This window comes from Pseudophryne corroboree, chromosome 1 (assembly GCF_028390025.1).
Source record: "Pseudophryne corroboree isolate aPseCor3 chromosome 1, aPseCor3.hap2, whole genome shotgun sequence".
Classification (NCBI taxonomy): domain Eukaryota; kingdom Metazoa; phylum Chordata; class Amphibia; order Anura; family Myobatrachidae; genus Pseudophryne; species Pseudophryne corroboree.
The window spans coordinates 631452800-631596978 of NC_086444.1; the positions used below are offsets into that span (position 1 = coordinate 631452800).

Consider the following 144179-nt stretch of genomic DNA (forward strand, 5'->3'; position numbering starts at 1 on the left):
CTAACGACAGTAAAACATTGTCCCTATCTAGGGTATCAATATTTTCAATCAGGGATTCTGACCAAACTACTCCAGCACTGCACATCCAGGCAGTTGCTATAGCTGGTCGTAGTATAACACCTGCATGTGTGTATATATTCTTTTGAATAACTTCCATCTTTCTATCTGATGGATCCTTAAGTGCGGCCGTCTCAGGAGAGGGTAACGCCACTTGTTTGGATAAGCGTGTGAGCGCCTTGTCCACCTTAGGGGGTGTTTCCCAGCGCGCCCTAACCTCTGGCGGGAAAGGGTATAATGCCAATAACTTTTTTGAAATTATCAACTTTTTATCGGGAGCAACCCACGCTTCATCACACACGTCATTTAATTCTTCTGATTCAGGAAAAACTGTTTGTAGTTTTTTCACACCATACATAATACCCTGTTTTACGGTATCTGTAGTATCAGCTAAATGTAACGTCTCCTTCATTGCCAAAATCATATAACGTGTGGCCCTACTGGAAAATACGTTTGAATTTCTACCGTCGTCACTGGAATCAGTGCCCGTGTCTGGGTCTGTGTCGACCGACTGAGGCAAAGGGCGTTTTACAGCCCCTGACGGTGTTTGAGGCGCCTGGACAGGCATTAATTGATTGTCCGGCCGCCTCATGTCCTCAACTGACTGTTTAAGGGAAGATAAACCATCACGTAATTCCACAAATAAAGGCATCCATTCTGGTGTCGACCCCCTGGGGGGTGACATCTGCATATTTGGCAATTGCTCCGCCTCCACACCAATATCGTCCTCATACATGTCGACACCACGTACCGACACACACCGCAAACTCACAGGGAATGCTCTAATGAAGACAGGACCCACTAGCCCTTTTGGGGAGACAGAGGGAGAGTCTGCCAGCACACACCACAAAGCGCTATATATACAAGGGATATCCTTATATTAAGTGCTCCCTTATAGCTGCTTTAATATATATATATATAGCCATTAATGTGCCCCCCCTCTCTGTTTTACCCTGTTTCTGTAGTGCAGTGCAGGGGAGAGACCTGGGAGCCGTTCTGACCAGCGGAGCTGTGACAGAAAATGGCGCCGTGTGCTGAGGAGATAGGCCCCGCCCCTTTTTCGGCGGGTTCTTCTCCCGCTATTTTTCCAGTCAGGCAGGGGTTAAATATCTCCATATAGCCCCTATGGGCTATATGTGAGGTATTTTTAGCCTTGTATAAGGTTTATATTTGCCTCTCAGAGCGCCCCCCCCCAGCGCTCTGCACCCTCAGTGACTGCCCAGTGAAGTGTGCTGAGAGGAAAATGGCGCACAGCTGCAGTGCTGTGCGCTACCTTATGAAGACTGAGGAGTCTTCAGCCGCCGGTTTCCGGACCTCTTCACGCTTCAGCATCTGCAAGGGGGTCGGCGGCGCGGCTCCGGGACCGGACTCCACGGCTGGGCCTGTGTTCGATCCCTCTGGAGCTAATGGTGTCCAGTAGCCAAGCAGCAAATCCACTCTGCATGCAGGTGAGTTTACTACTTTCCCCCTAAGTCCCACGTTGCAGTGATCCTGTTGCCAGCAGGACTCACTGTAAAGAAAAAAAAAAAAAAAACCTAAACTAAACTTTCTCTAAGCAGCTCTTTAGGAGAGCCACCTAGATTGCACCCTTCTCGTTCGGGCACAAAATCTAACTGGAGTCTGGAGGAGGGTCATAGGGGGAGGAGCCAGTGCACACCACCTGACCTAGTAAAGCTTTACTTTTTTGTGCCCTGTCTCCTGCGGAGCCGCTATTCCCCATGGTCCTTTCAGGAACCCCAGCATCCACTTAGGACGATAGAGAAATATATATATATATATATATATATATATATATATATATATATATATATATATATATATATACATACATATATGCATACATACACATTATATATATACACATATCCTGATACACAGGTATTACACATTTTTACAAGTCTGAAACTAAATGTGACCTCACACAGGCTTAAAACCTGAGATGACTGCTGCTTGACCACAGCTTAGTTAATGGGCCCTTCTAGTGGCCGGCGCCGGGAGCGCACTCTGGAGAGCTATCCTGACTGTAAAACCTATGGTAGGTTTATATTGATAGTGTAAGCCCAAACTGAGCTATTTTTAACAGTTTAAACTAGCATGTATCACTGGTAGTACACTGGTGATACCTGTGATACATGTATGTAGGTGATCACTGGTGATACATGATACTAGCATGTATCACTGGTAGTTGGATCACCAGATTCCCCCAGATGGCAAAACAGTATGCAACCCTGCTTAGCTTCCAAGCTCAGATGAGTTTGTCCAGTGTGGTGTGGCTGTAGATTAAAAATACCTACAGCACCTTGTACTCTCAGGTGGCTAATCAGGCCCAACACTGCTTAGCTTCCAAAATCAGATGAGATTGGGCGTATCCAGTGTGGTGTGGCCAAGTGAATTAAGCCAAAGCTGCTGCAGGTGAGACCTGAACTCATACTGCTCCACAGATACTGTTTTATAAGCACCATGTGCTGACCAAATGTTATAACATATCTTACTTTACAACAATGAGCAAAGCCAGTATTTGGCTGCCACAACCATGATTCAGATTTGCAGTCTTTAGGATAATATCATTATAAACAGTTATGATATAAATAATTATGTATATCCATGTTTTAGACATGGCAGGGAAACTGCTTATTAGTAATTGCTGGTGTCTTACTCATGCAGACAGACAATACAAAAAACAAAACAAAAACAAAGACAGACAACTTGCACGACTCAGTAATTATAGCACTAAGTTGTCTCTATAAATATATATCTGGCCAAGTGCAGTGCACGCCAGCCATATGCCTGCTCCCAAATTCCCCTTAACACCCCTGCGCCTTCAATGGAGGAGAGATGTAACACAGGAAATTCTGGAAATACAACAGGAAACATGGTTAATCTTGTTTTAACAAAGACTTCATAGCCTATTGTAATACATATGCAGCGCTGCTGTATTCCCTTATCAATAAGAGTTGAATCATGAGATTTTATCCAGTGACCCTGACATTTCTGTGTGCAGGGAACATCACTGTGGCAGCAAAGTTACTCACTATAAGAAACCTGCCTTTTGACTCTCATTTGTGTGCCCCCCCATGCTCCGTATACCGTTCTCTATACACGGAGCCGGGCTATGGTGGAGAGGGAGCCCAAAGCGGCATCGAGGGCCTGGGCCACACACACACACATACACACAGTATCCCACACAGTGGGGCAGCAGCGTGAGCTGACCGCCCCGTTCAACATACCTGGACCCTGTGGTGAGGGCTATGACGGGCCTTCTCTGTAAGTTCCGTCCAGCCTTTACTGCAGGTTTTAGTCCTGCACATGGTAGTGAGGGAGCTCTTTTTAGAGAGGTCCGACAACCACAGCTGCTAAAGCAGCCTTCACTATCCCTGACCCACGCCTATTGGAAAGGGGGATGGGATGTGGTAAATCGTTGAAAAAAGAAAAACTTAGAAAAAAAATCCAATGAAATGTGGACCTCTGTGGCAGCAAAGCCACAAGCCTACTAACTGCGTCGAGCACAGAAAAAACACTGAGGTACTCAGGGATATGGAGGGGAGGTATAGTTCCAAAATTAATTTATTCAGTGCCTACTTCCTGTGGAAGCCGTCCATATCCCAAGAGTACTCCAGTGACCCCTAGTGGATGAAAAAGAAACTAATATTTTGTAACTGCAAATAAAAAAGTGTCTGACACACCTGTGTTTAGTTAAAGTAACAAGTATACAAACACAAAACATCAATAATGGGTTGTAATTATGTACTGGAAGCAGGTGGAATGAAGGGAATTGCAAGTGAGGAAAGCCATCACTGTTATGGAGAAGAGGAGGTGGCAGATATGCTACATTAGTGCTTGGTGGAAGCGTTACCCTATTAATAAGACCATTTCACTCTGGACAACTGGTACATGGTGTGGATAGACTGCAAACTGAAGCAGGAAGAAATAGGGGTCTATGCCTTGCTCTCTAGTTGGCAGTGTGTGGTGCATTACATACAATACATTTTCGGTAATCACTTTATATGCAGAATATTTACAATGTAAATACACTAGCAGCACATTGAGAATTTTTATACCTGTAGTTTGGAAAAGGAATGTACTGTACAATGCAATACTCGGTTAGGTTTAATTTAGTCTCCACAGAACACATGTATAATACTACAACGTAGACTTTATCCCTGCTAAATAGAATCTGCAATCCTTAACTTGAACTACAAGTATTTACACATGGCCGAGTCACATAATTAGCTAATAACCAGAGTAACCGCCATGTGAAGAATGGACAGCAGCTAGATGGGCTGAACTGTCATTTTAGTCACGTCTGGTAGCCCCCAGGTACATTTTGATGGTGAGCTGCTCCACTGTACAGTGTCAGTCGGTCCTCAAGCTCCTTCATAACCAACGTTAACCTCTCCCATCAATGACACGTGGTGCTCCGCAGTTTCACATCAGTTATTCGCAATGGTGCCATTTGTCCAGTCATGATACACCTGCCCCACACCAGCACGAAAACAGTTCCCAATCTGCGCCGTGTCAGAAATACTGCCACGCTTGGCCCAAAAGCCAACAATCATCCCTATTTGCAACTCTGATAAATATACCCATGACAGCAATGAGTGGTGTGTGCAGACGGCCTATCACACCTTATTTACCCACCAAGCCGTCGCACAACATATGACGTACTTCATGGGTTACACGCTGCCGATGTCAAATGTAGCAGGTGGTCATAATGATGTGATTCGACGGTGTATAACAATAATTACAGACATGTTTAAATGACTGTATTTATCATCCAATCAGAAACCTGCAACACATTTTTACCTACCCATGGATTTAAGTAAGAAAATGCAGTGAAGGGTAAGAATGATTGGTGCCAAATACTGCAATGCTACCACAGTGAGGTAACAAAAGATTCGAGAAATCTGCACGAGAAGATACAAAAAGATGAATTAGTGGAAATTACTTGTCATTAAAGCATAATTTATGGTCACTAAGATAAAATCCAACAAAACAAAAAATAAGATTTTACTCACCGGTAAATCTATTTCTCGTAGTCCGTAGTGGATGCTGGGAACTCCGGCTCCGCAGGAGACTGGGCACAACTAAAGAAAGCTTTAGGACTACCTGGTGTGCACTGGCTCCTCCCTCTATGACCCTCCTCCAGACCTCAGTTAGGATACTGTGCCCGGAAGAGCTGACACAATAAGGAAGGATTTTGAATCCCGGGTAAGACTCATACCAGCCACACCAATCACACCGTATAAATCGTGATACTATACCCAGTTAACAGTATGACTGAGCCTCTCAACGGATGGCTCAACAATAACCCTTTAGTTAACAATAACTATATACAAGTATTGCAGACAATCCGCACTTGGGATGGGCGCCCAGCATCCACTACGGACTACGAGAAATAGATTTACCGGTGAGTAAAATCTTATTTTCTCTGACGTCCTAGTGGATGCTGGGAACTCCGTAAGGACCATGGGGATTATACCAAAGCTCCCAAACGGGCGGGAGAGTGTGGATGACTCTGCAGCACCGAATGAGCAAACTCTAGGTCCTCCACAGCCAGGGTATCAAACTTGTAGACTTTTGCAAAAATGTTTGAACCCGACCAAGTAACAGCTCGGCAAAGTTGTAAAGCCGAGACCCCTCGGGCAGCCGCCCAAGAAGAGCCCACTTTCCTTGTGGAATGGGCTTTTACAGATTTAGGGTGCGGCAGTCCAGCCGCAGAATGTGCAAGTTGAATCGTGCTACCGATCCAGCGAGCAATAGTCTGCTTAGAAGCAGGAGCACCCAGCTTGTTGGGTGCATACAGGATAAATAGCGAGCCAGTTTTCCTGACTCCAGCCGTCCTGGAAACATATATTTTCAGGGCCCTGACTACGTCCAGTAACTTGGAGTCCTCCAAGTCCCACGTAGCCGCAGGCACCACAATAGGTTGGTTCACATGAAAAGCCATAGGAAGGAATTGAGAACGAGTCCTCAATTCCGCCCTATCCATATGAAAATCAGATAAGGGCTTTTGCATGACAAAACCGCCAATTCTGATACACGCCTGGCCGACGCCAAGGCCAACCGCATGACCACTTTCCACGTGAGGTATTTTAGCTCTACGGATTTAAGTGGCTCAACCCAATGCGACTTCAGGAAATCCAACACCACGTTGAGATCCCACGGTGCCACTAGAGGCACACACGGGGGCTGAATATGCAGCACTCCCTTAACAAAAGTCTGAACTTCAGGCAGTGAAGCCAGTTCTTTTTGGAAGAAAATGTACAGAGCCGAAATCTGGACCTTAACGTAACCCAATTTTAGGCCAGTAGTCACTCCTGACTGTAGGAAGTGCAGAAATCGACCCAGTTGAAATTCCTCCGTTGGGGCCTTCCTGGCCTCACACCAAGCAACATATTTTTGCCATATGCGGTGATAATATTTGCGATCACATCTTTCCTAGCCTTAATCAGCGTAGGAATGACTTCCTCCGGAATGCCTATTTCCTTTAGGATCCGGTGTTCAACCGCCATGCCGTCAAACACAGCCGTGGTAAGTCTTGGAACAGGCAGGGCCCCTGCTGCAGCAGGTCCTGTCTGAGCGACAGAGGCCATGGGTCCTCTGACATAATTTCTTGAAGTTCTGGGAACCAAGCTCTTCTTGGCCAATCCGGAACCACGAGTATAGTTCTTACTCCTCTCCTTCTTAGTATTCTCAATACCTTGGGTATGAGAGGCAAAGGAAGGAACCCATACACCGACTGGTACACCCACCGTGTTACCAGAGCATCCACAGCTATCGCCTGAGGGTCCCTTGACCTGGCGCAATATCTTTTTAGCGTTTTGTTGAGGCAGGACGCCATCATGTCCACCTGTGGCCTTTGCCAACGGTGTACAATCATTTTGAAGACTTCTGGATGAAGTCCCCACTCTCCCGGGTGGAGGTCGTGCCTGCTGAGAAAGTCTGCTTCCCAGTTGTCCACTCCGGGAATGAACACTGCTGACAGTGCTAACACATGATTTTCCGCCCATCGGAAAATCCTTGTGGCTTCTGCCATCACCATCCTGCTTCTTGTGCCGCCCTGCTGGTTTACATGGGCGACCGCCGTGATGTTGTCCGACTGGATCAGCACCGGCTGGTGTTGAAGCAGGGTCTAGCCTGACTTAGGTCATTGTGAATGGCCCTTAGTCCCAGAATATTTATGTGTAGGGAAGTCTCCTGACTTGACCATAATCCTTGGAAGTTTCTTCCGTGTGACTGACCCCCAGCCTCGAAGGCTGGCATCTATGGTCACCAGGACCCAGTCCTGTATGCCGAATCTGCGGCCCTCTAGAAGATGAGCACTCTGCAGCCACCACAACAGCGACACCCTGGCCCTTGGAGACAGGGTTATCAGCCGATGCATCTGAAGATGCGACCCGGACCACTTGTCCAACAGATCCCACTGGAAGATCCTTGCATGGAACCTACCGAATGGAATTTCTTCGTAAGAAGCTACCATCTTTCCCAGGACTCGCGTGCATTGATGCACCGACACCTGTATTTGTATTAGGAGGTCTCTGACTAGAGATGACAACTCCTCGACCTTCTCCTCCGGGAGAAAATAAGAATTTACTTACCGATAATTCTATTTCTCGGAGTCCGTAGTGGATGCTGGGGTTCCTGAAAGGACCATGGGGAATAGCGGCTCCGCAGGAGACAGGGCACAAAAGTAAAGCTTTTACAGGTCAGGTGGTGTGTACTGGCTCCTCCCCCCATGACCCTCCTCCAGACTCCAGTTAGGTACTGTGCCCGGACGAGCGTACACAATAAGGGAGGATTTTGAATCCCGGGTAAGACTCATACCAGCCACACCAATCACACCGTACAACTTGTGATCTAAACCCAGTTAACAGTATGATAACAGAGGAGCCTCTGAAAGATGGCTTCCTAAACAATAACCCGAATTAGTTAACAATAACTATGTACAAGTATTGCAGATAATCCGCACTTGGGATGGGCGCCCAGCATCCACTACGGACTCCGAGAAATAGAATTATCGGTAAGTAAATTCTTATTTTCTCTATCGTCCTAAGTGGATGCTGGGGTTCCTGAAAGGACCATGGGGATTATACCAAAGCTCCCAAACGGGCGGGAGAGTGCGGATGACTCTGCAGCACCGAATGAGAGAACTCCAGGTCCTCCTTTGCCAGGGTATCAAATTTGTAAAAATTTACAAACGTGTTCTCCCCTGACCACGTAGCTGCTCGGCAGAGTTGTAATGCCGAGACCCCTCGGGCAGGCGCCCAAGATGAGCCCACCTTCCTTGCGGAATGGGCCTTAACAGATTTAGGCTGTGGCAGGCCTGCCACAGAATGTACAAGTTGAATTTTGTTACAAATCCAACGAGCAATCGACTGCTTAGAAGCAGGTGCACCCAACTTGTTGGGTGCATACAGTATAAACAGCGAGTCAGATTTTCTGACTCCAGCCGTCCTTTAAATGTATATTTTTAAGGCTCTGACAACGTCCAACAACTTGGAGTCCTTCAAGTCGTCTGTAGCCGCAGGCACTACAATAGGCTGGTTCAGGTGAAACGCTGATACCACCTTAGGGAGAAAATGCGGACGCGTCCGCAGCTCTGCCCTATGTCGAATGGAAAATTAAATAAGGGCTTTTATAAAACAAAGCCGCCAGTTCAGATACTCTCCCGGCCGAAGCCAGGGCCAGTAACATAGTCACTTTCCATGTGAGATATTTCAAATCCACATTCTTTAGTGGTTCAAACCAATTGGATTTGAGGAAATCTAAAACTACATTTAGATTCCACGGTGCCACCTTAGGCACCACAGGAGGCTGTATATGCAGTACTCCTTTGATAAAAATCTGGACCTCAGGGACTGAGGCCAATTCTTTTTGGAAGAATATTGATAGGGCCGAAATTTGAACCTTAATAGATCCCAATTTGAGACCCATAGACAATCCTGATTGCAGGAAATGTAGGAAAACGACCCAGTTGAAATTCCTCCATCGGAGCACTCCGCTGCTCGCACCACGCAACATATTTTCGCCAAATACGGCGATAATGCTTCGCGGTGACTTCCTTCCTTGCCTTTATCAAGGTAGGAATGACTTCTTCCGGAATGCCTTTTCCTTTTAGGATCTGGCATTCAAACGCCATGCCGTCAAACGCAGCCGCGGTAAGTCTTGAAAAAGACAAGGACCCTGCTGAAGCAGGTCCCTTCTCAGAAGTAGAGGCCACGGATCGTCCGTGACCATCTCTTGAAGTTCCGGGTACCAAGTCCTTCTTGGCCAATCCGGAGCCACTAGTCTTACTCCTCTTTGCCGTATAATCCTCAATACCTTTGGTATGAGAGGCAGAGGAGGAAACACATATACCGACTGGTACACCCAAGGTGTTACCAGCGCGTCCACAGCTATTGCCTGCGGATCTCTTGACCTGGCGCAATACCTGTCCAGTGTTTTGTTGAGGCGAGACGCCATCATGTCCACCATTGGTTTTACCCAACGGTTTAATAGCATGTGGAAAACTTCTGGATGAAGTCCCCACTCTCCCGGGTGAAGGTCGTGTCTGCTGAGGAAGTCTGCTTCCCAGTTGTCCACGCCCGGGATGAATACTGCTGACAGTGCTATCACGTGATTCTCCGCCCAGCGAAGGATCCTGGCAGCTTCTGCCACTGCCCTCCTGCTTCTTGTGCCGCCCTGACTGTTTACATGGGCGACTGCCGTGATGTTGTCCGACTGGATCAACACCGGTCTTCCTTGAAGCAGAGGTTCCGCCTGGCTTAGAGCATTGTAGATTGCTCTTAGTTCCAGAATGCTTATGTGAAGAGACTTTTTCAGGCTCGACCACACTCCCTGGAAATTTCTTCCCTGTGTGACTGCTCCCCAGCCTCTCAGGCTGGCATCCGTGGTCACCAGGATCCAATCCTGCATGCCGAATCTGCGGCCCTCCAATAGATGAGCCTCCTGCAACCACCACAGAAGGGATACCCTTGTCCTCGGCGACAGGGTTATCCGCAGGTGCATCTGAAGATGCGACCCTGACCATTTGTCCAACAGATCCCTTTGCATGGAATCTGCCGAAAGGGATTGCTTCGTAAGAAGCTACCATTTTTTCCCAGGACTCTTGTGCATTGATGTACAGACACCTTTCCTGGTTTTAGGAGGTTCCTGACCAGGTCAGATAACTCCTTGGCTTTTTCTTCGGGAAGAAAAACCTTTTTCTGAACTGTGTCCAGAATCATCCCCAGGAACAGCAGACGAGTTGTCGGCATTAATTGGGATTTTGGAATATTCAGAATCCATCCGTGCTGCTTTAGCACCTCTTGAGATAGTGCTAAACCCATCTCTAGCTGTTCTCTGGACCTTGCCCTTATTAGGAGATCGTCCAAGTATGGGATAATTAATACGCCTTTTCTTCGAAGAAGAAATATTATCTCGGCCATTACCTTTGTAAAGACCCGAGGTGCCGTGGACAAACCAAACGGCAGCGTCTGAAACTGATAGTGACAGTTTTGTACAACGAACCTGAGGTACCCCTGGTGTGAGGGGTAATTGGAACGTGGAGATACGCATCCTTGATGCCCAAGGATACCATAAAGTCCCCTTCTTCCAGGTTCGCTATCACTGCTCTGAGCGACTCCATCTTGAACTTGAACTTCTTTATGTACAGGTTCAAGGACTTCAGATTTAGAATAGGCCTTACCGAGCCATCCGGCTTCGGTACCACAAAAAGAGTGGAATAATACCCCTTCCCTTGTTGTAGAAGAGGTACCTTGACTATCACCTGCTGAGAATACAGCTTGTGAATGGCTTCCAAAACCGTCTCCCTTTCTGAGGGGGACGTTGGTAAAGCAGACTTCAGGAAACGGCGAGGTGGCTCTGTCTCTAATTTCAACCTGTACCCCTGAGATATTATCTGCAGGATCCAGGGATTTACCTGCGAGTGAGCCCACTGCGCGCTGTAATTCTTGAGACGACCGCCTACCGCCCCCGAGTCCGCTTGCGAAGCCCCAGCGTCATGCTGAGGCTTTTGTAGAAGCCGGGGAGGGCTTCTGTTCCTGGGAAGGAGCTGCCTGTTGCTGTCTCTTCCCTCGTCCTCTGCCTCGTGGCAGATATGAATAGCCCTTTGCTCTCTTATTTTTAAAGGAACGAAAGGGCTGCGGTTGAAAAGTCGGTGCCTTTTTCTGTTGGGGAGTGACTTGAGGTAGAAAGGTGGATTTCCCGGCCGTAGCCGTGGCCACCAAATCCGATAGACCGACCCCAAATAACTCTTCTACGCATCGCCTGTCCACTGTCGTGTCCATAAAGCTCTTCTGGCCGAAATGGACATAGCACTTACCCGTGATGCCAGTGTGCAGATATCTCTCTGTGCATCACGCATATAAAGAAATGCATCCTTTATTTGTTCTAACAACAGTAAAATATTGTCCCTGTCCAGGGTATCAATATTTTCGATCAGGGACTCTGACCAAACTACCCCAGCACTGCACATCCAGGCAGTCGCAATAGCTGGTCGTAGTATAACACCTGCATGTGTGTATATACCTTTTTGGATATTTTCCATCCTCCTATCTGATGGATCTTTAAGTGCGGCCGTCTCAGGAGAGGGTAACGCCACTTGTTTTGATAAGCGTGTTAGCGCTTTGTCCACCCTAGGAGGTGTTTCCCAGCGCTCCCTAACCTCTGGCGGGAAAGGGTATAAAGCCAATAACTTCTTTGAAATTAGCAGTTTTTTATCGGGGCACCCCACGCTTCATCACACACGTCATTTAATTCTTCTGATTCGGTAAAAACTACTGGTAGTTTTTTCACACCCCACATAATACCCTGTTTAGTGGTACCTGTAGTATCAGCTAAATGTAACATCTCCTTTATTGCCAAAATCATATAACGTGTGGCCCTACTGGAAAATACGGTTGATTCGTCACCTTCACCACCGGAATCAGTGCCTGTGTCTGGGTCTGTGTCGACCGACTGAGGCAAAGGGCGTTTTACAGCCCCTGACGGTGTTTGAGGCGCCTGGACAGGCACTAATTGAGTGTCCGGCCGCCTCATGTCGGCAAACGACTGCTTAAGCGAGTTGACGCTATCCCGTAATTCCACAAATAAAGGCATCCATTCTGGTGTCGACCCCCTAGGAGGTGACATCCTCATATTTGGCAATTGCTCCGCCTCCACACCAATAACGTCCTCATACATGTCGACACACACGTACCGACACACAGCAGACACACAGGGAATGCTCTATACGAAGACAGGACCCACTAGCCCTTTGGGGAGACAGAGGGAGAGTCTGCCAGCACACACCAAAAAACGCTATATATGACAGGGATAGCCTTATGATTAAGTGCTCCCTTATAGCTGCTTTTATAGTAATATATTGCCATTTATTTTGCCCCCCCTCTCTGTTATACCCTGTTTCTGTAGTGCAGTGCAGGGGAGAGACCTGGGAGCCTTCCTGACCAGCGGAGCTGTGACAGAAAATGGCGCCGTGTGCTGAGGAGATAGGCCCCGCCCCTTTTTCGGCGGGCTCGTCTCCCGCTATTTAGTACATTTAGGCAGGGGTAAATATCTCCATATAGCCTCTGGGGCTATATGTGAGGTATTTTTAGCCTTTTTAAAGGTTTTCATTTGCCTCCCAGGGCGCCCCCCCCCCAGCGCCCTGCACCCTCAGTGACTGCCGTGTGAAGTGTGCTGAGAGGAAAATGGCGCACAGCTGCAGTGCTGTGCGCTACCTTAAGAAGACTGCAGGAGTCTTCAGCCGCCGATTCTGGACCTCTTCTTGCTTCAGCATCTGTGAGGGAGCCGGCGGCGTGGCTCCGGTGACCATCCAGGCTGTACCTGTGATCGTCCCTCTGGAGCTTCATGTCCAGTAGCCAAGAAGCCAATCCATCCTGCACGCAGGTGAGTTCACTTCTTCTCCCCTCTGTCCCTCGTTGCAGTGATCCTGTTGCCAGCAGGAATCACTGTAAAATAAAAAACCTAAGCTAAACTCTCTAAGCAGCTCTTTATGAGAGCCACCTAGAATTGCACCCTTCTCGGCCGGGCACAAAAATCTAACTGGAGTCTGGAGGAGGGTCATGGGGGGAGGAGCCAGTACACACCACCTGACCTGTAAAAGCTTTACTTTTGTGCCCTGTCTCCTGCGGAGCCGCTATTCCCCATGGTCCTTTCAGGAACCCCAGCATCCACTTAGGACGATAGAGAAACCCTTTTTCCTGTTCTGTGTCCAGAACCATACTCAGGAACAGTAGACGCGTCGTAGGAACCAGCTGCGACTTTGGACTATTCAGAATCCAGCCCTGCTGTTTGTAGCACTTCCCGAGATAGGGCTACTCCGACGAACAACTGTTCCCTGGACCTCGCCTCTATAAGGAGATCGTCCAAGTACGGGATAATTATAACTCCCTTTTTTCGAAGGAGTATCATCATTTCGGCCATTACCTTGGTAAATACCCTCGGTGCCGGGACAGACCAACGGCAACGTCTGGAATTGGTAATGACAGTCCTGTACCACAATTTTTAGGTACTCCTGGTGAGGAGGGTAAATGGGGACATGCAGGTAAGCATCCTTGATGTCCAGTGATACCATCTAATCCCCTTCGTCCAGGCTTGCAATAACCGCCCTGAGCGATTCCATTTTGAACTTGAACCTTCGTCTATAAGTGTTCAAGGATTTCAGTTTTAGAATGGGTCTCACCGAACCGTCTGGTTTCGGTACCACAAACATTGTGGAATAGTAACCCCGTCCTTGTTGAAGGAGGGGTACCTTGATTATCACCTGCTGGAAGTACAGCTTGTGAATTGCCGCCAGTACTACCTCTCCTCAAGGGCAGCAGGCAAGGCTGATTTGAGGTAACGGCGAAGGGGAGTCGCCTCGAACTCCAGCTTGTATCCCTGTGATACTATTTGCAGAACCCAGGGATCCACATGTGAGCGAGCCCACTGGTCGCTGAAGTTCCCGAGACGCGCCCCCCACCGCACCTGGCTCCACCTGTGGAGCCCCAGCGTCATGCAGCGGACTCAGAGGAAGCGGGGGAAGATTTTTGATCCTGGGAACTGGCTGTCTGGTGCAGCTTTTTCCCTCTTCCCTTGTCTCTGTGCAGAAAGGAAGCGCCTTTGACCCGCTTGCTTTTCTGAAGCCGAAAGGACTGTACCTTATAATACGGTGCTTTCTTAGGCTGTGAGGAAACTTGGGGTAAATATTTTCCTTCCCAGCTGTTGCTGTGGATACGAGGTCCCAGAGACCATTCCCAAACAATTCCTCACCCTTATAAAGGCAGAATCTTCATGTGCCTTCTAAAGTCAGCATCGCCTGTCCACTGCCGGGTCCCTAATACCCTCCTGGCAGAATGGACATTACATTAATTCTGGATGCCAGCCGGCAAATATCCCTCTGTGCATCCCTCATATATAAGACGACGTCTTTAATATGCTCTTTGGTTAGCAATATAGTGTCCCTGTCCTGACAGGGTAATAGACCACGCTGTAGCAGCACTATCCATGCTGAAGGCAATTGCAGGTCTCAGTATAGTACCTGAGTGTGTATATACAGACTTCAGGATAGCCTCCTGCTTTTTATCAGCAGGCTCCTTTAAAGTGGCCGTATCCTAAGACGGCAGTGCCACCTTTTTGACAAACGTGTGAGCGCCTTATCCACCCTAGGGGATATCTCCCAACGTGACCTATCCTCTGGCGGGAAAGGGTACGCCATCAGAAACTTTTTAGAAATTACCAGTTTCTTATCGGGGGAACCCACGCTTCTTCACACACTTCATTCACTCATCTGATGGCGGAACAAAACACTGTCTGCTTTTTCTCCCCAAAACATAAAACCCCTTTTTTGTGGTACCTGGGTTGTCAGAAATGTATAACACATTTTTAATTGCCGAGATCATGCAACGGATGTTCCTAGTGGATTGTGTATATGTCTCAACCTCGTCGACACTGGAGTCAGACTCCGTGTCGACATCTGTGTCTGCCATCTGAGGTAGCGGGCGTTTTTGAGCCCCTGATGGCCTTTGAGACGCCTGGGCAGGCGCGGGCTGAGAAGCCAGCTGTCCCACAGCTGTTACGTCATTCAGCCTTTTATGTAAGGAGTTGACACTGTCGGTTAATACCTTCCACCTATCCATCCACTCTGGTGTCGGCCCCACAGGCGGCGACATCACATTTATCGGCATCTGCTCCGCCTCCACATAAGCCTCCTCATCAACCACGTCGACACAGCCGTACCGACACACCGCACACACTCAGGGAATGCTCTGACTGAGGACAGGACCCCACAAAGTTCTTTGGGGAGACAGAGAGAGAGTATGCCAGCACACACCAGAGCGCTATATAATGCAGGGATTAACACTATAACTGAGTGATTTTTCCCCCAATAGCTGCTTGTATACACAATATTGCGCCTAAATTTAGTGCCCCCCCCTCTCTTTTTAACCCTTTGAGCCTGAAAACTACAGGGGAGAGCCTGGGGAGCTGTCTTCCAGCTGCACTGTGAAGAAAAAATGGCGCCAGTGTGCTGAGGGAGATAGCCCCGCCCCTTTTTCGGCTGACTTTTCTCCCGCTTTTTTTATGGATTCTGGCAGGGGTATTTATCACATATATAGCCTCTGGGACTATATATTGTGATTTTTTGCCAGCCAAGGTATTCATATTGCTGCTCAGGGCGCCCCCCCCCCCCCCCCCAGCGCCCTGCACCCATCAGTGACCGGAGTGTGAGGTGTGCATGAGGAGCAATGGCGCACAGCTGCAGTGCTGTGCGCTACCTTGTTGAAGACCGAAGTCTTCTGCCGCCGATTTCCAGGACCATCTTCATGCTTCTGGCTCTGTAAGGGGGACGGCGGCGCGGCTCCGTCACCGAACGATCGAGGTCGGGTCCTGTGTTCGATCCCTCTGGAGCTAATGGTGTCCAGTAGCCTAAGAAGCCCAAACTATCTCCAGTCAGGTAGGTTCGCTTCTTCTCCCCTTAGTCCCTCGTAGCAGTGAGTCTGTTGCCAGCAGATCTCACTGAAAATAAAAAACCTAAAATATACTTTCTTTTCTAGGAGCTCAGGAGAGCCCCTAGTGTGCATCCAGCTCAGCCGGGCACAAGATTCTAACTGAGGTCTGGAGGAGGGTCATAGAGGGAGGAGCCAGTGCACACCAGGTAGTCCTAAAGCTTTCTTTAGTTGTGCCCAGTCTCCTGCGGAGCCGCTATTCCCCATGGTCCTTACGGAGTTCCCAGCATCCACTAGGACGTCAGAGAAATAGGATTTTAGTACCTACCGGTAAATCCTTTTCTCCTAGTCCGTAGAGGATGCTGGGGACTCCAAAAGGACCATGTGGTATAGACAGATCCGCAGGAGCTTGGGCACACTATAAAGACTTAAACTGGGTGTGAACTGGCTCCTTCCTCTATGCCCCTCCCCCAGACCTCAGTTAGAAAACTGTGCCCAGGAGAGACGGACATTTCGAGGAAAGAATTTATAATTTAAACACTGTGAGTGTCATACCAGCTCACACCACGAACATACCGCAAGACATGGCCTTCAACAGAATACCAGCCCACGGTATGAAAACCATACAGCCATACGCTCAGAAAATATGTAAACACAACCTGTGTGTCAACCCAACCAATAATAATAAACCACATGCCATAGCATGAACAACGTCAGCTAAAGCCTGAACGAGAAGAAACACCACAAAGTGCAACCAAAATCAATAACTGCAGACACAGTACGCACTGGGACGGGCGCCCAGCATCCTCTACGGACTAGGAGAAAAGGATTTACCGGTAGGTACTAAAATCCTATTTTCTCTTACGTCCTAGAGGATGCTGGAGACTCCAAAAGGACCATGGGGTCTATACCAATGCTCCAGAACGGGCGGGGGAGTGCGGACGACTCTGCAGCACCGATTGAACAAACCTGGAGGTCCCCATCATCCAGGGTATCAAACTTGTAGAGCTTAGCACAGGTGTTTGAAACCCGACCAATTAGCAGCTCGGCAAAGTTAACCCGCCGAGACACCTCGTGCATCCGCCCAAGAAGAGTCCATCTTCCTAGTAGAATGGGTCTCCCCCAACTCCGGTAACGGCAATCCAGCAGTAGAACCAGCACACCGAATCGTATCACAGATCCAGCGTGTAACGGACTGCAGAGACGCAGGCGCCCCAAGCACGCTGAGAGCATACCGGACAAACAGCAAACAGAGCCTCTGTTACCCCAAACTGAGCCCATTTGGCGACATAAATCTTCAAAGCCCTGACTACATCGAGAGACATTGAATCAGCCAAGGCTGAAATTTCCACAGGCATCAAACTAGGCAGGGTTTTGATAAACCCTGCAAACCTTTTTCGGCAGAACTACTATCCGAGTTCTCAATTCTATCCACTTGGAAGATCAAACAGGGGCTCTTGTGAGACAAAGCCGCTACTTCCGACAACCGCCTTGCGGTCGCCCAAAAAGCAAAAGCATGACCACTCTCCAAGAGAGAAATTTTAACACAACCTGTAATAAAGGTCCCAATCAGTGAGACACAAGAAACGCAACACCACGTCAAGATCCCACTGTGCCAATGGAGCACAAATGGAGGTTGGATGTGCAGTACTCCTTTCACGAAAGTCTGAACTTCCGGAAAGGTGGCCAACTCTTTTTTTTTTTTTTTCTAAAGAAAATTTAGAAGGCCAAAACTGCCCTGAAACGGAGCCTAACTGTAGGCCCGCATCCACACTTGCTTCCACAGAATGTAGAAGAACGACTCAGCTGAAACTCCGCCGTAGGAAGCTTCTTAGATTTACACCAAGACACATATTCACGCCAAATACGATGTTAAGGCTTCGCCGTTACTTCATTTTTAGCCTGAAGAAGTGTGGAAATTACCTCACTTGGAATACCCGATCGGACTAGGATATGGCGTTCAACCGCCACGCCATCAAACGCAGCAGCGGTAAGTACTGAAACACGCCTGAATCTTTCTGTAACAGTTCCTCCCGTAGAGGAAGAGGCCAGGGATCTTCTATGAATAAATCTTGATGAACTGGATACCAAGCCCTCCTTGGCTCTACCGGAACAATGAGGATCGCCAGAACCTCTGTTCTTCTTACGTTTATCACCTTCAGCAGAGTTAAAACGAAGGGGACACATAGACCGACTGAAAACACCCAAGGTGTCACGAGGGCGTCCACTGCTATAGCTTGAGAGTCCCTTGACCTGGGAACCATATTCCTGAGGTCTCTCGTTGAGGCGAGACGCCAACATGCCCAATTGAGGCACTCCTCAAAGACTTGTCACTTCTGTAAAACTTCTTGATGAAGACAGTATTTCTCCCGGATGGAGAGCGCGTCTGCAGAGGCAATCTATTTCTCTGTCGTTTACGTCCGGAACTAAGACTGCTAATATAACGTTTACCAGTCTTTCCACCCAGCGGAAAACTATTTCAGCTTCTGCTATTGTCGCTTTGCTCCTTGTTTCGCCCTAGCGGCTTACTTACGCCACTGCTGTCAAGTCCTCCAACAGAATTAATACGGGCAGATCACGAAGAATATGTTCGTTGAAAATAGCTCTTACTTCAAGAAGCTCAGTGTAGACAAGCTTCGTAGCTTGACCTTTTCCTCTGGAAATACTTCCCATGCAAGGACTGCTCCCCATCCTTGGAGATCTGCATACATGGACACCAGGAACTAATCCTGGATCCCGAACCTTCGTCCCACTAGGAGGTGAGAACTGAGCAGACACCACAGGAGCGATATCCTGACCATTAGAATTATATTCCGGTGCATGTGCCGGTGAAACCCGGACCCCATTCCCAACAGGTCCCGTGAAAACCACTCTGGCAATCGACATGCTCACCGAAAAGGCCTCTTAGGCCGCACCCAACTTCTTCATCAACGGAACATATAGATGGATTGGCACTGCAAATCTGATCCGACTCAGGATCCTCAGACCTCTTTCCACAGGAAAACACAGAACCTCAACCGTTCAGTATCTATCCTGATACCACCTCCGACATCTGCGTCGTTGGGAACAACAGCCCTTCCCTGTGTTGAAGAACAGTCAGAGGAAAAAACAACGATTTGCACCACTTGTTTCTTGACCTCGACTCAATCAGGCGAACATCTCAGTACAGAATAACAATGGCTCTTACTACTGAAAGAAAACCATCATACTACCATCACCCCAGTGAAATGGCAAAGACCATCCTGGCTATCCCTCCAGGTAATCTGAATGCGTAGAACAACGCATGTAAACATTTTTTTTTTTTTATAACCGGAACAGGAGGACAAGGCCCTGAACCTGATGCACCTCTGGAGTGGCGTCGCGTATTACCTCTGCTTCCAGAGGGGAAACGGTAAGATCGATCAGAAAATCAGTGAGGGGAAACATCTGTAATTCAAGACAGTCCGCCTCTGGATTCTATAACTAACTCACGTGTCCTGGTCTATTCCCGGACTAACTGAAAGGTAGCAGACGAGTCCCCACCGGAGTGGGCTCCATCCAGATATACTCAGCACCATGTGGTGGATGTGTGAGAAACAAAACGACATCCGCTTCTACGAACCTAACAAGGCTGCAGAACACTTACCTTCTCACCTTCCATCAGCACAGAAAAGGAAAAAAGAACGGTATCGACTAGTTAAAGGGACTGCATCCCACAAAGGAATGCGTCACCAACCGTTGTGAGGGAATCTAACTCACTAAGTTAGATTTACCAGCAGTATCCGCCGAGATTGACTGAACTAGGGCATCCCCAAAAAGCGGCACACCACCCCAGGGAAACACTCCAGTATCTCTCTGAGTCAGCATCAGCATTTCCTCGGTCACCTCCTGCAGCCTGCCGCGATGTATAGAGAAGACCCAACATAAGGAAAATCCCCTATCTCTGCAGGATAATTTTATCAGATGTCCTTCCGAATATAAACACTCCCTCATGTGCATGTAATGCCAATAAGACCAAAGAATAGAAATTAAATATCACTTAGCTTCCTGTAGCCGATCCCTTGTGACAGGACCCTGTGTCGACTTTCACAGTATTCTATCCGCCGCGGGAAAAGAATAAACATTCGGACTCCTTGACAGGACGGGAGACCCACTCGTCACGGTCGACCTAGAACTTTATCAACAGAGCGACCAGCACATAAGAAAGAATACAATTACTGCAGCATTCATTATAAATCATAAGATGAATACACATGATGTAATACACATATACACACATATCCTACCTATATATACACATATAACATACATATAAGCGGATTGTCCGGAACCTTCGGGACCCAAATGACATTAATGTGTTCTGAATGTGTATGACCATGTACTGAATACCGCAGTTGTGGTTCTACCAGGAAGCATTAAAGTCGACAGAAAACCTAGTAGTCGTCGACAGCAGGGAGCAGTTACCAGGCAAAATAACATTCTTGCGACCCCAAGGGGTCCGAGGGAATTATACATATATAATTTTAAACAACATTCCCCCACAGATATAACCATGTCAGTGCTTGAGCTACAGGCTCATGGAAGCGAATCATATAAATACCCATAAATATATATATACACAGGTATAAGTTAGCTACAGCATGTCAATTTAGACCCGGTAATAACAGTTGGTGCCGACAGGGTCACCCACAGATTACTGTGTCTCCCATACCGTGTTTACTATGAACAAGTATAACACAACCGATCTGTTGACTCAGTATCTACAATAACAAGCACCAAACAGGCGTCGGCGATGCCGACAATGAACCCCAGAGGCGTTAGTGACAGAACATTCACACATGTCGACATAAGTGTATATCTGACAGGGAGCACACAGCGATTATACACAACCATGAGTACATGCCCATTTCCAAATCAAATAGTATTATACATTCCAACATAACACTAACAATATGTGCCCCCCCTTGTTTGTGCTGTACACTGTTTTGGCGTGGACACTGAGGAAAAATGGCGCTGTATCTAGCTGTGAGGGCTAAGCCCCGCCCCGTATCGGCGCACGGTAGGCCGTTATATTATAATATATAACCCCCCTGCGCCCTGCACCCGATACCAGCCGCTGGTGTGTGGGAGCAATGGCGCGCAGCAGGACCGCTGCGATATGCTGGCGAGGGTAGCGGACACGGTGCACCGAAGAACAACTTAAGCCAGCCTAAAAAAGAGCCTCAGTAACTTGCTGACCAGGGCGCTCCCCCCCCCCAGCGCCCTGCGAGTGCGTTGGTGTGTGGGAGCACGGAGCGCGACCGCTGCCTGTTACCTCCGTTACTGAAGTCTTCTGCCGTCACTGAAGTCTTCTTCTCTTCTAATACTCACCCGGCTTCTTTCTTCTGGCTTCTGTGAGGGAAGTGACGGCGCGGCTCCGGGAACAAGCAGCTAGGCGAACCACGTGATCGAACCCTCTGGAGCTAATGGTGTCCAGTAGCCGAGAAGCAGAGCCCTTAAACTAAGAAGTAGGTCTGACTTCTCTCCCCTCACTCCCACGATGCAGGGAGCCTGTAGCCAGCAGGTCTCCCTGATAATAACAAACTAATATAAAGTCTTTCTAGAGAAACTCAGTAGAGCTCCCCTAGTGTGTGTCCATTCACTCCTGGGCACAAAGTCTAACTGAGGTCTGGGGGAGGGGCATAGAGGGAGCAGCCAGTTCACACCCAGTTTAAGTCTTTATAGTGTGCCCAAGCTCCTGTGGATCAGTCTATACCCCATGGTCCTTTTGGAGTCCCCAGCATCCTCTAGGACGTAAGAGAAATGGTCTTGTTATGTAGTAAAAACGTAGGTTCTCCTGCAGCTCAACAACTACATATTATGAATAGATTTACATCTGGCCACTTACTTTACGCTGAATTTCCAACATAGATATGCGACCCGCCTCCCTTTTCATCTTTTCCACCCAACGATCAGCAAGTCCAAGATATGCTTGCAAATGGAAGCGGGTCAAAGAGAGACGGAGGAGGCACAGAATCACGATGATCCACAAGCGAAAGGTGTTGTAAGTAGAGTCAGACATGCTGGAGTGATTGATATGGAAAAATATACAGCTATTATTATGATTTATATAACTGCTATCCAGTATACAGCCTGTATAAGCATACATAGGGACCTGCGTGGGAAAGAGAGAACGTACAGTACGGATGGTGTAATGATTAGTATTACTGCCTCACAGCATTGAGGTCATGGGTTCAATTCCCTCCATGGCCCTAACTGTGCGGAGTTTGTATATTATCCCCGTACTTGCGTGAGTTTCCTCCGGGTACTCCAGTTTCCTCCCACAATCCAAAAATATATACTGGTAGGTTAATTGGCTCCCACCAAAAATAAAAAATAAATAACACTAGCGTGAATGTGTCTGTGTGTACATGTGATAGGGAATATAGATTGTAAGCTCCACTGGGGCAGGGACTGATGTGAATGGCCAAATATTCTATGTAAAGCGCTGCGGAATATGTGTGCGCTATATAAATAACTGGTAATAAACAAACAAACAAACAAACAAACAAACGTGTAAGCTGTGAAAGGGCAAATTGTTAAAAAGTGTGTTGGCTGGAAAAGTCTCTGGTGAATACAGGATGCCGAGAGAAGCCTGTCCCAAAGGTTAAGAAACTGGTAAATAGTCTCATTTAGTGAAATAGAAACTTCCAAATAAATGGTGCATATATTTGCTAGAAACGGTATCAGGTCTTCAACGAAGTGCTCCAAGTTGATGGGACAAAATTATAGATGTTTTTTAAGATAAGGGATATTCTGATTGGTGGAGAAAGATTGTGCAAATAGGAATGCAATGGTAGAGAATGACTGACTGGGCTTTCATGGAAGGTTGGTTAACAGAGTTAGGGGCACATTTATCAACAAGTGATAAAACTAGTTGCGAATGACAAATGGTGCTCCAGCCAATCAGCTCCTGTCATGACAGTTAGGAACTGAACACGTAACGTGAGCGGATTGGCTGGCCCACCATATATCATAAACACAAAGTTTTAGTGTTCACAATGAGTTTTATCACTCTTTAATAAATGAGCCCCATGGACACCTAAAACTTGTACGCAACTCTCTACATTTATTTGACCTTAAACCATGTTAAGCACCGTAGCATGGTAGTTTGAAGTAGAGGCTTGACACAGCACAGTAGTGTTTCAGCAGGAACAAGGCAGTGTTACAGCAACAGCTTTGCAGTATTGCAGTATAGTAGTATCATAGCACAGAAGCATTAAATAGCGGTATCATAGCATACTGGAGCACTCTTAGCATAGCAAGATTACAGCATACCACATAATGGCTTATAAATATCGGTACTTCCTCTATCACAGAACAAGCACCATTTCATTACCAGGCTTTGAATTAACCAGATGTGAGAGGGGGAGTCACCACCTGAATCCCAATAGGTTAACCCCTTCCACACATGGTGCAGTTTGTCACTCTGCCACAGCACAAACAGATGTACCAAGAAGGTCTGGTTCATTCTTACTACTCACAGCTGTACAGACTGTTTACCCATTGGTGCTTTCAAGAGGAAGTCTCTGGTAATTGGCCGGATCCACAATATCACCACAATGACAGGAGGCAGAAAGCTGGCATGGAGTAGAAGCCTGCACAAAATATATGATGAATTACAATGAGGTCACAATATGACATTATAAAAAAAAGAATAATAATTTTTAAAGAAGAAGTAAAACTAAGCTCTCCTTAATATTAAGAATACTCTCTCAGTCGGGTACTCCCTCTTTCAGATAATTATTTCCTGAGATATTCTGCTTGACACGAATAGGATAGATATATTTGATACTGCTGCTCACCCACATATCAGATTTGTGTTGTTGTGGACACTACATATTTTCCTTGGATTTTGCAATGTTGAGATTACAGTATCTCCTATTTACTGTTAATGTGATGTTGCTTATTGATTATGTTTATGCAGTCTTATAATAAACTATTTATATAATAATAAAAAAAAAGAAAAAAAGAAATAATACTCTCCCACTACATTCGTAGGTGCCTATTTCATATTCGGATTACATGAATTCATTGCATATATCCTTGTTCAGTGATCCTTTTATTTCTATTATTGTGTTTTATGTTTTGCTCATAGTTTGTGAATATACTTACTGGAGTATCGGTCTGTCTGCAGCCATCTTAAGGGCATCCAAGTGAGTCTGAGCCAGTCGCAAGCCAGGAAATGTCAGACAGGCACCAAGGAAAGAGCTGAAGGCAACCAGCGCAATTTTGAATGCAAGTTTAATAAAGGGGATACTGGAAAGGAAAAAACAAACATGACATTTAAGCAGCAGTATGCAAATTGCACAAAGAAAATATTCTCATTCAACAACTAAAGCCAAATGTTGTTTGAGATGAAAGAATGTTGCTTAATGACATAAAAAAAGTAATAAAAATCTAAGAGTAATGGGAACACAACAATATTATTATTAACAGTTTCTTATACAGCGCAGCAAATTCTGTTGCACTTTACAATTGGAAACAACAATAAAACAAAACTGGGTTATAACATAGAGGTAGGAGGGCCCTGTTCTTAAGTATACAAGCTATAGGCAAATAGGCATTGATACACAAGGGTAGGTGTTATTCATTGCATAAGTCCACCAGACTGCAAACGTTCTTAGTGGGCAAGGGTTGGCCAAGGGTCAGGAGGATGGGAAAGTGAAGAAAGGATACATGTAAGGATGCAAGTGGATAGGTAAGTTTATGAAGGTTATGTGGGTGGTTCCAGAATTTGATAAGAATGCCTGAAGAGGTGAGTTCTCAGGGAACCCTTGAAAGTTTGGAGACTAGAGGAAAGTCTTATTGTGCATGGGAGGGCATTCGACAGAGCGGGTGCAGCCCAAAGAAAGTTCTGCAATCGTGAATGGGAGTGAGTAATGAGTGTCGATAAAAGACACAGATCTTGTGCAAATTGAAGAGGTCGGGTCGGGAGATATTTTGAGATAAGTGAAGATATGTATGTTGGTGTAGTTTGGTTAATAGCCTTGTGTTTGTGCAGGCCCGGTGCTACCACTAGGCAGCTGCCTATGAGCGCCAGCCACTGGAGGGCAGTACCACACGATGTCGATGAGTGCTCCTATATTACCGTCTTAGCTTAGCTCCTCCTCTTCCTTAAGAGATGAGGAGCGGAGCAAGGATGCCATAGCCGCCCCTCTGTTATCAGCCGTCACACACAGCAGCACTGACAGTGTAAGTGTACATTACCCAGCAGCCGCCTCTTCTTAAGTACACTGTCAGCTCCTCTCTGCAGTCCTCGCACCCCTCCCGAAAATGAATGGTAAATAAAGCAGTAACTGATGGGGGGGGGGGGGGTGCAGGCCGGGTCGATTGGAGCGTTCGCCCCCTCCACCTCCTGCCTAGCTAGGTCCGTCCTTGATCCTCTTTCTATTCAGTGATTGCGGTCCAGCACTAAGCAGCATGAGAAGATGCCGCTGTACACACCTCCTCCTCTGTGATCTAAGGAGATCAGTGGCAGCCTCTCTCTGCATGATTTATTAGGCTGTGCTGTGTGAACGGGGGTCGTAGGTGGTGGGGGAAGAATGCAGTGCAGACTATGGTGGTCATTCAGAGTTGTTCGCTCGCTAGTCATTTTTAGCAGCCGTGCAAACGCTATGCCGCCTCCCACTGGGAGTGTGTTTTAGCTTAGCAGAAGGGCGAACGAAAGGATCGCAGAGCGACTACAAAATATTTTTGTGCAGTTTCAGAGTAGCTTCAGACCTACTCAGCGCTTGCGATCACTTCAGACTGTTCAGTTCCTGTCCTGACGTCACAAACACGCCCTGCGTTCGCCCAGCCACGCCTGTGTTTTCCTGGCACGCCTGCGTTTTTCCCGAACACTCCCTGAAAACGGTCATTTGCCACCCAGAAACGCCCGCTTCATGTCAATCACTCTGCGGCCAGCAGTGCGACTGAAAAGCATCGCTAGACCCTGTGTGAAACTACATTGTTCGTTGTAATAGTACGTCGCGCGTGCGCATTGCGCTACATACGCATGCACAGAAGTGCCGTTTTTTTGCATCATCGCTGCACAGCGACCGAAAACAGCTAGCGATCAACTCGGAATGACCCCCAGTGTCTACAAAGTTATTACTGTGTGCAGCCAGCTCCCAGCATGGGACTGGGCTAAGCATAAGGAGGCACAAGCCAGACCAAGCCAGGGGTGAGGGGTGCTGAACATTGGAGCTGAATAGGATGAGCTGCAGTTTACAGAGGGACATGTAGTAATGGCTAGCATTACACCCACTGTAGTCTGCGCATCCAGCAGTATGTACTCCCTGCCCTGCTTCACGTAGGTAAGTGGCTGCAAATATGGACACCTAGCCAGGGCAGGTACGTGGCTAGTGGCACCTTCCTGTGACTACTTTGAGCAGAGAAGGTGCTCTTGATCCTGGACATTGGGGGTCATTCCGAGTTGATCGTAGCTGTGCTAAATTTAGCACAGCTATGATCATCTTCCCTGACATGCGGGGGGATGCCCAGCACAGGGCTAGCCCGCCCCGCATGTCAGGCCGCCTCCCCCCTGCACAAGTACAAAAGCAACGCACAGCGGCGATGCTTTTGTATTTGTGGAGTAACCCCCGGCCAGCGCAGCTCCTGCAGCTGGCCGGGAGTTGATTGTCGCTGCCACTGGCCACAGCGGCTGCGTGAGACGTCACGCAGCTGCCGCGGCCCACCCCCCCAATGGTCCGGCCACGCCTGTGTTGGCTGGACCGCGCCCCCTAAAATGAACGCCTCAGAGGCGATCGCCAGGCAACGACGGCTGCACTGCAGCGCCGGCGCATGCGCAGTTCCGACCCGATCGCTGCACTGCAACAAACTGCAGCGAGCGATCGGGTCGGAATGACCCCCATTGTGCATGGGGAACTTCTGCATGTGTCTGTACATGGGGGGGGGGGGGCGCTAACACTAAAATGTAATCAAAACTTTGCAAACTGCAGTTTTTGAAGGTTTGACTGCATATTCCAAATGCTCAAAGCTCTGGAAAGGTGCCCGATAGGCACAGCCAAGGATGTGATGCTGACAAGTCAGAGAGGGCCCTCCTGTCTTAAGTGTCCTATGGCCTCCCTAAGTCTTAATCCAGCCCTGGGCCAGCAGTTCTTGCACACCCTGGGTACACCTGCAGCATTACAGCAGCAACCTCTCTTGAAGTTCCCACTAAGAGTAAGCACACTGGGCAGGATGGGGATGTAGCTGGGATCCCAGCAGTCAGCATCCTGGCGGACAGAATGCCATCTCCGGAATCCTGACAGCGGTCAGAATGCCGATGGCAGTATCCCAACATCTGGGATCCCGAACGAAAGTTTGGTTAGGGATAAGCTGCAGGGGGTGGAGGGATTAGGTTTAGGCTGATGGGGAAGGTTAGGGTTAGGCTGCAGGGGGTGGGGGGATTAGGGATAGGCTGCGGGAGGGGGAGGTGAGGGTTAGGCTGCAGGGGGTGGGGGGATTAGGGATAGGCTGCAGGAGGGGGAGGTGAGGGTTAGGCTACGGGGTGGGGAAGGTTAGGGTTAGGCTGCAGGGGGGGTTAGGGTTAAACTGCAGGAGGGGGAGGTGAGGGTTAGGCTGTAGGGGGTGTGGAAGGTTAGGAATAGGCCACAGAGGGTGGGGCTTTAAGGTTAGGCTGCGGGAGGGGTAGGTGAGGGTTAGGCTGTGGGAATGGAGGGATAGGGTTAGGCTGCTGGAGGAGAGAAGGTTATGGGGAGGACTAGGGTTCTCTTATGTGAACTCCCCTATCAGGCTTTAGCCAGTCGGAATGCTGGGATTGGTATTCTGACCACCGGCATCCTTACTGCCAGTATACCATACCCAACCTGCGGGATGTACTAACGGGAAAATGTGGTAAAAACCTAGTTTTGTTGTTTTTATCCACATTTCCCGTATGTACTAAGACCCGCATGCTGGGTTTCCGAAAGGGGGGAGGGGACAGGGGTGGTTTTGTGTAGCTTTGCCTAGGGTGCCTAGAAACCTTGCACCGCCCTGTGTGAGTAAAAGTATTTTATATTGAAAATATCAGAATACAGGTAACCAATGGAGGGACTGACAGAGTGGATCTGCAGCCGATGAACGTCTTGCGAGGTAGATTAGCCTCGCAGCTGCATTTAGAAGGGATTGTAGTAGTGAGAGTCTTTTTGGTAAGACCAGTAGGAAGACTATTGCAATAATCAATCAATGCAGGAGATAATGAGAGCATGGATTACAGTTTTGGCGTCTTGTGCAAGGTAAAATAACTGGCAGATTTAAACCCAGCAACAACGGGTACTTCAGCTAGTCATATATATATATATATATATATATATTTCACATGGTGTTGTGTGATGTAACATCATATAGAATTGAATTGCCCCCTTAATGTAATGTCTGGTAATCTGCTAGTGTGAGGTTAGATTTCTACACACTGAAAGTCATGCAAAGCTAAATAACTCAGGACACACTGACATTAATCCCTACAGCAAGCTTATCATACCTGAAAGTGTCAGCCAAATGTTATTTATGTGCCACTGTCCAAGTGTGTGAAGGAAAATTATATTGTACTGTAACTGTAAAGTGAACTCTCCTACACACTTATATTTGTGAGCCACTTTATGAATACCTATGTATACTTGTGCTAGGAGCATGAAGATGCATTTAGTGGAGATCAGTTCCTTTTTATACAAGGAAGAACATGGAAGTTGAAGCCATGCTTTCCATGTGTACTTGTTTACTATAACAGTCGTTGACTCCCATTTTTCATCATTGTAATTTGTAGGTTGAACACGATGGGCAATTTGCCTCTATTCAACCTCAAATACTATGTTACTAGTTGCGATTGTTGATAGCAGGTACAGAATTTGACAGAAAATAGTCATGCTAGGCTCTGAATGTAGCCTTATTTAGATGCTTAAATATATCAATTCTGGTCTGACCATAACCACAACTATATCTGATAGACTTACGACATCTGCCAGCCTCGCTGCTTCATTAATATTTCCAAATTGTTGCAGATGCTGTTCAGACCTGCAATAAAGGTAGATGACCAATATAAACAACTATGGAGACAATTCCTGAACACATAGATTGCCAGAAAAAAAAGTGTTGTTTTTTTTTTTTTTTTTTTTTAACTGTACCACCATTACTTTTGTGTTCAGCTATTGGTGGTAACAGAGGTCAACAATTTTTTGAAAGACAAACTAGGAAATTATCAATGACATACAACTAATATGAATATGAGAAGCAGACTTTAAAAAGAGGCTTGCGAGTATTCTTCAGTAAGCATTACAACAACATTGGGGGTAAATTCAGAGTTGATCGTAGCAGGAAATTTGTTAGCAGATGGGCAAAACCATGTGCACTGCAGGTGGGGCAGATATAACATGTGCAGACAGAGTTAGATTTGGGTGGGTTATATTGTTTCTGTGCAGGGTAAATACTAGCTCCTTTATTTTTACACTGCAATTTAGATTTCAGTTTGAACACACCCCACCCAAATCTAACTCTCTCTCTGCACATGTTATATCTGCCCCACCCCCTGCAGTGCACATGGTTTTGCCCCACTGCTAACAAATTTGCTGCTACGATCAGGTCTGAATTACACCCATAGTTGGAGACATACAACATTTACACATCTTTCTTTTTACTACTTGTGCACAACTATGGCTAGGTCAGAAAACTAGACATCATGCTAGAAGACCATAGGAAATAATGGGTTCTCAGGATTACCTGGTTCCAGCCCAAACTCCAGATACTCTTCCCTCACAACCATCACTATCATGGCGATGAGCAGGAAAAAGAAGGCAAAGGTCAGGCAGACAGAACGCTCTCCCCCTTCTTCTGATCGGAAGTAATGCTGCATCATTGTGAAAAGGACTTTACTGTAGGTTTCTGGGTAAGGAAATTCTAATTGGAGAGATTCCACTACCCCACTTTAACACCTGCATGTAGTGGGGATGTAGTTATGTGACCGGCGGTCACAATACCTCTCCCTCCCATGTAGTGCATGTTTACCTCTTTATATTATATTAGTTACTCCACTCCCCAACCCCCATATTCATGCTGCAAGGATACATGGAAAAAAGGACAGTCATCAGACACCACAGAACCCCAATGTTGACTTCACTCTGGACATCCACAAGACAGTAGTATCCTTCAGTGAACAGGTATATGATAGTCGAGTACAGAGCAAAGTCTATAAACCACTGGTACTCCAAGAAATAACGAAGCACTGCAAATAAAAAAAGATATGAAAGTCATAATTGTAAACTTAACTCAATATTTACAGATTAAGCATAGAGTATACTAGTGTCCACCATGTTAAAATGTGGCCTCAGCAACTATGGGGGTAATTCAGACCTGATTGCTAGGCTGCGTTTTCATACAGCGGTGATCAGGTCTAAACTGCACATGCACCGCAAAGCACAGGCGCGTTGCATGGGTACAAGCGGGTCGCCGCTCAGCGATGGGTTTGTGTGAAGGATCCATTCGCACAGGCGATTGCAAGGAGATTGACAGGAAGAAGGCATTTGTGGGTGGCAACTGACCGTTTTCTGGGAGAGTGTGGAAAAACGCAGGCGTGTCCAAGCGTTTCCAGGGAGAGTTCCTGACGTCAATTCTGGTCCCGGACAGGCTGAAGTGTTCGCAGCAGCTGAGTAAGTCCTGGGCTACTCAGAAACTGCACAAGATCTGTTTGTACAGCTCTGCTACACATGCAATTGCACAGCTAAAATACACTCCCCCTGTAGGCGGTGACTATCTGATCGCAGCAGTGCAAAAATAGTCTGCTAGCAATCAGGTCTGAATTAGGCCCCATATGCCTACATAATATTCTTCCCACAGAACTTTTCTCCCAATAGAATTCTAAAGTGCTATAAATGTAAAGAAAAAGCAGTAAACTAGATTCTACACAAGAAACTCAAACCTGTTACTATGACTTAGCTTATGCTATTTACAGTCCATTAAGGAATTGCTAGAATTTGTCTACACTGGGCACTCACCAGTCACTGCTTTCCGATCAGTAATTTGTGACAATTCCCTCTACCCCATATATGCATTCATGTACTTCCACCTTTCCCTATGCGCCATACCAGGGTGTCTCAACAGCAAGCTAATGGACAACTGTGACAAACCCATTAACAGATTTTTGTTAAAAAAATATTTTTTATTTTATTTTGCCACCTACTGTAAGCATTCTGACTCTCAACACATACTAATGATATGCAGCCATATGAAAAGGTGCTTTATAAGCATAAAATATGCCATAATAAATTCTCCAAGTTGTATACATGATGTATATCACAAATATCAGTTTTCCAAAGTATGGGTCATTTTAGTCTGTATGGGATTATTCGATTTTATATTATTTAGGTTTATAAACTTTTACAAATCAAACATCTACCTAAACCAAACACCCTGACACTACCAAGTCCCATTTCTACAGTCCTAAGTGGAAATGTAACTGAAATGCAAACTGCTCTTCATCGCCCGTACGTGTATGCGCAGTGTCTCAGAGTATACGTAGTGGGAAAAACCGCAAGGTATGCACTGCAAACAGGCGTGTGTTATACTTTGCATCAGCCCTAACAAAAAACATATACAGTATACACAAACACACTAATATATATATATATATATATATATATATATATATATATATATATATATATATAATTTATTTTTAAGTAGAATATTACTATTGCATTGTTTGTGACTATACGGATTACTTCAGCAAAGCAGATGGCCTATAGTCTTGGGTGTAGAGTCCTACAGTTTGAAAAAGTGGGACGAGTCCAAAGTGGCACGACTCACGTTGGCTCTTGCATCTTGCACAAACTTATGTTACTGTGATTTAATCAATGAATGTATTATGATGAAAGGTTGCTCAGTCACTTACATAAATAATATGCAATGAGGATGTAGACAACCTAAATCAGAGATATCTTTCCCTATACCTTACAGAATTTATCCCAGAATACTATAAATCGAATACATTTACTTCAGGCTGCAAATTCCTGAGTCACTATATTTGCGATTCTCCCCAATCTTGAAGATCTGGGTAATCTATTTACCAAGGGCATCAATAGTAGTAATTGGTTGTACATCCAAATGCAGGTCTATATCTCTTGGGACAGTCAGCGGCTTCTCATCTGTAACCCCATTCATTCTCCTAAGACAGACAGAGAAAGACAAATCAACACCAAAATATAATTAACTTCATTAAAATACTTACTCTGCAAATGTTCTGGAGCTTATCAGATCCTGTGTCCAGTCAAGAAAGTATTTAAATTGCCCTGATAAAACATTTCTTATTGTTGCGATGTGACAAATAGAAACATAACTTGCTGGAGCAAAATTGCGTATGTTCATAAATTGCTCTCCTGATCTTTCTTAATTTGGTATCTCCCAAGCATCGTAATGTGAGTTGGGCCCCATCTGTCTTGGTCAGTTCCTTTACACTTCATAGACACGTATACATTAATGTTTATCAAAGGTCTTTCCAGCCCTGATCTTCACTTTACCATTTTACAGTCTGTGCAAGTCCTTGCATTGACTGATTGAAATTCAGAAGTTTTCCCCTAACCAATGTAATTATCACCCTCACAACTGCATGTTGTCTTCAATTTTTAGAGCCTCCTATAATCATCCCTTCCTCAGGAATGAAAAAGCCTATATATGTCTTCATATGCTATTAATTTGTCCCAATGACACTACTGTCAGGTCATCAGGACATCCAGTGAACCTACAGGCCAGATAGTAACATAGAATATTAGCGATATTATAGCCAGACTTCTACACCTGCCCTCCCCACTGTTCGAGAACCAGTCCTATTCATTACACTGTATCATGACTGTCTACAATGGACAGAATATACTTTAAAATGTAAGTGTTACCCAACTAATAGGGACATGTACTAAGCAGTGATAAAAGTGGAGAAGTGAGCCAGTGGAGAAGTTGCCCATGGCAACCAATCAGCTGCTCTGTATACTTTTATAGTATGCAAATTTTTACATTTTACATCAATGCTGATTGGTTACCATGGGCAACTTCTCCACTGGCTTACTTCTCCACTTTTATCACTGCTTAGTACATGTCCCCCTAAGGGGTCTATTTACTAAGCCTCAAATGGAGATAAAGTCAATGGAGATAAAGTACCAGCCAATCGCCACCTGTCATTTTTCAAACATAGCCTATAACATAGCAGTTAGGAGCCGATCGCCTGGTACTTCTCCATCCAAGGATTAGTAAATAGACCCCTAAGTCCTAGCTATGTCACACTTGCTTACACCCCCTTAACACAAGATTGCAAACTGAAGTAGAATCACTTCCATAGTCATAAGGGATCACTCCCTAAACCTCAGTTAAGACACTCCCTGGGTGAGCACCATAAATCGCACTGGCTTTGCATCATGGGGGTAATTCCAAGTTGATCGCAGCAGGAAATTTTTTAGCAGTTGGGCAAAACCATGTGCACTGCAGGGGAGGCAGATTTAACATGTGCAGAGAGTTAAATTTGGATGTAGTGTGTTCAATCTGCAATCTAATTTGCAGTGTAAAAATAAAGCAGCCAGTTTTTACCCTGCACAGAAATAAAATAACCCACCCAAATCTAACTCTCTCTGCACATGTTAAATCTGCCTCCCCTGCAGTGCACATGGTTTTGCCCAACTGCTAAAAAATTCCCTGCTGCGATCAACTTGGAATTACCCCCCATGTGCCCCATAAATATAGGACAAGAGACGATTTCCAGTGCAGAGCAGGTGCAAAAAGGAACACTTTTTCATTGAAAATGGCTATGCGACACTTCTGTAAAGTAAGAAACTTTGCTAAGAATACACTCTCTATCCCTTAATCTCATTTTAATAATCTCACTCTCCAAAATCAAATATCTGCATTGCTCAGCTAACCTAGGTGCACTTCTCTGCTTAATCCACACTCTCAAAAGATCAATTTATCTCAACCCTCCTGCTGGCCGGTACAAAATGTTGCATCTCCACAAACCAATACACTTAGGCAGGAATAGAAGTATGACATCAGCAAAGATGATTTTGTGCTTTGTTGTGGAAGCTTGGTGAATTATGTACACTGGGCCTAATTCAGGGAGCATCGCAATTTAGGCAACGGGACCCCCGCATGCATACGTAGGTCCTGCGCATGCGACCGCAGTTAATGCAGCCGGACCACATTAATTGCGAACGCCTCTGCTTGTTTGACAGGCAGATGCGTTCCCGGCGGGGTGACCAAGCGTTTTCAGGGCAGCTTCAGGGAAACTAGGATGTGTCAATGACGTTTTTGAGGCAGCTGTGTGTCGTCACCAGGCTGCACCGGCAGGATGCTTCACTGATTTCTGCGATCACACTCAAATTGCACTGTGATCGCAGTGGGTGGGCAGTGGGTAGCATGATGGGCGGCCCCCAGCCAAGGATTGCAGTTTCTGCTAAAAAGCAGCATCTACAATCCTTACTGAATTAGGCCCACTGTCTATTACATGTGGAATTAATGCTGCACATATCGGAGCATTGATCCTCAAGATATGAAGTCCACCATTTTCTGCAAATTGCAAGCGATGAAAAAAGACCGCCACTGGATTGCGGTCACAAATAAATACTGCACAAAATGGAACGGTTACTAGCATAGGGCCTAATTCAGACTTGTCCGCCAACCTGATGGTTAGCATACAAGTCTGATTGTGGGGACACTGCGCATGTGTAGAAACGCTTCCTGCATCCTCACATGCAGTGCCCCCTAAGCCCCAGCCTGACTGACAGGCTGAGGGTATTTGGGGGAGGGGAAGGAATGGCGACCGGGTCCGTTATGTGGGAGTGCCAAGGTCAGTACCTGCATCAGGCCATGCATATGGCTGCGGATCTGAGATGGAAGGTTACTCAGATGACAGATGGTCACGCAGAGTGATCATGGATGCAGGCAGAAGGCGTCTATTTACAACAGACGCCTCCTGCTACATTTGCATACTAGCTGTCTGGTATTGCACAACCGATCCCTTGTGGCTGCGCAATAGTGTACAACTCTGAATCAGGTCCATAGTACAAAATTACAAATTTGAGGCAACTAATCTGTATTTAGCATTAAATGATGTAGTGCAAGCCAGATAATGACTGCAAATGTCTAACTGCTGCTGCACATTTGTACTGTTTGTACTTAGCCTTCATACTCTCCATGGTACAAATTAGGCCATATAAATGTTACAATAAACACAGTCCCATAGCAAAAAATAAGATTTTACTTACCGCTAAATCTATTTCTCGTAGTCCGTAGAGGATGCTGGGGACTCCGTAAGGACCATGGGGAATAGACGGGCTCCGCAGGAGATAGGGCACTTTAAGAAAGACTTTAGGATTCTGGGTGTGCACTGGCTCCTCCCTCTATGCCCCTCCTCCAGACCTCAGTTAGGGAAACTGTGCCCAGAGGAGACGGACAGTACGAGGAAAGGATTTTAGTTAACCTAAGGGCAAGATTCATACCAGCCACACCAATCACACCGCATAACCTGTGATAAACTATCCAGTTAACAGCATGAACAACAACATAGACTCGGTTCAAACCGATGAAACTATAACATAACCCTCATGTAAGCAATAACTATATACAAGTCTTGCAGAAGAAGTCCGCACCTGGGACGGGCGCCCAGCATCCACTACGGACTACGAGAAATAGATTTACCGGTAAGTAAAATCTTATTTTCTCTAACGTCCTAGTGGATGCTGGGAACTCCGTAAGGACCATGGGGATTATACCAAAGCTCCCAAACGGGCGGCAGAGTGCGGATGACTTTGCAGCACCGATTGAGCAAACAGGAGGTCCTCCTCAGCCAGGGTATCAAACTTATAGAACTTTGCAAAGGGGTTTGACCCCAAACAAGTAGCTGCTCGGCACAACTGTAATGCCGAGACCCCTCGGGCAGCCGCCCAAGAAGAGCCCACCTTCCTAGTGGAATGGGCCTTAACCGATTTAGGCAATGGTAATCCTGCCGTAGAATGCGCCTGCTGAATCGTGTTACAGATCCAGCAAGCAATAGTCTGCTTTGAAGCAGGAGCGCCAACCTTGTTGGCCGCAAACAGAACAAACAGAGCATCAGTCTTCCTGATCCTAGCTGTTCTGGACACATAAATCTTCAAAGCCCTGACCACATCCAGGGACTCGGAATCCCCCAAGTCCCGCGTAGCCACAGGCACGACAATAGGTTGGTTCATATGAAAAGATGAGACCACCTTTGGCAGAAATTTAGGACGAGTCCTCAATTCTGCCCTATCCACATGAAAAACCAGGTAGGGGCTTTTATATGACAAAGCCGCCAATTCCGAAACACACCTTGCAGAAGCCAAGGCCAATAACATAACCACTTTCCAAGGGAGATATTTCAATTCCACCGTCTTGAGTGGTTCAAACCAAGGTGACTTGAGGAAACTTAATACCACGTTAAGATCCCAAGGCGCCACCGGAGGTACAAAGGGAGGCTGAATATGCAGTACCCCCTTCACAAATTTCTGTACTTCAGGAAGAGAAGCCAATTCTTTTTGGAAGAAAATGGATAAGGCCGAAATTTGGACCTTTATGGAACCTAATTTTAGGCCCAAATTCACTCCCGTTTGCAGGAAGTGAAGCAGACGGCCCAAATGGAACTCCTCCGTAGGAGCAGTTCTGGCCTCACACCAAGACACATATTTTCGCCATATACGGTGATAATGTTTCGATGTCACGTCCTTCCTAGCCTTGATCAGGGTAGGAATGACCTCCTCCGGAATACCTTTTTCCGCTAGGATCCGGCGTTCAACCGCCATGCCATCAAACGCAGCCGCGGTAAGTCTTGGAACAGACAGGGCCCCTGCTGCAGCAGATCCTGCCTTAGGGGAAGAGGCCACAGATCTTCTGTGAGCAACTCTTGCAGATCCGGATACCAAGTCCTTCGTGGCCAATCCGGAACAATGAGGATCGTTCTGACTCCTCTTAGCCTTATTACTCTCAATACCTTGGGTATGAGAGGTAGAGGAGGGAACACATAGACCGATCTGAACACCCAAGGTGTCACTAGAGCGTCTACCGCTACCGCCTGAGGGTCCCTGGACCTGGTGCAATACCGCTTTAGCTTTTTGTTGAGACGGGACGCCATCATGTCTATCTGAGGCAGTCCCCACCGACCCACGATCTGTGCGAAGACTTCTGGATGAAGTCCCCACTCTCCCGGATGCAGGTCGTGCCTGCTGAGGAAGTCCGCTTCCCAGTTGTCCACCCCCGGGATGAATACTGCTGATAGGGCGCTTACATGGCCTTCCGCCCAGCGAAGAATCCTGGTCGCTTCTACCATGGCCACTCTGCTCCTTGTGCCGCCTTGGCGGTTTACATGAGCTACTGCTGTGACATTGTCTGACTGAATCAGAACCGGTTTGTCCCGAAGCAATGCCTCCGCTTGGCGTAGGGCGTTGTATATGGCCCTCAACTCCAGGACGTTGATGTGAAGACCAGTCTCTAGATTTGACCAGAGACCTTGGAAATTTCTTCCCAGTGTGACCGCTCCCCAACCTCGGAGGCTTGCGTCCGTGGTCACCAGGATCCAGTCCTGAATTCCGAACCTGCGGCCTTCTAGGAGGTGAGCACTGTGCAGCCACCACAGGAGAGATACCCTGGCTCTGGGAGACAGGGTGATCTTCCCCAGGACACGTGTGCAATGATGTACTGAAACAGTTTTTAGCTTTAATAGGTTCCTGACCAGGGCTATGAGCTCCTGAGTCTTTTCCATCGGAAGAAAAACCTTTTTCTGGTCTGTGTCTAGAATCAGACCCAGAAAGGTCAGGCACGTTGTAGGGACTAGCTGGGACTTCGGTAAATTGAGAATCCAGCCGTGCCCCTACAACATCCTCACCGACAGCGACACGCTGTCCAGCAACTTCTCCGGAGATCTCGCCTTTATGAGGAGATCGTCCAAGTATGGGATAATAGTGACCCCCTGCTTGCGCAGGAGCACCATTATTTCCGCCATTACCTTGGTGAAAATTCTCGGGGCTGTGGAAAGCCCAAACGGCAACGTCTGAAATTGGTAATGACAGTCCTGTACTGCAAATCTCAGGAAAGCCTGATGAGGAGGGAAAATCGGAACATGAAGGTATGCATCCTTTATGTCCAGGGACACCATCCAATCCCCCCCCTCCAGGCTGGCGATGACCGCTCTGAGCGATTCCATCTTCAACTTGAACTTTTTCCAAGTACAAGTTCTGGGATTTTAGATTCACAATGGGCCTGACCGAACCGTCCGGTTTCGGGACCACAAACAGGGTTGAGTAATACCCCTTTCCTTGCTGGAGAAGAGGAACTTTGACTATCACCTGTTGAAGATACAATTTTTGAATTGCAGTCAACACTAACTACCTCTCTGACGGGGAAGCTGGCAGAGCCGATTTGAAAAAACGGCGAGGAGGCACGTCTTCGAATTCCAGCCTGTATCCCTGAGAAACAATCTCTATAGCACAGGGATCCACCTGTGAGTGAACCCAGACCTGGCTGAAAAATCGAAGACGCGCCCCCACTTGAGCCGACTTCCCCCCGGGAAGCCCCAGCGTCATGCGGTGGACTTTGCAGATGTAGGGGAGGACTTCTGCTCCTGGGAACTAGCTGCATGCAGCTTTTTTTCCCTTGCCTTTTCCTCTGGCAAGAAAGGACGATCCCCGTACCTTCTTGCTTTTATTGGAACGAAAGGACTGCATTTGATAATGAGGTGCCTTTTTAGTATGCTGCGAAGGGACATAAGGTAAGAAATTCGATTTACCGGCCGTAGCAGTAGAGACAATGTCCGAGAGGCCTTCTCCAAACAACTCCTCCCCCTTGTACGGTAACGACTCCATATGCCGCTTTGAGTCGGCATCCCCCGTCCACTGTCGGGTCCACAGGAGTCGCCTAGCAGAAATAGACATAGCATTTATTCTGGAGCTTAGTAAACAAAATAAGATTTTACTCACCGGTAAATCTATTTCTCGTAGTCCGTAGTGGATGCTGGGACTCCGTAAGGACCATGGGGAATAGCGGCTCCGCAGGAGACTGGGCACAACTAAAAGAAAGCTTTTGGTCTATCTGGTGTGCACTGGCTCCTCCCTCTATGACCCTCCTCCAGACCTCAGTTAGGATACTGTGCCCGGAAGAGCTGACACAATAAGGAAGGATTTTGAATCCCGGGTAAGACTCATACCAGCCACACCAATCACACCGTATAACTCGTGATACTATACCCAGTTAACAGTATGAACAATAACTGAGCCTCTCAACAGATGGCTCAACAATAACCCTTTAGTTAAACAATAACTATATACAAGTATTGCAGACAATCCGCACTTGGGATGGGCGCCCAGCATCCACCACGGACTACGAGAAATAGATTTACCGGTGAGTAAAATCTTATTTTCTCTGACGTCCTAAGTGGATGCTGGGACTCCGTAAGGACCATGGGGATTATACCAAAGCTCCCAAACGGGCGGGAGAGTGCGGATGACTCTGCAGCACCGAATGGGCAAACTGTAGGTCCTCCTCAGCCAGGGTGTCAAACTTGTAGAATTTAGCAAATGTGTTTGACCCCGACCAAGCAGCTGCTCGGCAAAGTTGTAGAGCCGAGACCCCTCGGGCAGCCGCCCAAGAAGAGCCCACCTTCCTCGTGGAATGGGCTTTCACTGATTTAGGATGCGGCAGTCCAGCCACAGAATGTGCAAGCTGAATCGTACTACAGATCCAGCGAGCAATAGTCTGCTTTGAAGCAGGAGCACCCAGCTTGTTGGGTGCATACAGGATAAACAACGAGTCAGTTTTCCTGACACTAGCTGTCCTGGAAACATAAATTTTCAGGGCCCTGACTACGTCCAACAACTTGGAAGCCTCCAAGTCTTTAGTAGCCGCAGGCACCACGATAGGTTGGTTCAAATGAAAAGCTGATACCACCTTAGGGAGAAACTGGGGACGAGTCCTCAATTCTGCCCTATCCATATGGAAAATTAGATAAGGGCTTTTACATGACAAAGCCGCCAATTCTGACACACGCCTGGCCGAAGCCAAGGCCAACAGCATGACCACTTTCCACGTGAGATATTTTAATTCCACGGTTTTAAGTGGCTCAAACCAATGTGACTTTAGGAAATCCAACACCACGTTGAGATCCCAAGGTGCCACTGGAGGCACAAAAGGGGGCTGAATATGCAGCACTCCCTTAACAAAAGTCTGAACTTCAGGTAGTGAAGCCAGTTCTCTCTGGAAGAAAATCGATAGAGCCGAAATCTGGACCTTAATGGAACCCAATTTTAGGCCTATAGTCACCCCTGACTGTAGGAAGTGCAGAAAACGGCCCAGCTGAAATTCCTCAGTTGGAGCCTTCCTGGCCTCACACCACGCAACATATTTTCGCCAAATGCGGTGATAATGGTTTGCGGTCACTTCTTTCCTAGCTTTAATCAGCGTAGGAATGACTTCCTCCGGAATGCCCTTTTCCTTCAGGATCCGGTGTTCAACCGCCATGCCGTCAAACACAGCCGCGGTAAGTCTTGGAACAGACAGGGCCCCTGCTGCAGCAGGTCCTGTCTGAGCGGCAGAGGCCATGGGTCCTCTGAGATCATTTCTTGAAGTTCCGGGTACCAAGCTCTTCTTGGCCAGTCCGGAACAATGAGTATAGTTCTTACTCCTCTTCTCCTTATTATCCTCAGTACCTTGGGTATGAGAGGAAGAGGAGGGAACACATAAACTGACCGGTACACCCACGGTGTCACTAGAGCGTCCACAGCTATCGCCTGAGGGTCTCTTGACCTGGCGCAATATCTTTCTAGCTTTTTGTTTAGGCGGGACGCCATCATGTCCACCTGTGGCCTTTCCAAACGGTTTACAATCAGTTGGAAGACTTCTGGATGAAGTCCCCACTCTCCCGGGTGGAGGTCGTGCCTGCTGAGGAAGTCTGCTTCCCAGTTGTCCACTCCAGGAATGAACACTGCTGACAGTGCTAACACGTGATTTTCCGCCCATCGGAGAATCCTTGTGGCTTCTGCCATCGCCGTCCTGCTTCTTGTGCCGCCCTGTCGGTTTACATGGGCGACTGCCGTGATGTTGTCTGACTGGATCAGTACCGGCTGGTTTTGAAGCAGGGGTTTTGCCTGACTTAGGGCATTGAAAATGGCCCTCAGTTCCAGAATATTTATGTGTAGGGAAGTCTCCTGACTTGACCATAGTCCTTGGAAGTTTCTTCCCTGTGTGACTGCCCCCCAGCCTCGAAGGCTGGCATCCGTGGTCACCAGGACCCAGTCCTGTATGCCGAATCTGCGGCCCTCTTGAAGATGAGCACTTTGCAGCCACCACAGCAGAGACACCCTGGTCCTTGGAGACAGGGTTATCAGCCGATGCATCTGAAGATGCGATCCGGACCACTTGTCCAACAGGTCCCACTGAAAAGTTCTTGCATGGAACCTGCCGAATGGAATTGCTTCGTAGGAAGCTACCATTTTTCCCAGGACTCACGTGCAGTGATGCACCGACACCTGTTTTGGTTTTAGGAGGCCTCTGACTAGAGATGACAGCTCCTTGGCCTTCTCCTCCGGGAGAAACACTTTTTTCTGTTCTGTGTCCAGAACCATCCCCAGGAACAGTAGACGTGTCGTAGGGACCAGCTGTGACTTTGGAATATTTAGAATCCAACCGTGCTGTTGTAGCACCTCCCGAGATAGTGCTACCCCGACCAACAACTGCTCCCTGGACCTCGCCTTTATCAGGAGATCGTCCAAGTACGGGATAATTAAAACTCCCTTTTTTCGAAGGAGTATCATCATTTCGGCCATTACCTTGGTAAATACCCTCGGTGCCGTGGATAGACCAAACGGCAACGTCTGGAATTGGTAATGACAATCATGTACCACAAATCTGAGGTACTCCTGGTGAGGATGGTAAATGGGGACATGCAGGTAAGCATCCTTGATGTCCAGTGATACCATGTAATCCCCCTCGTCCAGGCTTGCAATAACCGCCCTGAGCGATTCCATCTTGAACTTGAATTTTTTTATATATGTGTTCAAGGATTTCAAATTTAAAATGGGTCTCACCGAACCGTCCGGTTTCGGTACCACAAACATTGTGGAATAGTAACCCCGTCCTTGTTGAAGGAGGGGCACCTTGACTATCACCTGCTGGGAATACAGCTTGTGAATTGCCTCTAGCACTGCCTCCCTGCCTGAGGGAGTTGTTGGCAAGGCAGATTTGAGGAAACGGCGGGGGGGAGACGTCTCGAATTCCAGCTTGTACCCCTGAGATACTACTTGAAGGATCCAGGGATCCACCCGTGAGCGAGCCCACTGATTGCTGAAGTTTTTGAGACGGGCCCCCACCGTACCTGGCTCCGCCTGTGGAGCCCCAGCGTCATGCGGTGGACTTGGAGGAAGTGGGGGAGGACTTTTGCTCCTGGGAACTGGCTGTATGCTGCAGCTTTTTCCCTCTACCTCTGCCTCTGGGCAGAAAGGACGCGCCTTTAACCCGCTTGCCCTTATGGGGCCGAAAGGACTGTACCTGATAATACGGTGCTTTCTTTGGCTGTGAGGGAACATGGGGTAAAAATGCTGACTTCCCAGCTGTTGCTGTGGAAACGAGGTCCGAGAGACCATCCCCGAACAACTCCTCACCCTTATAAGGCAAAACTTCCATGTGCCTTTTAGAATCTGCATCACCTGTCCACTGCCGAGTCCATAACCCTCTCCTGGCAGAAATGGACATTGCACTTATTTTAGATGCCAGCCGGCAAATATCCCTCTGTGCATCTCTCATGTATAAGACTGCGTCTTTAATATGCTCTACGGTTAGCAATATAGTGTCCCTGTCTAGGGTATCAATATTTTCCGACAGGGAATCTGACCACGCAGCTGCAGCACTGCACATCCATGCTGAAGCAATAGCTGGTCTCAGTATAATATCTGTGTGTGTATATACAGACTTCAGGATAGCCTCCTGCTTCCTATCAGCAGGCTCCTTTAGGGCGGCCGTATCCGGAGACGGTAGTGCCACCTTCTTTGACAAGCGTGTGAGCGCTTTATCCACCCTAGGAGATGTTTCCCAACGTGACCTATCCTCTGGCGGGAAAGGGTACGTCATTAGTAACCTTTTAGAAATTACCAGTTTTTTATCGGGGGAAGCCCACGCTTCTTCACACACTTCATTTAATTCCTCAGATGGAGGAAAAACTACTGGTAGTTTTTTCTCTCCAAACATAATACCCTTTTTTGTGGTTCCTGGGGTAACATCAGAAATGTGCAACACATTTTTCATTGCCTCAATCATGTAACGTGTGGCCCTATTGGAAGTTACATTAGTCTCATCGTCGTCGACACTGGAGTCAGTATCCGTGTCGACATCTGTGTCTGCCATCTGAGGTAGCGGGCGTTTTAGAGCCCCTGATGGCTTTTGAGACGCCTGGGCAGGCACAGGCTGAGAAGCCGGCTGTCCCATATTTGGTATGTCGTCAAACCTTTTATGTAAGGAGTCGACACTGTCGCGTAATTCCTTCCACATAACCATCCACTCAGGTGTCGACCCCGCAGGGGGTGACATCACATTTATCGGCATCTGCTCCGCCTCCACATAAGCCTCCTCATCAAACATGTCGACACAGCCGTACTGACACACCGCACACACACAGGGAATGCTCTGACAGAGGACAGGACCCCACAAAGCCCTTTGGGGAGACAGAGAGAGAGTATGCCAGCACACACCAGAGCGCTATATAACACAGGGATGAACACTATAACTGAGTGATTTTCCCTTATAGCTGCTTATATATATACAGCTGCGCCTAAATTTAGTGCCCCCCCTCTCTTTTTTACCCTTTGTAGTCTTGAAACTGCAGGGGAGAGCCTGGGAGCGATCCTTCCAGCGGAGCTGTGAGGGAAAAATGGCACCAGTGTGCTGAGGGAGATAGCCCCGCCCCTTTTTCGGGGGACTTTCACCCGCTTTTTTATGGATCCTGGCAGGGGTATTTTTCACATATATAGCCTCTAGGACTATATATTGTGATTTTTTGCCAGCCAAGGTGTTAATATTGCTGCTCAGGGCGCCCCCCCCCCCAGCGCCCTGCACCCATCAGTGACCGGAGTGTGAGGTGTGCATGAGGAGCAATGGCGCACAGCTGCAGTGCTGTGCGCTACCTTGTTGAAGACCGAAGTCTTCTGCCGCCGATTTTCAGGACCATCTTCTTGCTTCTGGCTCTGTAAGGGGGACGGCGGCGCGGCTCCGGGACCGGACGATCGAGGTCGGGCCCTGTGTTCGATCCCTCTGGAGCTAATGGTGTCCAGTAGCCTAAGAAGCCCAAGCTAGCTGCAAGCAGGTAGGTTCGCTTCTTCTCCCCTTAGTCCCTCGTAGCAGTGAGTCTGTTGCCAGCAGATCTCACTGAAAATAAAAAACCTAAAATATACTTTCTTTTCTAGGAGCTCAGGAGAGCCCCTAGTGTGCATCCAGCTCAGCCGGGCACAAGATTCTAACTGAGGTCTGGAGGAGGGTCATAGAGGGAGGAGCCAGTGCACACCAGATAGACCAAAAGCTTTCTTTTAGTTGTGCCCAGTCTCCTGCGGAGCCACTATTCCCCATGGTCCTTACGGAGTCCCAGCATCCACTTAGGACGTCAGAGAAATGTCTCTTTGAGCATCCCTCATATATAAAGCAGCATCTTTGATATGCTCTAGGGTCATTAGAATGGAATCCTTATCTAGGGTTTCAAGTTCCGTAGATAAGGAATCTGTCCATGCTGCGATAGCACTACACACCCAGGCCGATGCCATAGCTGGTCTAACGATAGTACCGGAATGTGTGTAAATGTGCTTCATGGTAGCCTCCTGCTTACGATCAGCAGGATCCTTGAGGGAAGCTGTATCCTGAGAAGGCAGTGCCACCTTCTTGGATAAGCATGTCAGCGCCTTGTCTACCTTCGGCGAAGATTCCCATCGTATCCTGTCCTTTTGTGGTAAGGGATACGCCATAAGAATCCTTTTGGGAACTTGTAGTCTCCTATCTGGAGATTCCCAAGCCTTTTCGCACAAGTCGCTTAGTTCAAATGAGGACGGAAAAGTGACCTCAGGCTTTCTCCCTTTATACATGTGTACCCTTGTGTCAGGGACAGGGGGTTCCTCAGTGATATGCAAAACCTCTTTAATGGCCATAATCATGTAACGAATACCTTTCGCCACCTTTGGCTGTAATTTTGCATCCTCATAGTCGACACTAGAGTCAGTCTCTGTGTCGGTATCTGTGTCAGTGATCTGGGATATGGTGCGTTTTTCAGACCCCGAAGGTCCTGGTGCCACAGGGACAGGCACGGTCTGACTACCTGACTGATCCCTAGCTTCAGCCTTGTCTAATCGTTTATGCAGTAAATTTACATTTGCATTCAAGACATTCCACATATCCACCCAGTCCGGTGTCGGCGTTGCCGACTGCGACCTGACCATCATGCACTCCCCCTCCTCCTTAGGTGAGCCTTCCTCGTCAAACATGTCGACACACACGTACCGACACACTTCACACACACACAGGGAATCTCTTTTCTGAAGACAGGTTCCCCCTGAGGCCCTTTGGAGAGAGAGTATGCCAGCACACACCTCAGCGCTATATGTCCCTGGAGAAAAACACAGAATGTTTACCCAGTAGCGCTGCTGTAGTGTATAAACGCCAATAACGTGCCCCCCCCTCTACTTTAAAACCCCCTTTCACGTGTGTCAAGCAGGGGAGAGTCCGGGGAGCTTCCTCTCAGCGGTGCTGTGTAGAGAAAATGGCGCTGGTGAGTGCTGAGGGAGAAGCCCCGCCCCCTCGGTGGCGGGCTTCTATCCCATTCAAACTTATTAAAAAATGTCGGGGGCTCTTTTATATACATGTACAGTGCCCACCTGTACATGTATATACACTTTTGCCATAGGAGAGGTGTTTTATTGCTGCCCAGGGCGCCCCCCCCCCCCCTGCGTCCTGCACCCTTACAGTGACCGGAGTGTGTGAGGTGTAGCGGAGCAATGACGCACAGCTGCAGTGCTGTGCGTTACCTCTGTGAAGCACCGAAGGCTTCTGCCGCCTGAGACGTCTTCTGTCTTCGTTTCTTCTGGCTCTGTGAGGAGAACGGTGGCGCGGCTCTGGGGTGAACGCCCAGGACGAACCTGTGTTCATTCCCTCTGGAGCTAATGGTGTCCAGTAGCCGAGGAAGCAGAGCCTAACATTTAAGTAGGTCTGCTCCTCTCTCCTCAGTCCCTCGATGCAGGGAGCCTCTTGCCAGCAGTGCTCCCTGAAAAAGAGAAAAAAATCCTAACAAAAATGCTTTCTAAGCAGGAAACTCAGGAGAGCTCCTTGCAGTGCACCCATTCTCCTCTGGGCACAGTCTAAAATTGAGGTCTGGAGGAGGGGCATAGAGGGAGGAGCCAGCGCACACCCAGAATCCTAAAGTCTTTCTTAAAGTGCCCTATCTCCTGCGGAGCCCGTCTATTCCCCATGGTCCTTACGGAGTCCCCAGCATCCTCTAGGACGTTAGAGAAATAATAATAACATGCATCTTTACAGAAAGAAAATGTGCAGAGAGATTTAGATTTGTGAGGAGTAGGTCTACACTGAAAACTAAATTGCAGAGTACAAATAAAACGGTCCAGCATTCCTGTGATACATGCAGAAGCAGCAGGTTTATTCTTTATGGAAAAGGAACATAAATAAATTATTTGCACTATGGCTTGTACAGAAGCATAGATATACAGTAAGATACGTTCTTTTTTTTCTTTGTTTTTCTCCAACCTCTGAATAAGCTCCTAAATGAGAATGTGTGATGGAACTTTGTTTCAATAAAGCCTTCCTGTAGAAAGTACAGTACAATGTATTATACAGTAACTGTGTCTCTAGCACATAATCCTTTTACCCGATTACAGAGCCCTCCTTTCATTCTTGATCATGTCTGTTAATTCTCTAACTATATAATGGCTCCTCAGTAAACCCCTCCTGGCTTAACTTGGTCAATAAAAGTCTGAAAATGTCAAAAGGCAGGCAAAGGAGGAGCTACACGTACATGACTATCAAACTGCATTGCCCAGAGGTAGGTACAATTAATACTTTCGCACCAGGGGTCCTTGTCAAATTTTCACTTTAGCAGCCCACACACCTTCTTCCATATTGTGTCAACTGCACGGGGAATACATTTACTCTACCAAAGTACATTTTATATTTATTTTAGGATAGAGGCTTTTTTTACTAGGATAGTTGAGTAAATAACTCCATTCATGGACATTTTAAAGGGAAAATAGTATTGATTAACTTTTTTCAAAACTATTACAATTATTGCTTTAGCTCTTCTCACACCGTGAAATAACGCTTACTTTATCCTGGAGGGATACCATGCCATGACATACAGGAGTGCCAACCTGATGCATGAAGACAGAAATTTCTATGACCGTTAAAATAGCTGGTGACAAGTGTGGGTGAGACCATGATGTAGATCCGTGGTGGGCAACAGCTATCCAGTATCTCTGTAAGCCCTCAAGTGTGGTCCAGATTTTTTTAATCTGTTTGTTTTTTTACCCTCAATTGATTAGACCAACATACATATTCCAGGATGTCTAAATAATAATGCAGGACAGCTTTCTCATCTCCGCATTGCTAGCAATAGAGAAATGACAGAGCAGAACTGGAAAACCCGGCACATGGTAAATCTAGCCGAATGAGGACACTTCCTATAGACCACACCAGTTTCTGCCAGTCTTACCTCTCTCTCTTGGCTTTGGGTTTCTGCTTCCCAGCAAGTAATCTCAGCTCATCCTCAGTTGGATGTTTGTAACGGAACAAACTATTTGCACAAAATAAACAATTAGGTGGTTTACGGTAAAAACGGTGGCATGTAAGAGACATCATCACCAAAATAAAGAAATACAATCGGCTTATGGATATAAATCACTGCATAAATCTTTACATGCGAACGCTGGTTCTGGGGTACACAAACCTTTACATTAAAAAGGGCTCTAATGGAACTCTAATGGAAAGCGTTTGTAGAAAGTTAATACTGAATGTTTTTCCACTTTATTTGATTTTTTTGCTTGTACAATTAAGGAAAGTAGATGGTATCCGGACTCTGGGTCGACACTAGAAATAGGTCGACACGACCATTAGGTCGACATGAGTGTTTACACTTTTTTTTCTTTTTTTGAACTTTTTCATACTTTACGATCCACGTGGACTATGATTGGGAATGGTAACGAGCGCAGCGAGCCATGTGATGGGACACGGTGCACTAATTGGGGTTCCCCGTCACTTTACGAAGAAAACGGAAAAAAATGTAAACATTTTTAAAAAAAACTCATATCAACCTTTTTTCATGTCGACCTATTTCTAGTGTCAACCTAGCCACTGTCCACCTAATGGGTGTCGACCTAGACACTGTCGACCCTGAGTCCCATACCCAAATAAATACATGTCTGTTTTACATCTTGTGGGAAACAGCAGGGCTAACTTATATTGTAGTGAAGTGCAACATTTGCATTACACTGTGGCAACCAGTCAGCCCGGTTTCATTTTACAGTGTGGCAGCGAACAAATGCAAATATGAAATATGTGTTCTCTGAGTAAAATGCCTTATAAGTAAATTCTATGTTTTCCCATACTATTATATAGCTTCCTCAATTACTATGGTACATTTATTTATGAAAAAATAAATAAAAAAAATCAGAGACTGGGTAAGATAGCCGACAAATTTATTTCTTAACAAGGCACCATATATATTTAGGGAAAACATAAATAGTCACAGTCAAATATAAGAAGAGGTTTACTTACACAACTGGTATACATCTAACACTTGCAAATTTTAATGGACTCAAGTCATGTCTTTTTTCCAGCTCTTTCATTATAGTGTGAGAATTATATCTATTTTTACTTTACACTGCATTATGGAACATTAAAACAGATGGCAGCTTGTGGTACTGGTTCGACTTTTACTGTACAAAGAGATGTATCATATAATATAACAGTACAAAAATGTATGCAGATGGATAAGGAGAGCAAAACATATCTGATTGTAGTTTTAGCAAAGCACACACAAAAAGATGAAAATTAAATACCAAACATATTGCATTCTTAAAAATGTAGGCTAGATCCTATTAGCCATGCAGTGGCTTTCCAGCTCTTGACCTAGAACAATGGGCAGCCTGTAGGGCCTCCCTAGAAGTTGTATTAAACATAAGCTGTAGAGTCATTGGATCCCAATTCATTCATCTGTTGACGAAGTTATCGATAACCCGGCAGTTGAAATCTCGATGGTAAGAATGCCGACAGCAGTATCCAGACGTTCAAAATACTGACGGATCCCGATTAATATTTTAACCCAACCATCACCCCAGTACTCACCATTTGGAGTCTGAACATCGGGATGCCACTGTCTACATTCTTACTGTTGGGATTTCAACTGCCGGGATCCTGACTGCAAATCATCTGTTGCTATCCACTAAATGTGTACTTGCTATAATATGTCATCCTTTTGCTAACATGTATACAGAGCCAAGCAACATGCTGTGTTTGGCTCTGCGGTTTGTTGATCATTAGGAAGGAGAATGTCTGGGACTCATAAAACATGAAATCAGTTATTTCTATGTTACAGAATATGTTCTATCTACAGTGCATCCAGAAAATATTCACACCGCTTCACCTTTTCCACATTTTGTTATGTTACAGCCTTATTCCAAAATGGAATAAAGTCATTTTTTCCCCTCAAAATTCTACACACAATACCCCATAATGACAACGTGAAAAAAAATAGGATTTGAATTACCTACCGGTAAATCCTTTTCTCATAGTCCATAAGTGATATTGGGGGAATGTAGTACGATGGGGTATAGACGGGGTACAAAGGAGCCGGTGCAGTTTAAATTTCTTCACTGGGTGTGCCGGCTCCTCCCCTCTATGCCCCCTCCCAAAGGCAGGTATAGGTAAAACAGTGCCCGAAGGAGAAAGGACATATATGAGAGAAGGAACATGATAACAGAGTGGTGAGATTTATATACCAGCACACCACTACATATAACAACCAGCAACGGCTGGTAACAACAACAGCAACAGCTGAACAGGTAAACACATAAAGGAGAACCTGCAGAAAAGTCAACCCACTGAGGCGGGCGCCCAATATCCCTTATGGACTATGAGAAAGGGATTTCCCGGTAGGTAATTAAAATCCTATTTTCTCTAGCATCCATAAGGGATATTGGGGGAATCTAGTACGATGGGGACATCCCAGAGCTTCAAGAACGGGTGGGAACATGCGGAGACTTCTGCAGTACCGCCTGCCCAAACTGGGTATGCTCTTTGACCAGGGTATCAAACTTGTAAAACTTCACAAAAGTGTTCTTCCCCAACCAGGTAGCAGCTCGGCATAGTTGCAAGGCCGAGACTCCACGGGCAGCCGCCCAGGAAGAGCTCACTGATCTAGTAGAGTGGCCTTCAGAGACTTAGGAACAGGTAGGCCTGTTGGATAGCAAGCCTAAGCCAATGAGCAATGGACTGCTTTCGAAGCAACACATCCCTTTTTCTGTGCATCATAGAGCAGGAACAAGGAATCAGTCTTTCTGATCCAAGCCGTTCGCCTGACATAGATCTTCAAGACTCGCACAGCATCCAATGCTTCTGGAGGAGCAGAAGTGCCAGAACTTGACAGAACCACAATAGGCTGATTAAGGTGAAATGCAGAGTCAACCTTCGCCAGGAACTGCTGTCTAGTCCGGAGCTCCGCTCTGTCCTCGTAAAAGACCAAGTATGGACTTTTACACGATAAGGCAGAAGCCAGGGCCAGTAACATCACCGTCTTCCACATGAGGTACTTGTCTTCCACAGTCGTCAGAGGTTCAAACCAGGAGGACTGTAGAAACTCCAAACACCACATTCAAATCCAAGGGCGCCATAGGCGGCACAAAAGGAGGTTGTATGTGGAGTACCCCTTGCAAGAAGGTCTGCACTTCTGACAACACCGCCAATTTCTTCTGGAAGAAAATGGAAAGAGCTAAAAGCTGGACCTTAATGGAGCCCAGACGCAAGCCCTTATCCACACCAGCCTGCAAGAAACGTCCTAAGTGGAACTCTGCAGGCGGATACGTGCGTTCCTCCCACCAAGAGACATATCTCCTCCAGATATGGCGATAGTGTTTTGAAGTCACAGGTTTCCTGGCCTGAACCATGGTATCAATAACCTTTTTGGAAAGGCACTTGTGAGCTAGGATGTTCCGCTCAACCTCCATGCCGTCAAACGAAGTCCGGGTAGACGAACGGTCCTTGTTGAATAAGATCTCTTCTTAGTGGTAGAGGTGAAGGGTCTTCGACGGACATGTCCAGAAGATCCGCGTGCCATGCCCTCAGAGGCCAATCCGGGGCAATCAGAATTGCCTGGACTCCTTGATTCCCGATTTGCTTGAGCACCCTTGGGAGCAACGGAATCGGAGGAAACAGGTAGACCAGCCAGTAAGGCCAAGGCGACGTCAGTGCATCCACTGCCCTCGCATGAGGGTCCCTGGTTCGTGAGCAATACCAGTGAAGCTTCTTGTTGAGTTGAGAAGCCATCATGTCTATTTGTGGGCAGCCCCACCAGTGGACAATCTGCTGGAACACCTGATGGTGGAATCCGCACTCCCCCGGGTGGAGATCGTGACAACTCAGGAAGTCAGCTTCCCAGTTGTCCACACCCGGAATGAAGATTGCTGACATTGCTCTTGCATTTCTTTCCGACCAGAGGAGTATCTTTGACACCTCTCGCATGCAGGCTCTGCTTTTTGTCCATCCTTGTCGACTGAAATAGGCCACTGCATTGTCCAACTGTACTTGGATCGCATGATCCCCGAGCAGAGGAGAGGACTGAAGCAGAGCATTGTATATCGCCCGAAGTTCCAGAATGTTGATCGGAAGGAGGCTTTCATGGGCTGACAACCTGCCCTGGAATTGCGCCCCTTGGGTGACAGCTCCCCATCCTCTCAGACTCGCATCCGTTGTGAGGAGGGGCCAATCCTGAGTCCAGAAACTCCGGCCTTCCAGTAGATTGGAGGACTGTAGCCACCCCAGGAGGGAAATCCTGGACTGAGGTGACAGCTGAATCATCTGATGCATCTGTAGATGTGATCCGGACCACTTGCTCAGGAGATCCAATTGAAATGTTCTGGCATGGAACCTCCCATAATGGATCGCCTCGTATGAGATCGACAATCTTTCCCAATAATCTTATGCAAAAATGGATGGACACTCGAGTAGGTTGGAGCACCATGCGGACCATCTCCTGAAGTGTTCTCACCTTGTCCTCTGATAGAAACACCTTCTGGGCCACAGTATCCAGGAACAGGAGCCTCTGAGTTGGCTCCAGGTGAGACTTCGGTAAATTGAGAATCCATCCAGAAGATGGATAGTGCGGACGATATGGAGCAATAAAAGCTCCCTGAATCTTGCTTTTATCAGAAGATCGTCCAGGTAAAGGACAACATTGACCCCCTGGACATGGAGTTGGAACATCATCTCCGCCATCACCTTCATGAATACCCTCGGAGCTGTGGACAGGCCGAAGGGTCGGGCCTGGAACTGGTAGTGGTCGTACAGCAGGGCAAACCTCAGATAAGCTTGATAAGGAATATGAAGGTAGGCATCCTTGATATCCAAGGAAACCATGAATTCCCGTTCTTCCAGGCCCACAGTCACTGCACACAAAGATTCCATTTTGAACTTGAAAACCTTCAGGTAAGGGTTCAAGGACTTTAGATTCAAAATAGGCCTTATCGAACAGTCCGGCTTCAGAACCACAAACATGTTGGAGTAATAACTCTTGCCTCATTGTGGAATTGGTACTGGAACAATGACGTGGGACTGTACCAACGTTAGGATGGCCTGTTGCAATGTAACCTGCGTATCCACCAAAGCTGGTAAGCTTGATTTGAAAAATCGTTGGGGAGGAGGACCATCGAACTCCAGCTTGTAGCCCTGAGAAATGAGATCCCTGACCCAGGCTTCCCTGGCAGGAAGCCTCCCAGATGTGGCTGAAGTGACGCAGTCGAGCTCCCACCTTGAGATCCCCTCGGGGTGGGTGGGCACCGTCATGCTGAAGTCTTAGTGGAAGCAGAACTGGTGGTCAGTTCCTGAGAACTGGTGTTTGCAGGTCTTTTTGTCTTACCTCTGGTGCCTCTAGCCAAATTGGAGGCACCTCTGGCCTTAGATCGAAATCTGTTAGACCGAAAGGACTGAACAGACGGCCCCGGGTAGGAGCATCTCGCCGGCGGGACCCCAGAGGGGAGAAACATGGATTTCCCAGCAGTGACTTTGGAAATCCACGTATCCAACTCAACCCCAAAGAACCATTCCCAAGAAAAAGGGAGGGATTCCACACTGCACTTTGATTCTGCATCCGCAAACCACTGACGCAACCACAAAGCCCTGCGCGCCGACACTGCTATGGCAGAAGTCCTAGCATTATTATTCCCCATGTTCTTGAGCGAGTCACACAGGACAGGTGTAGTGTCCTGGATGTGCTTGAGGAGAGTCACCATAGTGACCAGGGGCATAGCATAGGAGAGGCCCTCCTGATTTTGAGTAGCCCACGTATGAATGGCATGGATCATCCAGCAACCTGCTATGACTGGCCTTTGCAATACACCTGCTGCCATGTAAATAGATTTGAGTGTAGTCTCTATTTTTCTGTCCCCAGGATCCTTTATAGTAAAAGTGCCCGGGGCAGGCAGCACCACCTTTCTGGACAGTCGAGAGACTGATACGTCAACCCCCGGGGGTTATTCCCAGAATGTCCTACCTTCAGGAGCAAATGGGAAATTGCGCAAAAACCTTTTTGACACTTGGAATTTTGTCTGGATTTTTCCAGGCTAACTTGAATAGGTCGTCTAACTCTGTAGAATCAGGGAGAGTGACATTAGGCTTGTTTTGTGTAAAGAAAAATGACTGCTGTGACGCAGCGTCCTCTAGAGGGAACTTTAACACGTTCCGTCTAGCCAAAATGAGGGGTTCAATACCCTGAGCAGAATCGGAATCCCCACTAATGGGATTCAGGTCATCCCCATCCTCCTGTATATCATCATCTATATCAGAGAGCAGAGCAGGGAGACCACGCTTTTGTGGACCTGCATGAGAGAGAGGGGGAGGCCGTGTACCATCTGCCCTAGCAGCTAAGTCTGCAACAGCTTGTTGTAGTGGCCGAGTTTTCTGAACATTAGCAGTGAGTTGTGATGTCCCCCAGCCACTTCACTGATTTGAGAAGATTGGCTGCACTGTTCACATGAAACAGAATAAGTATATAAGGGAGAGAATCTGGTGTGGCATACATTGCATAGTTTATGTTTACAGTAATCACAATGACATACACACAGACAGTATCAAGCCTGCCCTTACTGTATGTGAGAGGAGACACACAGAGAGAGGGACACCAGCACACCCCTAGCTGTACAGCCCCAGTGAGGCTGTCAGCTAACTATATCACAGTGAACACTAATGAATTCTGTCCTGTATAGGACACAGATTGTGTACAATAGCGGCTCTCCCCCTTTGCAACACCCTGTACAAGTTTTCCAGCATGTCTTTCGAGTCCCCAGGAGGGTCCCGTATGCCGCGCCCGTGTTCAGCAGCACTTTGAACCGGGGGACCCGCCTAGCGGGGCCCCCGGTTTGTAGTCACCACAGACGTCACCTTCAGGCATATGTTAGGGGTGTGCGGCATGCTGTGATTGCGACAGCTAAGGCGCAGTGCCCAGCTGAACAAACAACCTCTCAGGATGGTGGTCCTGCAGCAGGGAAGCGGCTTTGACACCTTGCAAGGATGGTGACCGTCCCCCCCTCCCCCTAACTCCCACGGTGCAGGTATGCTATTGCCCAAACAGCATACCTAAAATAATAAGAATTTACTTACCGATAATTCTATTTCTCATAGTCCGTAGTGGATGCTGGGACTCCGTAAGGACCATGGGGAATAGCGGCTCCGCAGGAGACTGGGCACAAAAGTAAAAGCTTGAACTAGCTGGTGTGCACTGGCTCCTCCCCCTATGACCCTCCTCCAAGCCTCAGTTAGGATACTGTGCCCGGACGAGCGTACATAATAAGGAAGGATATTGAATCCCGGGTAAGACTCATACCAGCCACACCAATCACACCGTACAACCTGTGATCTGAACCCAGTTAACAGTATGATAAACGAAGGAGCCTCTGAAAAGATGGCTCACAACAATAATAACCCGAATTTTGTAACAATAACTATATACAAGTATTGCAGACAATCCGCACTTGGGATGGGCGCCCAGCATCCACTACGGACTATGAGAAATAGAATTATCGGTAAGTAAATTCTTATTTTCTCTAACGTCCTAAGTGGATGCTGGGACTCCGTAAGGACCATGGGGATTATACCAAAGCTCCCAAACGGGCGGGAGAGTGCGGATGACTCTGCAGCACCGAATGAGAGAACTCCAGGTCCTCCTCAGCCAGGGTATCAAATTTGTAGAATTTAGCAAACGTGTTTGCCCCTGACCAAGTAGCTGCTCGGCAAAGTTGTAAAGCCGAGACCCCTCGGGCAGCCGCCCAAGATGAGCCCACCTTCCTTGTGGAATGGGCTTTTACAGATTTTGGCTGTGGCAGGCCTGCCACAGAATGTGCAAGCTGAATTGTACTACAAATCCAACGAGCAATCGTCTGCTTAGAAGCAGGAGCACCCAGCTTGTTGGGTGCATACAGGATAAACAGCGAGTCAGATTTCCTGACTCCAGCCGTCCTGGAAATATATATTTTCAGGGCCCTGACTACGTCCAGTAACTTGGAGTCCTCCAAGTCCCTAGTAGCCGCAGGCACCACAATAGGCTGGTTCACGTGAAACGCTGAAACCACCTTTGGGAGAAATTGAGGACGAGTCCTCAATTCTGCCCTATCCGTGTGAAAAATCAGGTAAGGGCTTTTATAAGATAAAGCCGCCAATTCTGAGACACGCCTGGCTGAAGCCAGGGCTAACAGCATTACCACCTTCCATGTGAGATATTTTAATTCCACAGTGGTGAGTGGTTCAAACCAATGTGATTTTAGGAACCCCAAAACCACATTGAGATCCCAAGGTGCCACCGGGGGCACAAAAGGAGGCTGTATATGCAGTACCGCTTTGACAAACGTCTGGACTTCAGGCACTGAAGCCAGTTCTTTTTGGAAGAAAATCGACAGGGCCGAAATTTGAACCTTAATGGACCCTAATTTTAGGCCCATAGACAGTCCTGTTTGCAGGAAATGTAGGAAGCGACCCAGTTGAAATTCCTCTGTAGGGGCCTCTTTGGCCTCACACCACGCAACATATTTTCGCCAAATGCGGTGATAATGTTTCGCGGTTACATCCTTCCTGGCCTTTATCAGGGTAGGGATGACTTCTTCTGGAATGCCTTTTTCCTTCAGGATCCGGCGTTCAACCGCCATGCCGTCAAACGCAGCCGCGGTAAGTCTTGGAACAGACAAGGTCCCTGCTGGAGCAGGTCCTTTCTTAGAGGTAGAGGCCACGGGTCCTCCGTGAGCATCTCTTGAAGTTCCGGGTACCAAGTCCTTCTTGGCCAATCCGGAACCACGAGTATAGTTCTTACTCCTCTCCTTTTTATGATTCTCAGTACTTTTGGTATGAGAGGCAGAGGAGGGAACACATACACTGACTGGTACACCCATGGTGTTACCAGAGCGTCCACCGCTATTGCCTGAGGGTCCCTTGACCTGGCGCAATATCTGTCTAGTTTTTTGTTGAGACGGGACGCCATCATGTCCACCTTTGGTTTTTCCCAACGGTTTACCATCTCTTGGAAGACTTCTGGATGAAGTCCCCACTCCCCCGGGTGAAGGTCGTGTCTGCTGAGGAAGTCCGCTTCCCAGTTGTCCACTCCCGGAATGAACACTGCTGACAGTGCTATCACATGATTCTCCGCCCAGCGAAGAATCCTTGCAGCTTCTGCCATCGCCCTCCTGCTTCTCGTGCCGCCCTGTCTGTTTACGTGGGCGACTGACGTGATGTTGTCCGATTGGATCAATACCGCCTGACCCTGAAGCAGGGGTTTTGCTTGACTTAGGGCATTGTAAATGGCCCTTAGTTCCAGAATGTTTATATGAAGAGATGTTTCCATGCTTGACCACAAGCCCTGGAAATTTTGTCCCTGTGTGACTGCTCCCCAGCCTCTCAGGCTGGCATCTGTGGTCACCAGGATCCAATCCTGAATGCCGAATCTGCGGCCCTCTAGTAGATGAGCACTCTGCAGCCACCACAGAAGAGACACCCTTGTCCTTGGCGACAGGGTTATCCGCTGATGCATCTGAAGATGCGATCCGGACCATTTGTCCAGAAGATCCCACTGAAACGTTCTTGCATGGAATCTTCCGAATGGATTCGCTTCGTAAGAAGCCACCATTTTTCCCAGGACCCTCGTGCACTGATGCACTGACACCTGGCCTGGTTTTAGGAGATTCCTGACTAGCTCGGATAACTCCCTGGCCTTCTCCTCTGGGAGAAACACCTTTTTCTGGACTGTGTCCAGAATCATTCCTAGGAACAGGAGACGTGTCGTTGGAATCAGCTGCGATTTTGGAATATTTAGAATCCACCCGTGCTGACGTAACACTAACTGAGATAGTGCTACTCCGACTTCTAACTGTTCCCTGGACCTTGCCCTTATCAGGAGATCGTCCAAGTAAGGGATAATTAAAACGCCTTTTCTTCGAAGAAGAATCATCATTTCGGCCATTACCTTGGTAAAGACCCGAGGTGCCGTGGACAATCCAAACGGCAGCGTCTGAAACTGATAATGACAGTTTTGTACTACAAACCTGAGGTACCCTTGGTGAGAAGGGTAGATTGGGACGTGGAGATAAGCATCTTTGATGTCCAGAGACACCATATAGTCCCCTTCTTCCAGGTTTGCTATCACTGCTCTGAGTGACTCCATCTTGAATTTGAACCTCTTTATGTAAGTGTTCAAGGATTTTAGATTTAAAATTGGTCTCACCGAGCCGTCCGGCTTCGGTACCACAAACAGCGTGGAATAATACCCCTTTCCCTGTTGTAGGAGAGGTACCTTGATTATCACCTGCTGGGAATACAGCTTGTGAATGGCTTCCAAAACTGCCTCCCTGTCGGAGGGAGACTTTGGTAGAGCAGACTTCAGGAACCGGCGAGGGGGAGACGTCTCGAATTCCAGTTTGTACCCCTGTGATACTACCTGCAGAATCCAGGGGTCCACTTGCGAGTGAGCCCACTGCGCGTTGAAATTTTTGAGACGGGCCCCCACCGTGTCAGAGTCCGCTTGTAAAGCCCCAGCGTCATGCTGAAGACTTGGCAGAAGCAGAGGAGGGCTTCTGCTCCTGGGAAGAGGCTGCCTGGTGCAGTCTTTTTCCTCTTCCTCTGCCCCGGGGCAGAAATGAGTGGCCTTTTGCCCGCCTGTACTTATGGGAACGAAAGGACTGAGTTTGAAAAGACGGTGTCTTTTTTCTGCTGAGAGGTGACCTGGGGTAAAAAGGTGGACTTTTCGGCCGTTGCCGTGGCCACCAGGTCCGATAGACCGGCCCCAAATAACTCCTCCCCTTTAAACGGCAATACTTCCATATGTCGTTTGGAATCCGCATCCCCTGACCACTGTCGCGTCCATAACGCTCTTCTGGCAGAAATGGACATAGCACTCACTCTTGATGCCAGGGTTCATTTAATTCATCTGACTCAGGAAAAGCTACTGGTAGTTTTTTCACTCCCCACATAATACCCTTCTTTGTGGTACTTGTAGTGTCAGAAATGTTCAATGCCTCCTTCATTGCCGTGATCATGTAACGTGTGGCCCTACTGGACATTACGTTTGTCTCCTCACCGTCGACACTGGACTCAGTATCCGTGTCTGGGTCTGTGTCGACCCACTGAGGTAACGGGCGTTTTATCGCCCCTGACGGTGTCTGAGACGCCTGGACAGGCACTAATTGATTTGTCGGCTGTCTCATGTCGTCAACAGTTTTTTGTAAAGTGCTAACATTGTCACGTAGTTCTTTAAATACAACCATCCAGTCAGGTGTCGACTCCCTAGGGGGTGACATCACTAATACAGGCAATTGCTCTGCTTCCACATCATTTTCCTCCTCATACATGTCGACACAATCGTACCGACACCCAGCACACACACAGGGAATGCTCTGATAGAGGACAGGACCCCACTAGCCCTTTGGGGAGACAGAGGGAGAGTTTGCCAGCACACACCAGAGCGCTATATTATATATATATATATATATATATATATATATATATATAGGGATAACCTTATATAAGTGTTACTCCCTTTTATAGCTGCTGTTTATAATTTAGCTGCCAATAGTGCCCCCCCTCTCTCGTTTTTACCCTGATTCTGTAGGGACTGCAGGGGAGAGTCAGGGAGCCGTCCTTCCAGCGGAACTGTGAGGGAAAATGGCGCTTGTGTGCTGAGGAGATAGGCTCCGCCCCTTCACGACGGCCTTATCTCCCGCTTTTTTCTGGAAAACTGGCAGGGGTTAAATACATCCATATAGCCCAGGAGCTATATGTGATGTATTTCTTTTGCCATCCTAAGGTATTTCTGTTTTTATTGCGTCTCAGGGCGCTCCCCCCCAGCGCCCTGCACCCTCAGTGACCGGAGTGTGAAGTGTGCTGAGAGCAATGGCGCACAGCTGCAGTGCTGTGCGCTACCTTAGTTGAAGACAGGAACGTCTTCTGCCGCCGATTTCACCGGACCTCTTCGTTCTTCTGGCTCTGTAAGGGGGCCGGCGGCGCGGCTCCGGGACCCATCCAGGCTGAACCTGTGATCGTCCCTCTGGAGCTAATGTCCAGTAGCCTAAGAAACCCAATCCACTCTGCACGCAGGTGAGTTCGTTTCTTCTCCCCTTAGTCCCACGATGCAGTGAGCCTGTTGCCAGCAGGACTCACTGAAAATAAAAAACCTAAAATAAACTTTTACTCTAAGCAGCTCAGGAGAGCCACCTAGCATGTACCCTTCTCGTTCGGGCACAAAAATCTAACTGAGGCTTGGAGGAGGGTCATAGGGGGAGGAGCCAGTGCACACCAGCTAGTTCAAGCTTTTACTTTTGTGCCCAGTCTTCTGCGGAGCCGCTATTCCCCATGGTCCTTACGGAGTCCCAGCATCCACTTAGGACGTTAGAGAAAACAAAGTTTAAAAAGAAATTGAAGAAAACTCTCTGGAGCTGCAGAGATGTGCATCCTCTCCTGAGGACACCTTTTTCTAAACTGCCTGTGGGAGGGGGCATAGAGGGGAGGAGCCAGCACACCCAGTTTACATTTCTTCAAGTGCATCGGCTCCTTTGGAACCCGTCTATACCCCCATCGTACTAGATTCCCCCAATATCCCTTATGGATGCTAGAGAAAGTTTTTTGAAGATTTTTGCAAATGTATTAAAAATAAAAACTAATAAATCACATGTACATAAGTATTCACAGCCTTTGTTTATGCATCTTTGGCAGCAATTACAGCCTCAAGTCTTTTTGAATATGATGGCACACCTATCTTTGGGCAGTTTCGCCCATTCCTCTCAAGCGCCATCAGGTTGGATGGGAAGCGTCGGTGCACAGCCATTTTCAGATCTCTCCAGAGATGTTATTATTATGATGTTCAATCGGATTCAAGTCTGGGCTCTGGCTGGGCCACTCAAGGACATTCACAGAGTTGTCCTGGAGCCACTCCTTTGATATCTTGGCTGCATGCTTAGGGTCGCTGTCCTGCTGAAAGATGAACAGTCACCCCAGTTTGAGGTCAAGAGCGCTCTGGAGCAGGTTTTCATCCAGGATGTTTCTGTACATTGCTGCATTCATCTTTCCCTCTATCCTGACTAGTCTCCCAGTTCCTGCCGCTGAAAAACATCCCCGCAGCATGATGCTGCCACCACCATGCTTCACTGTAGAGATGGTATTGGCCTGGTGATGAGCTGTGCCTGGTTTCCTCCAAATATGATGCCTGCATTCACGCCAAAGAGTTCAATCTTTGGCTCATCAGACCAGAGAATTTTGTTTCTGATGGTTTAAGACTCCTTCAGGTGCATTTTGTCAAACTGCAGGCGGGCTGCTATGTGCTTTTTACTAAGGAGTGGCTTCCGTCTGGCCACTCTACCATACAGGCCTGATTGGTGGATTGCTGCAGAGATGGTTGTCTTTCAGGAAGGTTCTCCTCATTCCACAGAGGAATGCTGTAGCTCTGACAGAGTGACCATCGGGTTCTTAGTCACCTCCATGACTAGGGCTCTTCTCCCCCAATTGCTCAGTTTAGAAGGCTGGCCAGCTCTAGGAAGAGTCCTGGCGGTTCCGAACTTCTTTCATTTACGGATGATGGAGGGCACTGTGCTCATTGGGACCTTCAAAGCAGCAGATATTTTTCTGTACTCTTCCCCAGATTTGTGCCTCGAGACAATCCTGTCTCGGAGGTCTACAGACAATTCCTTTGACTTCATGTTTGGATAGTGCTCAGACATGCACTGTCAAGTGTGGACCTTATATAGACAGGTGTGTGCCTTTCCAAATCATGTTCAATCAACTGAATTTACCACAGGTGGACTCCAATTAAGCTGTAGGAACAGCTCAAGGATGATCAGTGGAAACAGGATGTACCTGTGCTCAATTTTGAGCTTCATGGCAAAGGCTGTGAATACTTATGTGCATGTGATTTCTTAGTTTTTGTATTTTTAATACATTTGAAAAAAAAAATTCTCAAAAAATGTTTTTTCACGTTGTCATTATGGGGTATTGTGTGTAGAATTTTGAGGGAAAAAATTAATTTATTCCATTTTGGAATAAGGCTGTAACATAACAAAATGTGGAAAAAGTGGAGCGCTGTGAATACTTTCCGGATGCACTGTATCTAGAAGAGAGAAAGAAAATAAGATTGCCATTTTAATAATACATCCTTATGTACAGCCACTGTTTAGTACATAGGTCAGCATTTCCTGTTCTTGTAACGTTTAAGACTTTTACCTACACCTTTCTTTTTGGTTATCTGGTATATACAGAAAAATATCATAAATATGTACTGCAATTCAAAGGCATTAGCAAAGAACAGAAGCCACAGGAAGTATAATGCAGTGTAAAAATGTTCTGTATAGTCAATAAATGAAATCCACCAAATTGTTAATGAAAGCAGCTCACCTGCCATTGCATAGAAGCCAACGAGCAAGGGAGTAATGAGGGGACACTCTCTGCATAAAACTAGCCACCAGTAAGGTGACCACCATCTGTATCCCCATCAAAGCCTGTAAAGAGAAGAAAAATGAAGAAATTATTTGCGTCAAGAACATAATATTAACAATATGTCTAAACATGTGTAAACGGAGTTACGTTGGCGACAAATTTGTTGGTCTTCCTAATTTGCGGCAATTGAGCACTGACAAAAATTGAATATGGCACATAAAATAATACATTTGGCCCTATTCTATTAAACTTATTCAAGGGGGTTCACACTATATTTAAAGAGGATCTATCACTTTTTAGAAAAGGCTTCTAAATAGTGCGTTATGTAAACTGTTATTATAAATAAAAACAAATCGGTGCTTAGCATTGCCGATATGCCTGAAAAAGGGTAGTTTAGCTTCAAGTAGGTATAAAATGGATAATTAGATCAAAAGGATATTGGGACGGTCTTTATTACAGGTATCATCTTGAGGAAATCCCCCTGGCCTATCTATACATTGTTGCTAATCAGCCGTTCTGGGCCATCATGAGCTACAAGTCCTTGCACCTCCCCGTATATGTCACAGAGTAGGGACAGTGAAATAACATACTGATGTGGGAGGCCAGCCCAGGCCCGGCACTACCCGCTCAGCGAAGGGTTGCAAAGCAGGTAAGCGCCAGGCTAGAGAGAGGCGCTTCCCCACTGCTGCGCCACCCTCCACCCCCCCTGCTGCTGCTGCCGGCTGCTGTGCCTGTCAATGTATGACAGGCAGCGGCGCCGGCAGCATGAAAAGCCTTCACCCCCCCCAATCACCTGTGACAGCGGGTGTGTGTGTGTGTGTGTGTGTGTGTGTGTGTGTGTGTGTGTGTGTAGTGCGGTCTTGAAGAGGGAGCGGAGCTACAACGGCACAAGGGACAGGGCTACGCGGGATAGAGGGGCGGAGCTACACGGGGCCAGGCAGCTGAACAGTGGGAGAGTAAGCACTGCAGTGATGGCCAGCCAGACTTGGCAAGTGGAGGGTGAGAGAGAAATGTTTGGGTGGGTGTGTGTGGAGTGTGTATGTGTGTGTGTTTATGTGTTTGTGAGGTGTGTGTGTGTGTGTATATATGTGCGTGCATTATGGCGGGCATTACTGGCGGGCATCATGTATAAGAACACTACTACTGGCGTGCATTACTGGCAGGCAATACGCATAAGGACGCTACTACTGGGGGGCATTACTTATATGGATGCTACTACTGGAAGTAATTACGTATAAGGACGCTACTACTGGGGAGGCATTACGTATAAGAACGCTACTACTGGCGGGCATTACGTATAAGGACGCTACTACTTGGGGGCATTACGTATAAGAACGCTACTACTGGCGGGCATTACATATAAGGACACTATTACTGGCGGCATTATGCGCTGACCCTTTATGAAGTATGGGAGGGCGCACATTTATAGTTTGCAGGGGGGCGCCCAACACCCTAGCACCGGCCGTGGGCCTGCCAGCCCTAGACTAACCTGCTGCCTGTGTGAACACTAAATGTTTGTGCAATATTCTCCAAATATTATCTAATTATTCTCCTTATGGATCCAAAGGCCACTTGCGCGGTCCCTGATGAACATCATATTGACCACCACTGCTCTAGACATCTGCAGGGTACCAACTACCCCATATCGATGGGGGAAGCAGTCAATTTACTTACAATCAAAATCCCGACGGTTGAAATCTCGACAGCAATTGGCCTACGGTCAAAATCCCGACAAGGTCAAAATCCCGACATTTAAAATACCGACAAGGTCAAAATACCGACATGTAAAATGCAGACAGGTCAAAATGCCGACATGAGTTTTTCATTGAAACCGACTTGTTCATACTTTACCATCCCAGTGGACCTGGAGGGGAAATATAAGTGTGCCGAGCGCTGCGAGGCACCGTGCCCGAAGCATGGCGAGTGCAGCGAGCCATGCGAGGGGACGCGGCACACTTATATGATGTCCATGTCGACCTATGTGGACATACACACGAAAAAAAAATGAAAAATGCATGTCGGTATTTTGACCTGTCGGTATTTTGACCTTGTCGGTATTTTGTCCATGTCGGGATTTTGATTGGAGGTATTTCATACCGATCCCATCGATGGGAAACTAGCAGTTGCCCCTCTCGCTTCCTATAAAGCCCTCATAACAAATACATCTTTATTTCAGAATGGACTTTTGATTTGCTGATTTCCCTGATCATCTGTCAGTGTAAAGGTGCATACACACGGTGAGATCCCTGCTATGCCTGATTTTGACTATGCGATTTCCTTTGAACTCCCCCAGAGCCTAGATAGTATAGATCTTGATTATCTGTATTTGAGATTTTGACTAGTTAGTGCCAGTTTTGACTATACTTTGTACTAGATCACAGGTTCTCAAACTCGGTCCTCAGGACCCCACACAGTGCATGTTTTGCAGGTCTCCTCACAGAATCACAAGTGAAATAATTATTTCTACCTGTGGACCTTTTAAAATGTGTCAGTGAGTAATTAATACACCTGTGCACCAGCTGGGTTACCTGCAAAACATGCACTGTGTGGGGTCCTGAGGACCGAGTTTGAGAACCACTGTACTAGATAATTCACTAGATAGTCAAGATTGACTTTCCTGCACAGTCCATCTAGCTTTGTGATACCGACCCCCCGGGAGCGTGCATCGGCTCGAAACGGTAACGCAAGCTGCCTAAAGTTGCATACATATGGTGCGATATGCACTTAACTTTCTTTACGGTTTTGACTATATAGCCAAAATCATAAGGAAAGTTAGTGTATATCGCACCGTGTGTACACAGCTTGAGATGGAGATGTGCGGTCCCGCGGGATCAGCATCACAAAAAGAAATAGACTGTGCAGGCAGCTCAACATTGACTATAATCGTCCGGCCATTCAAATAGTTAATGTCGGCCTGTACAGCGCATTGCGCCGTGTGTATACGTCTTAACACCATGATGTGCATTAACTTTCCTTAAGATTTTGACTATATAGTCATATATAGATTTATCTCAGCTTTACACTGACTCCATCTGTTCCACCCCCCTGACTTATAGGAGCACATATATCTTTACCAGCTGCCCTCATCAGTCACCATGGCGCTCACTGTACATGGAGTAAAACAAAAGCTCACTGCTGAATTACTAATTTACTGCTAGTTCTGAGAATTTGATAGTCTATGCATTTTGATAAAACAGCTAATGATATTAACTATTGTGTTTGTCAAAAAATGCATCAATAACCTATAGAAATTTTGTGTTTGTACTGCATTAAAAGCGATGCTAGATAAAATAAGAATTTACTTACCGATAATTCTATTTCTCGTAGTCCGTAGTGGATGCTGGGAACTCCGTAAGGACCATGGGGAATAGCGGCTCCGCAGGAGACTGGGCACAAAAGTAAAGCTTTAGGACTATCTGGTGTGCACTGGCTCCTCCCCCTATGACCCTCCTCCAAGCCTCAGTTAGGTACTGTGCCCGGACGAGCGTACACAATAAGGAAGGATTTTGAATCCCGGGTAAGACTCATACCAGCCACACCAATCACACCGTACAACCTGTGATCTGAACCCAGTTAACAGCATGATAACAGCGGAGCCTCTGAAAAGATGGCTCACAACAACAAAAACCCGATTTTTGTAACAGCAACTATGTACAAGTATTGCAGACAATCCGCACTTGGGATGGGCGCCAAGCATCCACTACGGACTACGAGAAATAGAATTATCGGTAAGTAAATTCTTATTTTCTCTGACGTCCTAGTGGATGCTGGGAACTCCGTAAGGACCATGGGGATTATACCAAAGCTCCCAAACGGGCGGGAGAGTGCGGATGACTCTGCAGCACCGAATGAGAGAACTCCAGGTCCTCCTCAGCCAGGGTATCAAATTTGTAGAATTTAGCAAACGTGTTTGCCCCTGACCAAGTAGCTGCTCGGCAAAGTTGTAATGCCGAGACCCCTCGGGCAGCCGCCCAAGATGAGCCCACCTTCCTTGTGGAATGGGCTTTTACAGATTTAGGCTGTGGCAGGCCTGCCACAGAATGTGCAAGCTGAATTGTACTACAAATCCAACGAGCAATAGTCTGCTTAGAAGCAGGAGCACCCAGCTTGTTGGGTGCATACAGGATAAACAGCGAGTCAGATTTTCTGACTCCAGCCGTCCTGGAAACATATTTTCAGGGCCCTGACAACATCCAGCAACTTGGAGTCCTCCAAGTCCCTAGTTGCCGCAGGTACCACAATAGGCTGGTTCACGTGAAACGCTGAAACAACCTTAGGGAGAAATTGAGGACGAGTCCTCAATTCTGCCCTGTCCGTATGAAAAATTAGGTAAGGGCTTTTATAGGATAAAGCCGCCAATTCTGACACACGCCTGGCCGAAGCCAGGGCCAACAGCATTACCACTTTCCATGTGAGATATTTTAAGTCCACAGTGGTGAGTGGTTCAAACCAATGTGATTTTAGGAACCCCAAAACTACATTGAGATCCCAAGGTGCCACTGGAGGCACAAAAGGAGGCTGTATATGCAGTACCCCCTTGACAAACGTCTGAACTTCAGGAACTCAAGCCAGTTCTTTCTGGAAGAAAATCGACAGGGCCGAAATTTGAACCTTAATGGACCCTAATTTTAGGCCCATAGACAGTCCTGTTTGCAGGAAATGCAGGAAACGACCCAGTTGAAATTCCTCTGTAGGGGCCTTCCTGGCCTCTGTCAAAGTCAGAAAAATATCCCCATGCACGTTGCCATATTTGCACCGCACACTGGTCCGTGCTGCGCATGCGTACGCTCTCCCGTGAAGGCGCATACCCGCAATAGCGTGCACTCGCAGGCGCGGTATGCGTATTTACGGTAGAGTTTATGTAGTCGTAGCGTGCGACTCATTCGTTACATATTTTCACAATTAATGTAGTTTATAGATCATGATCCCTTTGATAGTTTCTGAAAGTTTGGTTAATATAGAAGGTCCCTGTTTAAAGTAATCCCTCTTTGTATTGTACGAAGGGTCTAACAGGAATCATACAGCAGTGTTTGGCACCCATCGGAAGAGTATTTAATTAGCAATATTCCGGTGTTGGTTTGGAGCGTATTAATCGCTCGTGCGAATAGTTATGGACATAAGAAGTTTATGTCCATTTCTATTATTTACTCATACTCAGGTATGCGGCGGGAAACCTAGTTTCCCACCCACCTGAGCTGTTGGAAATCGTCACAGCCCACCTGTATGAATCAACCTATGACCTTTTGTTGTGATACAGGGTCGAATTCCTTCACCCAATGGACAATGGGATTGTAGGGACTATGAGATTGCATTGTGTGTGGGGCATAAATAGGCAGGCCGACCACATCCAGCTCTCACTCTTCAACGGTTCTCATTGCTGAAAATCGGGTGCTGGATGTCCAGGCGCATGCGATCGTTTACCCTGTGCGTAAGTTTCTCTCCGTAATCATTGTCTTTCTGTGAGCCAATTTCTCTCATCTCTCTCCGTCTCTCTCTCTCTCTTTCCCTTCTCTCTCTCTCTCGTATCTCCCCTAGACTAGTATTGTATTGTATTAGATAGTATTGTATTTTGGTTAGGAAGTCTCTGTTATATTGTAGTGTATCATTTGTACTGTTATCCCCTTTTACAAGTATATTAGATATAATACAGTTAATAGGCTTTGGACCCTAAACCAGTATCTGTGTATTTTTCTATAGTGTTAAGTGTTCACTTGAGCGTCGGTGACGCTCAAGCAGCTTTGTAGTTAGTCAGGTTACACAAGGTTGCACTTACACCCTGTATTCACATTAAGGTATTCTGTGTATTTCATTGGTATAAGGTTTAGACATAAAGGTATAGCGTTGTGAGCGTCTGCGCCGCTGGTGATCTCCTCGTGGTCTCGAGCGTCCGCTACGCCATAGCGAATCATTACTCTAGTCATAGCCAATAACGTGTCCTGTGATCACTGGGCCGTGAGCGAACGTGACGCTTGAGCGTCTCGCCTACGGCTGAGCGATCGTTACGCAACTAGCGTACCATTACGGTACTTCTTAAGTAAACAGCGTACAGTGTTCTTAGACTTCATAAAGGGTTGTTTATACGACAAGGGAATTTAGCATTGTCAATTGGGGACTCGTCCTATCCTTCTCATATCTGCACTAGGTAGATCAGCAGACATTATCCCCCCAGCAAAGGGTGGGAGGTTGTCTCGCAGTGCTGACGGGATAAGCGTCTGCTTCGCTTAGATAAAGAGTGCTGAAGGAATCCGGGAACCAGAAGTAAGAACAAAACGCTTGTGTCTTTTAAAACTGTTTTATTTCTCTTCTGTCTTGCATATACACGCACGCATACATTTATCTGCATTTCTTTTTCAAATTTCGTATATCACTATTCCTGTTTGCCAAGTTTTATAGTTGATAGAAAGTGCTAAAAGAGATTTGCTGTTATTTCATAGTAGAGGTAATAGTTAAAGTATAGACCAACACACGGCTTGTCTGGGAGATAAGGCAGTCAGTGTGGTGTGCGGTAGATGATCAGGGATCATCTACATTGATAAAGGTAGAAATTGTGCTACGGTGGATCTTTGTTTTGCGTACACGTGTCCCTAACAAAAGACTTGCGTACGCAATCCAAACGGCAGACGCACGCAGCGTACATTACGCAACGTAGCGTCTGGTTACGCAACGTAGCTCAAGTCACGAAAAGTTGAATTAGCGCAAAGCGATAATTAGCGCAAAGGCGATAAATAACGCAACGCGTTAAATAACGCAAATCTATTTTTGGAAAAATCTGAAATTTAGTTTAACAGATCCTGCTCCTAATTGGTAACACAGTTGGACTGAAGACAATTTCTGCGCAGAAATAGATATAGAAACAAAGTGTACATGTGTTGAGTGAGTGTGTTTTTATCACATAAGTTTATATAACTTAGAGGTTGAACCAAAAGGAAAGTCGGGTACTCGTCAAGGGACACACGTGTAAGTGACATATACGGTGGCTAGGGAGGCATCCTTGGTTAAATAATATTTGAGCATTAGAGTATAGCGGACCATAAGGTAACAGACCAGGAGGTCATAAGGTAACAGACCAGGAGGTCATTAACAGACGGTAACAGACCAGGAGGTCATAAGGTAACAGGTAAAATAGACAAAGAGGTCCGCTATAAAGGTACAAGAGGCACAACGCCTGGGGTGTTGGTGCAGAACCCATATAGGCCATAAGCTCTTGCTGAAGGAATCGCGGCCGGAAACATCGATTCCATTGATCTTTCAGTACATGACAAGTAGTGCTTATGTACTGAACGATTGGACCGCACGTAATTGTGTGCAGTAGTTAGTAATCTGACCTAATACCATTAGAGTAAAGTGGTCACAAACGCTATCTGTACATTCTGACGTGATTTGTGTAATTTTTTTATTTTTAAAGGGAAGTTCGCTGGTCACTCAGGAACTATCTAACAACCCCACCTTTACTGGAAAGAGTAAGTGTCCTGCGGGTAACCCTCATATGTTCCAGTAAACCGAAGGTTCTTTTGGTAGGGCCCTGTATCGAGTACGCCAGCACCACGTCGGTGTGATCAGGTCGTATTGGTCGAGGTGGGCGAGTGAGTGGGGTACTCGGTAAACCGCCACCGCCGGCCTATTTTTGAATAATTTGGTTTGCTGTAAGGGTTCGCTGAAAACCTTGAGATAAAAATCCAAGGAGGAATAAGCAACACCTGCAGAATTATGGGGGCCAGTTGTTCAGGTAGGGGGCGATCAACCTCGGTTCGGGTTGATTCAGAGAACCGACCCGTTGGGTCGGCAAGGTACATCATGTGTGAAAAATACGGAAGTCACACAGAATCTTTATGTGATGAATGGGAATGACTGTACAAGACAGGGACAAATTCCCAAGAATAGGTAGCTTCAGTCCAGACGTGTTACAAAATTTAAGGAGGAGGATATGTCTCGTAAAATCAACAAAGAGACGAATTCAGCATCATGATTATTTACAGTTATGGCACCAGGAAGGTGAGATACAGAGAGGTTTGGCTCTGGCGGCAGGATCTGGGGCAGTCAGTAAGCTGATATCCTCCTCCACCATACATTGCAGGAGAGAAGTTGATTGCGGAGAGAAACGCACTGGGTTGTAAAACACAAACACTTAGTAGCCCTGTAAATGTAAATGATGTTAACCAAGTAACTCATGCTATTATTAACCCGTGCAAGTTGTACCCTGTTTTGAACCTTCCTCAGGAGTGTGATCAAGAAGAAGATTCGGCAACAATTTCAGCTCTCTCTCTTGCGGCCACCATAGCAGAGACCACAGTAGGCACAGCGACACCCACGAGATTAGTGAAAGCCCCTAGCGGAGGGATAGGTGAGGTCGTGTCAACGGGTAAGTACGGCACCATGCACTACACTGAAACAATTGTACCACAAGTTGTAGAATCTACGCAGAATGAGGCTGTTAGAATTGCTCCTGTAAGGGTAATAGCAGTTCCCAATGGAAAAACAGATGTGTCTGGAGCCACTCCCATAAGGAACATTGCCATGTACACTCCATTTTCCCGAATGGAATTAAGAACAATAGTGTCCGAATTTCCTGACCCCAGGAAAGACTTAGTTGCTAGCCAAAAATACATCAGGGATCTAGGTAACACTGTAGAACCCAACAACAAGGATTGGCAGATACTGCTAAGAGCTTGTTTACCTTCCAATGTCGACGCAACTCAATTCTTAGTTGACTGCGCCTTGGATAAAGATGTACCGCTTACAGACGTGTACAACAAGGATAATGTAAAAAGGATAAATTTACAGCTAAAGGAGTATTTCCCAGCCGTTGTTAAATGGAACAAGATATTCTCCATTAAGCAAAAGGAGTCCGAAACGGCAACAGAATATTTTCACCGGGCACTATTAGAAATGGCAAAGTACACTGGTATAGAAGACATTAAGACCAACCCAAACCATCGAGAAGTAGCAGTATCTGTACTGATGGATGGTTTGAAAGAAACATTAAAAGCTAGGGTACAGACCACACAACCATGTTGGCGAGGTCTGTCAGTGTCCACATTGAGAGAGGCTGCTATTGATCACGACAGAAACATCACTAGGCACAGGGAGTCGCAAAGTGATAAGTTGATGTCCGTAAGTATACAGGCGCTGACCACAAGGCAGCCTGCGTATGTACCACCGAATCCTGTGGGTAAGGCAAGTGTAATGACATGTTTTTCTTGTAACAGACCGGGACACTATGCACGAGAATGTAGAACAAAGAGTGTACAAAGATCTTTTCAACCCCCTAGACAACGACACGACACACGACATTGGGAGCAGGGTCCACAGAGGCGGAGTTTCGAGCCACATACAGGGGAAACAAAAAGATATCCCCCGAACAGAGATTGGCATGCCTCTGGTAGTTCCCAGCTAACCCCCTCACAAGTAGTCGCTGCCAGCGGGATTCAGGGAGGTCAGCATACCCACTAGGGGTGTGGCCATACCTGTAATCTGCAGCCAGTTAAGTTGATTGCCAGTCTTGGAAGTGAACCAGAGATTGCAATCAATGTAGCTGGTAAAACTTTAAACTTTCTTGTAGACACAGGGGCGGCCAAGTCAGTGAGAAATTCGACAGTGGGCATGAGAACCACTGGTAGGACAATTCCAGCCATGGGAGTAACAGGAGTAGTCCAGCACTACCCTGTTAGCAAACCAGCCGAGATTACAATAGGGCCTTTGCATACCAAGCATTCCTTTTTGCTGGCTGCATCGGCACCAACTAATCTCCTAGGTAGAGACTTACTATGTAAAATGGGTTGCGTCATTTATTGTACTCCTGAAGGTGTATTCTTGGACATTCCTGAGAATCACGCTCAGGAGGTACGAGACATGTTAGACTCCCCATCAAAATTAATGTCACATTCCATTATGACAAATAGGAATCCATCCCAAGTAGAAGAGATGATATCTCAGATACCAGAGTCACTTTGGACAAAAGATGGACAGGACACTGGATTAATGGCAAACGTAGCTCCAGTAATTGTACAAGTAAAAGATGGTAGGATAGCTCCAAAAATCCCACAATATCCTCTGAAGCCAGAGGTGGAGTTAGGAGTTTTTCCCGTAATAGAGCGCTTGCTACAACAGGGCATTCTAGTAAGAACGTCCAGCACAGCAAATAGTCCCATCTTCCCTGTTAAAAAGAGTGGGGGGAGGGGTTACAGGCTAGTGCAGGATCTAAGGGGGATTAACAAAATAGTTGAAAGTCAGTTCCCCGTAGTGCCTAATCCAGCTGTCATCCTAATGCAAATTCCTCCCACTGCCAAATTTTTCACTGTTATTGACCTCTGCTCCGCTTTCTTTTCGGTACCTCTGCACCCTGACAGCCAATATTTGTTTGCATTCACATACAGAGGAGTCCAATACGCGTGGACTCGGTTACCCCAAGGTTTCATAGATAGTCCAAGTATATTTTCTCAGGCTTTGCATGATTGTTTACAGTCTTTCCAACCAGACAGTGGATCAGTATTGATACAGTATGTGGACGATTTATTACTGTGTTCAGATTCACTGGAAGCATCTCTGAAGGATACGAAACAGCTCCTGTTTCATCTTTCAGACACAGGTCACAAGGTTTCCAAAGACAAGTTACAATTATGCCAAACTAAGGTAAAATATTTGGGACACTGTCTAACACAAGGACTGAGACACCTGACCGCTGATAGAATCCAAGCCATTAGAGACATGACACTGCCACAAACCCAGCAACAGATCAGGACGTTTTTAGGAATGTGTGGGTATTGCCGTAATTGGATCCCAGGGTTTTCCATATTGGCGTTACCTTTGCAGGAAATGGTCTCTTCAAACAAACCTGATCGGATTTCGCATACAGACGAATCCGAAACAGCATTTGAGAGACTCAAACAGTGCCTAACGCAGGCACCAGCACTAGGTATGCCAGACTATGGGAAACCCTTTGAACTATACGGAACAGAAAGTGCTGGGTGCGCAGCAGGTGTACTAACCCAAAAACACGGTGACGCCAGCAGGCCAGTCGCATACTACAGCGCCCAGCTAGACACGGTAGCGCGATCCCTCCCCACATGCTTGCGTAGCGTTGCGGCGATAGCATTGCTAGTGACAAAAAGCGAAGATGTCGTGCTAGGCCACAACCTCACAATCCATACACCACATGCGGTATCTGCCTTATTGAATTCTGCCCAAACCAGACACGTCTCATCTGCAAGGTTTACAAGATGGGAATTGGCATTAATGGCCCCAGTAAACATCACCATAAGGAGATGCAGCGCATTAAATCCTGCAACTTTTCTCCCAGGTGTGCCTGGTCAGGCACAAAGGGTGGAAGGTGAGAGTGATGGGGAAGGAGGATTTAATGCAAAGGAAGATACACATGATTGTATGGAATATTTGACCCAAAATTTTACCGCAAGGCCTGACATCAGTGACAATCCACTGGAAGATGTAGATCTAACTTTCTACACGGACGGTAGTTGTCACAGACAGTCAGACTCGGGAGACTTGTGTACTGGATACGCAGTCGTAGATGACCAAGACACCATAGAAGCGGAACCGCTAGGCCCACCTCATTCAGCCCAGGTTGCTGAACTGGTCGCCCTAACCAGAGCATGTGAATTGGCTAAGGGTAAGTCAGCCAATATCTACACCGACTCTAGATACGCCTTCGGGGTAGTACATGATTTCGGAGCCCTATGGCGCCTCAGAAATTTCATGACGGCAGCTGGTACACCGATAGCGCATGCAGCATATATAAAAAGGCTTCTAACAGCGATACAGGAACCCGACAGAGTGGCTGTTATCAAATGTAAAGCACATACATATAGCCAAGACCCAGTATCCCTTGGTAACAGCCGAGCAGACGAAGCCGCAAAGCTTGCAGCTGCTACCCCCATACAGACAGACACCACACAACTGATGGTATTTAATACCATCAACACACAAAAGTTGTGTGAGATGCAGAATTTGTGTTCCACACAGGAAAGAGCAGTCTGGAAGGCAAAGGGATATGGCCAGGAGTCCTCAGGGCTCTGGACGGATGGACATGGTAAACCAGTGGCCCCCAGGGCATACCTTCCATGTCTGGCTGAAGCAGCTCACGGGCTGACTCATCTAGGCAAGGAGGGGATGTGCAAATTGGTAAGAGCATACTGGTGCGCCCCAGGATTCTCCTCTCATGCGAGTAAAAGAGCAATGTCATGCCTTACCTGTCTGAGAAAGAATATTGGAAAGGCAATACCTACAGAACCATCCCATATCCCACCTGCCGGCGGCCCTTTCCAGGTAATACAAATCGACTTCATTCAATTACCCCCATGTCGAAATTTGAAATATGTACTTGTTTGTATAGATGTTTTCTCGAATTGGGTCGAAGCTTTCCCAGCAGCTACAAATACCGCTATGTTTACAGCTAAGAAAATTGTGCAGGAATTTGTATGTAGATATGGTATCCCTAGAATCATTGAAAGTGATAGGGGTACCCATTTTACAGGTGATGTCTTTCAAGGAATGTGTAAGTTGATGGGAATTGATAGCAAGCTGCACACTCCGTACCGTCCACAGGCGAGCGCGAAGGTCGAAAGAGTGAACAGCACTATTAAAAATAAATTGAGTAAAGTAATGGCAGAGACAGGATTGACGTGGCCAGAAGCTTTACCCATTGTTTTGTATAGCATCAGAACCACTCCCAGGTCCCCTCTTAATCTGTCTCCTTTTGAAATCTTGTTTGGTCGACAACCGCATGTCATGATTAACCCTCAGGATGATTTGAAATGTAACAATGAAGTAACTGTAAAGTACTTGATTAACATGAGTAAGCAGTTGAGGAATCAAAATGATAATCTGAAGTTGGTGATTCCTGATTTACCAGATAGTAATTGTCATGCCATTGAACCTGGGGATTATGTAATGATACGAAATTTTCTACGCTCAGGTTGTCTTATTGATAGATGGGAAGGACCATACCAGGTCTTATTGACTAGCACCACAGCATTGAAGGTGGCTGAGAGAGAGACTTGGGTCCATTCATCCCACTGCAAAAAGATTGCTGATCCAGAGAAGTCCCGTGATAAGGAACAGACGGTAGAGGTTGTATCACTGGAGTGTCTGTTCCAGGAGGACTGAGGCGGCACCTGAGCCTTGAAGACCGAAAGCAGTTGTCGACTCCCCTCTCCCTTTTATTGTTTTTCTCCACTTCCCATCCCCTCTTCCTTGAAATTTCTTTTTCCCCCTTCTCATTCTTCTCTATTTCCTCCTCAAAGATGGACTTGCCCCAAGAGACTGTGATCCGGATTTTGATGTTAACCGTGATGTTGACCAGAGCAGTCTGTTCCGGCGAGAGTACCATAGAGGTCGAGAGAGGATCTGGAATGGGTTCCGATTATGATGATGGAGGCGTAGTTTTCCAAGATCAACCAAACCAACAAGCAAAGGCGAGTATCAGAAAACGATCCGATAGAAGAAATTGTGATGGATTGTTAGCTGAAGAAAATTGTATCTGTAGGCTCTGTGATAATCTGGTTGAAGATGGATGCATAAAGAAATGCCAATCCAGTTTTAATATCCATATGGACCGGCATCCATTGAGTGACTATCACTCTTTAGTGGGTAATGTGTTAAACAAAACAGATTGTTGGGTATGCTCTCAAGTACCTCAGGGTCATAGCAAATCAGGGCTAGTACCATTTCCTTTAACGTTAGGGGAGGTACTTGAGCTAAGTGGTGGGAGACCGGTGGACCGGAGATTTAACATCTCCAGCCCTCCTAGTTTGAAGCTCCACCAATACCATGTGGATAGGTCCCTCTTATGTTTTAATATCTCCAACCCCCGTAAGCCGGGAAATTGGGAAGTGTCATGGAGCAACCTTACCATGACCTTTTCACACAGAGCAGATAGAATGCCTACAGATACAGAGCTCGTACGCCACATAGCCAGTAGAGGAAAATCTTTCCGGTATCGATATACCTTAGGAAATAGGATTACTAGAGTTGGAGAAGTATCACCAGGATACTGTGCACATATCGTACAAACTGATACGTGCCTTAAGCAGATGGAAGAATTAGGGTCAGGAGATTTCACCTGGAAGGTTTGTAACATGGTCATGTCCTTCTCCGTCCCATATGTTCTCCCCGATGATGCATATTTCATATGCGGGAGAAAGGCGTACAAATGGCTTGCCCCAAACTCTGAAGGATTGTGTTATATTGGAAAAGTATTGCCTGAAGTGATGACTGTTACACATGACAAAATGAAGGACATACACCGTGGTGCCCAAACTCCTTATACTCACACTCACTACGAGCACCGAGTTAAAAGACAACTGTCAGAAAGGTTAGAGCATCCGGCCTCTGATCTTATCCATGAATCCACCGGGATTCAGGTTCTGGTAGCGTTAGATTTCACTCGCACCGCTCGAGGAGTGATGAATTATAGATACATTTCCGCACTCGCCAATTTGTTAGATAATATCACTGAAATGTATGATGACACGTTTAGATACACTGGAAGAGAACTTCAAGCTTACAAAACAGAACTAGTTCAGCATAGGATGGTTCTTAATTATCTTACAGCAGTAACAGGCGGATATTGTGTTACACTGGCAACACAGTACGGCATAAAGTGTTGCACTTATATCACGAATAGCACCGAGGATCCGGTAGAGGTCATAGACCAAAAGATGGATGATATTCTCCAATTGAAGTGGGAATTTCGTCGAAAACACAATCTCACCCTTGCTGCTGTAGGTAATGAGCTGACTGGTTGGGTGTCATGGTTGAACCCGCGAAATTGGTTCTCCGGTTTAGGAGACTGGGCTCAAGGAGTCATAATGGATGTTGGAAAGTTTCTACTATGTATCTTGGGTGTCATTATATCGATTGGATTGATATTTAGATGCGGGCAGGCTTTAATGAGGTGCAAACAAAGTACAAAAGTGATGAGCTTGAGGAGTGAGGAAACCGTAATTAACCTGGATTTGATTTATGACCCAATGATAGAAACCAGAATGTGATGAAAATGCGATTATACGGTCCGTTTCTTTCACCTGTTTTTCTGCTTTTCTCCAAGATACAAAGACCCCCTTGGACGAGGAAGTTGACGAGACGCTATACAGACAACAGACAAGCACCAAAGAAGGATTTTGACCACTTGAGAAATGGACACTTGATGAACTTTGCCATGGATCCCCAGTTTCCCTAGTACTTTTAAACTCACGCTAGCCCAACATTTTTTTGTAAATCCGATGGCTCTGACAAAGCTATTTGCTCATGCCCAAGGAGCAATACAGCGCAAAGAAGACGACTCTCAACAGATACCGAACACAACTTCGACGACAGATGTACATTTCCCTGACATAGAATATCATTGCATTTTCCATAAGTGTTCTTTATCTTCATCTCTACAACCCTCAGGTAATGACACACATAGACGATAGGGAATACAGGCACAGATATCAGCAACCACATACCTCCCCCATTCATGTATCATCAACTAAAATGTGCTCCCCATTTTGTTCAAAATCCGAAAAGAGCTCGGTAAAGTTTGACAGCCCATCCACAGACCTGTACCACAGGATAAGAAGGAATTCAAATGTATACTTCGCAATACCTCGAAGCTTGATTTACAACACGTACGGCACGATGATACATGACCCTCCAAACATGGACTCATACACACATGCTTCTGCTATCACACTAGGTCATACCCTCTTCACACCTACTCCTCTCTCCACACTCACCCAACCATGGAAATGAATTAACCCCTGACATATATTTTTCTCCTTTTGAAATGTTTTAGAAGGTGGCAGTTATTATTGACTGCCAAAGGGTGGACTGTCAAAGTCAGAAAAATATCCCCATGCACGTTGCCATATTTGCACCGCACACTGGTCCGTGCTGCGCATGCGTACGCTCTCCCGTGAAGGCGCATACCCGCAATAGCGTGCACTCGCAGGCGCGGTATGCGTATTTACGGTAGAGTTTATGTAGTCGTAGCGTGCGACTCATTCGTTACATATTTTCACAATTAATGTAGTTTATAGATCATGATCCCTTTGATAGTTTCTGAAAGTTTGGTTAATATAGAAGGTCCCTGTTTAAAGTAATCCCTCTTTGTATTGTACGAAGGGTCTAACAGGAATCATACAGCAGTGTTTGGTACCCATCGGAAGAGTATTTAATTAGCAATATTCCGGTGTTGGTTTGGAGCGTATTAATCGCTCGTGCGAATAGTTATGGACATAAGAAGTTTATGTCCATTTCTATTATTTACTCATACTCAGGTATGCGGCGGGAAACCTAGTTTCCCACCCACCTGAGCTGTTGGAAATCGTCACAGCCCACCTGTATGAATCAACCTATGACCTTTTGTTGTGATACAGGGTCGAATTCCTTCATCCAATGGACAATGGGATTGTAGGGACTATGAGATTGCATTGTGTGTGGGGCATAAATAGGCAGGCCGACCACATCCAGCTCTCACTCTTCAACGGTTCTCATTGCTGAAAATCGGGTGCTGGATGTCCAGGCGCATGCGATCGTTTACCCTGTGCGTAAGTTTCTCTCCATAATCATTGTCTTTCTGTGAGCCAATTTCTCTCATCTCTCTCCGTCTCTCTCTCTTTCCCTTCTCTCTCTCTCTCGTATCTCCCCTAGACTAGTATTGTATTAGATAGTATTGTATTTTGGTTAGGAAGTCTCTGTTATATTGTAGTGTATCATTTGTACTGTTATCCCCTTTTACAAGTATATTAGATATAATACAGTTAATAGGCTTTGGACCCTAAACCAGTATCTGTGTATTTTTCTATAGTGTTAAGTGTTCACTTGAGCGTCGGTGACGCTCAAGCAGCTTTGTAGTTAGTCAGGTTACACAAGGTTGCACTTACACCCTGTATTCACATTAAGGTATTCTGTGTATTTCATTGGTATAAGGTTTAGACATAAAGGTATAGCGTTGTGAGCGTCTGCGCCGCTGGTGATCTCCTCGTGGTCTCGAGCGTCCGCTACGCCATAGCGAATCATTACTCTAGTCATAGCCAATAACGTGTCCTGTGATCACTGGGCCGTGAGCGAACGTGACGCTTGAGCGTCTCGCCTACGGCTGAGCGATCGTTACGCAACTAGCGTACCATTACGGTACTTCTTAAGTAAACAGCGTACAGTGTTCTTAGACTTCATAAAGGGTTGTTTATACGACAAGGGAATTTAGCATTGTCACCTCGCACCACGCAACATATTTACGCCAAATACGGTGATAATGTTGTGCGGTTACATCCTTCCTGGCTTTGATCAGGGTAGGGATGACTTCATCCGGAATGCCTTTTTCCTTCAGGATCCGGAGTTCAACCGCCATGCCGTCAAACGCAGTCGCGGTAAGTCTTGGAACAGACAGGGTCCCTGCTGGAGCAGGTCCCTTCTTAGAGGTAGAGGCCACGGGTCCTCTGTGAGCATCTCTTGAAGTTCCGGGTACCAAGTCCTTCTTGGCCAATCCGGAGCCACGAGTATAGTTCTTACTCCTCTCCGTCTTATAATTCTCAGTACCTTGGGTATGAGAGGCAGAGGAGGGAACACATACACTGACTGGTACACCCACGGTGTTACCAGAGCGTCCACAGCTATTGCCTGAGGGTCCCTTGACCTGGCGCAATACCTGTCTAGTTTTTTGTTGAGGCGGGACGCCATCATGTCCACCTTTGGTTTTTCCCAACGGTTCACAATCATGTGGAAGACTTCTGGATGAAGTCCCCACTCTCCCGGGTGGAGGTCGTGCCTGCTGAGGAAGTCTGCTTCCCAGTTGTCCACTCCCGGAATGAACACTGCTGACAGTGCTATCACATGATTTTCCGCCCAGCGAAGAATCTTTGCAGCTTCTGCCATTGCCCTCCTGCTTCTTGTGCCGCCATGTCTGATTACGTGGGCGACTGCCGTGATGTTGTCTGACTGGATCAGCACCGGCTGACCTTGAAGCAGAGGTCTTGCTAGGCTTAGAGCATTGTAGATGGCCCTTAGCTCCAGGATATTTATGTGAAGTGATGTCTCCAGGCTTGACCACAAGCCCTGGAAATTTCTTCCCTGTGTGACTGCTCCCCAGCCTCTCAGGCTGGCATCCGTGGTCACCAGGACCCAGTCCTGAATGCCGAATCTGTGGCCCTCTAGAAGATGAGCACTCTGCAACCACCACAGGAGAGACACCCTTGTCTTTGGTGACAAGATTATCCGCTGATGCATCTGAAGATGCGACCCGGACCATTTGTCTAGCAGATCCCACTGGAAGGTTCTTGCGTGGAATCTGCCGAATGGGATTGCTTCGTAGGAAGCCACCATTTTTCCCAGGACCCTTGTGCATTGATGCACTGAGACTTGGCCTGGTTTTAGGAGATTTCTGACTAGCTCGGATAACTCCCTGGCTTTCTCCTCCGGGAGAAAAAACTTTTTTTTTTTTTTTTTGGACTGTGTCCAGGATCATTCCTAGGAATAGAAGGCGTGTCGTTGGGATCAGCTGCGATTTTGGAATATTGAGAATCCAACCGTGCTGCCGCAACACTATTTGAGATAGTGCTACCCCGACTTCCAACTGTTCCCTGGATCTTGCCCTTATCAGGAGATCGTCCAAGTAAGGGATAACTATAACTCCCTTCCTTCGAAGGAGTATCATCATTTCGGCCATTACCTTGGTAAAGACCCGGGGTGCCGTGGACAAGCCAAACGGCAGCGTCTGAAACTGATAGTGACAATTCTGTACCACAAACCTGAGGTACCCTTGGTGAGAAGGGTAAATTGGGACATGTAGGTAAGCATCTTTGATGTCCAGAGACACCATATAATCCCCTTCTTCCAGGTTTGCAATCACTGCTCTGAGTGACTCCATCTTGAATTTGAACCTCTGTATGTAAGTGTTCAAGGATTTTAGATTTAAAATTGGTCTCACCGAGCCGTCCGGCTTCGGTACCACAAACAGTGTGGAATAATACCCCTTTCCCTGTTGCAGGAGGGGTACCTTGATTATCACCTGCTGGGAATACAGCTTGTGAATGGCTTGCAATACTGCTTCCCTGTCTGAGGGAGACGTCGGTAAAGCAGACTTTAGGAAACGGCGAGGGGGAGACGTCTCGAATTCCAATTTGTACCCCTGAGATACCACCTGAAGGATCCAGGGGTCCACTTGCGAGTGGGCCCACTGCGCGCTGAACTTCTTGAGACGGGCCCCCACCGTGCCTGAGTCCGCTTGTAAAGCCCCAGCGTCATGCTGAGGACTTTGCGGAGGCGGGAGAGGGCTTCTGTTCCTGGGAACTGGCTGTGTGCTGCAGCCTTTTTCCTCTCCCTCTGCCACGGGGCAGAAATGAGGAGCCTTTTGCCCGCTTGCCCTTATGGGGCCGAAAGGACTGCGCCTGATAATACGGCGTCTTCTTATGTTGAGAGGCTACCTGGGGTAAAAATGTGGATTTTCCAGCAGTTGCCGTGGCTACCAGGTCTGATAGACCTACCCCAAATAACTCCTCCCCTTTATAAGGCAATACTTCCATGTGCCTTTTGGAATCCGCATCACCTGACCACTGCTGCATCCATAACCCTCTTCTTGCAGAAATGGACAGCGCGCTAACTCTTGATGCCAGTCGGCAAATATCCCTCTGCGCATCACGCATATATAAAAATGCATCTTTTAAATGCTCTATAGTCAGTAATATACTGTCCCTATCTAGGGTATCAATATTTTCAGTCAGGGAATCTGACCACGCCACCCCAGCACTGCACATCCAGGCTGAGTCGATTGCCGGTCGCAGTATAACACCCGTGTGACTGTATATACATTTTAGGATATTCTCCTGCTTTCTGTCGGCAGGTTCCTTTAGGGCGGCCGTATCAGGAGAGGGTAGTGCCACCTGTTTAGACAAGCGTGTGAGCGCTTTATCCACCCTAGGGGGTGTTTCCCAACGTGCCCTATCCTCTGGCGGGAAGGGGTATGATGCCAATAACCTTTTAGGAATTATCAGTTTTTTATCGGGGGAAACCCACGCCTCATCACACACTTCATTTAATTCCTCGGATACAGGAAAAACTACAGGCAGTTTTTTCTCACCAAACATAATACCCTTTTTAATGGTACTTGTATTATCAGAAATATGCAAAACATTTTTCATTGCCTCAATCATGTAACGTGTGGCCCTACTGGAAGTTACATTTGTCTCATCATCGTCGACACTGGAGTCAGTATCCGTGTCTGTGTCTGCCATCTGAGGTAACGGGTGTTTTAGAGCCCCTGATGGCGTTTGAGACCCCTGGACAGGCACAAGCTGAGTAGCCGGCTGTCTCATATCGTCAACTGTCTTTCGTAAAGAGCTGACATTGTCACGCAATTCCTTCCATAAGCTCATCCACTCAGGTGTCGACTCCCTAGGGGGTGACAACTCTATTATAGGCAATTGCTCCGCCTCCATCTCATTTTCCTCCTCAAACATGTCGACACAATCGTACCGACACACCGCACACACACAGGGAATGCTCTGATAGAGGACAGGACCCCACTAGCCCTTTGGGGAGACAGAGGGAGAGTATGCCAGCACACACCAGAGCGCTATATATAGACAGGAATACCACTATATAACGTGCTTTTCCCTTTATATCTGCTGTTATTATCAAAACTGCGCCAAATTAGTGCCCCCCCTCTCTTTTTTACCCTTTTCTGTAGTGCAGGACTGCAGGGGAGAGTCAGGGAGACGTCCTTCCAGCGGAGCTGTGATGGAAAATGGCGCCCGTGTGCTGAGGAGATAGGCTCCGCCCCCTTCTCGGCGGCCTTTTCTCCCGCTTTTTGGTGAATTCTGGCAGGGGTTAAAATACATCCATATAGCCCTGGGGGTTATATGTGGTGTATTTTCGCCAGCCAAGGTGTTTTACATTGCTGCTCAGGGCGCCCCCCCCTAGCGCCCTGCACCCTCAGTGACCGGAGTGTGAAGTGTGCCTGAGGAGCAATGGCGCACAGCTGCAGTGCTGTGCGCTACCTTGTTGAAGACTGATGTCTTCTGCCGCCGATTTTTCCGGACCTCTTCTTGCTTCTGGCTCTGTAAGGGGGCCGGCGGCGCGGCTCTGGGACCGGACTCCGAGGCTGGGCCTGTGTTCGGTCCCTCTGGAGCTAATGGTGTCCAGTAGCCTAAGAAGCCCAAGCTGGCTGCAAGCAGGCAGGTTCGCTTCTTCTCCCCTTAGTCCCTCGATGCAGTGAGCCTGTTGCCAGCAGGTCTCACTGAAAATAAAAAACCTAAAACTAAACTTTCACTAAGAAGCTCAGGAGAGCCCCTAGTGTGCACCCTTCTCGGCCGGGCACAAAAATCTAACTGAGGCTTGGAGGAGGGTCATAGGGGGAGGAGCCAGTGCACACCAGGTAGTCCTAAAGCTTTACTTTTGTGCCCAGTCTCCTGCGGAGCCGCTATTCCCCATGGTCCTTACGGAGTTCCCAGCATCCACTAGGACGTCAGAGAAAATGCCATTCTAGTATACCGATGCTTTCAAGCTTACAATAATGGAGAGTCACTATATAAAATGCACCATGTATTTCAATGGAACTGTTTGGGTGCAAAATACAGAAATAACAATTGCCACTTCATGGTCATTATTGTATCCCAATAACACTACTATTATTACCAATAGATTAACTAACGTATGCCATTAAACTGCGGAATTCCTCATTGCTGCTTCCCTTTACCCAAGTGGATTCTACCTCACCCACAGATGATGAGCCTGTAGAGAAAGGACCAATGATATATTAGAATTAGGCTCCCACCTTGCATTATAGTAGCAGTTTTAATCGCTGGGTGTGAAAATGGAGATCATTCCAAACTACCCCAAACCCACTTATGCGGTTACTCTTGGCTGCAAGTGTTGCGTTTTTCCAAACACTGCTTTGTTCATTCACTAGTGTTAGAACAATGTGTATTTCAATGTAATCTGAACACAACAAAAACGACAAAATACACATCATCGCGTGTGAGGCCTTAAGCAGAGGAAAACCACGGCGCCTCATGGAAAATGAAGTAAGCTAACACATAAGCAGCCTTTGAATAGCATTGTCATGTATTAGAGTGGTCATTTTATACCATCACTGCATAACATTATAATTATTATAGATCATTTTCAGTATTTTTCTTTGCACATGCAGAGACAGCACTGCTCCACCATGCAGATTTCCTTCATTCATTTCTGCTGTCTAGAAGAACTGCCATTCAAAATCTTAATCAGCAAAGCCATCAGGATAACAAGACATACTAAGTATATACGGAACAAAAGGAGAAACATTGCCACCATTTAAAATAAATAACATTTTAGGGAAAACATTTCCATGGAGAAAGTGTGCACAGCCTCTGAGCATTAGGTACAGTTGGCAGCCATATTACTGCTTCAGAAAACTTCTGATAATTGTACTCTGATCCTGTACCTAGAACTCCAAAACTCAAACAGGAAAGCTCTGCAGCGACTACTACAAGGTAACTGATTCTAAAGTAACAATGGACATACAAAATCACACAAGTGCACATAATCAGGATTTATCGGATGCTATCTCACCATGCTGACGTTGGTTCTGTAAAGGGTTTTGTTGTAAATGGGATTTACACTTCCTCAGCCATGTGAGGGGGGAGAACAGCTGCAAAAGGGTACTGCGCTACTGTCCCTTTAAGGAAGTCAATGCTTGTGCTTGCAGCTAAGCCAGTCAGACGTCGGCACTGCGATGACTGACAGCCAGGCAACCAATCGCCGGCTAGTATGAGGCATTGCTAGGCTGTTACCTTGTTATTTATATTTTATCAATGTATCCGGGTAGCATGGGCCGGGTTACAGCGCGATGTGCATGCCGGGAGATGTAGGAGATAGGGGTCAGTCACAGTGTCAAATATGATGGTTTGCCGTAGTCTTCATCGATGGATGCCATCGATGGCGATGGTGACTCAAGCCATCGATGGTAGAATACTATTCTATGGTATGCACATGCGCAGATGAAATACACAGCCTTGCAGGCATAATGTAGATTCAGAAGTTGGAACAGGGAACAGGGCAGGGCTGTTTAGTGACAGCTGATCCTGTCAAGTCAGCGAGGCGGGCAGCGGGCCAGCTTCCAGGCACACACGTGAGCAGAAGCGGATTGGCCATAGGGTCTACAGGGAAGATTCCTGGTGGGCTGCCGCACCCGCCGCGGGGCCTGTTTTGTTTGAGGACATGTAGTCCTATTTATAGACATAATGATTAAGATGCCAAACAATTTGCATATATGAAAATTACTTTGCCACTTAGGCTGTGATTGCAGATGATCTAGTCTAGTGTATGCTCTGTCTGTCTGCCTGCTTGGCTGACATATAAGATTGAGTGAATAGTGATTGGGATACAGTTGGTGTAACAAGCAAGAAAATATATCTTTCTAAAGAATTATATAGTTTTCTAAATTCTAAAGGTATATCACGGTGTATAATGTGCTCATAACATTTTATTTTATTTCCTTTTAACTTCCTCTTGATGCTGGACATCCCCACTATCTGGAAAGTCTTGGGGGGAGGGTGCTGCTGCCATGGCCCATGGCTAGACCTTACACCTCTGGTGCTGCCCAAGTGGGGCCACTAGTACAAATTTTTCCAGGGCCGCTTTTTGTTCCCAATCTGCCCCTGCACGTGAGTGTGTACACTGTACTGTATACCTCCCAACGTGACACTCTCCAGGAGGGACAGAATGCTCTGCTCCTGGACTTCCGTCTTAATGTATGATTGCCATCACCTGTGCTGAAACACCTTTCTTATCCATTAACCTGTTCAACACAGGTGCTGGTAATCCTAAATTAAGAGAAAAGTCCAGAAGCAGAGCATTGTGTCCTTCCTGGAGAGGGTCATGTTGGGAGGTATGGTATGTGTGTAAGCCTAGAGCTGTGTATGGCTTACACACATACGGGGAGGGGGGGGGGGGGGGGAGTATTGCGAGTCATGGGGGCGTGGGCTTGTGGCACGCCCCCATTACCATGGCGACGGTTGCTGGGGGCGAAAGCGCGCAGAAAGTCCGGGGGCGTGGACTTGCGGTACGCCCCCATTTCCATGAAGACGATGGAACCAGAGAGCCGGGGGCTGCGCTGTGCACGGCCCTCCCGGCTCTCTGAGTGACCGATTCGGCTCATCTGCCCAATGGCCGTTCTGGCATGTGCCAGATGGCCAGTCCGGCCATGGCTGGCGGGCTGGTTGACAGCAGTGGTGCAAGTAGAAAAAATGTCTTATAGGCACTGTGTGCGTGCGCGCGCCGAAAAATAGGTGTGGCCAATGAAAATGGCGTGATACACAAATGGGGGGGGGCAGATATACTTATGACACCAATAGTGCCAGATACACATATGCCCCCACAGTGCCAGGTACGCCCCCACCGTGCCAGATATGCTCCTACAGTGCCAGATGCACAAATGCCCCACGGTGCCAGATGCACGAATGCCCCACGGTGCTTGATACACAAATGTCCCCAGTAGTGCCATATATGCCGCCGCAGCGCCAGATACACGGAACTCAGGGGACTCTGGCTTTTTTTCTAAGAGTGCATGGCCACGCCTCCTGTGAATAGGCCATGCTCCCTGGAAAGTACCTGGGCCCAGCCAGGCACTCTACTGCCCTATTTATATTTGTAAAATTTGCTGGTTTCAACGCATCACTTTATTATGTTATTACAGACTCTCCAGCATGCCTCCTCCCACCAGGTGCAAATTCTCTGCAGTGCCCCTGCACTTCCCACACCAGGCTGAAGTTAGCTTCTTATCCAGAACTTGTTATATCATACCTCCCAACATTACCCTCTCCAGGAGGGACACAATGCTCTGCTTCTGGACTTTTCTCTTAATTTAGGATTGCCAGCACCTGTGTTGAACAGGTTAATGGATAAGAAAGGTGTTTCAGCACAGGTACTGGCAATCATAAATTAAGAGAAAAGTCCAGGAGCAGAGTATTCTGTCCCTCCTGGAGAGGGTCATGTTGGGAGGTATGTTATATTAAAACAAATTAATTTGGATCCCTAAGTTAACATTGTACAGATTGAGTATCCCTTATCCAAAATGCTTGGGACCAGAAGTATTTTGGATATGGGATTTTTCCCTATTTTGGAATAATTAGATACCATAATGAGATATCATGGTGATGGGACCTAAGTCTAAGCACAGAATGCATTTATGTTTCATATACACCTTATACACACAGCCTGAAGGTAATTTTAGCCAATATTTTTTTATAACTTTGTGCATTACACAAAGTGCGTGTACATTCACACAATTCATTTATGTTTCATATACACCTTATACATACAGCCTGAAGGTCATTTTAGCCAATATTTTAAATAATTTTGTGCATTAAACAAAGTGTGTGTACATTCACACAATTCATTTATGTTTCATATACACCTTATACATACCTCCCAACTTTGTCCCCTTTGAAAGCGGGACACACGCGCGGCGAAGTGCTCCCGAAAAGGGGGCGTGGCCTAAGTAAAAGGGGGCGTGGCTTCGCGGAGGACCCGCGATCGCGAGCCATGCCCCGTTTTCGTCACTGAGGGGGCATGCCCAGCGCTCTGTGAGCCGCTGGCATGCCCCCTCTCCCTCTGACTTCAGTGAATAGACGCTGTGCGCATGCGCACAGCGTCTGTTCACCGCTGCTCTGCTAAGCAGGGCAGCGACAGACAGAGCCTCCCAACTGCCCCCCCCCCACCGCGGGACACTGCGGCCCGCGGGTGGGACAGCGGGACAGTCCCCAAAAAACGGGACTGTCCCGTGAAAATCGGGACAGTTGGCAGGTATGCTTATATACACACAGCCTGAAGGACATTTATATCAATATTTTTAATAACTGTGTGTATTAAACAAAGTTTGTGTACATTGGGGGTCATTCCGAGTTGTTCGCTCGTTGCAGATTTTCGCTATGCTGCAATTTGTTGCAAAATGCGCATACGCAAGGCACGCAGGGCGCATGCGCTTAGTTATTTAACTAAAAACGTAGCAGTTTTGCTCTGGAACCTGCGGTGCTTTTCATTCGCACTGCTGATCGGTGAATGATTGACAGGAAAGGGGCGTTTCTGGGAGGTAACTGAGCGTTTTCCGGGAGTGTGCTAAAAAACACAGGCGTGTCAGAAAAAAAACGCGGGAGTGTCTGGAGAAACGGGGAGTGGCTGGCCAAACGCAGGGCATGTTTGTGACGTCAAAGCAGGAACTAAACGGACTGAGCTGATCGCAATCTGTGAGTAGGTCTGGAGCTACTCAGAAACTGCAAAGAATTATTTAGTAGCAGTTCTGCTAATCTTTCGTTCGCTATTCTACTAAGCAAAGATATACTCCCAGAGGGCGGCGGCCTAGCATGTGCAATGCTGCTAAAAGCAGCTAGCGAGCTAACAACTCGGAATGACCCCCTTTGAACCATCAGAAAGCAAAGGTTTCACTATCTCACTCTCACTCAAAAAAAATCCGTATTTCGGAATATTTGGATATGGGATACTCAACCTGTATAAGCAAAAAAAAGTGTATCCCTTACACAAATTTCAGTTGTGTTTTGCCTGGCCCAACAAGGTTTTGGGAATGGAATAGGGTGGCCAGTGGTGAAACTTGTGAATGGTAGGCCCAGGTGCAAAAATTTGCTTTGTGCCCCTCTCCTCCGGCCCACCCTAAGTTCACAATATGCTACACGGCAGTCTGTGACATGGAGAGGAAGTGGGTGACGGGAAGGAGGATAAGGTGATGGGGACAGACAGAGGGTGACAGAGTTGGGCAGAAGATGATTTTGAGTGGGTGACAGGTATAGCTTATAATAGGTTTGTGTGCTACCTGTGATTACCTTGGGTATGGTATGAGTGGGTATCTGTGAATAAATGCCATTAAACGGCTGAAACGGATTGGATACACACCTAAAGACCTACAGAGCACTAACAAAGCACCTAACAGACTCCTGAAACAGGTAGGAAACAGGGAAAGGCAGTGGGTGACAGGGAGACGGTGACAGGTATAGACAGTGGGATACAGGAAGACGGTGACAGGTATAGGCAGTGGGTGGCAGGGAGACAGTGGCAGGTACAGGCAGTGGGTGATATGGGAGGGTGACAGGTATAGGCAGTGGGTGAAAGGGAGAGGTTGACAGGTAAGGGCGGTGGGACACGGAGAGAGTGACAGATATAGGCAGTGAGTGACAGGGAGAGAGTGACAGGTATAGGCAGTGGGTAACAGGAAGAGGGTGACCGGTATAGGCAGTGGGTGTCAGGGAGAAGGTCACAGGTATAGGCAGTGGGAGACAGGGAGAGGGTGATAGGTGCAAACAATGGGAGATGGAGAGGGTGACAGGTATAGACAATGGGATACAGGGAGAGGGTGACAGGTATTGGCAGTGGATGACAGGGCGAGGGTGACAGGTATAGACAATGGGAGACAGGGAGAGGGTGCCAGGTATAGCAGTGGATGACATGGAAAGGGTGACAGGTATAGACAATGGGAGACAGGAGAGAGTAACAGGTATACCCAGTGGGAGACAGGGAGAGGGTGACAGGTAGAGGCAGTGGGAGACAGGGAGAGGGTGACAGGTATAGGCAGTGGGAGATTTGGAGGGTAACAGGTATAGGGAGTGGGTGACAGGGCAAGGGAGAGGTACAGGTATAGACAATGGGAGACAGGGAGAGGGTGACAGGTATAGGCAGTGGATGACATGGAAAGGGTGACAGGAAGACAAATGGAGACAGGAGAGTGTAACAGGTATAGGCAGTGGGAGACAGGGAGAGTGTAACAGGTATAGGCAGTGGGAGACAGGGAGAGGGTTACAGGTAGCGGCAGTGGGAGATTGGGAGGGTTACAGGTAAAGGGAGTCGGTAAAAGGTCAAGGGAGGGTTACAGGTATAGGCAATGAGAGACAGAGTGGGGGTGACAGGTATAGGCAGTGTGAGACAGGGAGTGGGTGACAGGTATAGGCAGTGGGTGACAGGGAAAGGATGGCAGGTATAGGCAGTGGGAGACAGGGAGAGAGTGACAGATATAGGCAGAGAATGACAGATATATACATTGGGAGACAGTGACAGGTATAGGCAGAAGGTGACAGGTATATACAATGAGAGACAAGGAGAGGGTGACAGGTATAGGCAGTGGGTGACAGGGAAAGAGTGGCAGGTATAGGCTGTGGGATATAGATATATACAATAGGAGACAGAGAGTGAAAAAGTGTATCCCTTACACAAATTTCCGTTGTGTTTTGCCTGGCCCAACAAGGTTTTGGGAATGGAATAGGGTGGCCAGTGATGAAACTTGTGAATGGTAGGCCCAGGTGCAAAAATTTGCTTTGTGCCCCCCTCCTCCGGCCCACCCCAAGTTCACAATATGCCACAGGGCAGGAGATGGAGTGGGTGACGGGATGGAGGATAAGGTGAAGGGGACAGACAGAGGGTGACAGAGTTAGGCCATACACACTGGCTGATACCACTGAAAGATATGAACGATGATTAATGAACGAGATATCGTTCATATCCGTCAGTGTGTACGCACCAACAATGAATGATGCGTGGCCCCGCACTCATTCATCATTGGTGCCGGCTCATTTAAACATGCAAGCTAATATGGACAATCTCGTCCATATTAGCATGCAGTGCTAATGCAGAAACTTCACTCCCACCCCCGTCACCCCCGCCGACGGGTCACCCATATCGCCCGTCGGGCACCTCGGCGGCACATCGCGGTGTGTGTAGGACCCATCAGACGTAACTCCCATTGCCTCTGGGAGTTACGCCCCTGCCTTCCTTTATTTGAGTAGAAAAACAGCTATACGCAGCAGTATTTAGGATCACACTGGCCACTATTTATATTGGACTAAAACACACGTAAAAAGTCAGTATTAGATAAATCCTTTTTCGTATTATAACAGTTGCAACCAGGGACGTGCAGTCAGGGGAGGCAGTGCCTCCCCTGTCATTAATGATTACAATAATATAAGTATATGCTTTATATTATTGTAATAAATTTTACATTATAAAACTGGTTCAAATATGTTTTGGAGGCACTGAGAACAGTGCCTCCCACGGCCAATGTTAAGGGGTCGGAAGCAGGGGGCGGGGGCAAGCGGAAGGCTGTAAAAGCCCATTAAAAAATGCACTGTATGCGGCACTAGAATAAATGCCTCTGTCACTGAGGCAAATATGATTGGAGATCTCCCTGTGGTCCAGCCCACTTTTTCTGTGACTGACTGACTCCTTTCCACCTCACCGGACCGTCACCCCTATAGTATGAGTGTGTGTACAGGGGCTGTGTGTGCGTGTGCTTCCGCCCTGCCACTCTCCCCGGCTCCTCACTCCCAGCGCTAACCCTGCACGGACTGTGCTCCTGCTCCGGGCCGGTGCTCTGTGACTCTGCTGCTGGCTGGAGGAGGCTACCCGATGCCAGACGTGCGCTCACCCATCCCCTCCATCCCCCGTGCACACAGTAAGTAGCCGGCGCTCCCACACTCTGCCCCTGGCAGACACTGAGCTGGTGCCACCCGCCCACACCTGGCAGCATGTGTGCTCTGCCCTGCTAGCCTCCCCAATAACGGGATACAACTTTCTCCCGTGGCTGGACGGCTGGTGCGGGGCAGCACTTATCCGGATAAGGTATAATGTCGCTGCTGCTGGTAAGCTACAGTATAGAGCCCCAGATACCGTAGCCAGTGTTACCAAAGCAGCATGTGTGTATAGTGCTGAGTAGCGAGTACTGGTATCCAAGGTGTGCAGGCTGTATGTGTGTGCTAGATGCGGCGATAGCTCCAGATGCCATCGCTCAGGTATGTGTTTGTGTCTTATCCGACTCTGCAACGCTTCATGTAGCCATTATACTGTGTGCAACTATAATGTGTAGCTGGTGAGGTGACTGTATATGAGTGTCTGTATGTGTGTATATATACATGCCTATCAGGGACGTGCAGTCACGCTCCAAATCGGTGTCTTGCTCAGGGCCTCATGAGGTCTAAATTCACCTTTGGCAGCGGCCATAGCAGCGGCCTTAGTGGGCATGCCTCACCAGCCACTGACCTCACCGCACGCCACTGGTTGCAACTAATTGGAATGCTGGTTGGATTATATTGAAACTGTGTTTAGATAAAATTTTATGGTGCCCATACACTTGCGCGATGCCCCGCGACGTGACATCGCGGCGCATCGCACCGGCAGTTCAGGTGCAATGAAATCGCACCTGAACTGCCAAAGTGATTACCGGCCTCTGGCTGCTCCCGGTGGGTGCCCATCGCACATCGCAGTGCGATATATCGTATGTGTTTTTAAAAAACATGCGATCGCACTGCAATTCAATAAATATTAAGTGCAGCACATACTATCTTGAGACGTGAGATTCGACCGGTGTGCCTGCGCATCGCGTCGCAAGGTACCTAAAATGTGCATACAATCCTTCAATTTCTCTCAAAGATCCAGTCGAAATCGAAGGTTAGCACCGATTATCTCACAAGTGTATGGGCACCGTTACACTAATAGAAATTGATACCTGAGTAAACTACTTCTACATTTGTATCGTATCACACTGTTCCTGAGACTGCATCTCTCTCTCTCTCTCTCTCTCTCTATAATCAGTGTTCTCATACAAGTTATAAGAAATAAATGAGAAATGTTTAATTGACGCTGGATGTTTAATAAAAGAGATATAATAAATGTATCACTTATTATAGTTGTGTTACATTACCCTGCGCATATATGTATGTACAAACAGCGCTACTGGGTAAACATATATTTATATACTGTTTTTTCCTGGGTCATATAGCGCTGGGTGTGTGCTGGCATACTCTCTCTCTCTCTCTGTCTCTCCAAAGGGCCCTGTGGGGGAACTGTCTTCAGATAAGAGGATTCCCTGAGTGTGTGGTGTGTCGGTACGCGTGTGTCGACATGTCTGAGGTAGAAGGCTTTCAGGAGGAGGAGGAGAAAATGAATGTGGTGTCTCCGTCGACAACGCCGACACCTGACTGGATGGATATGTGGAAGGTTTTTTAAGTGCTAATGTAAATTTATTGCACAAAAGATTAGACAAAGCGGAAGCTAGGGAACAGCCAGGGAGTAAGCCCATGTCTGTCCCTATGTCGCAGGGACCTTCGGGGTCTCAAAAACGCCCACTATCCCAAATAGTAGACACAGATACCGACACGGATTCTGACTCCAGTGTCGACTACGATGATGCAAAGTTACAGCCAAAATTGGCTAAATGTATTCGATATATGATTATTGCAATAGAAGATGTTTTGCATATCACAGAGGAACCCCCTGTCCCTGACATGAGGGTACACATGTATAAGGAAAACAAACCTGAGGTAACCTCTCCTCCCTCACATGAGCTGAACCATTTATGTGAAAAAGCTTGGGAATCTCCAGACAAAAAACTGCAGTTTTCCAAAAGGATTCCTATGGCGTATCCTTTCCCGCCAACGGACAGGGGGGGTAATTCCAAGTTCAGTGCCGTAACTAGCCATTTTAGCGCTGTGTGCAAGAAACGACAGTGGCGCCCCCCCCCCCCATGTAAGACAGGGGCAGTGGCTTCACGGGGAAGGGGCGTGGGGCGTGGCTTCACGGGGAAGGGGCGTGGCCACAAAATAACAGCAATTCATACTACGGTGCACAGTAGTCTACATTATTCAAATTACGCTGCACAGTAGCGCCACTACACCAGGTAGAGCCCCTTTTATACATTACAGCAGACAGCGTCCCCCTTTTTACACATTGCGGCAGCCAGGACCCCATTTTACACATTGCGGCAGCCAGGACCCCATTTTACACATTGCGGCAGCCAGGACCCCCTCTTTTTACACATTACGGCAGCCAGTCCCCCTTTTTACACATTGCGGCAGCCAGGACCCCTTTTTACACATTGCGGCAGCCAGGACCCCATTTTACACATTGCGGCAGCCAGGACCCCCCCTTTTTACACATTACGGCAGCCAGTCCCCCTTTTTACACATTGCGGCAGCCAGGACTCCATTTTACACATTGCGGCAGCCAGTCCCCCTTTTTACAAATTGCGGCAGCCAGGACCCCATTTTACACATTGCGGCAGCCAGGCCCCCTTTTTACACATTGCGGCAGCCAGACCCCCTTTTTATACATTGCGGCAGCCAGGACCCCTTTTTACACATTGCGGCAGACGGTGTCCCCCTGAGAGAGAGAGAGAGAGAGAGAGAAAGAAAGAGAGAGAGAGAAAGAGAGAGAGAGAGAGAGAGACATACTTACCTTCTCCCCGCTGACAGGCTCCTCGTGCAGCTCCCTCTCGGTGCAGGCTGTGTGAGGTGAGAAGGAGGAGGAGGGAGGGGGAGCAGGGAGCCGCAGCAGCGCTATTTGATTGGTAGTAAGCGCCGCTGCAGCATCCCCCTCTCCTTCTGTATTGGTTGCCTGGCGCTGCTGTGGATGCTGGGATGAAGGAACCGCATACCAGCATCCATAGCAGCGCCGGGCAGCCAATACAGAAGGAGAGGGGGATGCTGCAGCGGCGCTTACTACCAATCAAATAGTGTTGCTGCGGCTCCCTGCTCCCCCTCCCTCCTCCTCCTTGAACCCGGCGCTGGTCTCTCTCCTCCAGCGCGGCGCACGGCGCACACAGAGGCGGCATGTAATGAGTCAATTTGACTCATTACATGCCGCTGGCCGTTGCGCCCCCAGGGCAACTGCGCTGTGTGCCAAGCCCCCTTGGCACACACGTAGTTACGGCCCTGTCCAAGTTGATCGCAGCAGGATTTTTGATAGCAATTGGGCAAAACCATGTGCACTGCAGGGGAGGCAGATATTACATGTGCAGAAAGAGTTAGATTTGGGTGGGTTATTTTATTTCTGTGCAGGGTCAATACTGGCTGCTTTATTTTTACACTGCAAATTAGATTGCAGTTTGAACACACCCCACCCAAATCTAACTATCTCTGCACATGTTATATCTGCCTCCCCTGCAGTGCACATGGTTTTGCCCAATTGCTATCAAAAATCCTGCTGCGATCAACTTGGAATTAGCCCCCGTATACGGTGGAAATCCTCCCCTAGGGTAGACAAAGCATTGACACGCTTATCCAAGAAGGTAGCGCAGCCATCCCAGGATACGGCTACCCTCAGGGATCCTGCTGATCGCAAGCAGGAGGTTACCTTGAAGTCCATTTACACGCATTTGGGTACCTTACTCAGACCGGCTATTGCGTCGGCCTGGGTGTGTAGCGCTGTAGCGGCATGGACAGATACCTTATCAGCGGAAATTGAAACCCTAGATAAGGATACCATTTTATTGACCCTAGGACATATAAAGGATGCTGTCTTATATATGAGAGATGCTCAAAGAGACATTGGTCTATTGGGTTCTAGAATCAACGCTATGTCGATTTCTGCTAGACGAGTCCTATGGACCCGGCAATGGACAGGTGATGCCGACTCAAAAAGGCATATGTAGGTTTTACCTTACAAGGGTGAGGAATTGTTTGGAAAAGGTCTCTCTGACCTGGTCTCCACAGCTACAGCTGGTAATTCCAATTTCTCTGACGTCCTAGTGGATGCTGGGAACTCCGTAAGGACCATGGGGAATAGCGGCTCCGCAGGAGACTGGGCACAAAAAGTAAAAGCTTTAGACTAGCTGGTGTGCACTGGCTCCTCCCCCTATGACCCTCCTCCAAGCCTCAGTTAGATTTTTGTGCCCGAACGAGAAGGGTGCAAGCTAGGTGGCTCTCCTGAGCTGCTTAGAAGTAAAAGTTTAAATAGGTTTTTTATTTTCAGTGAGTCCTGCTGGCAACAGGCTCACTGCATCGTGGGACTAAGGGGAGAAGAAGCGAACTCACCTGACTGCAGAGTGGATTGGGCTTCTTGGCTACTGGACATTAGCTCCAGAGGGACGATCACAGGTTCAGCCTGGATGGGTCCCGGAGCCGCGCCGCCGGCCCCCTTACAGAGCCAGAAGAGCGAAGAGGTCCGGAGAAAGCGGCGGCAGAAGACGTTCCTGTCTTCAAATAAGGTAGCGCACAGCACTGCAGCTGTGCGCCATTGCTCTCAGCACACTTCACACTCCGGTCACTGAGGGTGCAGGGCGCTGGGGGGGAGCGCCCTGAGACGCAATAAAAACGATATAAAAACCTTATATGGCTAAAAAAAATGCATCACATATAGCTCCTGGGCTATATGGATGCATTTATCCCCTGCCAGTTTCCTGAAAAAAGCGGGAGAAAAGGCCGCTGTGAAGGGGGCGGAGCCTTTCTCCTCAGCACACAAGCGCCATTTTCTTTCACAGCTCCGCTGGAAGGACGGCTCCCTGACTCTCCCCTGCAGTCCTGCACTACAGAAACAGGGTAAAACAGAGAGGGGGGCACTATTGGCAGCTAATATATAAATACAGCAGCTATAACAGGGAGTAACACTTATATAAGGTTATCCCTGTATATATATATAGCGCTCTGGTGTGTGCTGGCAAACTCTCCCTCTGTCTCCCCAAAGGGCTAGTGAGGTCCTGTCCTCTATCAGAGCATTCCCTGTGTGTGTGCTGGGTGTCGGTACGATTGTGTCGACATGTATGAGGAGGAAAATGATGTGGAAGCAGAGCAATTGCCTGTGTTAGTGATGTCACCCCCTAGGGAGTCGACACCTGACTGGATGGTAGTAATTAAAGAATTACGTGACAATGTCAGCACTTTGCAAAAAACTGTTGACGACATGAGACAGCCGACAAATCAATTAGTGCCTGTTCAGGCGTCTCAGACACCGTCAGGGGCGCTAAAACGCCCGTTACCTCAGATGGTCGACACAGACCCTGACACGGATACTGAATCCAGTGTCGACGGTGACGAGACAAACGTAATGTCCAGTAGGGCCACACGTTACATGATCACGGCAATGAAGGAGGCATTGAACATTTCTGACACTACAAGTACCACAAAAAAGGGTATTATGTGGGGTGTGAAAAAACTACCAGTGGTTTTTCCTGAGTCAGATGAATTAAATGAGGTGTGTGATAAAGCGTGGCTTTCCCACGATAAAAAACTGCTGATTTCTAATAAATTATTGGCACTATACCCTTTCCCGCCAGAGGTTAGGGCACGTTGGGAAACACCCCCTAGGGTAGATAAGGCGCTCACACGCTTATCAAAACAAGTGGCGTTACCGTCTCCTGATACGGCCGCTCTCAAGGAACCAGCTGATAGAAGGCTGGAAAATATCTTAAAAGGTATATACACACATACCGGTGTTATACTGCGACCAGCGATCGCCTCAGCCTGGATGTGCAGCGCTGGAGTGGCTTGGTCGGATTCCCTGACTGAAAATATTGATACCCTGGATAGGGACAGTATATTATTAACTATAGAGCATTTAAAGGATGCATTACTATATATGCGAGATGCACAGAGGGATATTTGCACCCTGGCATCTAGAGTAAGTGCGATGTCCATTTCTGCCAGAAGAACGTTATGGACGCGACAGTGGTCAGGTGATGCGGATTCCAAACGACATATGGAAGTATTGCCGTATAAAGGGGAGGAGTTATTTGGGGTCGGTCTATCGGACCTGGTGGCCACAGCAACGGCTGGAAAATCCACCTTTTTACCCCAGGTCACCTCTCAGCAGAAAAAGACACCGTCTTTTCAAACCCAGTCCTTTCGTCCCTATAAGGGCAAGAGGGAAAAAGGCCGCTCGTTCCTGCCCCGGGGCAGAGGAAGGGGAAAAAGACTGCACCATGCAGCCTCTTCCCAGGAGCAGAAGCCCTCCCCCGCTTCTGCCAAGTCCTCAGCATGACGCTGGGGCTCTGCAAGCAGACTCGGGCACGGTGGGGGGCCGTCTCAAGAATTTCAGCGTGCAGTGGGCTCACTCGCAAGTGGACCCCTGGATCCTGCAGGTAGTATCACGGGGGTACAAATTGGAATTCGAGACGTCTCCCCCTCGCCGGTTCCTGAAGTCTGCTCTACCAACGTCTCCCTCCGACAGGGAGGCAGTATTGGAAGCTATTCACAAGCTGTATTCCCAGCAGGTGATAATCAAGGTACCCCTCCTACAACAGGGAAAGGGGTATTATTCCACGCTGTTTGTGGTACCAAAGCCGGACGGCTCGGTGAGACCAATTTTAAATCTAAAATCTTTGAACACTTACATAAAAAGGTTCAAATTCAAGATGGAGTCACTCAGAGCAGTGATAGCGAACCTGGAAGAAGGGGACTATATGGTATCTCTAGACATCAAGGATGCTTATCTCCATGTCCAAATCTACCCTTCTCACCAAGGGTACCTCAGGTTTGTGATACAAAACTGTCATTATCAGTTTCAGACGCTGCCGTTTGGATTGTCCACGGCACCACGGGTCTTTACCAAGGTAATGGCCGAAATGATGATTCTTCTTCGAAGAAAAGGCGTATTAATTATCCCTTACTTGGACGATCTCCTGATAAGGGCAAGGTCCAGGGAACAGTTAGAGGTCGGAGTAACACTATCTCAGGTAGTGCTACGTCAGCACGGGTGGATTCTAAATATCCCAAAATCACAGCTGATTCCAACAACACGTCTACTGTTCCTAGGGATGATTCTGGACACAGTCCAGAAAAAGGTGTTTCTCCCGGAGGAGAAGGCCAGGGAGTTATCCGAGCTAGTCAGGAACCTCCTAAAACCAGGACAAGTGTCAGTGCATCAGTGCACGAGAGTCCTGGGAAAAATGGTGGCTTCTTACGAAGCGATTCCATTCGGAAGATTCCATGCAAGAACTTTTCAGTGGGATCTGCTGGACAAATGGTCCGGATCGCATCTTCAGATGCATCAGTGGATAACCCTATCTCCAAGGACAAGGGTATCTCTCCTGTGGTGGTTACAGAAGGCTCATCTTCTAGAGGGCCGCAGATTCGGCATTCAGGATTGGATGCTGGTAACCACGGATGCCAGCCTGAGAGGCTGGGGAGCAGTCACACAGGGAAGAAATTTCCAGGGCTTGTGGTCAAGCATGGAAACGTCTCTTCACATAAATATCCTAGAGCTAAGGGCCATTTACAATGCCCTAAGTCAAGCAAGGCCTCTGCTTCAGGGTCAACCGGTATTGATCCAGTCGGACAACATCACGGCTGTCGCCCACGTACACAGACAGGGCGGCACAAGAAGCAGGAGGGCAATGGCAGAAGCTGCAAGGATTCTCCGCTGGGCGGAAAATCATGTGATAGCACTGTCAGCAGTGTTCATTCCGGGAGTGGACAACTGGGAAGCAGACTTCCTCAGCAGACACGACCTCCACCCGGGGGAGTGGGGACTTCATCCAGAAGTCTTCCAAGTGATTGTAAACCGTTGGGAAAAACCAAAGGTGGACATGATGGCGTCCCGTCTCAACAAGAAACTGGACAGATATTGCGCCAGGTCAAGGGACCCTCAGGCAATAGCGGTGGACGCTCTGGTAACTCCGTGGGTGTTCCAGTCGGTATATGTGTTCCCTCCTCTTCCTCTCATACCAAAAGTACTGAGAATCATAAGAAGGAGAGGAGTAAGAACGATACTCGTGGCTCCGGATTGGCCATGAAGAACTTGGTACCCGGAGCTGCAAGAGATGCTCACGGAGGACCCGTGGCCTCTACCTCTAAGGAAGGACCTGCTCCAGCAGGGACCTTGTCTGTTCCAAGACTTACCGCGGCTGCGTTTGACGGCATGGCGGTTGAACGCCGGATCCTGAAGGAAAAAGGCATTCCAGATGAAGTCATCCCTACCCTGATCAAGGCCAGGAAGGATGTAACTGCAAAACATTATCATCGCATTTGGCGAAAATATGTTGCGTGGTGTGAGGCCAAGAAGGCCCCTACGGAGGAATTTCAACTGGGTCGTTTCCTACATTTCCTGCAAGCAGGATTGTCTATGGGCCTAAAATTAGGATCCATTAAGGTTCAAATTTCGGCCCTGTCGATCTTCTTCCAGAAAGAACTGGCTTCAGTGCCTGAAGTTCAGACGTTTGTCAAAGGGGTACTGCATATACAGCCTCCTTTTGTGCCTCCAGTGGCACCTTGGGATCTCAATGTAGTTTTAGGGTTCCTAAAATCACATTGGTTTGAACCACTTGCCACAGTGGATTTGAAATATCTCACATGGAAAGTGGTAATGCTGTTGGCCCTGGCTTCAGCCAGGCGCGTATCAGTATTGGCGGCTTTATCCTATAAAAGCCCTTACCTGATATTTCATTCGGATAGGGCGGAATTGAGGACTCGTCCTCAATTTCTCCCTAAGGTGGTTTCAGCGTTTCATGAATCAACCTATTGTGGTACCTGTGGCTACTAGGGACTTGGAGGACTCCAAGTTGCTGGACGTAGTCAGGGCCCTGAAAATATATGTTTCCAGGACGGCTGGAGTCAGAAAATCTGACTCGCTGTTTACACTGTATGCACCCAACAAGCTGGGTGCTCCTGCTTCTAAGCAGACGATTGCTCGTTGGATTTGTAGTACAATTCAACTTGCACATTCTGTGGCAGGCCTGCCACAGCCAAAATCTGTAAAAGCCCATTCCACAAGGAAGGTGGGCTCATCTTGGGCGGCTGCCCGAGGGGTCTCGGCTTTACAACTTTGCCGAGCAGCTACTTGGTCAGGGGCAAACACGTTTGCTAAATTCTACAAATTTGATACCCTGGCTGAGGAGGACCTGGAGTTCTCTCATTCGGTGCTGCAGAGTCATCCGCACTCTCCCGCCCGTTTGGGAGCTTTGGTATAATCCCCATGGTCCTTACGGAGTTCCCAGCATCCACTAGGACGTCAGAGAAAATAAGAATTTACTTACCGATAATTCTATTTCTTATAGTCCGTAGTGGATGCTGGGCGCCCATCCCAAGTGCGGATTGTCTGCAATACTTGTATATAGTTATTGTTACAAACAAATCGGGTTGTTTATTGTTGGAAGCCATCTTTTCAGAGGCTCCTACGGTTATCATACTGTTAACTGGGTTCAGATCACGAGTTGTACGGTGTGATTGGTGTGGCTGGTATGAGTCTTACCCGGGATTCAAGATCCTTCCTTATTATGTACGCTCGTCCGGGCACAGTATCTTAACTGAGGCTTGGAGGAGGGTCATAGGGGGAGGAGCCAGTGCACACCAGCTAGTCTAAAGCTTTTACTTTTTGTGCCCAGTCTCCTGCGGAGCCGCTATTCCCCATGGTCCTTACGGAGTTCCCAGCATCCACTACGGACTATGAGAAATAGAATTATCGGTAAGTAAATTCTTATTTTTTTGCCTTATATTCCCTCACAGCCTAAGAAAGCACCACATTATCAGATGCAGTCCTTTCGGTCACAGAGAAACAAGAAAGTACGAGGTGCGTCCTTTCTTGCCAGAGGTAAGGGAAGAGGTAAGAAGCTACACAACTCAGCTAGTTCTCAGGAACAGAAGTCCTCCCCGGCCTCTACAAAATCCACCACATGATGCTGGGGCTCCGCTAAGGGAGTCCGCCCCAGTGGGGGCACGTCTTCGACTATTCAGCCACATCTGGGTTCACTCACAGGTGGATCCCTGGGCAATAGAAATTGTTTCTCAGGGTTACAAGCAGGGCCGTCTTTTCGTATGGGCTCAATGGGCTCTTGCCCAAGGGCCCCAAGAGAATAAGGACCCTAGGCTGATAGCTGAGGGTCCCCTCTTTCCAGGGGTACCAGATTTTTGAAAATCGGCCCTGGGGAACCGGAGATATCAGACTTGAAAGCAGTGGTCCCTATCCAAGCCTGTTAACTGCTCTTCGCAGCCCGATATTTCAGGTTCTGTCTGACTTAGAGTATTTCTAAGGGTATAACCCAAAAGCTGTGACTCTCCCCTTTTAGTGGACACTGGCAGCTTATTTCTACTATGCCCAGAACCAGAGATATCAGCCTTCCAGCAGATGGTCCCTGCTCCAGCTCCACATGCCGAATATGCAGTTTCATATTTTCATTGGTGAATTGCTCTGGCTCCTGAACTCTGATCCTCAAGTCCCTAGAACCTTCTGAAAGGTGGGACTCTCTAGTGTTTTTTTTATCCCATTCAAAGCTAAGAAATACATTTTCAGTAACTTGAGATATCTGCAGTCAAGCAAGCTGCCCTCCCACCGTAAAATGATAAATATTAAGCCCACTCCACTAGTCACCCCTCCCCTATGTATTAAAGACTCCCTACCACCCTGGAAGTCATGTACCAGGGCTTCTTCATTCAGCCCAATGCCCCCTTCTACAGTTTAGCCCCATCTGTGCAGTAAAGGAGTAATTAGCAGAAATCACTGCTTCAGGTCCTACATGCTAAGCAGAAGATAGAACACCCCCTACTGCCCGCGGGACATCAAAGCTGCTGCTGATAGCTCCTTCCACCCCTACCGCTGGAGCATGGGTAGGGGGCCCAGTGCATTGCTGTGCCCAGGGGCCTACACTGCTGTTAAGACGGCTCTGGTTACAAGCTGGAATTCGAAGAGGTGCCTCCTCGCCGGTTTTTCAAATCGGCTCTGCCGACTTCTTCCCCAGAAAGGGAGGTAGTGTTAAATGCAATTCACAAATTGTATCTTCAACAGGTGGTGGTCAAGGTTCCCCTACTGCAACAAGAGAGGGGATATTATTCGACCCTGTTTGTAGTCTCGAAACCGGACGGTTCGGTCAGACCCATTTTAAACTTAAAATCCCTGAACCTATACTTGAAAAGGTTCAAGTTCAAGATGGAATCGCTCAGGGCGGTCATCGCCAGCCTGGAAGGGGGGGATTTTATGGTATCTCTGGACATAAAGGATGCGTACCTTCATGTTCCCATATATCCACCTCATCAGGCATACATGAGATTTGCGGTACAGGATTGTCATTACCAATTTCAGACGTTGCCGTTTGGGCTTTCCACGGCCCCGAGAATTATCACCAAGGTAATGGCGGAAATGATGGTGCTCCTGCGCAAGCAGGGTGTCACAATTATCCCGTACTTGGACGATCTCCTCATAAAAGCGAGATCACGAGAGCAGTTACTGAACAGCGTGTCACTTTCACTGAAGGTGTTACAGCAACACGGCTGGATTCTCAATATCCCGAAGTCGTAGCTGGTGCCTACGACTCGTCTGACCTTCTTGGGCATGATTCTGGATACGAGACCAGAAAAAGGTTTATCTTCCGACGGAAAAGGCTCAGGAACTCATGACTTTGGTCAGAAACCTATTGAAACCAAAACAGGTATCAGTGCATCTCTGCACTCGAGTCCTGGGAAAGATGGTGGCAACTTACGAGGCCATTCCCTTCGGCAGGTTCCATGCGAGGACCTTCCAATGGGACCTACTGGACAAGTGGCCCGGGTCACATCTACAGATTCATCAGTTGATCAAACTGTCCCCCAGGGCCAGGGTGTCTCTCTTGTGGTGGCTGCAGAGTGCTCACCTTCTAGAGCAGGCATTCCCAACCGCGGTCCTCAAGGCACACCAACAGTGCAGGTTTTAGTGATATCCAGGCTTCAGCACAGAAGGTTAAATCAAAATAACTGAGGTGCTAATTAAGTCACCTATGTCCAAGCCTGGATATCACTAAAACCAGGACTGTTAGTGTGCCTTGAGGACCGCGGTTGGGAAACACTGTTCTAGAGGGTCGCAGGTTCAGCATTCAGGACTGGGTTCTGGTGACCACGGACGCAAGCCTCCGAGGTTGGGGAGCAGTCACACCAGGAAGAAACTTCCAGGGTCTTTGGTCAAGTCAAGAGACTTGTCTTCACATCAACGTCCTGGAGCTGAGGGCCATATACAACGCCCTTCGTCAAGCGGAGACCTTGCTTCGCGACTTACCAGTTCTGATCCAGTCAGACAACATCACCGCAGTGGCTCATGTAAACCGCCAGGGCGGCACAAGGAGCAGAGTGGCAATGGCGGAAGCCACCAGGATTCTTCGCTGGGCGGAAAATCATGTAAGCGCACTGGCAACAGTGTTCATTCCGGGAGTGGACAACTGGGAAGCAGACTTCCTCAGCAGACACTATCTGCATCCAGGAGAGTGGGGACTTCATCAGGAAGTATTCGCACAGATTGCAAGTCAGTGTGGACTGCCCCAGATAGACATGATGGCGTCCCGCCTCAACAAAAAGCTGCAGAGGTATTGTGCCAGGTCAAGAGACCCTCAGGCGGTAGCTGTGGACGCCCTAGTGACACCATGGGTGTTCCAGTCGGTCTATGTATTTCCTCCTCTTCCTCTCATCCCAAATGTGTTGAGAATAATAAGAAAAAGATGAGTACAGACAATTCTCATTGTTCCAGATTGGCCGCGAAGGGCCTGGTATCCGGAGCTACAGGAAATGCTGTCAGAATATCCGTGGCCTCTTCCTCTCAGAGAGGACCTGTTACAACAGGGGCCCTGTCTGTTCCAAGACTTACCGCGGCTGCGTTTGACGGCATGGCAGTTGAACGCCGGATCCTAGCGGAAAAGGGCATTCCGGATGAGGTCATTCCTACTCTAATAAAGGCTAGGAAGGACGTGACAGCTAAACATTATCACCGTATATGGCAAAAATATGTTTCTTGGTGTGAGGCCAGGAATGCTCCTACGGAAGATTTCCATCTGGGCCGTTTCCTTCACTTCCTACAAACTGGAGTGAATTTGAGCCTAAAATTAGGCTCCATTAAGGTTCAGATTTCGGCCTTATCCATTTTCTTTCAGAAGGAATTGGCTTCTCTCCCAGAAGTACAAACTTTTGTGAAGGGAGTGCTGCATATTCAGCCTCCTTTTGTACCTCCGGTGGCGCCTTGGGACCTTAACGTGGTGTTGAGTTTCCTGAAGTCACACTGGTTTGAACTACTTAAAACGGTGGAGTTAAAATATCTCACTTGGAAAGTGGTCATGTTGTTAGCCTTGGCTTCGGCTAGGCGAGTGTCGGAATTGGCGGCTTTGTCTCATAAAAGCCCCTATCTGGTTTTCCATATAGATAGAGCGGAATTGCGGACTCGTCCTCAATTTTTGCCTAAGGTGGTATAGTCTTTTCATATGAACCAACCTATTGTGGTGCCTGTGGCTACACGAGACTTGGAGGATTCCGAGTCCCTTAACATGGCCAGAACGGCTAGAGTCAGAAAAACAGAAGCACTGTTTGTCCTGTATGCAGCCAACAAGGTTGGCGTTCCTGCTTCAAAGCAGACTATTGCTCGCTGGATCTGTAACACGATTCAGCAGGCACATGCGACGGCTGGATTGCCGTTACCAAAATCGGTCAGGGCTCATTCCACTAGAAAGGTGGGCTCGTCTTGGACGGCTGCCCGAGGGGTCTCGGCACTACAGCTGTGCCGAGCTGCTACTTGGTCGGGTTCAAACACCTTTGCAAAGTTCTATAAGTTTGATACCCTGGCTGAGGAGGACCTCCTGTTTGCTCAATCGGTGCTGCAGAGTCATCCGCACTCTCCCGCCCGTTTGGGAGCTTTGGTATAATCCCCATGGTCCTTACGGAGTCCCCAGCATCCTCTAGGACGTAAGAGAAAATAAGATTTTAAACCTACCGGTAAATATTTTTCTCGTAGTCCGTAGAGGATGCTGGGCGCCCGTCCCAAGTGCGGACTACTTCTGCATGACTTGTATATAGTTTTGCTTACATAAGGGTTACGTTATAGTTTTCATCGGTCTTGGACTGATGCTATGTTGTTTTCATACTGTTAACTGGTTAGTATATCACAAGTTATACGGTGTGATTGGTGTGGCTGGTATGAATCTTGCTCTTGGATTAACAAAAATCCTTTCCTCGTACTGTCTGTCTCCTCTGGGCACAGTTTCTCTAACTGAGGTCTTGAGGAGGGGCATAGAGGGAGGAGCCAGTGCACACCCATACCTAAAGTCTTTCTTAAAGTGCCCATGTCTCCTGCGGAGCCCGTCTATCCCCCATGGTCCTTATGGAGTCCCCAGCATCCTCTACGGACTACGAGAAAAAGATTTACCGGTAGGTTTAAAATCTTATTTTAGTTAGTAGCAGAGTTTCAGCTCCACGTACAAATTGAAGGCGGGGAGCCACTCTTCAGTTCCATGCTGACAAATGTAACTGTGTAGTGGGTGGTGGATATCAAAACAGCTTCATTTACCTGACCATTGTTGCCAACCAATGAATGGCACTGGAAGCCACTGCTACTATGAACTCCCAATAGGCTATTGAATTAAAATGATTCTCTCTATCATAGGACTTCCAGATTGCTGTCGAGAAACAGTGAATAACATCAGACTGCATTATAGACAATTTGGTGGCATTGGAGCTTTCAGTAGTGTAGGGCACACAAGTGAATTGCTGAATAGTATTGTGGAATAGCCTTTGACCTTAATCCAGTGGCGGAACATGTGAGTGGTGGGCCCAGGGGCAAACTGTAATTTAGGCCCCCCTCTGAGTGACAGGGAGAGGCAGAGGGTGACAGAATGAGGCAGGGAGTGACAACGGAAGTCAAGGGAAGGCAGGGGGTGACAGCAGGGTGCAGAGGGTGGTAGCGAGAGGGTGACAGGGGTACAAGCACAATGTCCTGCGTGGTGCAGAGAACAGGGGGCACGTACCTTGTAGGGGCCAGCACCGGCCATAGGCATAGGCAAACTAGGCAAATGCCTAGGGGCACAAGCAACTTATGCTGATTAAAATGATATGCAGCATGCCTATATTTAGTGTGTGTGTGTGTGTGTGTGTGTGTGTGTGTGTGTGTGCGTGTATCTGCATATAACATGCTACGTTACAGTGTATTCCTTGAAATCACAGTAACGTAGCATTTCATATGCAGATACAACCACAGTTGCACAAAGAATATAGGCATGCCGCATATCATTTTAATCAGCAGAAGCTTTTTGTGCATCTTAGTCACATAGCAATGCAATAAGACGCAATTTTGGCTAAAAAGTTGCCCAATGTTAGCAGAGCTGGGCTGGAGCTGCCAGCTGACTCACTCCAGGCATCACCTGCTGCATGGCGTATTGAGGCAAGATGTATGAGGACACATCTGTATCAAAGCAGAGGTCACAGTGTTAGTGGCTGGATGAGTGCTGTGTATTGGTGGGTTGGTTGTGCAATAGTGTTCGGCATATGTGTAAGGGGCATTATGTGTGTCATGTGTATAAATGCATTAATAATGTGTGGCATATGTGTAAGGGGCACTATATTTGTCATTATGTGTATAAGGGCATTAATAACGTGTGACATAAGTGTAAGGGACATTATGTGTATAAAGGTATTAGTAAAGGTTGGTATAGTGTGTAAGGTGCATTATGTTTACAAGGACATTAAAAATGTGTGTCATATGTGTAAGGTGATTTACTGTGTGGTATTATGTGTATAAAGGCATTACTAATGTATGGCATTATGCTAATTTTTACGTTCGCACAAGGCAAGCGCAAAATTGCGAACACGTTGCAAAATTGCGAACATACGCCCACAACGTAATTTTGCAAACACGTACGCAGCAATACACAAAGTAGGCGTATGCCAAATGACCTAGCAAGAATGCGCTCGTAACGCATTGCTACAAACTGCATCGTATAAATCACAACTCATCGTACATGTGCACAACCTTCGCAATATTGCACATGCTATGTTAGTTTGCAAAAAAACGCACAGCAATGTATTTTTTTTTTTTTTTTACTTGGCTACATGTGATGTTGCCTATGGCAAGCAAATACATAACATGTGTACAACAAGTAAGCAAAACAGGTATTTATAACTTTTATGTCCCTTCCCCCTAATTCTAATCACATATGTAGTTGTGCCGACTTCAAGTCCCGCTTGAAGGGCAAGAGGTCTGCGGAGTGGCAACAGGGGGAGGTCCCGCTGCCACTGTGGCGCATACAGATCTGGAGGAGCTGCCGATGGACTGTGTGAGCTACGAGGAGGCGAGTGGGCTGTCAAGGATGGACACGGACCTGCCTGGAATTGTCAACCTACATAACTTGCCAGGTAAGTTTACACACATATAGAATTAACTTTTTTAAGATTTTTTTACAAACTTGTGACCTTTTTATTTTAGTTTTTTCTGTCCTTTTGTCTCTCATTCTTATCTTTGCTTTTGAAATAACACAGCACAGGAGGGTGAGCATAGTGAGTCAGAGGAGGGGTATCCGGCTGAGGCTGAGGTGGGGGGACCTAGTGAGTCCTCCAGTGTTGGTCGGCAGATTCCACCTGGCCAGACACACACTGGTCCCCACACCCAACCCTCTGCTATCCCGGTGATTCTGACTGAAATTGACAGTCACGGTGGGAGGCTGACTCAATTTCTGGACAAGATGATCCGGGAGGTAAGCCAGATATCTGTCCGGCTCACTGAGCACACGACCTGTGTTGGGCAAGGTGTGGCTCAACTCTGCCAAGGTCTGGCAGAGATCAGGCAGGGCCAAGCCGAACTCACCTCCTCTGTACAACAACTCTCCAGCTCTGTTGTCCGAGCTCTCCAGGACATCGCTGGCCTTCTTGCCCAAAGTGGCAGGGAGCCTGGCACACCTGCTCCCTCCCCTACCCCTGCCCAGGAAGAAGATCCCACTGGGCAGGGCCCTCGACGGTCACTTTGCAGACCTAGCAGTGACCAACCACGTCAGGCGGGGCGAAAGAAGAGAAAGTAATGTCTCTCCAGATGCGTCAACATTGCCCAGCACCCATGTTTTCCATGTTGCCTTTATGTATTTGTTTTGGCTTGTCTGACCAGAATGGACAACTCCCTCATGCTGAAAGGGGGTTGTTGTATTTTCTTTTGGTTTGTAGCCTGTGAGATTTTTTCCTGTACACTTGAACCATCTTCCTCTTCCTAGCGTGCTGTGTATGTTTGGGTTTGTGTATTGTGCCAAGAATCTACCTCAGTTTGACCAACAATATCCTGTGGCTGGGGGTTCACAACATATTTTAAATTTATTTATTATTTTCTTTGGCCAGTAGATGGGGGAACCACAGTACTGGCTTCTGTGATGTTAAAATCACCACTGGCAGCTGTTTGTTGGTATGTAAGCAAATATTTTTACATATTTGAAATCTGCAGATTTGTAAAATCATATTTGTCATGCTATTGTTTTCTAGCCATGTTGGCTTATTGTTTCTATTTAATTTCTTCAGTAAAAAATAAATAAAAATGTGTGTGTGTTTATTTGAAGGTTATGCTATTTAGAAAAATGTGTACAGTACACTTTTACATTGCAAATGTACATTTGTGGACCAAGGGCACAAACATTTATATTCTTATTAGCAACTTTGTTTGCTTTCACAACAGGTAACTGTGCCTAGAAAATTAACTAAGTTAAAAAAGCAACTTGGGTTACTAGGGGCAACATGCCATAGTATATGAAATGGTCACATGTTACAAAAGAGTCATAACAGTGTGTTAGTAAGTATCATTAAGCGTAGGCTGCATTATGTGTCTCATGTTGTTCAGTATGTCCAAATGAAAATTACAATCTAGAAAACATGGCATGTTTGTATTAAGCAGATGTAGTTTGCAAGTTGCTTTATTCACACTTGATCAACAAAATTATTTCTATTTAAAAAAAAAAAAAAACCTATTAACAGCAAACTAAAAAAAAAACCAGTAAAATATTTGTCATTGCGACAGATTTTGACATGGTAAATGATAAATTGGTATGTGTAAAAACAATTGCTGGTAAGAGTCATTTGTAACTGCAGTGTTTGGCAATTATTTGCTCAACAGGTGACTTAGATTGCCAATTACCAGCTAAATATGGGCCGACACACTTGTAGCAGAAGTTCGCAAGGTCTGAGTAGCTGCAGACTAAGGCGCCCTACACATTAGGCGATGTGCCACCGAGGTGCCCTACGGCCGACGGGCGACCCGGCGGCGGGGGGACAGTGACGGGGGAAGTGAAGTTTCTTCACTCCCCCCGTCACCCGGCTCCATAGACGTGCAGGCAAATATGGACGATCTCGTCCATATTGGCCTGCATGCACAGCCGACATGTCACCAGTGATGAACGAGCACGGGGCCGCGCATCGTTCATCGCTGGTGACTCCACACTGCACGATATGAACGTTATCTCGTTAACTTCTCTGTGTGTGGTCTAATGTGAATAAATAGCAATATGGTGTGGTGTAATGTAAATAAAGAGCAATTCAGCATGATGTAATGTGAATAAGGGGCACTACTGTGTGGAATAATGTATATAAGGTAAAGTGGTACTATTGTGTGATGTAACATGAATAAAGGATATCACATGATATAATGCAAATATATATATAATGCCTCTCTAGCGTCCTTCAGAAGTTCCTCTTCTGAGGTGGTGGCCATTTTGGGGGGGGGGGGGGGACATTTTCAACAGTATTCCATGTGGATGGCCAGACAACTTGAAATAATGTCAGAAAGAGACAGTGGCTGAGGCTGTAGGTGCCCCGTGCGATTGCACAGCTTGCCTAGCCCTAAAAACTGTTCTGAGTGTGTGGCTGGTAAGCTCCAATGGTTAAAACAGACAATAACATTTATCTTCATAGATATACTTAGAATTAGTAGACTTCCAACTAGTCATGGGCAAAGACTGAAGTGAGTTGAGACACATGATTCAAGTGTAGTGTCTCGAGACAGTGTCTCGGTACATGGCTCTTTTGTAATGCATTGCAGACTGCACATGCAGTGAGTGCAGAGACTGCTGGCAGTGCTGGTACTCGTGTAGAGAGTGACTCAGATGGTATCCGGTCTGTAGGTCGACAGTCATTAGGTCGACCACTGAAAATCGACAGTGAGCAGGTCGACACATGCATAGGATGACATGGGCAAGGTTGATACAGTTTTGGGGGGATTTCAGGACTTTTTCATACCTCCCCTATCCAAGTGAGCATAGGGTTCTTTAGAAACCTTGTGGCGAGCGCAGCGAGACACTGCGCCCAAAGCGTGGCGAGCGAATATGTTTCAACTGTTGGTGGTCCCAGATGGAAATTCAGGTGAAGAACCCCCCCAAAAAAACAACATGTGTCGACTCTTTGTGTGTCGACCTTGCCCATGCCGACCTTCCATACATGTCGACCTAGTCACGTGTCGGCATTCAGTCAGTGTTGACCTACTCACTATCGACCTTAAGTGGTCGACCTAGTGCCTGTCGACCTGGACAGGGTCGACCCAATGATCGACACCTGGCTCAGACATCTGGGAGTTCTCTTGAACGGCCGATATATCGCAGGACCATCGGCCAGTGTATACGGCCGATACATCTGTGAACTCCGTCGTTCACAGACGTATCGCGTCGGCCACGCAGCACAGCTGACGGCCAATATATCTACCGATATATTGGCGCGTCGCTGTGTGTGTACGGGGCGGTCGGCCGACCGCCCGTACACATGCTGCGGCGGCCGGCGGTGATTGACAGCTGAACTGGGCGGGCGGGTGTACACGCCTGCCCAGTTCATGACGTCAGTCCCCGACGGATCGGGCAGTGTGTATGCTTAACACACTGCTCGATCCGTCCATAGATATATCTGCAGATCAATTGATCTGCAGATATATCTATTAGTGTGTACCCACCTTTAGATAGGAAAAAACAGACTCCCAACTGACTTTTCAAACATTTGAATCTCCCCCTGTGAGTGACTCGAAACATTCGAACTTCTAAATGATTCCACTCATTGTGTTGAGACAGCAACTCTTTAGCCATCTCTGCTTCCAACACAGGAGCAAGATAGGATTGGCCTGTCTGGCATTAGAGAAAGATGTGCGGCTCCGTAGCTCCTGATCTGGCCCGCTTGTTCTTTTCTGCCCCGGTGTCTCAACCTGCTACTGGGGACCCCCACACTGCCCATTACGCCCCCCCCCCCCCCCCGCACTCCACCCCTCCCCCCCCCCCCAGCACCTGAGGTCCCGTGGTGAAGTGAGGTCGCTGAGCCAGGGCATGCTCCGGGAACTCCCACGGGTTGTGGCCTTACCTCCCGACGCGGGACTGGGGACTGAGGTTTTGCCTCACGGGGACGCTGTCTGCTGCTTTGCTGGCAGGGAGACGCCAGGGCTGCCCAGCTTCATGCTTCATGCTGAACGCTTGATGCTTACAGCGGTGACCAGGGTGTCTGACACATAGGGAAAGCATTTGAGCTGCTAGCTCCTGGAACTCGGAAAGGGTTAGCTTGCATGGAGATCCCTGCATACGGCGGCCATCTTAAGTTGCTCTAGCCTCATAAGGAGCCTGCCTCTGTAAGCTGCTCATCCTATTGAGGGGTGAAGCTGTGTGACTGACACATTTAGGACATTACAGTCTTTCCCTCTCAGACTACCTCTAGCTTGGATTATATATATTGGCAACATCTTATTACAGTTCACTTGCTGTCCTCCATAAAGCCTGCCTTATACAGTGTTAACACAACTTTTAGTGCTGTGGGCTCCACCTAGCGGCTGGCCAGGCTTACTGCGAGGCTACTGCATTATATTTTGCTATGTGAACAGGGGGACAAAAAAAAAAAAAAAATTAAAAAAGGATGCCTAATCCTCTGATGTCCACCTAAGGCATCTTTGGGGAGGGCCGGCTGATACCACCAACACATCCTCTTTGATATGTGACCTTAGTTGCATGTGGCAACCCCACGCGATTATGACATGACCTACTGTCAAGTGTACGACTGAATTCTACCTGCCTGGTTTTCCAATTTAACCTCCTCGCATGGTCTGAGCCTTCTCAGGTGTAAGTTCTGATTGCAGTGGGCCCCCTCTTGCATTGCATTGGTAATCTCATTCTACTACATTTCCTATGCCTTATGCAGAGTGCGGCTTCTACATGAGTCGTAGGAAGCGCAAAGGATCAAACTGTTCCACCCGCTTGTCTGAACCCCCCGCATTGCTCCAATCTTAGATGTTATCTTAATTTACAAAAAGACTCAGACATGTCCTCTTCATCGACTCACCTACCCACTCAGCGAACTCTGAGGCTTCTACGGATGTGAGAGAATCCCCAAAAGCCCCGGGACCTAGTGATAAACAGAACATGCAGACAATATTTACACTATTACAGGTACTGCCTACTGAGGCTGATATTCCTACAAAAGCAGATTTCTCATCCCTAGAAAATAAACTTCGGGAGGTAGTCCACACGGAAGTGTCTGTGATTAAGTCAGAGCTAGCACATTTGGGCTTGCGCATAGATACCTTGGAAACTAGCGGGGAACAGATCAACGCTTTCCATAAAGCCGTGGTTGACACTGATAAGCTCCAAGCAGATGAGATCCAAAACTTACGGGCACACCTAGACAATATTGTCAACAGAGGGCGCAGAAACAATTTAAACATTAGGAGCATCCCTGAAGATATCCCGCAGCAAGGCTTACGAGATGTACTAACCAAAATCTTTAATGAGGTGCTTGATAATGATCCAGACAACTCCATTGTGTTTGATAGGCCCCATTGGGCTGTCAGGTCCGGGTGTTTTTGTGAATCCGTTAACCCGGGACCAACCACAGGTGTAGGTGCTGGGGTATGAAGAAAGCAGGGAGGATGAAGAAAGTTCCGTTTCATATGTTTATTAAAAATAACAATTCAGTAGAGAGTTGAATGACAAGTTGTTAATCATCATATTATACTGAAGTATTGTAGGAATGGCAGAAATAATATACAGGATAAAACTCAAAGACAAATAAAAGAAATGTTCATGGAAACGTATGCAAAACAAGCTGATGAATAAATGTTGAATTGTCCAAATATAAACAAGCTTTGATGCTGAACTGTAGAATGTGATTAACTGGATAATGCAGACATGAAGAAATAACTGTAAGGATTTGCAATGGAGTTTTGAGAGTTAACTGAGAGACTGTGAAGAATTATCCTTGTTATGACAACATAGCAAATATAAAGTACTGAATAGGGTTACTTGCGGGTTCCGGAGATCACTGTGAAACTGTAGTAGATGACAAGGTGATGAATGGGTTAAATGCAGAGTTGAACAAACGAACAGCTGAGGGTAATGGAATCCTCCAAACTTTGTATGGTAGGCAGACAAGGTAACCTCATGCAAGACTCTGGGAATCCAACAATTTCCAGTAGGTGTGCAATTAACTGACAGCACAGCGGGGAGCTGGTGAATCTTTTAGCAGTGAAGGCTGCAGACGGACCTCTGGGAACGGAGGCGATATCTGGACCACGGGAATCACACAGGAATGCACGGAGAGAGCTCAGAGCTAGAGCACAGCGTTGATACAACAAAGCACTGGCCCAGAGTAACATAATCCCAGCCTACTTAAAGGCAGCACACGCACGGGATTGGCTTACACCTGCCCACAGGTGTTTTCACAAGTGCTCTGTATTACCTATTTGATCTCCAACATGGCCACCTCCTATACAGCAGACACACCGCAGTGCCTTAGGCCATTTGGTCCCCGCACTCCCAGTTCCCAGACTCTGCATTACCTGTACCACTGATCACGCCGCGTCCTCACACGGGCGCACAGCACCGCGAGCAACCGCACTGGCAACGGATGAACCCCAGAACCCGCAGAGGTGAGAGACCGGTTCGTGACAGTACCCCCTCTTTTAAGGGTGGTCTCCGAACACCTTTGAACCTTATCAGGATTTTTGGAGAAGTATTTCTGTACCAGTCTTGGAGCATGAACATCTTCAGAGAAAACCCAGGATCTCTCCTCCGGACCGTAACCCTTCCAGTCGACCAGAAACTGTAAACGTCCATATCGAGAACGTGAGTCCACAATCTCTTTAACTTCAAATTCCTCATTCTGCAAAGAGTGAACTTTAGGAGATTTGGACTGGGTAGTACGGAACTTATTGAGAATCAAAGGCTTCAGTAAAGATGTATGAAAGGCGTTAGGAATTCTCAAAGACGGTGGCAACTTGACTTTGTATGACACTGGGTTGAGTACTTTTACAATGGGAAATGGACCAATAAACTTGGGAGCAAATTTCTTAGAAGGAACTTTGAACCTGAGATTGCGCGTAGAAATCCAAACTTGGTCTCCCACCTTGTAATTCGGTACAGCTTTACGTTTTCTATCTGCAAAAGATTTATAACGAGCGGAAGTTTTGACCAACGACTTACGCATACAACTCCAGATTCTAGACAGACGTTGAAGCTCTTGATCTGCTGCTGGAACCTCTAGGGCTGGCAATGGATGGAACTCTGGCACACGAGGATGAAAGCCGAAGTTAATATAAAAGGGCGTAGATTCTGAAGACGAATGGAAGAGATTATTATGAGCAAATTCTGCCAATGGAAGGTAGTCAACCCAGTCATCCTGTGAGGACGATATATATAACCGGAGAAATGTTTCAAGGTCTTGGTTTACTCTCTCAGTTTGTCCATCTGTCTGAGGATGATATGCAGAAGAAAAATTCAACTTGACATTTAAAGATGAACAAAGCGACCTCCAAAACTTGGCCACAAACTGTGTTCCCCGATCAGAGATGATCTCTCGAGGAAGGCCATGCAACTTGAAGATTTCAGAGATGAACAATCTGGCTAATAAAGGGGCTGATGGTAACCCAGTTAATGGAATGAAATGTGCCATTTTCGAAAATCGATCTACTATCACCCAAATGGTATTTCGCCCTTTTGATGGAGGTAGATCGGTCACGAAATCCATTGAGATATGAGTCCATGGTTGTTTGGGTATGGATAATGGATGTAATAAACCTGGTGGAGAACTTCTTGGACTCTTATGTTGGGCACATTTAGGACATGCTGCAATAAACTCTTGGACATCGGCTTTGAGACGTGGCCACCAATAAGACTGTTGAATAAATTTGAGAGTCTTTAGAACCCCAGGATGACCCATGAAGGAAGAGGAGTGAGCCCAGGTAAGCAGCCGTTTTCGAAGATTTGTGGCGACAAAGGTCTTGCCAGGCGGAGGAACTGGAGAGGTTCGAGTCATTAAAAAGGACGTAGGATTCACAATGGCTTGATTCGTGGTAGCATCATTTGATTCAGAAGAAGCAAAGGACCGAGAAAGGGCATCTGCCTTTTTGTTCTGAGACCCTGGACGATAGGTGAGCTTGAAATTAAATCGTGTGAAGAAAAGCGCCCATCGAGCTTGTCGTGGATTCAAGCACTGAGCTGACTGCAGATATAGAAGATTCTTATGATCAGTATATACTGTAATGCGATGTTGTGCTCCTTCTAGAAGGTATCTCCACTCCTCAAATGCCAACTTGATGGCAAGTAATTCTTGCTCACCGATTGCATAATTACGCTCGGCCGGGAGGAACTTACGGGAGAAATATCCGCAGGGATGGACTTTTTTATCTTCAAAGACTTGTGACAACACAGCTCCTACTGCTTCTGTAGATGCATCCACCTCTAGTAGAAAGGGACAATTCAAATCAGGCTGTCGAAGAATGGGGGCTGACACAAAGGCTTGCTTTAAATCAGAGAAGGCTTTGATTGCTTCAGAAGACCAGTTCGTAGGATTTGTTTCCTTGCGAGTTAGGGCTGTGATGGGAGCAGCTAACGTAGAATAATTCTTAATGAATCTCCTATAGAAATTAGCAAAGCCAAGAAATCGCTGAATCCCCTTGAGAGTTGTAGGAGTGGACCAATCTCGGATAGCTTGTACCTTACCGGGATCCATACATAGCTCTGATCCAGAAATGATGTAACCAAGGAACGGTATGGAAGATACTTCAAAAGTGCACTTCTCTAACTTACAATAAAGTTGATTTTTCCTCAGACGTGTCAGTACCTCTTTAACTTGGTGACGGTGAGACTTTAGATCCTTAGAGAATATTAGGATATCATCCAGGTACACTACTAGACACTTGTAGAGAAGATCACGAAAAAGTTCATTCACATAGCTTTGAAAAACTGCAGGTGCATTACAAAGACCAAAAGGCATTACAAGGTATTCGTAATGCCCATCCCGGGTATTAAAAGCAGTCTTCCACTCGTCCCCTGCCCGGATGCGGATTAAATTGTAGGCCCCTCGGAGATCCAGTTTTGTAAACACAGTAGCTCCCTTTACCCGGTCAAATAATTCTGGAATTAAGGGTAATGGATACTTGTTTTTCACAGTGATCTCATTGAGTCCACGGTAATCTATGCATGGTCGTAACCCACCGTCCTTCTTCTTAACGAAAAAGAATCCGGCTCCTGCAGGTGAAGAAGATGGTCTGATAAATCCTTTGGTTAGATTTTCCTGTATATAATCAGACATAGCTTGCGTCTCTGGGATGGATAGCGGATAAATTCATCCCCTAGGAGGGGTTTTGCCCGGAACCAGGACAATTGGGCAGTCCCATTCGCGATGAGGAGGTAGAGAGTCTGCTGCTTGTTTACTGAAAACATCCGCAAAGGATTGATACACCGGAGGTAGGTCGGGAAGGCTAATTGACCGGAGAGGTATAATTGAGGCTAAACAGTCCTTGGTACAAGATTTACCCCATGAAAGGACTTCCATGGTTTGCCAATTAAGTTGAGGATTATGTTTCTGCAGCCAAGGTAAACCAAGTATCACATCTTGAGAGGCTTTGGGAATCACGTAGAAGGAGAGGTATTCGGAATGGAGCACACCAACTTTCATCTTGAGACATACGGTTCGATGAGTAATTATACCATCTGGAATTCGACTTCCATCCACTGCTGTAACAGCAACTGCTGCTTCCAGAGGCATGGTTTGAACTTTGGACCGTAAGACAAAGGCTGAAGAGATGAAGTTCTCGGCTGCCCCGGAATCTAGGAGAGCTGAAACTTTCACTGTAGAACTTGGAACTTCTAATTGAATAGACAAGGTCGGCTCTTTCCCAGAACGTGATTCTAAAGTAACTCCTAGCTTAACCTCCCTTGAATAAGCTGGGAGCGAGAGTTTTCCAGGCCGGAGTTTGCAGGATTTTACTAAATGTTCGGAGGACCCGCAGTACATGCAGAGGTTACCCTGTCGACGACGAAGTCGTTCTTCCTCTGTGAGGCGAGAGCGCCCAATCTGCATAGGTTCTTCTGTTGTTACCGGCGACTGTGATGAAGAATCTTGTCGAGGCCTAGGATGATAACGTGGACTGGATCGCTCTGTCCTGGATTTCTCTAAACATCGCTCTCTGTAGCGTAGGTCAAGTTTGTTACAGAGAGAAATCAATTCATCCAGTTTAGTAGGCACATCCCGGATGGTTAAATCATCCTTGATTTTCTCTGAAAGTCCATTCCAAAACGCGGCGATCAGGGCCTCCTCATTCCAATTTAACTCTGAAGACAACGTGCGAAACTGAATAATATATTGACTGACAGGACGTAAACCTTGACGTAGACGGAGAATCTCCAAAGATGCTGAGGTGGTTCTGCCTGGTTCGTCAAAGATTCTCCGGAAGGATGATACGAACTCCTTGTAATTAGAGAGGATAGGATCACCTCTTTCCCATAATGGTGATGCCCACTCCAGAGCCTGACCGGAGAGGAGGGCAATAATATATGCAACCTTAGAACGAGCTGATGGGAAACTGGCGGACAACAGTTCGAACTGGATCTCGCATTGATTCAGGAATCCTCTGCAAAGTTTTGGAGTTCCGTCAAACTTACTCGGAGAGGGTAACTGCAAGCGGGACGTAGGCAGCGTCACAGGAGAAACTGTAGTGGTAACTGGGACAACCGGAGTTGGAATCTGAACTTGAGACGTTTTAATAGCCGTATGAAGAGTCTCTAAACGGTCTGCCATAGTTTGCATAAACTGCACTATTTGTGTCTGTATAGACTCCTGGTTTTCCAGACGGGAAAGAATATCTGACGTAGCACCGCCTCCTGCGAATTGGTCACTTGACGGATCCACATGGCCAGTGCTTACTGTCAGGTCCGGGTGTTTTTGTGAATCCGTTAACCCGGGACCAACCACAGGTGTAGGTGCTGGGGTATGAAGAAAGCAGGGAGGATGAAGAAAGTTCCGTTTCATATGTTTATTAAAAATAACAATTCAGTAGAGAGTTGAATGACAAGTTGTTAATCATCATATTATACTGAAGTATTGTAGGAATGGCAGAAATAATATACAGGATAAAACTCAAAGACAAATAAAAGAAATGTTCATGGAAACGTATGCAAAACAAGCTGATGAATAAATGTTGAATTGTCCAAATATAAACAAGCTTTGATGCTGAACTGTAGAATGTGATTAACTGGATAATGCAGACATGAAGAAATAACTGTAAGGATTTGCAATGGAGTTTTGAGAGTTAACTGAGAGACTGTGAAGAATTATCCTTGTTATGACAACATAGCAAATATAAAGTACTGAATAGGGTTACTTGCGGGTTCCGGAGATCACTGTGAAACTGTAGTAGATGACAAGGTGATGAATGGGTTAAATGCAGAGTTGAACAAACGAACAGCTGAGGGTAATGGAATCCTCCAAACTTTGTATGGTAGGCAGACAAGGTAACCTCATGCAAGACTCTGGGAATCCAACAATTTCCAGTAGGTGTGCAATTAACTGACAGCACAGCGGGGAGCTGGTGGATCTTTTAGCAGTGAAGGCTGCAGACGGACCTCTGTGAACGGAGGCGATATCTGGACCACGGGAATCACACAGGAATGCACGGAGAGAGCTCAGAGCTAGAGCACAGCGTTGATACAACAAAGCACTGGCCCAGAGTAACATAATCCCAGCCTACTTAAAGGCAGCACACGCACGGGATTGGCTTACACCTGCCCACAGGTGTTTTCACAAGTGCTCTGTATTACCTATTTGGTCTCCAACATGGCCACCTCCTATACAGCAGACACACCGCAGTGCCTTAGGCCATTTGGTCCCCGCACTCCCAGTTCCCAGACTCTGCATTACCTGTGCCACTGATCACGCCGCGTCCCCACACGGGCGCACAGCACCGCGAGCAACCGCACTGGCAACGGATGAACCCCAGAATCCGCAGAGGTGAGAGACCGGTTCGTGACATGGGCATTGCGCCCCAAAGGTTTGCAGTCCGATCGCCCACGGGACATCATCTGCAGGCTGCATTACTTCACCCAAAAGGACAAAATATTGCGAACGCTCCGTAATTCCGAGAGCTTGGAGTTCAACGGCCAACCCATTCAGATCTTGCAGGATCTCTTGTGGCACACGCTACAAGCTAGATGCCAAGTGACTCTCTATGGAAGCATAACATTAAATACAGGTGGGGATACCCGTTTAGCCTCACAGCCACTAATGGAGGAAAGACGGCTTCAATTTGTGGTTCGGAGGATGTGGCCTCCTTTTGTTCCATCTTGGACATTCCCTTGATCCGAACTCCTGACTGGCTGTCTCTCTGTTCCCAGATCTCTCCTCTCCGGGCTTCCCCGTCAGAGCCTCCTTTTCAAGCTGTCGGGTCATCCTCCAGACAAAGGAATCGAGTTTGTCCCACATCACCTTCTGAGACCACCTTGTCAGACAAGTTAACATAAAGTTGGCACTTTACTTCCAGAATCTTATAACATTCACCTTCCTGAACGCTTCAATTGCTGGTGGCATTCGTGAGTATGATCCGTGCCCATGTCCGCTGGAGAGGGGTGTTCTTATCTCTATAAGCGAGCCCCCCGATCTTGGCTGTCTGTCCATCTATGGGACTTTGTACTGGGATACCTCTGAGGTATTCCTTCCGTGCAGACTCTATTGGTTAAGTGGAGGGCTTGCATTATTTGACCTATGGTTTGGTAGGAAAGTCATTTTCTGTTTTTTTTCTGTTAGATATACAGTTATGTGGTTGACAACTTTTTTCGGGGCTGTCTTAAATACTTTCATGTTATTTCATTCTTCCGATCTAGGGTTGTTGTATGTTTTAGTCTCCTGTGCATCTCTCTGGCTTATATGTGTATTAGATGTTTCATAACAGGAATGTATGTGTCTGTTTAATTTGATGTTGAATTTGTGGGATGTGTTGGTGGCTGGATCCATTCCTCCCCTGTTGCCCCGATTGCACTGCATTCTGTAATCCTGGGTACGGTGGCGGAACTGGCTTCTGCACCACTATGTTACCTGTGAGCGGTGTTCCGTTACTATTTAAATTCCAGCTAATGTATGCTGATTTTTGTTCTTAATATTCTGTTGCTCTCTTTTTCCTTCTCCTTTTCCTTTCTTTGCTTCGCAGCCCAGGAGTGTTTACTATGTGTATTGTGTTTGACAAAGTCATATATATATTGTATAATGGCTAGATTAATGGTATCTGTGAATGTAAAGGGACTCAATATTCCTGAGAAAAGGTCACGAGCCCTTTACAGGAAACCCACTTCAAAGAGGGGGTGTACCCCTCTCTCAGGAATACAGACTCCCCTAAGGGTTACTTTTCAAACAACACTGAAGGCAAAACACTTGGTGTTGCTATCTTAAGTGCTCGTCATGTTATTATTACTGACTTAACATGTCACCCATTGATTCCGGGCAGAGCCCTGTTGCTTAATTGTAAAGTGTTTGGACTTTACTTTTATTAATATCTACTCCCCGAATAGAGCTCAACCTGCTTTTTTGGATAAGGTACTTCTCCTGACTCAACCATATATCTTAGGTGTTCTCATAATGGGTGGGGATTTTAACTGGTCTATGGACCCTCGGCTTGACTCCTCTAATCCTGCTCCGAGATACTCAAATAAACTACACAGAAGGGTTCGGAAGACACTCGCTCCATACTTATCAATTGATAGATGCCTGGCCTATTTAACACCCGTCCACATGGGATTAAATCTTCTTCTCCCACCCGCATAATGTATATACCAGACTTGATTACATCTTCATCTCTCACAGATTTTTTAATTTAATAAAGACATCTAACATAAGTCATATTTGCTGGGCGAATCACGCCCCTGTCTCTTTGTCTCTAGCCATGCCAATCCTTAATTAATCTCCTTATACTTGGAGACTGAATGAGCTACTTCTTCAGGATCCCCACTGTCAGCAGCAGATTAGGGAGGCGATAGTTCAGTACATACACATTAATGATGCAGCGGATATTTCCAAGGCAACTGTGTGGGAGGCGCACAAGTGTGTAAGTAGAGGTAGACTTATACACCTGGGGGCGCAATTGAAGAAGCAATGGCTAGCAACCCGTGAAGCTCTAATACAAGAAATACAATCTCTAGAGCTACTACATAAGTCTTCTCTTTCGGCTGATACCATCCAATCTCTTTCACCTGCTCATCGGGAGCTCAACACATTTATGTCAGATAATATTAAAATGGACGCTCGTGAATGTCGCAGTCACCATTTTCTTTGGGGAAATAAACCAGGCAAAATGTTGTCCTGGGCAGTGCGGGCTCAACGTGCAGCAGCATTTATTGCTACGGTTAAATCACAGGATGGGTCTTCTTGCAACACTACTAAGGACATAGCGGCCGCCTTTCACTCTTTTTACTTCCAATTATATAACATAAGCGACCCAAAGGAAAATGGTGTTGACTTAGCTAGAGAGACCTCCATTAAGGAGTTTTTGAGGGAAGTTAATTTTCCAATGCTTACTGGTGAGGAGGTGGAGGCTTTGGAGGCCCCCTTTTCAGCAGAGGAACTGGAGGAGGCGATAACGTCCTCTCCTAGCGGTAAAAGTCCTGGTCCAGATGGGTATTCTAGTGCATACTATAAGATGTTTGGAGAGGAACTCTCTTCCTTATTATTGCTGGGATTTAATCAGGTCCCTTCTCTTCCCAATCCCTGCTAGCCCATATATCTGTCATCCCCAAGGAAGGCAAAGACTCAGCCCATTTCTCTAGCTACAGGCCCATCTCCCTGTTAAATGTCGATGTTAAGCTTTTTGCTAAGCTGATAGCCAACCGCATCAAGTTGCTATCTCTCAAATCTAATCCATACTGACCAAGTAGGATTTGTTCCTGGTCACGAGGCCAGGGACAACACCACAAAGGTTTTGGATTTGATTCACTTGCCTTCTAGTACCAGTTCTCTGACTATCTTACTCTTAACAGATGCGGAGAAGGCGTTTGACAGGGTAGATTGGGACTTTCTTCTTAGAGTACTGGGGCAACTGGGTGTGGGGCAGATGGGACTCCAGCAAATCCGGGCCTTGTATGCTCATCCCTCAGTGCGTGTAAGTATCAATGGGGAACTTTCAGAACCATTTAGGATCTTGAATGGTACTCGTCAGGGTTGCCCCTTATCTCCTTTAATATTTGTTCTGTGTATGGAGGCCCTGGCGAGGGACATTAGAAAAAACGTTAAAATACAGGGTATGACAGTTGGAAAGACGGAATACAAGCTTGCTTTATTTGCAGATGACCTCCTAGGGGTGGTCTCCAATCCCCTGACTTCGATCCCTAACCTCCTCTAAGAGTTTAAGAACTTTGGAACACTATCCACTTCAAAATTAACTTATCAAAATCTGTAGCTCTGAACCTCACATTAGATCAGACAAGCTTAAGTGTTCTCCAATCTAGTTCTCCTTTCTCTTGGCATCCAGCTCAAATATCTGGGGGTTACTTTGACTAGAGACATCTCCAAAACTTTTTCTTATAATTTTCCACCATTATTGCCTAAACTTCACACAGATCTTTCTGCATGGGGAGCCAAGAGAATTTCTTGGGTGGGGTGGGATGGATTGGAGTCATTAAAATTAATATTTTATTGAGGGTACTTTACTTCCTCCAGACTTCGCCTATTGCAGTCCCTTGTGAATGGTTTACCTCCTTTCACAGCACGATTAGAGATTATAATTGGGTGGTTCGCAAACCCAGATATAAACATGACATATTATATAGAAGGAAACATCAAGGTGGTCTCCAGTTGCCTCACCAGGGTACTGGAATGGGGGCGGAAGGCAGATAGAAAGCAATGGATGAATCTTGAATTAGACTTTCTTCCTTCCCTACACTCTGGCCTATCCTGGCTCTCAAAGTTCCCTCAGGTTTCCCACCCTCTCGAAGGCCCGATGTTGGCATGCTGGCGATGTCTTTGCACACGACCCCTTCTCTCGCCCTCGCCTTCCCCACTCTTGCCATTATTCGGGAACCCGACATTTCCGCTGGGACTCCCAAATTTGTCATTTGGCTTGTGGCGCCTTAGAGGTATACATAGGGTAGATCAACTAATGGATTCTTCTGGTATCATGATCTTCCCAACAGTTCAAATTAATTGGGACTTACCTAATAAAGAGATTTGGAGGTATTTGCAGATCAAGTATTTCTTGATGGGTTTATGCCCACCTGGAACTTGCTTAAGAAGGTCTACCCCTTTTGAAAACTTACCACCCTCTCGAAGGCCTGATGTTGGCATGCTGGCGATGTCTTTGCACACGATCCCTTCTCTCGCCCTCGCCTTCCCCACTCTTGCCATTATTCGGGAACCCGGCATTTCCGCTGGGACTCCCAAATTTGTCATTTGGCTTGTGGCGCCTTAGAGGTATACATAGGGTAGATCAACTAATGGATTCTTCTGGTATCATGATCTTCCCAACAGTTCAAATTAATTGGGACTTACCTAATAAAGAGATTTGGAGGTATTTGCAGATCAAGTATTTCTTGATGGGTTTATGCCCACCTGGAACTTGCTTAAGAAGGTCTACCCCTTTTGAAAACTTGTGGCTCTCCCACTCTTGCCCTCGTCATTTCCTTTCTACCATCTATGAATTGATAATTCCCCTTTCGGACAAAATTTGTTGGTGACTGGGAGGCGGATTTACAGGGCTTGGTGGGGGAGGATGACTGGTCTGAGATATTCAAAAATACCTTTTCCTCTTCATCAAATGTGTTGGTAATGGAAACGCACTATGAGGTGCTTACGCGATGGTACCACTGCCCTAGTCTGCTGGCTAAAATGTATTCTGGAGTGCCTAACACATGTTGGAGATGTGGAGTAGGGGTTGGAGCTCCCTTGCATATTTGGTGGGAGTGTCCTCTCCTGAAACCTTACTGGCAGAAAGTTATAGACACAGCTAATGATATATTAGAGGAGGATCTACCTTCCTGCCTTAGTTTTTGGCTGTTAAATCTTTTAAGAAGACCCCAATCTCAATTCACAGTTTTACTCTGTCATATTCTCAGCGCCTCCAAAATAGTGATACCAGTACACTGGAAATCAAATGTGATCCCTTCTATGTCTGAGTGGTGTGCACGGTTAGAGCACAACATGGTCATGGATGACCTAATTTCCTCGCTAACTAATACAAACCAGGCCTTCATTGCCACCTTGTATCCCTGGTTGGTATATAAAGATTCAGACCATTATAAATCATTGGGATCACAGGTGGCGTGAGCCCTCTTTCTTAGCTATAAATGCCTAGTACCCTTCTCTTTGCTCCTGGGGTTGTGAAGCTCTCCTCTTGTCTTTCTTTTTTCTTTCTCTTTTTTCTCCTTTTCCTCTTCCTAACTGTCTTTCCTTGTTTTTCGTTCTGGCAAATATATTGTTCGATTGTAACATGTTTAATTTGATAGTGTTTTGTCTGTCGATTTCATCAGACTTTTTTATAAAAGGATCTTGACTTTACGTCATCCTTAGATACTAAATTTTTTCGTGAGATCTAGAAATTTGGTTCTATGTTGCTTCCTTTCCATGATGTATAATTGTAAACTGCCTAATAAAAACTATTTGCATAAAAAAAAACACAGGAGCAAATATGTTAGGAATGATATGTGTGTTAGTGTCGTTCTTTGCAGAGTTATATAGGCCCACACTAGCAGACGACTGAAGCTTTGAACAGTCCATTTACTTAACTAGTTACGTTGGTTTATTAAAGAATAATAAATACAGCTGTACTCACATTACTCACTGTTTTTTTGTCATAGATCATAGTTTCAGCTTAGTGGGGTTCTGTACAGCTCAACAGCAAATGAGTGCATACTGCTTGCAGACAGTGGTGCAGGATGCTGAAACAGCTTTGTGCAAGTAATCACTGAGGTCTCTTATGTGCTTAGCAGTAAAGTTCTGTCTGCTGCTATGTTACTTTGGAATACATATGTATTCCCGGGCGGATGGGATGCTGGCTGTCAGTATCCCGACTGCCGGCAGCAGGGTGAGTGGTACAAGTCCCCTTGCGGGCTTGCAGCGCTCGCCACAAGATCTATTCCCATTCTATGGGTGTTGTGGACACCCACGAGTGGGAATAGCCTCTGTGAGCCAGAATTCCTGCTGGCAGCATTGCTGGCTGGCGGGATTCTGGCGTCTGTACCCTGACCACCGGGATCCCGACAGCCAGCAAATTGATTGCCTCAGGTTATTTCTATTACAGTGCAGAAGTGCACTGCTTTCAAGGTCAATGTTTTATTATTATTATTATTATTATTATCCTTTATTTATATGGCACCACAAGGGTTCTGCAGCGCCCAATTACAGAGTACATAAACAAATAATCAAAACAGGAAAACAGTGACTAATGGGCCCTACACATTGGGCGATAATACTCATAGATATGAATGATCTCGTTCATTTAATGAATGAGATACCGTTCATATCTTTGAGTGTGGAGGCACCAGCGATGAACGATGCACAGCCCCGCGCTCGTTCATCGCTGGTGCCCCATCGCTTGTGCATGCAAGCCAATATGGACGATCTCGTCTATATTGGCCTGCACTGCTATGGAGCCGGGTGAAGGGGGGGGGTGAAGAAACTTCACTCCCCCCGTCACTGCCCCCCTGCCGCCGGGTCAGCCGTATCCGCCATCGGGCAGCTCGGCAGCGGATCACGCAATGTGTAGGGCCCATTACAGTTGAAGACAATATAGGACAAGTACAGGGTAACTAAATATAGCTACATCAGCAGATGACACTGAAATAAGTATCAGGGTGGTCGAAAACCACAGGATTTGGGGCAGTCAAGGATTATTAAAGTAAGAAAAGGATAAGCACATGAGGGAAGAGGGCCCCACTTGTGAGAGCTTGCATTGTAAAGAGAAGGGGCAGACAGACAGGGGTGACACAGATGGGGTAGACCGAGTGTGGAACAGAGGGTTAGGATGAGATTTGGCTGGGTTTGGAAAATAAGTGGGTCTTCAGAGCCCGTTTGAAGTTCTGTAGAAAGGTGGAGAGTCTGAGGGGGAGAGGTAGAGAATTCCAGGGTAAGGGAGCAGCACATGAAAAATCTTGGAGATAGGAGTGGGAGAAAGTAATCAGAAGACAGGAGAGTCGGCGTGCATTAGCAGAGTGAAGAGGACGAGTGGGAGTGTAAAGGGAGATAAGGTCAGAGATGTAAGAGGGAGAGAAGTGGGTGAGTGCTTTGTAAGTGAGTGTGAGAAGTTTGAAGAGAAGAATTGAATTCTGAAAGGGAATGGAAGCCAGTGAAAGGCTTGTAGGAGAGGTGAAGTGGACATAGGGGGTCATTCCGAGTTGTTCGCTCACTAGCTGCTTTTAGCAGCATTGCACATGCTAGGCCGCCGCCCTCTGGGAGTGAATCTTAGCTTAGCAGAATTGCAAACGAAAGATTAGCAGAATTGCGAATAGAAAATTCTTAGCAGTTTCTTAGTAGCTCCACACTTACTCCTACACTGCGATCAGCTCAGCCCATTTCGTTCCTGGTTTGACATCACAAACACGCCCTACGTTCGGCCAGCCACTCCCCCGTTTCTCCAGACACTCCCGCGTTTTTCCCTGACACGCCTGCGTTTTTTAGTTTTAGTTGCTGCCCAGAAACGCCCCTTTCCTGTCAATCATTTACGGAACACCAGTGCGACTGAAAAGCGCCGCAGACGCTACAGCAAAACAGCTAAGTTTATAGTAAAATAACTAAGTGCATGCACTCTGCGTACCATGCGCATGCGCAGTTAGCGACTAATCGCAGTATAACGAAAATCGTCAACGAGCGAACAACTCGGAATGACCCCCATAGTGCGTTAGGTGAGAAAGATGAGCCAGGCTGCAGCATTGAGGGTAGATTGGAGTGGAGAGAGGTAATTGTCAGGGATGCCACGTAGGAGGAGATTACAGTAGTCCAGTCTGGGAATGATCAGTGAGTGGATAATGGTCTTAGTGATATCCTGGGTGAGAAAGGGTCTGATCCTGGAAATATTTTTGAGATGAAAATATCAGGTTTGTGAAAGGTGCTGAATGTGTGGTTTGAAGGAGAGGGCGGAGTAAAGAATTGCGCTCAGACAGCGTACTTGGGGCTAGAGGAGATAGTTGTGCCATCAATAGATAATGAGACTGTGGGAGGTGAGGTTGTGTGGGAGGGTGGGAAGATGATCAGCTGAGTCTTGGACATGTTGAGTTTAAGAAAACGCTGGGACATCCAGGAAGAGCTAGCAGAGAGATAGTTGGAGGTATGAGTGAATTGAGCCAGGGAGAGGGCAGGGGAGGAGAGGTAGATTTGAGTGTCATCAGCATAGAGGTGATATTGGAAGTTGAAGTTGAGCTAATGAGTTCACCTAAAGAGGACGTATAGAGAGAGAAAAGGAGAGGATCAAGAGCAGAACCTTGGGGGACACCAACAGTTAGTGGAAGTGAGGGAGGGGGGTAGCGTCATGAGAGGAGTCAGAGAAGGAAAGATCAGAGAGGTAGGAGGACAGCCAGGAGAGGGCAGTATCACACAGAACAATAGAGTGAAGGATTTGCAGAAGGAGAGGCTGGTCCACAGTGTCAAAAGCAGCAGAGAGATCAAGAAGAATAAGCAGAGAGCTGTGTCCCTTAGATTTGGCTGCATGGAAGTCATTGCAGACTTTTGTGAGGGCAGATTCAGTGGAGTGGAGAGAACGGAAACCAGACTGGAATGGGTCAAGCAGTGAGTGGGAGGAAAGAAAGGCAGTGAGGCGGTTATAGATAATACGCTCAAGGAGTTTGAAGGCAAAAGGGAGGAGAGAAATGGGTCGGTAGTTGGAGAGAGTGTTAAGATCAAGGGTAGGATTTTTAAGAATAGGAGAGATGAGTGCATGCTTGAAGGCAGAGGGGACAGTGCCTGATGATAGGGAGAGATTGAGAAGGTGGGCAAGATGGGAACAGGCAGAAGGAGTGAGGTAGCGGAGGAGGTGGGAGGGGATAGGGTCAAGTGGCGAGGTGGTGGTGGGGGGGGGAACGGATGAGGGCCATGACTTCCTCACCAGATACATGGGATAAAGATGTCAGAGTTGGTGAGAGTGAATGGGAGGGGTGGTAAGGGATGGGCGGTGTCTGGTTGGTGACGGTCGGGTGGGATGTGATGTCCTGACATATGGAGTCAATCTTGAATTTGAAATAAGTGGCAAAAGTCAAGAACAGACAATGAGGAGTGGAGAGAAGGTGGTGGTGGTTGGCAGAGGAGGGAGTTGACGGTGGCAAAGAGGCGCCGGGGGGGTTGGAAGACTGGGAGGAGATGAGAAATTTGAGTATGATTGTTTAGCGAGGGAAAGGGCAGCACTGAATGAAGAGAGCATAAGTTTGAAATGGAGGAAGTCACCTTAGAGTGTGATTTCCTCCACTGTCGATCGGCAGTACGTGAGCATTTTTAAGATATCTGGTGCATTTGGTGTGCCAGGGTTGAGGTGTTGATCTGCAAGGGTGAATAGTGGCTGGTGGAGCGAAAGAGTCAAGAGCAGAAGTAAGGGATGAATTGTATAGGGATGTGGCTTGTTCAGGGCATGAGAGAGGAAATAGGAGAGAGAAGTGAGTCGAACAGGGAGGATAGGGAGAAGGTGTCAATAGACTCAATGTTATGCTTTTTTTTTTACTGTGCATGTGTCTACTCAACTGAAAAATTGCACACCGCATGTGTCCCACAGTGTGTACATGCAGGTTGCAGTAGCAATTGAGACACATTGTCTCAGAAATATTTTTGGTGTTCTTTGGCACTGTCAAGGACATGGCTATTCCGATGCACGTAGAAGCACTGTCTGAGTGAGTTATGGGAGTGTCGCATAATTGGTTGCGAACTCAGGGCCTAATTAACTAAGGATTGCAGTTGGAAAGTTGTTTAGTGCAGCTTTGCAATTGCAATCTTTAGCAATTGCAATCGCATCTGAGATGACCATCGCAACCATCGGTCACAATGTTCATCTGCGATAGCTGGTTGAGTGAGCCTGACCTTTCTCAGCCTTGCCATCACAGGGCGGCTTGCAAGGCCAAGGAAAATGAATCTCACAACGCAGTCCTTAGCCTTGCCACAAAAGGAAAATGGGGGCACCTTAATTTGAAGCTCTCACTTCACTAAGTCCATGAACATCCAGTTACTTTTGTCTGACCACTGATTCTTCATTATGCTGAAGATTCTTTTAGCATATGAGTTACTGGTGCGAATTGAAAATGTGAATGATATCAGTCCCAGCAATTAGGAATGAGAGACATCAGTAGTGGTCTAGCGCTTGCAGAAATCTAACCAAATCTGATATTCTGCTTTACTTTTGTCAAATCCGGAGTATGGAGACCGGAAGTCACAAAACTCGTTGTACATTCGGTCCTTATTCATGTTAAGGTTTAGTTTGATCTCCCTGTTGTTTGTAAAAGGACCTGCTGTAAATTGTATGTGGTAATCCACACAGAATTTGAGAGTTTGCAAACTGGATAAAGGTTGACTTTGCATCTTCCAACCTACCAGATAGTAAATATGACTCGATATATGGAGGTGTGCACTGCAAACTGCATTCAAAAATTGCTACTTAGTACATCTTCCCTGTAGTGTTTAAGGGGGTAATTCAGATGTGATCGCTGCTGTGTGTTTTCGCACAGCGGGTGATAAGGTCCAAACTGCGCATACATATGCACTGCAATGCGCAGGCATGCGGGATAGCTACAACAGGCATCGGCAGACAGAAACGGGATGGTGCGAAGGATCCATTTGCACGGGCATACGCAAGGTGATTGACAGGAAGAGGTCGTTTGTGGGTGGCAACTGACCGTTTACAGGGAGTGTCCAGAAAAACGCAGGCGTGTCCAAGCGTTTTGAGGGAGGGTGTCTGACGTCAGCTCCGGCCCCGATCAGTAGGATTTAATCGCACTGGAAGAGTAAGTCCTGGGCTGTGCAGAGACTGCACAAACTGATTTTTAGCAGCTCTGCTAACACATAGGAACTCACACTTGTACAGCGAAAATACACTCTCACTGCAGCCTGATCTGATCAGGATCCAGCGTTAGGTCGGCAGTTAACCTTGCCTGAAGCCACGAGCCGTGCGAGGGAACGCGTTACACAAATTGTGGTTCCACATGCTGCATGTAAAATTTTACACCAAAAAACATGAAAAACTCTTTACGGAGTGTGCATGTGTTTTGTTTAACAATTAAATGTATGACCACTAGATGTCAGTCACAGCCATTATAAAAAACTATCATCAGTGACTTGCCAGATTCCATTAATGTTATGGTGTGTTGGATTATGGACTGCTCTGAATATCTTTTATGAAGATGTGATATCATATTTTGACTTTTTGAGGAATACGATAAATTACGTCCATTTTCTTTTTTAAAAGTTGCCATCAAGAAGCATATACCACTGACCGAAATAACCAACATTTGAATATACCTCGGTGAGCCAGAGTTGGATTAAAAATAGACAAAAATAAGAATGTGACCCAGCAGGGTCATTCAGGTGGGGTTGCACCTGAGACCATAGGTGCAAAGTACCAATCGGTGTGTGTACGGATGGGTCCTGCACCATAGGACGTAGGCTGGCACCCAGGGATGTGTGGTGAGCTAAATAGCTCAAGTGGTACCAGACTGTCATTGATTGACAGTCTTATGTCATTTCTGGGATGGGCATATGGTGGCGACAGGCTCCATTTGGAAAATTGCCGCTGTTTAGGGGTTGGGAAGAGACCAGGGATCTCCGTCATAGGGCAGAGATTTCCTGGCCTCTGCGACAACCGCCCAATGGTGAATGCTTTGATCCGATGCTGTATCCTAGGATGCAGCTCAGATCACTAGTGCAGCAGGAGGCATCTGCATGTAGTAGACGCCTCCTGCTGCATTTACATTCAGTGCTCATAGCAAAACCAACCACACGTAAATGACCCTCCAGGATGCACTGCAGCATATACCCATTGCTTACTCCAAGTCACCATCTTCAATGTGTATTTTCACCTGCTCTGTAGCAGGTGCAAATGATACGGCTCATCACAAGTCTATAAGCATGTTTCTGCAGGTCTGCATGGGTATCATTATATTATTGTAATTTAAATAATCCTCTTGATTCATTATTAAGTTATATATCTAAGGATTTATATAGGGACTGGTAGAGAGTGAAACCTATGCCAGTTTGAGTAGCGTATATTGCCTAGAAAGGTGGGAAGGAGAGGGAAGGCTTATTCTAATGTAGGCCAAGTACAGTAAGGGCATGATCAAGCAGTTGCAAATTCAGACGGGCACATAGACACATATATGTCTTATTTGCAGGGTCAAGAGGGCAGGTGCAAATACACAATGATGATGATGACAACAGTTGCCAGCAGCACTAGCAAACTGCTTGTTATTGCCAATTGTAAACTTTTTTTTTTTCTTGTACGGAGAGCTACATCTGATGTAAGGTTTTACTGAAACCTAACAGTGATTGTGTATTTCGCAAACTAAACAAATAGATAAATCATGTGATGTATGCCAAATGTTAACTTGATACAAATACTACTGGTTTAGACTTGCAAACATCTGTTACGAGCCGACGGCCTGCTCCTGTCCTGAGCCACCGGCTTGCTCTCCCCAGTGTCCTGGCCATTGCTGGGTATCCGGGACACTGAAGAGCTTCCTTCCTATGGCTTCTGGTAGTCGTTTAGCACCGGGGACGCCGGGTGGGAGTCAGTGTGGATGTGGGAAGGAGCCTGGACGTGCAGCGCTCAGCTGCACAGTATTGTTAATCAAAGGGGACCTGGCTGCATTGAGCCTTATTATTGATTGATGCTCCTTTATATTCTCAGCCTGCCCATCATTCCCTACTGGTCATAGTTCCAGGTTGCTGCAAGATTTCTTGTCACTAGTTTCAAAGTCTCAGTTCATGGACCTCTTCTCCTGTTTGTTTGTTTGTTTGTTTGTTTGTTTGTTCCCATCTTTGAACAGCGTTCCTGTGTCCAGTCTCTATTCAGCACCAGTGTCTGCTAGCTAAGTTTTGCATTTTGCTTTTGTTATACTTCTCTCTTGTATACCTGTGCACAAGTGTTAAGTAGAAGTTATTGCTCCTCACAGTCTGGAGGCAGCATCTCGGTTAGGGATTCTTTTGTTTGTATCTTTTTAGTCAGAGAATCAGAGTTAGATTTAGGTGGGGTGAGTTCAAACTTAAATCTAAAGTACAGTGTAAAAATAAAGCAGCCAGTATTTACCCTGCACAGAAACAATATAACCAACTCAAATCTAACTCTCTCTGCACATGTTACATCTGCCCCAGTGACGTGCGGTGGGGTGAGGCAGGTGAGGCAGAGCCTTTCCTGTCATACTAACATTTGTGCAAGAGTTTTGACTGTATAAAATATATGAAAAATACAAAGAATATGTTTGAAATATCTTCTTTGCATTATTCTAATAATTTTTAGAGCCAAAACTCTGCAGTAAAAAGTCTATGGCACTGCCTCACCTGGCTAACTTTTCCGCACAACTCTGACCAAAACTCACCAAATTTCCAGGAGTTTATAATGCTGCACCTGTGTATAATGCCCTGATGTATGCTTTGGCTCATATATTGCATGTAAATCTGGCTCTGGTGCCAGCCAGTGCCTCCTGAGCTATTTAGCTCACCGCACGTCCCTGGTCTGCCCTACCTGCAGTGCACATGGTTTTGCCCATTAGAGGAAAATGTTGTTTTGCAATCAACCTGGAATTAGGCCCTATGTCTGTAAACTCTGCAAAATCTCTAAAAATGAAGCCCTAAAAGAATGCTGCCATGTGGTGTAAGAAAGCCTTACCTGTAAGATATTTAAAATTGCATAAGGTGTAAGAATTATGAAGCACAAAGTCAAAATTATCTTTTGTGGAGGCATACTACTCAATTGGGCTAGTGTTCATTTGATTTTCACCAAAGTGTATTGGTTGGTGGAGAAAAATGGCAGTGTTTGCTGAGGCGTATTCGATGATTAGGAGGATTTGGGTGGATATGACTAAGGGCCTAATTCAGACCTGATCGCAGCAGCAAATTTGTTAACAAATGGGTGAAACCAGGGTGCCCTGCAGGGGGGGGGGGGGGGTTGGGGGGCGCTTGGGGGGCAGATATAACATGTACAGAGAGAGTTAGATTTGGGTGGGCTATATTGTTTCTGTGCAGGGTAAATACTGGCTGCTTTATTTGTACACTGCAATTTAGATTTCAGTTTGAACACACCCCACCCAAATCTAACTCTCTCTGCACATTATATCTGACACCCCCCCCCCCACCCCACCCCTGCAGTGCACATGGTTTTGCCTATTTGCTAACAAATTTGCTACTACGATCAGGTCTGAATTAGACCCTAAATGAGGTAAATGAGAAGAGAGGGAGCAGTTTCCTGAGTGTGGGAGGATAGAATGTCATATTACTAAAAAAAAAAAAGTGCTTTCATTTAGCACCAGCTCTGCAAAAGCTCATGTAACTTAATAGAAGTATAAATACTGTGTACATCTTTTAAGTGCCCAAAAAATGGCTGCCAGAGCTTCCTGATCTTTAAAAATAGGTGTCATTCTCCAGACAAAAAAAGGGGAGGCCGCTACTATTTTAGTAACTGAAGAAAGGCACATACATATGTTATGCTATACTTTACATTGGTTTTCTCAACCATTGTTATTGCCTCTTGTTTTAGTCGCCCACTCCAAGTGAAATGGAAACACAACATCAAAATAAAGAGAACGCAGAAACATGTGGTACCATCAAAGTACTCACTAGGGGTTGGTGAGAAATGAATTAGAATGAGGAGAAAAATGACTGTGACACATACCCTTCCAATAAAAAAGAAATAAATGGTTACAAAATTTTTATGTTCACGACACCACTCAGTCCCTCCCCATTCTTTTTAACGAAGGCATGACATGTATTATTGGATCATGGTTTTAATATTTAAGTGCAGACCTTCCCCTGTCCACTACATGAAAGAAGTCCCAGACAGTGGGTGACAGCAGGCCTTTCCATGGGGACTGTCACTCTCTCGGGTGATCCTGAGAGGTGCTGGGAGCTGAATGCCCTCCCTGTTCTCAGGCTCCTGGAAGAGTGGAGGACTGAGGGGAGGAAGGGCAGGTGCACAACAAGAGGCATCTGCAAATGATGGAGGCGGGGGAGAGATTAGAGCAGAGAAAGGGAAATGACAGAGGGTTTGGAATAAATTCATAGAAGAGTGTGTTCAGCACAGAGGGAGAGAGATTGACTGGGAGACAGGCAGCGGCGTGGAAAGACATTGAGAAACATGCGAACAGACCATTATAGTGCTTTCAGGGTGCACAACAAAATATTTTCTAACAAGCACAAGATATTCTGTATGCATACATGTATTTATATAAGGACATATATAGTTCAGTGTTTGTAAGACATACACTTGGAAAGTTATATATATATATATATATATATATATATAGACATGATATATATATATATATATATATATATATATATAGACATGATTAGATAGATAGATAGATAGATAGATAGATAGATAGATAGATAGATAGATAGACGGATGGATGCAAGAATATGCTGCTGCTGCTGCTACTACTATTGTTTGTTGACTGTAGACCTAGAAGCAGGAGAAAATGGTGAGAAAATCTTATTTAATAGGTTGTCACTCTTTGTATGACAAAACAACACAGCTGGTGTCTTGTGTCACCAATCTTTGGGGTTCTGTCACAAGCCACTTAAACCACCTGAGTGGATTTCTTTCCCATCACATCTTTCCTAATGTTCATTACTCTTAGGGGTAAATTTACTAAAGCTTCTAAAATGAAAAGTGGTGATGTTGCCCATACTAACCAATGAGATTCTATCATTTTCTAGGATGCAATAGATAAATTATAGACAGAATCTGATTGGTTGCTATGAGCAACATCACCACTTTTAATTTTTAGAAGTGTTAGTAAATTTAACTCTTAGTACTCTAAATTGATAAATTCCCCTGTACGAGTAATGGTGGGTACACACTATGCAATACGCTCCATGACCGATATTGCATAGTGTTTCACCTCCCCTCCCGGGCTGTCAACATAGTGCATACACACTGTGCGATATCGCAAAGTGACATCATGCCACGGCCGGCTTGAACATGCAGCTTCTGACTATATAGTCAGATTGAGCTGCATGTACAGTCGACAGTGGGGGTCGTTAACAACCCCTGGTAGCGCGCATTGGGCATCACACGTGGTATACACACTGGGCAACATTGTAAACGATATCGCTTAGGAGGGTAAAAATGAGCAATATTGTTTTTAATATCGCTTAGTGTGTATGCACCATAAGTGTTGACAACATAAGTCAAACATACAGTATATGACTGGCACGGCCAGATTAGTAGCCTCATCTAATACTTCAAGTTAACATTACACATTGAATGAATTTAATTTCTAATTCAGCCTTAACATACTTAAACATTTATATATAATGTAAACAATCAGAGGCAGAACTCTGGGAGGCAACGGAGTCATCTGCCGCCGGGCTCTTGCTGTGAAGGGGGGCACCTCTACTCCCATTATGTGACACCATTAAATTAAGTTAATTGATAGCTGTCGCTGTCTTTTCAGTGGCCGACTTCCTCACTGGTCCCTTCACCTTACAAATCACACCCTCTTTATTATACTGAATATACACATTTTACAAGTGTCATACCCAGGATTAGAAACCACAACCTATTACGCTGGAAGCAGACACCTTACTGATGAATCTGTTTGCTCCTGTATAGGAAATATGAGAATTTTAACTATATGAAGTTACATCTCTGACAATTACACGTAACTTCATATAGTTAGAATTCTCATGCTTCCTGTACAGGAGAAAATAACTCCATCAGTAAAGTGCCTGCTGTCAGTGTAACAGGTCATGGGTATGACTGCTAAAATATGTGTGATTTAAAATAAAAGACAATTAAATGTATAAATACAGTATATACATTTTTTTCAGAACACTCCATACACACACGCGCGCACACACACACGCGCGCGCGCGCACACACACACACACACACACACACACACACACACACACACACACACACACACACACACACACACACACACACACACACTCAAACAGAAAGTTCAGCACTCACCATAGCAAGCTCACTTATCCTCACAACTGGTCACAGGCCTTTTCATGCACCCTTGTGTAATCTTATTTGTTCTAAACCTGTGTCAGCTGCTCCTTAGTAATTTATCAGCCAGTGTCAGGTGACTAGTGTACCTTTAAAAGCCATAAGATGTTTGGCAGATACACATTATACCTAGTGGGCATGTTTGCAGTTATATTATGTGTGATACCCGTGCCAGGTTTTAATTTTTGAGACTTTGTGATAGTGTTGGACCTGCAAGCAGGTGGGGTACCTTGGCGAGCGGTTTGCAGGCTTCCGTGCATTGGCCAATTCACTAACTAAACCCCCATCATTTATTTATTGATGTTGTGAGGATAAGTGAGCTTGCTATGGTGAGTGCTGAACTTTCTGTTTGTATGTATTTGGGTAGGTGGCCATGGGCTGCATGCACCCCGCCCTATGAGTGGTGAGTGCAGACATTGCAGCCCGCTTCTGGGGTGGCGAGTGCTGTGGTTTTCTAGATTTGTATATATATATATGCACACATACATACATACATACATACATACATACATACATATATTTATCTTAATATAGGAAATAGGGGGGCACCAATATTTATCTTGCCTCCGGGCAACTGTGTTGAACTTACGCCGCTGTAAACAATTATTCCCAATTGGTCTGCTATAACTATAATGTCATAACAAAATGTATGTTTTGCTACTCTGTAATCTATGAAGTAATGCTTTTTTTTAATTCTCTGTCCTCATGATTATTTGGAATCAGTTGACAAACCCAGACTAGTATAGAAATGAGAGACTATTCTATAACTGGCTATTAGACATCCATTCATTTAAATTAAGTTATTAGTGTGGATGACTTTTGTTAATGTTTGTACATGTATAAAGTTTTCTGGGTTTTTTTACTTTTTCATCTGAATCTTTTTACATTTATTTCAAATGTCTGAAACCAGTGACTTCCAAAATAGATGTACTCAATTTATCTGTGATTGATTCTCCTCCTTTGGCCTACCTCAAGTTGCCTACCCACTCTCCTGCAACTACTGTATAATAAAATGAAGTATTTTGACATACAATAAGTATTCTCAAAACTATGTTTTTTTTTATAATTAATTCTGAAGTGAATAGTACATAAAAAATTATACTAAGCATTAGATTCTTTGTATGTGTAAAAGTATACTTTCTACCTACAAATTAGTAAAATGTAATCAAATTTGCTATTTACTCCAGTATTTACTTTTTCAGTATTTCTTGATTTCTCAAAACTTCATGGTGCAAATAAAGTTTTAATGATGTGTGTTTCGCTGGTAGTACATATTAAGTCTCCCAAAGCAAATGTTTTACATATTTTTCAGGACTGCTCGGTCTGATAATCTCAGAATGTGTACATTGCACCGGAGGCCGATTACCAGGGCCGTCTTAACAGCAGTGTAGGCCCCTGGGCACAGCAATGCACTGGGCCCTCTACCCATCCCCCAGCGGTAGGGTTGGGGGGTGCTATCAGCACAGCTTTGATGTCACATGGGCGGTAGGGTGTGTTCTATCTAACGCTCAGCATGTAGGACCTGGAACAGTAATTTCTGCTAATTACTCCTTTACTACACAGATGGGACTAAAATGTAGAAGGGGGCATTGGGCTGAATGAAGAAGCCCTGGTACATGACTTCCAGAGTGGTAGGGGGTGTTTAATACGTAGGACAGGGGTGGATAGTGGAGTGGGCTTAATATTTATCATTTTCCGGTGGGAGGGCAGCTTGCTTGACTGCAGATATCTCAAGTTCCTGAAAATATATTTCTTAGCTTTGAATGGGATAACAAATTAGAGAGTTCCACCTTTCAGAAGATACTGGGGACTTGGTGATTAGAGTTCAGGAGCCAAAGCAATTCACAAACGAAAATCTAAAACTGCATATTAGGCGTGTGGAGCTGAAGCAGGGACCAGCTGCTTGAAGGCTGATATCTCTGGTTCTGGGCATAGTAGAGACAAGCTGCCAGTGTCCACCAATAGGGGAGAGTCGCAGCTTTTGGATTATACCCTCGGAAATACTCTACATCAGACAAAACCCAAGATATCAGGCTGGGAAGAGCAATTAACAGGCTTGGTTGGGGACCACTGCTTTGAAGTCAGATATCTCCGGTTCCACATGGCCGATTTTCAAAAATCTGGTACTCCTGGAAAGAGGGGACCCTCAGCTATCAGCCTAGGCTCCTTATGCTCCTGGGGCCCTTGGGCAAGAGCCCACTGAGCCCATACAAAAAGACGGCCCTGACGATTACCATTCCAAAACCAGTCGGATCGGATGTTTGGATCTGACCTACTGTACAGTTCTCAAAGAAGGGAGAAAAAAGAAGGCTCTTGTGTTATTGAAAATAAATTTCAATAAGTTAAGATTAATCATGAAAAAATGCTGTTAAAACATAACTTTAATAGATATTAATTAAAATTATTGTGATTACCCATTGAGAGGTTTATGATCCAAAGTAAATATAATGGAAATATATGTATTAGAAAAATAAAAGAAATGTCCTGGTCCTGTCTCACGGGGTGTGATACGAAAGGCTGTAGACACTTCAAAGTCTTACACCCATTTCAGCCCGACCAGTACAGACAATCTGTATTAATGGGACCACCGTGTGGTCAATTTAGGTCTGTATTGAGAAGGTCAGAATAATTAAAGAGACAGTACCAAGTTCATGCCGGTCACCAGAAAATGCATAAGTTTATTATAATTATGAGTAGACTCAAATGTCTCGAAAATGAATTACTAGTTATATGCAGTAACAGAAAAAGGTTATTGAAGGATAGAGATAAGTGGTGATACTGCTGTTGGTGTCATATAACGCACAGGATGTAAAATGATTCCTACTCTACAACACTAGGTATTCCCTGTGAGTCTCCTCCTCAGGTACTGACCCAGCCCAACACTGTTTCGCTTCCAAAATCGGACGAGATCGGGCACTGGCAGTGTGGTTTAATAGTAGAAAAGGTGGGTGGGTTGGACACCAATGAGAGTGCACCTAGGTGGAGGAGTGTGACAGTGGGTCACATAGGAAAAAATGTGGATCTGCTTTCTACGTTAGGCTGGGTGCATCAAATTCCACATCTGTGATATTGTGCACCCTGGATCGTAGATGAGAGTCCACGGAAATAAGAAGAAATGAAAGCAGAAATCACCAAAATTGTATATGTTATATATTATATATTGGAGTAATCAAGAAACAAAGAGAGTTACTGCAATAAAGCAAAAAATATGCAAATATATTAGTTAGAAACACTTATAGCACTTAAATAATTATTGCCCCCCAAATCGAGAAACAAAATGTACACTGGTATGGAGCCCGTATATGTCTGCCAAACAGGGTGTCTCAGAGTGACCCGATAATAGGAATTCCTATTGTTTGTACAATATGCCAGTGTATGAGAGAGGCTAGTGTTAGCCTAAAAAGCTGGCTGGAATGATAGCCTGGCTGTAATTATCATATAAACACTATGGATGACACCGGAAAAAGGACAAACATGAATTGATTTTCAATAAGCCTGTCAGAGTCCTATTTAAATAAGCACTGTTATAAATAGACAGGGAAATAGATTAATAGGTATAGGTCATCTCTGAAATTGACACTGAGTAAAAGAATGTCAAAAATGTTATCTCAGGCACACTATGTGTGCATAACCTGTGAGTATCTGGCGACGGGAGTGTGTTGATCCGTTTGCTGGGGCTGGTGCCGGTGGACCCACTATGTCAGGAAAACGCGTTTCACCCCGCAGGGCTTGTTCACTTCACTTTCTTGTTTTCTCAAAACTTCATGGTGCAAATAAAGTTTTAATGATGTGTGTTCCGCTGGTAGTACATATTAAGTCTCCCAAAGCAAACGTTTTACATATTTTTCAGGTCTGCTTGGTCTGATAATCTCAGAATGTGTACATTGCACCGGAGGCCGATTACCATTCCAAAACCAGTCGAATCGGATGTTTGGATCTGACCTACTGTACATTTCTCCAAAATGATCTGCTGCACATTTTGTAGCGTGTATGAATTTTTTTTTTTGTTTAAACACAATTTATTGAATGAATCAAAGTAAAATACAGCAAACATGACTCATAAAATTACATTTCACATAGGAAATAAATGATGATTAAAGTGGGTCAAACAACAGTGAAGTGATCCAATTTTTAGGAAAATAGAAGAGCAAGAGGGAAATATCACAACGACGTTGTGGCAAAACGTCATGGGAAGAAAAGTTGAGAAAAGTGAAGGAGAAAGGTGGAGAACAATAAAAAAAAGAACAGGGAAAAGAAAGAATACCAGTGAGTAGAGGATGGGGGGGGGGGGTGACCTCCATACACAAATCTCTGGAAAAAAATCAGATTATCAGGGGCCAAATGGGGAGGGAACATTTTAAGAGGTCCACCATGGGGACCAGATTTTGGATGATTTGGAGGAGTTACATATTATGGCGGTCATGTACTCCATTATACCAGATACCAGACAGAATTGCCTGTATAGGGGAAGGTGAGGGTTTTTTCCAGTCAGCAGCTAATTCACAGATCATAGCTGAAACAATGTGGCGGAGCAACTAATTTTGATGCCAGGTAAGAGTGGCGAGAGTTAAAGGAAGCAGGAGGTATTTGGGTTCAAATGGGATATTGGTTTCAAATAGGTGTGAGAGTAAGATAATAACCTCTTGCCAAACACTGGCAAATGTAAAAAAGGTGCCCTCATCCGAGCTACCCCTCCAGCACCTATCTGAAGCATCAGGAACATGGCTTTTAGTCAGGAGGGCACATAATCCCACCGATACAGTAATTTGTAAACATTTTCTTTAATTTTCACACAGATTGAGCTAGAAACAGCATTATCCCAGATTTCAGCCCAGTCCTCAGAATCTATGGAATGTCCTAGATCTGATTCCCATGCCAATTTATGATGATCCCAGGTAGGGCCTAATTACTCCCCCAGAAGAGTGTAAATATTAGAAATTAGACCCCTGGTAGAAGAACATTTCCAACAAATGGATTTTAAGGAGGATAGTGAGGGTCAAGTTGATTTTAGACTGAAATTGAATAAATCTGTGGATGGGAAATCTGTGGATGGGATTGCTGTTGCGTCACAAATGTCTGAAAATTGAGGAAAATCAGTATTGGTGGTAATGTAATTAAAGTAATCTATGTTTCCCAAAAGCCAGGTGGTAAAGGAGGATTTACATAAGACTGGGCGAAAAGCGAGATCTTGATATAACAGAATCAGAGGTGATGGATTTGGGGAAAGATGAAAGCATTTATTAACAAAATCCCAGGCAGCCAGCTAACAGGAGGCTACTGGATAAGAGAGAACTGCCCGAGGGCGACGAATCCTGCGGAGCCATAGCAGAGAAGACATTGTGTCTAATCCCAACTCCTCGGCCTCAATATTCACCTACACCTTTCTTGTGCCACCAGGGTTGCACCATTGTACACAGTGAGAAAGCTGCAAGGCGTAATAGTATTTTCTAAAGTCAGGGATACCCAAACCACCTCCTCTAGAAGGATGCTGAAACAATTTTAGTCTAATCTGAGGACGTTTTTTGTTCCATATGAAATGGGAAGTTTGATGGTGTAGAAATGTAAAAACATAAGGAGGGCTATATATCAGAATAGTTTGGAACAGATACAGGGATCGAGGGAGGACACTCATCTTGACTGAATGTATTCTACCTATCCATGAAATTTAAAAATTAGACCACTCAAGCAAATCAGATTTAATGCCGTCTAAAAGCCAAGGAAAATTTGCTGGAAACAGCTGGTGATTATGGTGAGTTAAGAAAATATCGAAGTACTTGATTCTTTTTTAATGCCAAGTACATGGAAGCAGAGCCTCCAGAATTTGTCTGAGTGCCACTGGAATGTAAAAATCAAGACCCTCCGTCTTCTCTACATTTATTTTGTAACCTGAGTGTTAAGAATAAAGTTGTATTTCAGACAGGAGAGATGGAAGAGAGTGAGCCGGATCAGTGAGAGAGATTAAAACATCATTGGCATATAACACAATTTTGTATTTTGAAGGACCTGTATGAATCCCTTGGATATTTTTATTACTACGGATCCTTGCATCCAGAGGCTCCATAAAAAGAGCAAATATTGGGGAGAGAGGACAACCCTGCATGGTATCGTTCGCAATCCCAAAACTAGCAGAAGTATAGCCATTAACAGAGACACGCGCCATTGGGGAGTGATAAAGCGCTTGAATGCCATCAAAAATTTACCAGAAAACCCCATTTTGTCAAGAACAGCAAAAACAAGGGTCCAGGATATGTGGCTGAAGGCCTTCTCTGCGTCGAGTGCCATAACAAGACATGGTAGTTTCCATTTATGAATGGAGTAAATTAGATGAATAGCCCTTCAAATGTGAGCAGACGCTTGACATCCTGGTATAAACCCAACCTGGGGGTATATTTACAAAGATTCGTGTTTTTGCCGTTTTGAAGGGTGTTTGATCTCGAATGGTATCGGGTGCATTTTACTGCAACTTTTTGAATCCTGATACGGTCATTCACTAAGCTGCCGACTTTTCACAATTCGTATTTTCCGATGTCGATGTGATTCGTAATGTCAGGCAGTGTTTTATGGGAGTGATGAGTAAAACACTGCCTGACAAAACACAAGGAATCCTTGCCGGATCTGTGAGATCCGTGCAGGGCTTCATTGTGTACCTTAAAAAGGTGTTTAAAATGTTAAAAAATCAGAAAAAAATTGCGTGGGGCCCCCCCTCCTAAGCACAACCAGCCTCGGGCTCTTTAAGCCGGTCCTGGTTGACAAAATATGGGAAAAAAAATTACAGGGGTTCCCCCATATTTAATCAACCAGCACCGGGCTCTGCGCCTGGTCCTGGTTCAAAAAATACGGGGGACAAAAAGCGTAGGGGTCCCCCGTATTTCTTAAACCAGCACCGGGCTCCACTAGCCAGGTACATAATGCCACAGCCGGGGGACACTTTTATTGTGGTCCCGGTGGCCCTGGCATTACATACCCAACTAGTCACCCCTGGCCGGGGTGCCCTGGAGGAGTGGGAACCCCTTAAATCAACCCTTGATTTAAGGGGTTCCCACTCCTCCAGGGTACCCCGGCCAGGGGTGACTAGTTGGGTATGTAATGCCAGGGCCGGCGGGACCACAATAAAAGTGTCCCCCGGCTGTGGCATTATGTACCTGGCTAGTGGAGCCCGGTGCTGGTTTAAGAAATACGGGGGACCCCTTC

General features: G+C 46.6%; 1 protein-coding gene and 1 pseudogene across 3 annotated transcripts; both read right to left on the reverse strand.

The window, feature by feature from the left end:
- Nucleotides 1–4841: 4841 nt before the first annotated feature.
- Nucleotides 4842–84847, reverse strand: TMEM161A (transmembrane protein 161A). 3 transcript variants are annotated; one of them, XM_063914549.1, is made up of 11 exons: nucleotides 84702–84847; nucleotides 62115–62218; nucleotides 47704–47784; nucleotides 32042–32139; nucleotides 30045–30201; nucleotides 29700–29851; nucleotides 28937–28997; nucleotides 24117–24260; nucleotides 23486–23599; nucleotides 21850–22024; nucleotides 4842–4961 (listed from the first exon to the last, which is right to left on the reverse strand). In XM_063914549.1, exons 1-11 carry the CDS (start codon nucleotides 84702–84704, stop codon nucleotides 4857–4859), a joined length of 1194 nt encoding a protein of 397 aa, XP_063770619.1. In that variant the 5' UTR covers nucleotides 84705–84847; the 3' UTR covers nucleotides 4842–4856. The 3 variants fall into 3 exon arrangements, with proteins under 3 accessions (XP_063770619.1, XP_063770618.1, XP_063770620.1); XM_063914548.1 differs by lacking the exon at nucleotides 84702–84847 and adding an exon at nucleotides 83800–83873; XM_063914550.1 differs by lacking the exon at nucleotides 84702–84847 and adding an exon at nucleotides 83784–83863.
- A 54963-nt stretch (nucleotides 84848–139810) lies between these two features.
- On the reverse strand, nucleotides 139811–139929 carry LOC134950411 (5S ribosomal RNA; annotated as a pseudogene).
- Nucleotides 139930–144179: the final 4250 nt, after the last annotated feature.

Excerpts from the sequence above, each read along its gene's own strand:
- TMEM161A (XM_063914548.1), bottom strand. Across the intron at positions 29,852-30,044 it reads ATGACTGTCCTTTTTTCCAT|TAAAGTCCTTTTCACAATGA; the intron begins GTATCCTTGCAG and ends AGAAACCTACAG. Across the intron at positions 23,600-24,116 it reads GCAGACAGACCGATACTCCA|GCTTCTACTCCATGCCAGCT; the intron begins GTAAGTATATTC and ends TATTTTGTGCAG.